This window comes from Eulemur rufifrons, chromosome 7, assembly GCF_041146395.1.
Source record: "Eulemur rufifrons isolate Redbay chromosome 7, OSU_ERuf_1, whole genome shotgun sequence".
Taxonomy (NCBI): Eukaryota; Metazoa; Chordata; class Mammalia; order Primates; family Lemuridae; genus Eulemur; species Eulemur rufifrons.
The window spans coordinates 240,030,839-240,155,080 of record NC_090989.1 but is presented as its reverse complement, the minus strand read 5'-3'; the positions used below and the strand labels follow the sequence as shown (position 1 = coordinate 240,155,080).

Genomic DNA, 124,242 nt, shown 5'->3' with positions numbered 1-124,242 from the left:
GGCACACAAACCAACCGTTAGAGTGCACCATGATAATTGCCTCATGGGAGGTTCAGCAGAGGACCAAGCCTCAGAGCTGAGATTTCCAAGATGAATAGGATTTTATCAGGCAGAGCAGTGACGGGTGGGCATTCTACAGAAGGAACCGCCAATGCGGAAGGACGGAGGTCTGAGAAAGCTCACACGTTCAGGAAACTTCAAAGAGGAGGCTGACCTGGAAGACTAATAGATGATATGAAGAGAGTAAGTCTTTTAAGAAGGAAACCCCATGGCAGAAGGTTAAATTAGATTTCAAAAACTACTGACTGGTAGGGCCTTTCAGTAATCCGGGTGGGGATGACTAAGGCCTTCGTTCATTCATTTACATATAATTATCGCATACTGCTTTTCTAAATTCCAAGGATTAAATAGTGAACAAAACAGAAACTGTCTCTGCCTTCACAGGGCTTGCAGTCTAGGGGAAAGTCAGAAACTAAGTGCATGAATAATTAAATTATGCCACATGTGTCGTAACGGACAAGTACAAGTTCCACGGTAGCTGATAGGAGCCGTGACCTAGCCTGAGGGTATCAGAGAAGGCTTCCCTGAGGACGTGGATTCTAAGCTGAGAGAAGGGAGGTTTAAGGCAGAGGTAAAGGGAATTGAAATAAGGGATGCAAATGAGATATAACACGGCAGTTGTCATAGATTGTACTAGTAATGCCAGATACTGGAACACACTTTCCCAGCCCACAGACACGGGACTTGGCTTTGTCATTTTCTATGGCCGATGAAATGTGCAATTACACCATGACCAAAAAGAGGCTTTGAAGGCTACTCCTAATTCTGCCACTCCTTTTTTCCCTCACTATATCCCAAATTGGGGCTATTTTCCAGACTGGATCCTGGAATGAAGAGGACACATGGAGCAGATCAGAACTGAGGTAAACTCACAGCCAACGTATAACATGAACAAAAAATAAATTTTGTGTTGTAAACCACCAAGATTTGAGGAGATTGTTTCTTACTCCAGCATAACCTAATGAAAGCTGACAAATACAGAAGGAAAATTAATAAAGCTACACCACTAATTAGAGGTAAGACACGAAGAGTGGGAAAAAAATAGAAGACAGCTTCAAATAGTCTAGGCTGAGTGATCAGAAAATAGGTCACTAATCCAAAAGAGAAGATAGGAGGGAAAATAGTGGTTTAAGTTTTGACTTGTTGAGTTAAAAGTGTAGGCTGAATATCTAGGAAGAGTTATTCTCTTGGCAACTGAAAAGGCAAGTTAGGAGACCAAGGGGAGGTCAAGATTAGAGAGAAAGATTTGTGAATCGTAAGGATAGACGAAATACCTGGAAGCCAAGGTAGAAAAAGAGAATGGGGGAGGGACGGCAGACTGCATCTCCTGGGATATGCTTACATTTACGGAAGCCTGAGTTGCAAGGAGGCCCAAGTCCTGGCTGACAAGGAGCAGAGAGGCGCAGAGAGGAGCAGGTGGGCAGGGCTGAGAAATAAGGGGTGCAATACCACCAATAGGCTTGCCCCCCCCAAAAACCCTAAACAAGATCAAGACTCTAGTGCTCACTACCATTTTACAGGAACAGAATCACCTAGGAATCTTGTTTAAAATGCAGATTCTGATTCAATAGGTCTTGAGTGGGGTCTGAGATTCTGCACTCCTAACTCCCAGGTGATGCAGATGCTGCTAGTCCACGGATCATATTTTAGTAGCAAGGCTATAGGGAACAGAAGAAGTGACAACATACAGAGACAATCAAAAAAACTCAGATTATGGGAAACTATTTGTGACAACCCAATTTCTTGGAGGAAACAAAAGATGGGAGTAAACTTATGGATTAACAGTGGTCCCCAACCTTTTTGGCACCAGGAACCATTTTTATGGAAGACAATTTTTCCACAGACCAGAGAGCAGGGGGGATAGTTTCTGGATGATTCAAGCGTATTACATTTATTGTGCACTTTATTTCTATTATTATTACATTGTAATATATAATGAAATAATTATACAACTCACCATAGGTTGGGACCCCTGGATTAAAAAACTCTTGAGAGACATAACCACCAAGTGCAATGTGTAGACCTTATATAGATCCTATATCAGAGTACAAAAAAATACTCTTTAGGATAATTGTGGAAATGTGAGCATTGAATATTTGATGATATTAAGGAATTATTGTTGATTTGGGAGTGATGTGATGGTATTTATTATGATTCTGTTTTAAATGTTGAGGCTCCAAAAGACTACATACTATATGATTCTATGTTTATGACAGTTTGGAAAAGATAAAAGTATAGGAATAGAAAGCACATCTGTGGTTGCCTGGGGGTGGGAGAGGGAGTTCACTGCAAAGGGATATGGGGGAATTTGTGGAGGTGACAGAACTGTTCTACATCCTGATTGTGATGGTTACGTGACTGAATCAGTTTATGAAACCTCAGAACTATACCTAAAAAGGGTAAATTTTACTGCATGTAAATTACACCTCAATAAACCTGACCACAGCCAGAAATAAACAAAAAAGAAGAGTTATTCAGATCCATACTGAAATATTTACAGATAAAGTATATTATCTGAGATTTGCTTTGTAGTAATGGGGGAGGGTGTTGGCATGGGGGTATAATGAAAGCAACACTGGCCTCAAGTGGATATTTGTTGAAAGTGAGTGGTAGACACATTAAATAGTCTATTTTGTATATGTTTAATATTTTCCATAATAAACAGGTTTTTTATAAAAACCAAAGAAGAAAAGGGCTTTGTGCTATAGGTTGTCCCCACAAGCAGCCATGTAGCCCAGAGAAGCAGAAACGTGTGTTGGTGAGTGCGTGCCAAGGGCTTGGCCTTCAGCAGTGGGTACCCTTAAAAAGGCAGCTCTGGTCCAACCTGTGGTTGTTACCTTTCCCCTTCATTCCAGAGAGCACAGGACTGGCAATGGGAAGTTACCCCATCTGACAGAGCGAATAGCAAACAGCCTCTCAGAGAGGGCACCCACCCTCTTTCTTCATGAGAAGGTTCTTGTACCTGGGAAGGCTTTGGTAAACAAGCTGACTATCAGAAGCCTGGGTGGGGTCCAGGTGGCACTGTGGCCACAGACTCTCTGGAGCCAGGAAGCTGGAAAGGTCAGAGACTGGTCAGTGCCATGCTCCACAATCCAGGGGGCCTCTTGGAATCAGGCTGTAAGGAGTCGGCACATCAGAGACTACCTGTCACACCTACTGGAAGGGCTGCATCACAAAGGCCTATAAATCTCACGCTTCCTTCACTCTACCTTGTCTTCAGCCTTTCAAAGACCAAGAAACACCTTGGGGAAATAGAGGTGGCACTGAAGAAGGAAATAAAGAGAGGAGATCAGGTCAGGGTCAAGTATGAATAAGGGGCAGGTGACATTTACTTGATGGAAAAGGGACAGGAGCTTGAACACAGGTTGTGGGACCTTCCTTTAGCATAGGAGAGTCTTGAGCAAGTTTGAGCCTAAAGAAAAGGAGCTTGAATAGAAACAGATTTAAAATGTAAAAGACAAAAAGGGTAATTAATGAAACCAGATTTTGAAGAAAATAGGAGACAGAATTGAAAATTTAAGATCTTTCAATTTGCCTGGAGAGAAGGGATGACAGAGAGTAGCCATGTATTGTTTTGTCTGTCCCAATATCCCCTCCTTTCCTGAGACCTTCTGCTCCTTCTTATTCAACAGAGACTAACCACTTCCCACCTTCCCCTCACCCCAACTCCATTCAGATGGCTACCATAGGAATAGCACTGTAATACACTGTGACCCGACTCTGTGGCTAGAGCTCATTGGTCCAGGAGTGGGTCTTGATCCAAGCTGGCTAATCAGAATGCATCAGGGGGAATTTGGAATCAAGAGTGAGCTCTTCCAATTCTATCCGTTTACCTGATGAAATGGAGATGTAAACCTGGGCACCACTGATGGCCTGTTCCACCAGAGGAACAGCTTTGCTATAAAGCTTTAGTTGAAGCTATAAAGCTTTGCTTGGAAGATTCACCAAGAAATGGTAGCCAGAAGAGTTTGAGGAGTCAAGATGAAATTTTTTAAGATAGCAAATATTTTAGCACATTTCTGGGCTGATGGGGGATAATCCAGATATTTAGATCATTTTCTGCCTTTTTAACAACCTTTGTTATATCTCTTTATCTGCTTCTACGATTCTTTCTCCATTAGATTAAAAAGCTCCCTGCAAGCAAGGACTACCACTCTTCATCTCTCCACCTCCTGCCGCTAGCCAGGTGCTGACGTAAAGTAGGTGCTGACGTAAAGTAGGTGTTCAGCATATGTTTGCTGAATGAAGTTGTTGAGGAATCTCCACCATCTGAATGAATCCAGACACCTCAGCACCAAGTTCAGGCTGCATCTCCTCCTTGAAGCAAGATCAACTTGGGTTGGAATCCTTAGGGGAAAATCTCAGAAGCAGCACAGCTGGAGAGGAGAACGGAAGATGTGGCCAACAGTGAGAATAAAATGAGCTAAGTCAGATGTGCTGGGGTGAGGACGATGATGGTGGGGGTGGTGGTGGTAGTGAGGATGAGGATAGCTGATGTTTATTTGAAGATCTATTATGTACCAAGAACTTTTTAACTTTTTTCATGTTTTAGTTCATTAATTCCTGACAAGAACTCTATGCGGAAGATATTATCTTCATTTTACAGGTGGGGAAATTAAGACACAGAGAGAGGAAAATGTTACCCAAGGTCACATAACTATTAAGAGAAGAAAATACATGGGACAGAAAGATTGCTCTGATGGAGTAACTTGATCTGATAAAAAAAAAAAAAAAAACAGGTTTATTCTTGTACTTTTTCTGTCCTGCTCACCACCAAATCTTTAATAAATAAATATATGCCAGATCTTATTTTCCACAACTCTGAAAAAACATCCCTTAGTCCCTGACCCAAGGGCTGAGAAATCCATTGTAATTTTTGCTCCTGGATATAGTGACAGAAATAATGCCAAGCAGTTTTCCTAGCTTCATTTCTTTGATTTCACTTCCTTTCCCAAACACTGTGTGGCTTGTTTTAAAATCAGTTTCTTCTTTACAAGTGGAAGTGTCCTTGAAATTCAGTTTTTTGTGTCTAAATGATCTTTTTTTTTTTTTTTCCTGTTTCCTTGACTTGGGCCAGAAAGGAGACAGCTTACTGAGACGCACGGACTCACTTCCTCCCTTCCTACTTCTCTTCCTTTCTGTATTTCTACTTCCTTTTGGAAAATACCCCTGTTCCCCAAAACACTTGAAAAACTCACATAATTGCCAGTGAGTTAGGAGTAAACTTACCTTTACAGATTGATTTTGGGCTTACTCTAACTTAATGCTATGAAATACAGAAAGGTGTTCTGTTTACTCAGGATCTGTGTGACTAAGAGACTCTGCTAGGGGCTGAATTGTGCCCCCAGCCCCCCGAAATTCTTATGGTGAAAGTCCTAACCCTAGTACCTCAGAGCGTAATTGGAGATAGGGCCTTTAAAGAGGTAATCCGGTTAAAATGAGGTCATTAGGGTCAGCCCTACCCCAGTGACTGGTGTCCTTATAAAAAGAGATTAGGTCACAGATAGAGGAAAGACCATGAAAGGAGAGACACTGAGAGAAGATGAGCCAAGGAGAGAGGGCTCAGGAGAAACCAATCTTGCTGATATCTTGACCTCGAACTTCTGGCCCCCAGAATTGTGAGAAAATAAATTTCTGTTGTTTAACGCCCCCAGTCTGTAGTCTGGCATTAGGGCACCCCTAGCGATCTATTAATACAGAGCCCGCCTCTTCCCCTGTGCCAAACTCTCAGCCTCCAAACCTGTATCCCCAGCAGCCTACTGGACATGTCCACTTGTATCGCCATCGACACCTCACACTCAGTGTCCAAGGTGGAGCGCCCATCACTCTCTGTGTGCCCGCTCTTCCTTCAGGGTTCTCTGTTTCAGTGATGGCAGCCCTGTGATGAGCCAGAAATCTACTTGTTATTCGGGGCTCTACACTCTCCCTCCATTCCCAGGTAGTTACAAAGCTCTATCCATTCCACCTCTTAAATCTCTATTTCTGAACTTTTTTTGCTTTGAAAAATTTCAGAACCAAACAAAAGTTGGAAGAGTACTACAATGAACACCCAAATACCCTTCACAAAATTCACAATTTAATATTTTTTTCTATTTGCTTTTGTTTTTTCTCATTATATATATGCTTTTTCCCCCCTGAACCATTTGAAAGAAAATTGCAAATGCCATTTCACCTCTAAATACTTCAGCGTACATCTCCTAAGAACATGGATACTCTGCCACGGAACTTCAATATCATTACTGCACCTAAAAATTAACATTGTTTTGGTAATACAATCTAATATACAGTCCTAATTTAGATTTTACCAATTAATTGTCCCCAGAATGTCTTCTTTAGCTTCCCCTTTCCCATCCTTACACTACCGGGGATCTAATCAAACTTCATGCATTGTGCTGATTATGAAGTCCCTTTAGATCCTTTTAATTTAGAATAATTGCCCCTCCCCACTTTTTTTAAAAAACTTTTTATGATTCCAAGTCAGTTGTCTTGTAGAACAGCCACATTCTGGCTCTATTGATTTTCCTCATATTTGGGTTCAGAGTATCTTTACCTCTTTGTCCTTTTGACATGAGCTCATTTAGTCTTTGAGGTGTTTCCCTCTTTCTGGAACAAATATTCTAGATTTATTTTTTTCTTTGTTTGCTCTAGATCTGAAATCAACCAAATTCTCTAAATCTGTGGTCCTCAACCCCCAGACCAAGGACCAGCACCGGTCTGTGGCCTGTTAGGAACCAGGCCACACAGCAGGAGGTGAGCAAGCAAAGCTTCATCTGTATTTATAGCTATTCCCCATTGCTCACATCACCACCTGAACTCTGCCTCCACCCCCTCCCCCAGTCCATGGAAAAATTATCTTCCATGAAACCGGCCCCTGGTGCCAAAAAGGTTGGGGACCGCTGCTCTAAATAACTCAGGTTCCTTTGAGTGGAACATGGTATTTAGAAACCAATACCAGAGTGCTTGGTGTGCTCATTGTTATTAGGGTGTCATTGCTACTGGCCCCTATCATAGGACAAGCAAAGAAGTATATAATTTTTTTAAAAAACTATGAGTACATACTGGTACTTCCAATTCAAATCCAACTCCACAAGATTCTTCTATAGTGCTTTCTATATTTTTATGTCCCACAGTAAAAAACCCTAGTTCCCAAGATATCGATATATTTATTTGCTCTATCTTATATATAAAATAGGTTCAGAATTATGAGAATAATAGCACTATTCATTAACCAACTTAATAAGTAAAGTTCCAGATTCTCTTGCAGTTCTTTGTTGTTGTTTATTTTTACAGATTTATGGGGTACATGTACAGATTTGTTACATGGATATATTGCATAGTGGTGAAGTCTGGGCTTTTTGTGTAACTCTCACACGTGATTAGTATATGTAGTACCCATTAGGTAATATCTTTAATTTTTATTTATTTATTTTTTTTGAGACAGGGTCTTGCTCTGTGGCCCAGGCTGGAGTGCAGTGGCATCATCACAGCTCACTGCAACCTCTAATTCTTGGGCTCAAGTGATCCTCCTGCCACAGCCTCCTGAATAGCTGGGACTACCAGCATGTGCCACTGCGCTCAATTTTTTTATTTTCTGTAGAGACAGGGTCTTGCTTCGTAGCTCAGGCTGGTCTCAAACTCCTGGCCTCAAGCAATCCTCCCGTTTTGGCTTCCCAAGGTGCTAGGATTATAGGCATGAGCCACCACACCTGGTGCCCATTAGGTAATTTCTTGTCCCACCCCTGCCCCTTGCAGTTCTTTTGGTCCTTAGAAGATATCTCCAACTAGGGATGTAGAGTCAGAATAATGAATTCAAAAGTTTCTTGAAATTATTGTTTATCTGATTATATTTCAACTTGATACATATTGTTAGGATAATTTATTTCTGTTTGTATTCTTTTTACCAGTTTTATTTACTTTTTAAAATATTTACAACCATTTACATGGAATTCAAAATTTAAAGGAAAACTCGGGGAAGTCTTGTTTCCATTTCTATACCCTCCATCCCATTGACACTCACTAATCAGTTTGATTATTAATAGTTTCTGTTTTATCCCTTCTGGGTATCTTTTGAAATGAAGAAACAAATGTATTTCTATTTTTTGTTTGTTTATTTGTTTAGAGAGAGGATTTTGCTATGTTGCCCAGACTAGGCTCAAACTTCTGGGCTCAAGTGATCCTCCTGCCTCAGCCTACCCAATGGCTGAGATGACAGGCGTGTGCCACTGTGCCCAGTCAAGCATTATTTCTACTTACAAAGGTAATCTGCTTTTCTCACTCAACAATATATCTGGGAAACCACTCCATATTAGTTCATAGAGATCTTCCTTATTCTTTTGTATACTGCAATATACCATGTTTTCTCAATTATAAGACTCAGTTTCCTTTATATGTTTTTTTTTTTTTTTTTTTTTTTTTTTTTTTGAGACAGAGTCTCGCTCTGTTGCACAGGCTAGAGTGAGTGCCGTGGCGTCAGCCTAGCTCACAGCAACCTCAAACTCCTGAGCTCAAGGGATCCTCCTGTCTCAGCCTCCCAAGTAGTTGGGACTAGAGGCATGCACCACCATGCCCGGCTAATTTTTTCTATATATATTTTTAGCTGTCCATATAATTTCTTTCTATTTTTAGTAGAGATGGGGTCTCGCTCTTGCTCAGGCTGGTCTCGAACTCCTGAGCTCAAACGATCCACCCGCCTTGGCCTCCCAGAGTGCTCGGATTACAGGCGTGAGCCACTGCGCCCGGCCTCCTTTATATGTTTTAAAAATCAAAACCAGGCTGGGTGCCGTGGCTCACACCTATAATCTCATCACTTTGGGAGGTGGAGGCAGGAGGATCACCTGAGCCCAGGAGTTCGAGACCAGCCTAAGCAACAAAGTGGGACCCTGTCTCTACAAAAAATAAAAAAATAGCTAGGTATGATGGCACATGCCTGTAGTCATGGACACTCCAGAGGCTGAGGCAGGAAGATCATTTGAGCCCTAGAGTTCGAGGCTACAGTCAGCTATAATCGTGCCACTTCACTCCAACCTGGGCAAGAGAGACCTGTCTTTAAAAATAATAATAATTAAAAAAAGAAAAATCAAAACATCAAAATCATTCTTAAATAGTGCCAAATGACTTTACCAGCCACAAGTCAGAGAGGTAAGTTGTGACACAGTTGTTTCCTGTGAAGTTGTTCTGTATTCATTTGCTGTTAATGCAATTAAGTTACTTGAAAGAGCTGTACTATACGAAGTTAAATTTCACATACTTGGATTGCTTTCTTGCTGAACACGTGTTCAATGTTATTACACTGTGATGCAGTATTAAGGCAAAAAGTTATGCACAAGATTGCCTGTCACACACCAGGCTGCAATTAAATGTAGTACACATGGCCAAGTCTCTTGGGAGGAACAACAATTTTTATTTCAAAGGCAGAGCTTGATGTGAGACATTTATGTATCAGGAATTACAAAGATACAAAACATCCATCATGGCCGGGGGCTCATGCCTGTAATTCTAGCACTCTGGGAGGCCGAGGCGGGAGGATAGCTTGAGGTCAGGAGTTCGAGACCAGCCTGAGCAAGAGCAAGACCCCATCTCTACTAAAAAAATAGAAAGAAATTATCTGGACAACTAAAGATATATAGAAAAAATTAGCCAGGCATGGTGGCACATGCCTGTAGTCCCAGCTACTCGGGAGGCTGAGGCAGGAGGATTGCTTGAGCCCAGGTCTTTGAGGTTTCTGTGAGCTAGGCTCACTCTGGCCTGGGCAACACAGTGAGACTCTATCTCAAAAAAAAAAAAAAAAAAAAAAAAAAATCCATCACTTAAAAGCTTTCAGTTGATTTGCAAGAGAAGCTTTTATAATTCCAACCATACTAATGGAAAAAAAAAAAGAGAGACCATGTAGAAAATGCAGTTGAAATCCCAGCTATTGTTAGTATTCCTCAAAAGTTTTCAAATAATTTTAAAACTTAAATTAGGATTACATACACAGGATGCCTGCCTCCACCACTGCCATTCAACATTGACTAGAAGTTCTAGCCAGAAAAACAAAGCAAGAAAAATAAACAAAAAGCATAAAAATCGGAAAGAAAGAAGTAAATCTCTACTTTCCTATATGTAGAAAATACCAAAGAATCCACAAGAAAACTATCAGAGCTAATAAACACATTCAGGAAAGTTTTAGGATATGAGATGAACATGCTAAAATCAATTATTTCAATATACCAGAACGAATAATCCAAAAAGGAAATCAAGAAAACAATCCCAGTTAAAATAGAATATAAAAGAATAAAATACCTAGGAATAATATTAATCAAGGAGGTGGAAAGACATGCATACCAAAAACCACAGAACATTGCTGAAAGAAATTAAAGAAGACCTAAATTTAGTTGTGTGTTGCTTAATGACGAAGAATATATATTCTGAGAAATTTGTGGATCAGCAATTTCATCATTGTGTGATCATAGAGTATATTTACAGAAACCTAGGCTGTTGCTCCTGGGCTACAACCCGTACGACATGTTACTACAGTACATATACTGTAGGCCACTAGAACACAATGGTGAGTGTTTGTATATCTAAACATAAAAGGCACAGTAAAAATATATGAAAGATAAAAAAATGGTCATGAATGGAGCTTGTAGAACTGGATGTGGCTCTGGGTAAGTCAATGAGTGAGTGGCAAGTGAATGTGAAGGCCTAGAACGTTACTGTACACTACTGCAGACTTTATAAACACTGTGTACTCAGGCTACACTAAATTTATAAAAATTATTTTTCTTCCAATAATAAATTAACCTTAGTTTACTGTAACTTTTTAACTTTATAAACCTTTAAATTTGTTAATTTTTTACTTTTCTGTAGTAACACTTAAAACGCACATTGTACAGCTGTACAAAAATATTTTTTCTTTATATGCCTATACTATAAGCTATTTTCTATTTTTTTTTTTTTTTTTTGAGACAGAGTCTCTCTCTGTTGCCCGGGCTAGAGTGAGTGCCGTGGCGTCAGCCTAGCTCACAGCAATCTCAAACTCCTGGGCTTAAGCAATCCTTCTGCCTCAGCCTCCAGAGTAGCTGGGACTACAGGTATGTGCCGCCATGCCCGGCTAATTTTTTCTATATATTTTTAGTTGTCCAGATCATTTCTTTCTATTTTTTAGTAGAGACGGGATCTCGCTCTTGCTCAGGCTGGTCTCGAACTCCTGACCTTGAGCGATTCTCCCACCTCGGCCTCCCAGAGTGCTAGAATTACAGGTGTGAGCCACCGCGCCCGGCCTATTTTCTATTTTTAAAATTTTTAATTTTTTAAAACTTTTAAAACATTTTTTGCCAAAAACTAAGATACAAACACACACATTAGGCTAGCCTACACAGGGTCAGGATCATCAAGATGTCAGTAGGTGATAGGAATTTTCCGTTCCATTAACTTATGGGACCACTGTCATATATACATTCCATCATTGACCAGAACATTGTTACGCGGTGCATGGCTGTAAATGGGAAGACATCCTGTGTTTATGGGTTGGAAGACTTAATATTGTAAAGATGGCAGAACTCCCCAATTGATGTACAGATTAAATGCAAGCCCTACCAAAATCCCAACTGCATGTTTTGCAGAGATGGACAAGGTGATCCTAAAATTCATATCGAATTGGAAGGGATCTTTAAGAGCTAAACCCATCTTGAAAGAAGAACAAAGTCAAAGGACTCACTCTTCCTTGTCTTGACACTTTCTACAAAGCTACAGTAATCAAAACAGTGTAGCACTGACATAAAGATAGACATATAGACCAAGGAAATAGAATTAAAAGTCCAAAAACAAACTCATACATCTATGGCAATTAATTTTCAACAAGAGTGCCAAGACCATTCAATGAGGGAGAGAATAGTCTTTTTGACAAATGGTGCTGGATATCCACATGCAAAAGAACGAAGTGGGACTCCCTACCTCACACCATATTAAAAAACTCAAAATGGATCAATGACCTAAATACAAGAACTAAAACCATAACATGGGGGTAAATCTTTAAGGTTAGATTTAAAAACAGAGGGGTAAATCTTTATGACCTTGGTTTTCACAATCTATTTTTAAATGACACCAAAAGTATGGTCAACAACAATTTAAAAAATGAGAACAGACTTCATCAAAATTAAAAATTTAGTGCATGAAAAGGACATTGTCAAGAAAGTAGAAAGACAACCTACAGAATGGGAGAAAATATTAACACATTATATATCTAATAAGGGTTTAGTGCTCTGAATATGTAAGGAACTCTTACAACTCAATAAGACAACTCAATTAAAAAGTGAGCAAAGAACCCTTCTGTATTGTTGTTGGAATTGTAAACTGGTACAGCCATTATGGAAAACAGTATGGAGCTTACTCAAAAAATTAAAAATAGAACTACCACATGATCCAGCAATCCCACTTCCAGGTATATATGCAAAAGAACTGAAAGCAGGGTCTTGAAGATATTTTCACACTCATGTTCATAGTAGCATTATTCACAATAGCCAGAGGTAGAAGCAACCAAAATGTCCATTGACAGATAAATGAATAAATAAAATGTGGTATATGGATGCAATGGAATTTTATTCAGCCTTAAAACGGAAGGAAATCCTGTTACATGCTACAGCATGAATGAATCTTGAGAACATTATGCTAAGTGAAATAAGGCAGTCACAAAAAGACAACTACTGTTTGAGTCCACTTATATGAGGTACTTAGAGTAGTCAAAATTATACAGACAGAAAGTAGAATGGTTACCAAAGGCTGAGGCAAGGGAAAATAGGGGAGTTGTTTAATGAGTATAGAGTCCCCATTTTGCAAGATGAAAAAGTTGGAGATTTGTTTCACAACTCTGAATATATTTAACATTACTGAAGTGTACACTTAAAAATGGTTAAGATGATAAACTTGATGCTATATTTTTTTCCACAATTTAAAAATGCATTCAAAATGCTTTAAAAGAAAAAGAAAAGAAATAAACCTGGGTCACAGTCCTAGACTTTACTCCTTGCCTCACATTAACTCACCACCACTACCTCAACAAAAACAATTACAGCCAAAAAATGGCGTGAGGTTAAGAGCTTGACTAGACATTTCTCCAAAGAAGATATACAAATGGCCAAAAAACACATGAAAATATCTCATTAGGGAAATGCAAATCAAAACCACAATGAGGTACCATATCACACCCACTAGGATGCTATAATAAGAAAACGAACAAACCAACCACCACAGAAAATAACAAGTGTTGCTCAGGATGTGGAGAAATTGGAGCTCTCATACATTGCTGGTAGGAATGTAAAATGGTTCAGCTGCTGTGGAATACAGTTTTGTAGTTCCTCTAGGAGTTAAACATAGAATTACTGTAGGACCCAGCAAGTCCACCTCTAGGAATACACCCAAAAGAATTGAAAAGAGGTACTCAAACATAGCAGCACTACTCAAAATAGTCAAAAGGCAGAAACAGCCCAAACGTCCATCAATGGATGAATGGATAAACAAATTGCAGTGGAATATATTCAGCCATAAAAAGGCACGAAGTACGGCTATATTTTACAACACAGATGAACTCAGAAACATTAAAAGCCAGACACAAAAGGTCACATATCGTATGATTCCATTTATAGGAAATATACAGAATAGATAAATCCACAGAGACAACACAGATTGTTGGTTGCCAGGAGCTGGCGGAAATGGGGAATGAGCAGCAACTGCTTAATGGATGATGAAAAAGTTGTGGAACTCAATAGAGGAGGTGCTTGTACAACATTGTGAATGTACTAAATGCCACTGAATGTTCGCTTTAAAATAATTATGTCAATTTCACCTCAATAACAAAAAAATACATACACTACAGGGTTTTTTTTTTCATTTATTTATGATTATTATTATTATTTTAGAGACAGGGTCTTGCTCCGTCATCAAGGGTGGAGTGCAGTGGTGGTATCATAGCTCATTGCAGCCCTGAACTACCGGGCTCAAGAGATCCTGCTGCCTCAGCCTCCTGAGCAGTTAGGAATACAGGTATGCACTACCATGCCTGGCTAATTTTTTATTCTTTATTTTTGTAGATACTGGGTCTCACTATGTTGCCTAGGCTGGTCTCTAACTCCTGGCCTCAAGTAATCCTCCTACCTTAGCCTACCAGTACACAGGTTTTAAAAAGCATCATTTTACCAACATTCTGCGAATTAACGTCAGATGATCAAACAAGATTTAGTAGAATTGTTCAACTGTGAATACAAAGCAGGCCTAAATTCAAAACTTTGTGATACCAAAGCATAAGATGGTATGTAATAATCTTGGAAAGTAAACATATTCTTGTTTCCTTGGAATACAGTTTTTTGGAGTAAATGTATAATAGACAATGACTGTTACCTCCTTCAAGGTACTGATTTAAAAATGTGGGCTTCAATCCAATTAATAGTGTGCAGCTTAAAAAATAAAGAATGTGGGCTTCAAGCCAGGTGCAGTTAATACGTACCCAACTACTGAGGTCCAACTACTGAGGCCCAACTGTAGGCCCAACTACTGAGAAGGCTGAGGTGGAGTAACACGTGAGCCCAGGAGTTCAAGGACAGCCTGGGCAACATAGTGAGATCTCATCTCTAAATAAATAAATAAAGAACATGCTTCAGAGTTAGATTATTTGGGTTCCCATTCTGTTATCCCAGGAATGTTTTAGAGGACTAATCAAATGCACTGTATCTTTTCTACACCTTTCTGTACTAGTAAGAGTTGCATCATTGTTGATACAAGATACTCTCCCTCTGCTGGCTGGCTCCATACTACCACATTCTGATAGACCAATATAATTACACACCAGAGCTGAGGTTATGATCATTTAACAAATATATACTGAGCACTTTCTTATTTTGTGTCATGCACTCAGTGGTGTCCTCAGTATACCACAAGAAGATGCGAGCCCTTACTAAATTTATCATCTAGTAGAAGAGACAGACTATATACAAACCACTTATTTATCGTGATTAAGTACTATAAAGGAAAACAGTGCTATGCTAGAGAATGAGGCGTGGGGGGGGCGGGGAGGGGTCTATTTTAGGTAGTATGGTTAGGAAAGTCTTCTCTTAGGAGGCGACATTTAATCTGAAAGATCTGGATGGCATTAGCGATAAACAAGAGGTAAATTTGAGACTGGAAAGTTTGTGAAGCCATGGAAAGGAGTTTGGACAGTATTTAACTGCAGTGGGAAGCAAATAAAGCATTTCTAGCAGTGGAGTGATATAATTTTGCGTTTTACAAAGATCGTAGAGGCAAGAAAGCAAGCAGGGAAACTTTAGGAGACATCCCGCTGGCTGCCTGGACTTGGCGTAACCGCGGCCACTGGCTTGCGCGAAAAGGCGACTGAGGGTGTCATTCTGTGATAGGACAAAGTAGACTGCAAAGAGGTTGAGAAGCCAAGCGGATCATCCAGTACTTAAGTGAAAAACAAATCATGGCTTTCACAATTTCTTGCTGTGAATCGCCAGGACCAGGGCAGGACACGCTCCCGAAGTGGAAATCTTCGGTTGTAGCCTGAGGTACAAAATAGTCCAAGAGAAAAGCCGAACCCCAGTCCTTGCTCTCCTACTTCGGTACCATCAGACGCAGAGTGTCTGGAACGAACTCGGGCTCCGCCGGGGCCCAGCTACAAGCCCCAGCGAGCGCGGAAAAGACTAGGCAGAGGAGGGGCTAACACCCCAAACTAAACGTAGGGTGGCCTGGCCAAACTTTTGTTACTGCAGCACCTGTAAACCCTCTGCCCACCCCGTTCACCTGCACACAGCCAAATACCTTCATCTCAGGAAGTACCGCCCACTGCACTCACTTCCGCTAGCCAAGGCGTCTGATCATCTCGCGAGAACTGAAAGCGCCTATGTGACCTGGACTAAGCGGAAGTCGGGCCTCTTTTTCGTGGCGCCTCGGAGGCGATCAGCAGCTTCAACATGAAGGTAGGAAGTGGTGCCGGGTGTTGTACTAGGCTTGAGGAAGGCGTATCGAGTCCTAGACGCGGAGTTGCCGTGGCCTCAGCACTCTAAGATCCTGGCCCTAGGTGGAGAAGGGTCTGACGCAGGAGAAGCTTTGTCCTCCTGGGGTCGGAGCTCCTTCGGGGAGCGGATGGCGGGCGATTGTTGCTGGAGCTGTCCCCGGCAGGGAGCGCCATGGTGGCGTCCTCGCGCCCGGCTGGGACGCGTGCGGGCGTGCTGCCCAGTTTGCGGCAGGCCTGTCGTGCGCCTCTTCAGCCTCGCTACTTAGATCGGGCTCCTTGCTCCGGACGGTGAACGACTGCGGAGCGCGGTCGCCCCCGGAGTCATTCCGTGGGGCTTGAAAGAAAACGTGTTCTATTTAAGTGCGGTGTGTGTTGAGCGTTACCATGCTTTGACGTGCTTTCCAGTGAGTGACTAAAAGCGGCATTTCACGTTTTCTGCTGATAGTGTAGGTGATACGAAAGGCTTTTTGCAATGGAATTACCTTTGTAAGTGCTTGTACAAACACCTGTGTAGGTAGTTTGCTAAGCTTTTTTTCCTTTTTAATCCTTAGCTGAATATCTCCTTCCCAGCCACTGGCTGCCAGAAACTCATTGAAGTGGACGATGAACGCAAACTTCGTACTTTCTATGAGAAGCGTATGGCCACGGAAGTTGCTGCCGACGCTCTGGGTGAAGAATGGAAGGTAAAAATTGACTATTAAGTTGTTGCAGATATTTTAAGTGAAATTTGGTAAACGCTGTTGATAATTGGCATTTGGAATGGGGTTGAAATTCTCGGTTCTGAATTCTGACCTTGGGCAAGTTACTCCAAATGTCACTTTATAAAGTTGAGCTGTCACCTGGAGGGGTTATGTAGATTAAGCCGGGAAACGTATAAAGTTTACATGAACATAGTTCTTGCCATGCATTTTGCATTCGGCCAATGTCCTAACAGTCCCCAAAGGCTATTTTTAAGTGCTAAGAAGGGTTTCTGATTAGTTGCTCTTTGGTATTTTGGTTTCTTGGACATCTTCGTCCTGTTAGTGTTTTGTCTTTAATAAAACATAGGTTAGAAATGTGACTTGATAATTGAACTTGGCAAATTGGAAATGTAGAGAAAACTTAGTGACCAGAAAAAATACTAATTTGCTTATTCAAATTGATCTTAATGTTAATGAATTGTAATCCCTCAAGTAGAGGTGTGGTTCATAGAAGCCACAATCCTGTACTTTATATAAATTTGGAATAGTAAACGTGTCGTTTTTGTATTCACATTATTCACGCAGGGTTACGTGGTCCGAATCAGTGGTGGGAATGACAAGCAAGGTTTCCCCATGAAGCAGGGTGTCTTGACCCATGGCCGGGTTCGCCTGCTACTGAGTAAGGGGCATTCCTGCTATAGACCAAGGAGAACTGGAGAAAGAAAGCGCAAATCTGTTCGGGGTTGTATTGTGGATGCCAACCTGAGCGTTCTCAACTTGGTTATTGTAAAAAAAGGTGAGGCTTACTGGTGTTAATCAATTTTTGTTGAAATTGATTAAAAGGCAGTTATCCAAATGCTTTTTCATTTGTATTATCCACACTTTGAGGAGTACAGTTACAAATTATCAATTCAACGTTAACCCTCTAATTTAGTATTCTTAATTATAAGGAAGTTGTTAAATTAAATTTTTGTCTTTGTTCAAAGGAGAGAAGGATATTCCTGGACTGACTGATACTACAGTACCTCGTCGTCTGGGGCCCAAAAGAGCTAGCAGAATCCGCAAACTTTTCAATCTGTCTAAAGAAGATGATGTTCGCCAATATGTTGTAAGGAAGCCCTTAAACAAAGAAGGTAGGAGGGATTATGCAGTTTAGGGCTTGCTTTATTTTAGTAATATGTCACTAGCATTTTGTGTACATATTAGAAGATAAAGTCTCCTTTTGGGGCAGTAGCACCTGAAGTCTAAATTTTTAGGAAACTTGGGGGGATCAAAATAACCCCATTGATATTAATTCTTGCTTACTATATTCAGTGCCATGTAGAGTGTTGTGATTTTCTTGAAAATCTGCCTGAGTCACTGATGTATGTATTTGTATGATCTATTGATCTCACCTTCACACACTCTTGTAATCTCTCTCCATAGAGATTCTAAAGTATTTATTGGCTTACAAAAGAAATACATGCTTTCATCTACTGAAGTTGCTTTTAACTTGTTTCCTCATCTGTTTGATATGGATAACAATAGTAAGTTGTGAGAATTAGAAGTTAAGAAAAATACCTTACCACCCAAAATACTAGGGAGCAGCTGTTTGTGGGTTTGAAATTTTATCTCTCTTCAGAATTTATATCCATATATCTATTAGGCAACATACCTAATAATACCAGTGAGGTCCACAGCAGCAGTGGTGCATAACATTAATATTTTAGTTTTCATGACTGGTGTGACTTACACCTGCACTTAGCATATAATGTGATCTGTAGTCATTCATTCCAAGCATTTGGGCACCTACTATGTGCTGTGTACTTCAGGTGCTAAAGATAATGGTATAAATAAATTTCTGCCCTCATGAAGCTTACATAGCAAAAAATGTAACTGGCAAATAATATGGCAGTTTCCCCATAATCTCACTGGTGGAAATACCATCAGTATAATAAAAATGTGGTTTTTAAGATGGTTCTTGTATTTACGGTAAGAGTGGTTTATCTAATGTTTTAGCAGAACTTGGATAATTTGGTATTTAATCTTAGAATGTTTACCTTCCATGAACAAAATGAATGCTGTTGCTCCAAAGTAGATCTATAATCCACAAGCACTTTTGGATTACAAATCAGAAGGGCTAAATGAAGATACTAAAAAAATAACATGCCACACGTTCTGATGTTAATGGTTATGTTCCCCTAAATTGACAGGAACAGTCATGGGAAATATAGATGCAAGCATAAAATGGTAGGATGAAGAAGTAGATAATGGTTTATGTAGTTTTCAAAGACCAGATGAGGTTAGCCTCATTATTTTTCAGGACTTTAGTTTTCCTTATATTTTGACCGTATTTAGCGCATCTTAGAATAGTTGTAAAATAGTTCAGATTTCATTTGAAAGGCCTCAAAATTGCATAGGCACTGTTAATTCGATTAAGCTTAGCTCTGTTTTTAACATTTTAAAAGTGGATCCTACTAAACAAGGGTATGTTTGAAATGATTGAATCATCTGAATTTTTAGGTAAGAAACCTAGGACCAAAGCACCCAAGATTCAGCGACTTGTAACTCCACGTGTCCTGCAACATAAACGTCGGCGTATTGCTCTGAAGAAGCAGCGTACTAAGAAAAATAAGGAAGAGGCTGCAGAATATGCTAAACTTTTGGCCAAGAGAATGAAGGTAAGCCTAAGATTTAGGGGAAGAAAAGTCAGGGTGGCTTTGGATTTGCATTTTTAACTCTGCTTTTTTATTTTGTTTAGGAGGCCAAAGAAAAGCGCCAGGAACAGATTGCCAAGAGACGTAGGCTGTCCTCTCTGAGAGCATCTACTTCTAAGTCTGAGTCCAGCCAAAAATAAGATTTTTTTGAGTTAAATAATAAATAAGACCATATCCTATGTCTGCTTTACTGCCTTTTTCATTGATGATGTAACAAGAAAGTTAGAAAGAAAATGTATGCAGCAATCCACTGGTGGACAAAATCAGACTGACTTGTGTGGTAGAAGAGATAGTCAGGATAAAGGGTTTCTTTTGAGGGGATGGGTGGCGCAGGAAAAGATTCTTGGTGTAAGACGTCTGCCTTTTCAGAAAGGCATCAAACAACTTAAGGGAAATAAATGACTAGGACTATTCATCTTTTATACAGTTTATTTTGAAGAATATAGCTTTTTAAAACATCTATTATACACAGTTTAATACATAAAAATTGCCCTTGTGAAGATGGACATTTGTCGTATTTTTTTAAAAGATAGCTCGTTAAGGCATGGTTTTAATGGATACCATTTTTAAATACTTGAAAGCTTTTTAAACCAGTGCAAATTTATTGCATTAACAAAGCTTTTCAATTCTAGTGAATCGTTATTTGTGTTTTTCTGTTTCCTTTCACACTCTGGAAAGGTGACTGCGCCTATATAAGAACACTCTAGCATCAATGAAAAATGAACAAAGGCAAAGTATTAGTATGTTTTTCTTAATGTGCCAGTTTCTACAGTAACTCTATTCTAATGTAGACAATAGCAGGACCTTAAGGCACAGTAGGTTTTATGGTTGATGGATGTAATACAAGCTCCTTATTTGCTAGTTAGTATCTATTTTAACTATAGGTAATGTGCAGAGCCTAAAGCAGTGTTTCACAATCTAAATGTACATATGAATCACCTGGGGGTCTGGCTAAAATGGGGGTGGAGGCATGGGGCCCCACACTACATTACCAATAAACTCCAGGCAGGTAAGGCCAATACTACCGGTCCCTGGACTAGTAAGATCCTTTGACAATAGTAAAAAATCCACATTGCTCTTACTACGTGGTGTTAAAAAGTTGCATAGCATGAAAAACTTTAATTAGCAATTAATATAAATTGAAAAACTTAAAAAGCAAAAGGGGGAAATGTAGTGTTACTGTCCAAAGCAAAAAGGACTGATACAGCCACGGTAACTTAAAAGCCACAAGGCAAGTCTGGTACATGACCTGGAGTTCAGTACTAAGCAGTACCTGGTTGGTTGTGGTGCACAAAACATGAGAACCACTCTACTTTCTGATTTCAAGGAGTGTAGCTATGAAACTATAAAGGTCCAATCTTGTACTAACGTGTACCAGAAATGTAAAAGGGTAGCAACTGAATATCCTGAAGTTACGGGAGCCTGTTAATTCACGTTCATTAGTTAAGTCATTAGCCACGCACATTGTAATCAACCTACAACATGCACCTAAAGAGAAATCAGTATCAAACCCAAAACCAATATAATCTGGACTAAATTGAAGATTGCTTTTAGAAGTTACCAGGATTAAAGTTTCATTCGGTGCTACAAATCATTCTAAGCATTTCTAAATCTTTCCATAGATGTGATTTTTTTCCTGTAAATTTTTTTTTTTTTTTTTTTGAGACAGAGTGTCGCTTTGTTGCCCAGGCTAGAGTGAGTGCCGTGGCGTCAGCCTAGCTCACAGCAACCTCAAACGGGGCTTAAGCAATCCTACTGCCTCAGCCTCCCGAGTAGCTGGGACTACAGGCATGCGCCACCATGCCCGGCTAATTTTTTTTTTCTATATATATTTTAGTTGGCCAGATAATTTCTTTCTATTTTTAGTAGAGACGGGAGGTCTCGCTCATTGCTCAGGCTGGTCTCGAACTCCTGACCTTGAGCGATCCACCCGCCTCGGCCTCCCAGAGTGCTAGGATTACAGGCGTGAGCCACCGCGCCCGGCCTCCTGTAAATTTTTAGTGGTTTTTTTTTTTGTGGTTGGTCTTGGGAAAAAGCCTTTAAGCAGTTTAATATAAGAAATCAGTCCTTAACATCCAAGTAGCAGCAACAGACCAAGGTTTTCAAGGTATAATTGCTGAAAGTTATTTTAAATGTTATTTTAAAAAGTATTAGGAAAGATAATTTGATATAGCCTAAACATGTAAGCTTCATTATAGATTTTTTAAAAGGGAAGTGCTTTGGTAAGTAACAGTTGTGAAGACTACAGAGAAGAAATAAAAAAATACTGGAATTCATTCTAAATGTCACAAAGATTCAAATTAATCCTACAGATCTCAGGAGGTTTAATGTAACAGACAAGCACAGCAACTTTAATTTTTCATTTTATTCAACCTCAATTTTTTTTATATGCAAGGCAATTCCAAACTTTGTGTTGGGTCAGTAAGTGTTAAGTATTAAAACTAGTACCAAGTCTTAAGTTGCAAAAATATATACTCTGCGACAGTGCAAAAGATCCATTTTGAAGGTAATGAAAACTGTACATAATTTCTGACAAGTTCTTTCACTTTGCATTTTCACAACAAATTCAGACTATAATTCTGCATAGGTCAGAATAACCCTGAAATGTTGAAAGACTGGTACGATAACTACAGTTTTTAAAAGGTTACACCAGGTAGAAAGGAGAGTTGTGCTGTTAACTCCACCACATGGAAGTAAAGTTTTTGTGTCAATGATTGAATCATCTGCATGAATTTACTGTGAATGTACACATAGAACCACTGGCTTCTTAAACCACGCAGAGGGTTAAGGCAAACTTGTTCCTAAGGGATGTTTTTAACAAAAGGCATGATGAATGTCAAAGTAAGGCATGTGAGGTCATGATTTTCTTAAACCTACTGGCAACAAGCTCAATAAGCTTTAAAGTTTTAAGACTTAATTGATTCAACCTTAAAAACAGTATTTACAAATGCACAATTTACTCACAAGCATATAAATCTAAATATTATACAAGAATAAAACAACTGTGCAGTGCAAGTTTATCCCACAGGTTTTAAAAAGTGACTAATACCAACAATTCATGTGCCTGAACAAAGATTCCAGGTCCAATGACACACATTTTAGCATTTAAAACATGTTCTGATTAATTTCATTAATTATTAGGGAGCTGATTTAATTTCATTTTAACTGTCTGATGACTGGCTCATTTATTCTAATTTTAAAGCTGTTGCAAAATTAAGGTATTGGGATGAGGATGGAAATAACTGGATATTTAAGATACAATCCATTAAGCAAGATAATACATGATATGAAAGGTAAAGATATATTAAATTCAAAGTCAGAGGGAAAGGCAGTTGTCATCAGACTTTCAGGTAATTTTGAAATTAATGACTACAGATGATTTTAATAGTAGTCATTTATTTAATAGTCAACAGGACCCTTTCAGAAATCTGTATTGCAATACTCAATCTAAGAATTTTAATAAATATACATTATAATATGGCTGCATATACACATACCTACACAGCCCCACACATATACACACATACACAAATGGTTGCTCTTATAATTGAGAAATTTCATTTGTTTTGGGGGTTAGGCAAGTTTAATTTGCCAGTCCCCAAACCCAATAGCTTCAAATATAAACAAAATGCCTCTAATGAATATGGTTTCTCATTATTTCTATCTAACTACAACAAATACTGAGAAATTCCAAAGTAGTTTTCAGCAGAGGCAGAGAAACAGTTCAGGAGTTGACAATCTTCAGTGTCAATAAACCGTGGGACATTTTAATGACATTTTACATTTAGAGATGATTCAGTATGAATTACAATTCATTATATATTGCCCCCAAGAGTTACTTCATTTCAGTTTTCACCATTTCTTAGGATTTGGAAAAAACCTTGAATGTTTCCAGATTGACTCTATTCCCCCAGCCTTATGTGTTCAAAATTCTAATAAATCCCTTTATTTAAATGAGAGGCGCTCCAAAACACTTCCTGCACCACTCCACACTGATACTCGGTGGAGCATCAATTTTCTGCAACTTTTCAAGAATCTCTGAAGGCAGACTATTGTATGCAATTCCATATTCATCGTCAAAAGCCTCTGAAAGAAATTTTCAAAAATGCAATTGTAATTTGTTAATAAAAGCCATTCATTTAAAAATGATACTGAGTCAAATCACATAACTACATATTTGAAGACAGAAATCCTTTCTTTGGTCAATTTAATTTTTTTTTTTGGAGATGGGTCTCACTATGTTGCCCAGGTTGGTCTCGAACTCCTGGCCTCAAAGTGGTTGTCTCACCTCAGCCTCCCAAATTGCTAGGATTACAGGCATGAGCCACCATGCCCAGCTCTAAATGTAGAAATCCTTTTAAAGGCAAGTGAAGTATTGGCACATACCAGCTACAATTTTTAAAAATTACTTTAGAAAACTAAGAAGTTGCTTCAGTAATCCCTCATTAACTACTTACCAATATCAATATTCTCTCTTCCTAGAGACACTAATGATAAGAAGAGGATTTCTCTGTACAAACTCCTATAAAACAAATATATTTTAAAAGTTAGTGGAAAAATAGTATGAAAATACAGATGCATTTTTTTTAAATGGTGAAAACAGACTAAGTTCTGTAATATAGTTAACAATAATGTATGTACATCAATATCCTGGTTTTGATGTTACACTATGGTTATAGGAGATGTCACCTTTGCAGGAAGCTGGGTGAAGGGTACACTGAACTCTGTACAATTTTTGCAACTTCCTGTGAATCTCTATTTCAAATTGAAAAGGTAAAAAGGAAAGGTTAACGGGCATAAAGCTTCACACCAATAACAAAATGGCTCGTTTTAACTCTATTATAATAATTTTTTAACAATGTAAGTGACACATAACTTTTAAATTTCTAATTAAAATATGTAAAAGCAGAGTCTCCTCTCATCTTCTGCCACTCTACAAAGTAACAGATTAATTTATGAGTAAAACCCTTGGACACAAACTGTGAAAGGTGGTGGTATGGTCTCTGTACTATTAATTCAACAGCAAAGGACAAATCACCTTTATTTGATTTGTGAATATAAAAATTTCACAAATGAAACATTAAAAATGAGCTTCATGACTCAGTTGTTAAAAATAGGAAAATTTAAGAAATGCACTGATTTACATAGGAAGAAAGTTAGAAGACAATGTTGATTCTAATAACACTTCACATAACTTTCTTTAGAAGCTTAGAAGCTTCAGAATCTGTAACATGACATTTCCAATATTACTGCCCTTATAAATTACAGATGCTTGAAGCAAGCTACTCTTTAGATTGTGATAGTCATCTCTACCTCAAACTGTTGAGATTACAAGTGGATCCATCCATTTTATTATCAATTCTTAATCTATCACTTCTGAGATTATATTCAAAGTTGCCATGACTAAAGAAAACTTGAAGGCGACCCTGGAAACATCAGTAATGTTTGATATAACTGATTACACCCTCTTTTCTGAAGCTTCCACTGCAAAATTCACTTACACGGAGAGGGGAATGAGTACTAGTAATCTAAGCATGTTAGCAGATAATAGTAATGGGGTCAGAAGAGCTCCACATCCTTTTAGTTCACTGCTTCTATCACTTTCCTAAATTGTTTCTACTCCTAATCCCATATTCTTTTACATCCAATAAGAAAAGAATGTAGATATCAGAGAGCCTGAGCAAGTAGTGTGTGTGTGTATATGTATGTATGTCTGTGTGTGTGTGTGTGTGTGTGTGTATATATATATATATATATATCTCAGTGCTAACTATAGGTTTCCAGAGAACACCAGTGTTTCCAAAAGACAGTATATTTTAGACATCCATGAATTATCTTCTTAAAATTTAATCTATTCCCCCACTTTTATTATGTGCTTGTGTTCAAGTATGAATGCATATATCTGTGTACCACTTTTTAAAACAGTCAGATGTTTTGCAATGTATTTCTTTTACAAGTAGAGGTATTTTAAAAAGTAAAATAAATTTTTTAAAAATAGAATTATTGAGTGGTATACCAAGCAAAAAATACTGTATTATTACCTTTGTCTTTTCATGTCTGGCTTCATTAGCTGTGAAAGCAGGTTGATGGGTTTAAGAACATCATTATGCTGAATACTCTGCCTAATGGTTTCTACTAAAGTGCTTGTTGCTTGTTGTTCCTCTGACAGGAGAGACAATTTCTTTTCAGAATCTAACAAAAAGAACACAGTAGATAAATTTTTCTCAATTATTAAATAAGTTTTTTTTCCAGAGTTGTGGCATTTTCTATTATGCTTATTCAATATCACCTCCCCCTTACTAGTAAAATTATGTGGCAACTGTACTCAGCTAAAAACGATTTTTCCTGCTCCTATTTTTCAGATAGGAGAACTGTCCGTCTGCCCTTCTCCCCCACTATGGCTTACTCCCTGAGGCTGGGACGTGAGGCGGCCATGTTGCCACCACAAAGTGATCTTTACTGAGAGTAAAGCAGGCACAACAGAAAGGGCTTGCGTTCCTGATGACAGGACTTGCCTACCAGTCTTAGACTAATATGTAACTTTTTAAAAAAATTTTATTTCTTAATTGACAAAAACTGTATATATTTATGGTGTACAACATGACATAATTCATAACTTCTTTATGTGAAGAATAATCTTTATCTGTTTAAGCCTCTTATTTTCTATTAAATACAACAGAGTCTAATCCCAATTAATTCAAGAGTAATTCTAGAACTATTAAGAACAAACATTTATACAGACTTCGTAGATTATAAAAGTACTTCAAGCTGGGCAAGATGGCATGTGCCTGTAGACCCAGCTACTCAGAAGGCTGACATGGAAGGATCACTTGAGCTCACGAGTTTAAGACCAGCCTGGGCAACACAGCAAGACCCAGTTTCAATAGAAAAAAAAAAGTGCGTCAGTGGTAGAGTGGATTTGAATCATACTAACATTAAACATATACAAATTCAGCAATGTGGGCTTGGCTTGGAAAAAGGGAAAACTTTAATGCAGGTAATTTCAGAAGCCATATGATTTTATTTATATCCACATTAACATGAGATGGAAAATGTATCCAATAGGTCTTCAATCAGCCTGATTTTGAGTGCCTGTCTTAAACAATGTTGTATTATTCATATAATACAACCCCTAAATAAAGTCAATGAGTCATACTTCATGTTCAACCAAAGAAATAACAAATTTCTCTGTTAGAATAACAACAGGGAATACTGGCTGCTACAGGTTTTGATCCTCTACCTGCTAAATATAATATGCAATTGCACTGTTTGATATAATTCCCAAATCATACAATTCGCCACGTAAACGGATACCATATTTGGGTTAGGCTCTAAAGTCAGAGCATAGCATGTAAATCAAGTCTATTTAAACTCTGTAATTTAGCAGGTAGATTTAGGATCAAAATCCATAACAGTGCTGTTTCTTTAGTTGAACACAAATATACTAAAAATCACTGAATTGTACATCTTATTTTTTAATTAATTAATTTTTTAGATACAGGGTCTTACTCTGTCAACCAGGCTGGAGTGCAGTGGTATAATCATAGCTTACTATAACCCTGAACTCTAGGGCTCAAGCAATCCTTCCACCTCAGCCTCCTGAGTAGCTGAGAATACAGGTGCACACTACCATGTGCTCAGCTAATTTTTAAAAAAAAATTTTTGTAGAGCCAGTGTCTCTCTATGTTGCCCACTCTGGTGAACTATTTTGGCTATTCTGGGTCCCTTGAATATCCATAAGAATTTTAGAATAGGCTTGTCAATTCATGCAAAGAAGCCACCTAGAATTTTGACAGAAACTGCATTCAACCTGTAGGTTCAATTTAGGACTACAGTCATCTTAACTCTTCCAATCCATAAACATGGGATTTCTTTCCATTTATTTAGGTATTCTTTAATTTCTTTCAACAATGATTTCAGTTTTCAGAGTGTAAGTTTTGCTCTTTTGTCAAATTTATCCCTAAATATTTTATTCTTTTTAATGCTATTCTAAAGGAAATTATTTTCTTAATTTCAATTTCAATTATTTGTTCAAAGTATAGAAACACAGTTGATTTCTGTATATTAATCTTATATGCTGCAACTTTGCTGAACTTATTTTTTAGTTCCAATATGTTGTCTCTGTGTGTGTGTGTGTGTGTGTGTGTGTGTATTCCTTAGCATTTTTCGACGCACATGATCATATAATCTGTACGTAGAGATAGTTTTGCTTCTTCCTTTCTAGTTTTGATGCCTTTTATTTTCTTGCCTAATTGCTCTAGCTAGAACCTCCAGTTAAGTAGAAATGGCACAGATATCCTTGTCTTGTCTCAGCAGTTAGGGGGAAAGCATTTAGTTTTTTACCATTAAGAATGATATCAACTGTGGATTTTCATAGATGCCCATTATAAGGATGAGGAAATTCTATTCTATTCCTAGCTTGTTGAGCGTTCTAAACAAAGGGTGATGGATTTTGTCAAATGCTTTGGCTGTACCTACTGAGATGATCACATGGATTTTGTCCTTTATTGATATGATGTATTATACTAATTGATTTTCAAATGTTAAACTGAAACTGCATGCCTGAGATAAATCCCACTTAGTCATGGTGTACAATCCTTTTTCTATATTGCAGGATTCAGCCTGCTAATATTTTGTTGAAGATTTTTATGTCTATATTCATACGTGATATTGATTTTGGATTTTCTTTTCATATGGTATCTCTGTTCGGTTTTTCTATTAGGGTAATACCAGTCTTCTCACCAAAATCTCCACTGTTTTTGAGAGTGCTCTTAGGCTTGAACTTCTTCACACTGTGTTTAAAATAAAGTCATTTCATTTAGGGAGAGTTTCAGAGCTCTCTATTTTTATGATCTGCCACTCTTCCTAGGCAAAGTCTCTAAGCCACTGCTCTGGAGCTGGGGCTGGGAATAGTGAGTGGCCCTTCTCTTAGAGTTATACCCTTGCTTTATGAGCAGGGTGCTGGATGGAGTCTTTTCAGCTTGCCTCTCTTCTGGCATGAAATCTCTAGCCTATGAGAAAGCTGCAGTGAGAACAATTGGGGACCCAGTATTCTCAGCCTGCAGCTGCAACTGGGGTATAGCTTCTGCCCTATGAATGGCGGGTAAGTGGAAGGATTGAACTCCCATCTTTGGCCACACTCACCAGGAATTTAGCCTCTGCAGTACAGAGCTGGAAGGATGAGAAATGCTGGCAGCCTGCTTTTCCAACGGAGATGCTATGGCCCTTGACTAGGAGCTGTGGGTGGGGGAGGGTATGGGGGAAAGCTGGGGGCATGGTTAGCAAGTTGTGGCTCAAGCGCCTCAGAAACTTGCTGTTTTAAAAAAGATTTAGTAGATTTAAAAAAAATAAATAAATGTTTCTTCATTTGCTCTATAGTCTTAGGATAATTTCCAAATGTTAGTTTTTTAAAAAATAATTTTCACTAATTATGGTTGTTTCACTGAGGAGGGAGTCTGCAGAGTGCCTCATATTGCCATTCCAGAATTCATCTCACTTAATTCTCATATGTCTTGTAATGTTATATATATGCTAATTTTTCATTTAAAGCACCCAATCAAGTAAAGAAGCATGGCCATTCTTGAAAGTGCCAAGTTTTATTCCTACCACAAATTTCAGAACATCTGAAACACTTATCTATTTCAAAAGATACAGGAAAACAATTAAAGAAATGGCAGTTCTAATTCTATTCTTTCTAGCATAAATTTCAAGGTTATTCTGCTCATGCCTAAAAAGCATTCAAATATCATAACTGAAACCAAAAATTAAAGGGAAAAATAGTTTATAATATATTTAATCATAATTTTGTGACTGGCATACACCAAGGGAAAGCATTTTTTCCTTCTAGTTTTAAGTAAAAAAATTGCAAAGTAGTGACGGATTGCTGAAAAAAGTACAAAATAGTATAAAATAAAGATTGAGTTTTTCCCTTTCTTTTCTGAGTAGCCACTATTAAAGTTTGGGAAATATTTTATGCATATATTCAATATACAGATATACATTTTTGGTTTTGTGGTTTTGTTTTTCTACAAGAAAGGGAAAAGATTATATACCGTTCTGTACCTTGTGTTTTTTCACTCAATATATATGGTGTCCATCCTTTCAGGTACCTATATACCAGCGATTCTCATTCTTTTTCTTGGCTGCCAATATTTTATAGTATGAATTTACCACAATTCTCCTGTTGAATATTTACATTAAATTTTTCCATTATTATACAAAATCCTGCAGTAAACATCCTTGTATTAATACAAACAGCTTCATACTATATTTCTGTAGAACAGAGTTCTCCAATTGCAATTCCTAAGTTTACAGGGTATCCACATATTAAATCTGGATAATGTTTGCCATATTGTTCTCCAGAAATTTATCATTTTATACTTTTCACAGTATATCAAATTGTTCTTTCTTCCACATCTTCAAAAATATTGAATATTACTAACCTTTAAAATTTTTTGCCAACCTGATAATTACAAGTTTATATTTTCCTTTTTTAAAAAATAAAATTGTATTTCACTAAATACCAATGTGAATGAACATTTTTTCATACATTTATGTTATGGACTGAATTGTGTCCCCCCAAAATTTGTATTTTGGAGCCCTACCTAAATGCCAAATGTGCCTGTATTTGGAGATAAGGCCTTTAGAAATAATTAAGGTTAAACAGAGGACATAAGGACGGGGCCCTAATCCAATATGACTGGTGTCCTTATTAGAAAAAGAGACATCAACGATGTGTGCGTGTGCATGTACGCGCACACAGAGAAAAGGCTGAGGGTACAACTAAAAGGCAGCCATCTCCATGCCAAGAAGAGAGGCCTCAGAAGAAACCAAATCTGCTGACACCTTGACTTTGGACTTCCAGCCTGCAGAACTGTGAGAAAATAAATTTCTGTTGTTACAGCCACCCAGTCTGTGGTATTTTATTATGGCAGTCCTAGAAAACTAATACAGTTTGTAAGCCACTTAACATTTTTTTCCATGAACTACCTTAATATCATTTGCTCATTTACCTATTGGATTATTTGTGTTTTTCTTATTGACTTATAAGGCTTCTAAACACACGAATAGTAACTCTTTAAACCCCTTGCAAAAATGATTCTAAATATAAAAGTTTAAAAATGAAGGCAGAATCTTTGAGACTAGCCAGTACCCATCAATATAACTGAAATTATGATCCTATACCAATGCACCTAAATTACTCTTCCACTATATAGAATTTACTCTCAAAATACCCAACCAAATTGGTTCTTGACAGAAAAATCACAGAAAAACTACTCAACTCCAATTGAGACCTGTCAGAGTTATTTAATAATATATAGGTCAGTATAATACCAAATCAATTTGAATTAACTAAAAATTTTTAAAATAAAGCAAAATAATTTGCTTTCCTCTAATTCTAGAGAAATTTAATTCTGTTTAATTCCATTCTTTTTATTTTTCAGTCATCTATTCTTTACTATTGAATAGTATACGGATGGACTGTGCCACAATTTGCTTGTCCATTCACCTGTGGATGAGATCTGGGTTGTATCTAGTTTGAGTCTGTCTTTAACTCTATTTTACTTACTAAAATTCCTCCATGAGACATACAGAGGTTCTCCTGGTTCCTGATGAAGGTTGATATTATCCCATAACAGCTGAATATATACAAGTTTACTATCCTGGGACAGAGACGACAGAGGAAGCTAAAAGAGATCAACAGATATTATTAGTATCCTAAGCATAATAATTAAACAGTGGCTCTTGCAAAACTTGACAGATGAGTTCTTTCAAAATTCTGGACCTAAGATTCTACACAAAAATTTTAATTTTTATGAATGTCTGATGATAAGTGTTCTTGTTGTTTTCTGAGGTGTAAGTTTCTCATTCTGACTTTCAAGGATTGGAATGACAACTTGGAAACTGGCACACTGGGCACATGAAAGATTAATCACCATACAAAAAATTTTTAAATCAAAGTGCAAGAGTTCCTACTATCTTACCAGATAATCTTGTGTGAACTACTAGTACTCAAAATAAATTAGTCCAACTAGAGTTTATAATACTTTAAGATTCTGTTGTGCCCCAGGTATACGTTTGGGGTCTGGGTGTCTCTCAAGATTCAATATTATATAATAAAGGAACTCAAGTAGCTCACTGTCTCCAGTGGAATCGGGGATAGAGTAGAGGCTTTCAAGTCAGGTGGCCAGATTAGGATCTTGACTCTCCATCACTTGTTAAGTATTAAAAGTTACTTCTCTGACTTTTAATTATATCATCTGAAAAATATGGATAGCATGAGTCTTTTCAAATAAGGTTTGTTGTGAGAATTTCAACTGGGAATATGACAGTTTGGAATAAAAGCTACCTTTATCAGAAACCCTTACAGCTAGATATGACCATATAACTAAGTTTAGTCCAAAGAGATGTATGTGAAAATATTATGTACAACTCCAGGAGCTGTCTCTTAAGAAGACATACTCTCCTCTATCCATTTTTCTCCTTACTGCTGGCTAGAATGTGATCTGATGGCTTGGAGGTAGTCAGCCATCCTGAACCAGAAGTAGAACTTGGAAATAGAGGTCATGTACAGCTAAGCAAAAAGATAGAAGGATCTCAGGTCCCTAACACTGCACTATCCCTGGACTGCCTATCCAAACTTTTAAGTGAGAGAGAAATAAACTTATCTTGTTAAGCTATTGTTGTTGTATACTTTCAGGAGCTCGAAGTTAAGCCTCAACCTAACTAATATCAATGTAATATAAGTTTAGAAGATAGTACCCTACCTGTACACCTTTATTACAATGCTCAGATGTGAGGATAAGTCCCGGCAAGTTACTTGGAAGGTCCAAACGTCTGAAATACCAAACGAGGTTCCAGAAAATGATTGGATGTTGATTGATGAAAGAGGATGTATGAATCACCTGATCGCCTTCATTTTCTAGCAAAGATTCAAGTTCTTTACGAAGTACTAGAGGACTCAAGTAGGGCACAGAAACAGGCGGAGGATTGGGCCTTTTCCCCAAAGGATCCTTAAAAAACAATACAAAAAGAAGTGAATATTATCTGTTTAATTCTGTATGCTTAAGAGTACTTCTCAGTGAGATTATGCGTCCCTAGCCTTTGAAAATCAGTTATTTCATGACCATTGCTACACACAGAACACCCTAATGAATGAAAGAAAAAAGGTACTCAATCTTACTCTTAAATCACTGCACAAGAAAATTAATAATCTACATTTCAATACACCCTTTAAAACAGTTTCTCTATCATGTTGATAAGAACAATGGCTTATGTGTATGATTCATTTTTCTTTTCAAATTTTTATAAGAAATACTTGCATTTTCAACTGTTTCAAAATGATATATGTATGTGGAAAATGTGACGTTCTTTCTATTACAATTCTAAACAATTTAGAACAATTGTTTAGAATGGGGCAATTTTTTGTGTTAATATTCTTTGTTGATTCCTTTTAAAATTACATTTAACTTGTTTTTATATTTGATTGCAATAAAAACTGAAGGAATTAAAAAAATAGCATTTTTATAACTGAAATGAAATAAGGCATGAAAAAATAAAACCCAACCTAGACTTTGTAAGTTATGCATAATATAGTCAGGAAAAAATGTTTATGACCAACTCCTTAATGATGAATACCCTAGTGCCACACTGTGCTCTCCAAAACCATTTCCCTCAAGGAACCAGGGTTTCTTAGAGAAATGGCTGATTCTAGCTCTGAGGAAGAAAATACATTAACATAAGCATGAAACATCTTGTCATATAAGAAAGCAAGGAAGCTTTAAAAAACTACAAAAAAGCTACAAGAGTTGTGTTAAAGGACTAATTAACTTGCATAGGCTTCTAGCTGAGCAAAGATTGGGTAATATAAGCATCAATAAAAACAGCAATGGATTTAAACATAAATGTTTAAATCAACGAGTTCATGACACCCTATTCCCCCAAATTAATTGATTACCTTGGAGAATAATTGAGACTCAACTCATTATTTGGAAAATTGGTAAATAAAAGGAAAGAATCAAATGTTTATTCTGCCTTTCCAATATAAATTGCATCTTTAGAAAGCCAAACAGAAGATGTGAGGAAGTTTCTCTTTATAATGTATTCCATATAATAAATAAGAAATGACAGTATTAGACTATCATCTATTGGACTATCATCATTTTATAGCTCCTAACCAATGACTTTATCTAGGCATTGAGGCATTAATAACTACTAATATCACAAAAATAATTTATGTTCACTGCTAAAAGGAACATACCACCACTGATAAAATTCTTTCAAAAACAAATGAGCAATTAAACAAAGACCCTAAATCTAATCAAGCTTCTAGATACAAATACCAACTTATAGGGCTGCAGTCAACAAAATCTGGATTGTGGGAAACTCTAGTCTCCAAAGGACAAATGAACTGTTTTTTTTTTTTTTTTTTTTTTTTTCCCCCAAGAGCACAAATCCACTTCTATTTATTTACTTTTCATTAGTTTAAATCCTTGAGGGGTACAGCATCACACGGTGGCCTTGGCAGGAAGGTTGCTTTGGAATTTGCCACGCACCATGCCACTGTTTCTGTGGGCCCGTGTTACCTTTCCCCAGATTACTCTGGTTTTGTTTGGTTTGCCACCAGGAGTCACTGTGTCGTTCTGTGCTTTGTATACATAAGCACATCTCTTGCCCAAATAGAATTCAGTTTCGTCTCGGGCATAAACACCTTCAATTTTAAGAAGAGCTGTGTGCTCTCTTTGGTTTGGGAGACCCTGCTTATAGCCAGCAAAAATGGCCTTCGACCACAGCCTTCCAGACATGTTTGCCTTTTAGTCCTGTTCCCAGCAGACCTCCACAGGCTCCAAGATGGCAAAACGAACTGGTTTTATCAACAAATAAATTACAAGGGAAAAAAGGAGAATCTACAGATTTAAAAAGACTAAAAAAATCTATCAACCAATTGCAATGCATGGACTTTATTTGATCCTGATTCCTCAAACTACAACACAAACACAAATATGCATTTGACATTTTTGAGACAATCAGAAATTTGAACAAACTGAATAACTTAATGATATTTTTTGTATGATAATGGCATTGTGATTATATATATTTTTAAATCCCCATCACTTAGGGATACATATTGAAATATTTACAAATGGAACATATGATTAAAATTTGCTTCAAAATAATCTAGGAAAAGAGAAGTGAATGAGGGTATACATAAAAGAAGAATGGACATAAAGCAGAAATTACTGAAGCTAAATGATGGGTCAAGAGACTCATTATACTCTTGTTTCTTTTTGTACAAATTTGAAATTCTCCCTAATAAAAAGATTAAACTTTTATTCTTAAAAATTATTTTATTCTTAAATTTTACGGAAAAATTCTTTTTTTTAAATTTCCCCACCCACCCATGCCCCCAAAATTCTTATCTATTATTTTTCATGTTATTAAAATAAGTCTACTACAGAAGAATTATATAATGTTCTAACAAATACTTACATGCATACACAGTATAGTTACAATGTTATTACATACCACAACTTCCTGCAGACTGTTTGGAAGACTAACTGTTGAAATGCCATGAAATGGTCGCTGGGTAAAGTCAATATTTTGCAAGGGGCCTCCAACACTGTGACTTCTAGTCAAAGATACATTTCGCTTTGATAAACTATCAGGCACAGATGAAATTTTTATAGTTTGGACATCTCCACTGGCTTTCTTTATTTCATCACTTTAAAAAAATGGAGAAGAAATGCTTTGTTTGTGTTGAAAATAATCTAAACCTGTAGAGCTACAGTATTTACTACGATGAATCTTCAGTCTACTAAATATAACTGAGAAGAATCCATACTGCCTTTTAAAAATTAAATTTTCTTCAAGCATATTTGTAAAACTGATCAGAAGAACAGGATGGAGTAGATGACTCTGGTGAGGGGTGGGAATAGGACATATTGTAGATAACAGGTATTACTTTAAAAAGACAAAGTGCCCATTCAGTTGCTTTATACAAACATTATTTCATCTTTATTAAAAAAAAAATAACCTAGAAGTATACTGTATGCAAATAAGTACAGGAAAGTCATTGATGAATATTTAATCTCTACCAGGCCATAATCCACTAGATCTTATTTACTTTTTAATTTTTAGTGCTTAGCATAATACTTAGCATACAACAGGCTCTCATGATTCAAACAATATTTAAGAGCAAAGTGTGTACTTCACAGTAAAGAGAATAAATACTTCTCTGCAAATTGGTAATGACTGCATTAAGGGGGAAATATTTTTTACTGTTGAAAAGTTCATTTTGTAAAAGACCATTGTCAAACATTAAACTTAGTTCCAAAATGGGTTATCACATTCATCCATTAGATATTTAAACACTATGTGGTAGTAAAAAAGTTAAGATTAAATTTTTTAAAATGCCAGAACTTAAGCCTACAAGAGTCAGGATGTCTTTAAAGACGGAATTTTTACAAAGGTACACAACTTATTATAAAGAGAGCTCTCTACCCTGTGGTACCTTGGCTCAACTGCAGAGCTTGTTTCTTCAGTTACGGTCTGGTTATGTTTGGGGAAATCCATAAAGTTGATCAAGTCAGGTTCTGGTAAACTGGATACAGGTTTGTGCTCCAAGGATTCACTTGCCAGTGGAATGCTTCCACTTTGTAAACTGTCACCAGAGGTACTTGGTTTCAGGAAAAAGCTAAATATGGAATAGTTAAAAAAAACAAAACTTTAAAAATTCTTGAGTCCTCTAAATTTCATCATATTTGGAATTGTTTTATGATAAAGCAGTCATTAATGAAGTATACAATCCATAAGGGAAATACTGCTTATTTCAAACACAAACACACACACATTCTCTCTCTCTTCCCTCCTCACTCTCATTTTCTCTTCTCCTGCTATCTTAAACTTTTCAAATGAAAGGTCTGAGGTAGTCCAATATAAGATCCCTTCAGTTTTTGAGAAACATTAGAAAGCTATGAAGGAAGAGGGGAAGCAAAATATTTTATTAATTCCCCAAGTTAAAAAAAAATAAGAACTGCAGCAACAGCAGTATTTTGAAATATATTAATCTAGACAGCTAGTCTGATGATAGTGGGTTATCATAATTTATTAACATTAGTGTCACTGAAGTTGGTATACAACACACCACCGGTAAATTTGACTGTCTTTAAAAAATAAATAAAATAAAATATATTAACTTATAACTGTTTATAATGCCCCCCTTTTCACTTATAAATGTCTATTTTTGTCTCTAGTTATTTCTTTTTTTCTCTATTCATTAGTTTATGTCCATGTGATCTCTCTCCTTCTCCCTTTAGGTGAGACTGGGTGAGGAGAGGGCCTTAAAAGGAACATTAGAGGATTTTCTGAGATAATGGTAATTTTTTATCAGGGTTTGATTTGCATAAATATATGCATTTACTCTTCAAATGGTATATAAGATTTGTACATTTTATTGTATATAAATTTACCTCAAAAGACTGTAAATAAACACTGAACTCTAGTTAATGATATGCATGCTGAAGTCTTTATGAGAAAAATGTACTAATATCTACTTCTTACTTTTAAATGAATAAAAATATAAAATAAATTGAAGGAGGGATAGATAAATGATAAAGCAAGTACAGTAAAATGTAAATTAAAAAATGCAGGGAGGGATATTTGAGTGTTCATTAAAAAAAATCTTTAAACTTTGTTGTAAATTTGAAATTTTCTATAACATCATATGGGGGGAGAGGCTCAAATGCTCTTTCATACTTAATTTGACAATATAAAATAAAATACTTATCACAGTAGCTGGAAAACCACAATTAACTCAAAAAAGTACAGGACTTATGGAAAATAATTTAAACCTGTATTAAAGGACATAAAAGAAGATCTGAAAAACATGTAGAGACATACTAGACTCATAGATAAGATAATAATATTGAAAAAGTCAGCTTTTCTCCAATTAGTTTATAAACCTAATGCAATCTCAATGAAAACTCCAGCTAGATTTTTTTTTTTTTAGGAACTCAAACTTATTCTAAAAATTTACAGGAAAGAATGAACAGAGAAAAAAAAATTCAAGAGAGGGAACTCACCCTAACAACCAGATGTAACACAAACACAGAGTAATAAAAATATGGTATTAACAAAAACAACAAGAAAAAGCAAAACCAGAGTAAGGTATACATGAGAACTGACAGATGATAAAGATAACACCACATATCAATGAAGAAAGGAGAGGTTATTTAGTAGACAATACTGGGATAAATGGCTTGTTATATAGTGAAAAATAAAAGCTGGATCTCTACTATCATACATAAAAGTAGACACCAGATGGATTAAAGACCTACATATCAAAAGTAAAATGTAAAGAAAAATGTACAAGGAGAAAATTTTCATGGCATAGGAATGGCGAACAACTTTTAAAACAAGATTCCAAAAATACAAATCATAAGGTGGAAAATTAATAGATGATAACATCAAAATTAATGCTTTCTCTTAGCGGAATTAATACCAAGAATTCCAAGTCAGAGCAATAATAAAAAGAATGCTCAGGCCAGGTGTGGTGGCTCACACGTGTAATCCCAGCATTTTGGGAGGCTGAGGCAAGAGGATCACTTGAGGCTAAGAGTTCGAGACCAGCCTAGACAAAATAGTGAGACTCTGCCTCTTCAAAAATAAAAGAAAAAATTAGCCAGGTGTGGTAGCGTGCACCTGTAGTTCCAGCTACTTGTAAGGCTGAGGTGGGAGGATTGTTTCAGTGCAGGAGGTGGAGGCTACTGTGAGGTCCAATTGCACCACCACACTCCAACCAGGGAGGAGCAGCAAAATCCTGTCTCTTAAAAAAGAATGCTCAACAGAAAAATGGGCAATGAATATAAGCAGGTAATTCATAGAAAATACCAGAATAACAAGTAATGATGAGATACTCAAACTTATTAGCACTGAGAGAAATTAAAACAAAAATGAGATACCACTTTATACTCATTAGAATGCCAAAATTAGAAAAGTGAGCCCATGCTCCTCCTGCCATCTTTCTATGCTGCCATAATGGTGTGCATGAATGTCCTGGCTGATGCTCTTAAGAGCATCAAAAATGCCAAAAAGAGAGGCAAACAAAAGGTTCTTATCAGGCTGTGCTCCAGTCATAATCCAGTTTCTAACTATGGTGACGAACCATGGTTACATTGGCAAATTTGAAATCACTGATGATCACAGAGCTGGGAAAATTGTTGTGAACTTCAAAGGCAGATTAAACAAGTGTGGAGTAATCAGCCCCAGATAAGATGTGCAACTCAAAGATCTACAAAAATGGCAGAATAATCTACTGTCATCCTGCCAGTTTGGTGCATTGTACTGGCTTCAGCTGGCATCATGGACCACGAAGAAGCAAGATGAAAACACACAGGAAGGAAAATCCTGGGATGCTTTTTCTAGGGATGTAATACATATTTACAAATAAAATATCTCAGTGGAAAAAAAAAAAGAAAGAAAGAAAAGTGGTAATACCAAATGTTGGTAAAATTGTACAGAAATGAGAATTCTTGGGCACTACTTTTGGGAGGGTAGCCATCTGGGAAAGAATCTTTCAGTGTTTATTAAAATCACGTAAGAAACGACTCAGTGATCTCACTCCTAAATATATTTTTCTGAGGGAAACTACTTTACAGTCCAAAAGGGGTTATGAATTTTGCAGTGTACTACATTACTTCAGTGATGTTTGTAGTAACACAGAATTGAAAGAAACTAAAGTAGCCAACATTAGAATAATAGAAAAGTAAAATGATGTATTAACTTCCTACAGGAGAAACGGAATAAAGTAGTTGTATATACAGTAACTAAGTTTTTAAAAAGGAATACATTGAGATTTTCAGCATTATTTTAATTATATAAGGTAAAAACACATATACAAAATAACCTTATATATTTTTATAAGGATATAACACACAGAGCAGAGTCAGTGTCTTTGTTGAATAAGGTAGTAGGAGTGGAATGGTGGAAGGAGGATAAACAAGAAGGCCCTTGCACAGACCAATAATGATAGTGTGTCAGGAATTAAACAGTGTGATTTGACTTAGCTCCATGCCTGAAGCTAAAAGAAAAAAATAGAAAGAAAACAGCTCTACGATTTAAGATAACAAAAAAAAAAAAAAAAAGTAGCTAAAAGCAGGCAGTAAGATAATAATATAAAGCTCATCTGCTCCATAAAACAAACAGAATTAAAAAAGCATAATTACTTAGGTCAGCATACAGTTATCAAATTCTCAATTACTTAATGTCTGATTATAGACTAGCTAGTCTCCTTTCTATTGCCTAGAATTTGGCCATTTCACTGTCCAAAGCACTATCAGAAAGTGAAAGTGGCAGCAAGTTAAGAGAAAAATTGAAGTATTTTTTTTTTCTTTTTTTCTTCTAGAATACATAATGAAGGTCACAGAGGCAGGAGGCTTGAAATAATGCCTACTATTAAGGTTTGAATTATCTATAAATAAAGTTTGGTTCTAAGCATTAACTACTACTGATAATCCTACTTTAAATAAAATGGAAAAGTAGTCTCCCACATTACTACTATTTTCTATTCAAATCCTGAAGGCGAGGAGTAGAAAGGAAAGGCACGCCTGGAGCACACCATGAATATTTCACTCTTCCCCCAGGAGGCGTATCTTTTGTGGGGGCACTTACTCTTGAGGGAGAGCTTTTATAATACTAACCTTGCAGATCCTCTCAAGTCTTTAAATTCTATATTGAGAAGAGGCAAGAAGTTGCTTTTACAAAACGGACAGGTTGTATTCAAATTTGAATCATCTGCCGTCCATCCAGCCATAATTTCTTCATCATAAACTAAAGCTCCACAAGCTCTACACTGCGAACAACTTGACATCAAAACCTAAGAACAGAAAAATGCAGACATGGAGAATCCTATGGTAAAATTAACCTTAACAGGCCTAACTCTTGAGATAATCGGAAGATTTTATTATTCTATTGATCATATTTGGAATTAACAGTTCTATTATTTTACAGGTAAACTACCCGTTCATTGTCTTACTTACATAAGACAGCAAGCAAATTCAACAAAATGACTTATTTTATTATTCTTTCTATGAAGGCATCATAGAATCCTGTTAAATGCCATTCTGAAATTAAAAGTATGTTTACAGCCATCCTATCATGGGCAGAACACAGAACTTTTACCTCCATTGCACAGTTCTGATAGATGCTAGACATGCTGGTATTTTGAGAAGAACCATGGTCTGATTTCTCAAAATCTTGCCCTTTCGTGCCTCTTGGAAGTGGAACTTCACCTGGAGAGGAATAAGCATCATAACACCTTACGTAGGAAATGTCTTTATTCTTTGGAAATGCATGCCAAAGTATTTAGGGGGAAAGTATTATGAAGTCTGCAATTTTGTTTTCAAATGGTTCAGTATAAAAATGTATGTATACATAAATATAAAGTTAAAAATAGCTAATTAAATCTAGGTGGAGAATATGATTATTTGTTATGCAATTCCTTCAACTTTTCAGGACATTTGAAATTTTTCATAATAAGAAGTTGAAGAAAAAGTACAGAATTCACAGAATTCAATTTCTGCAAGTAACACAGAGCTAAGAAATTTCAATGAGTCTCAAACTCTACTGTACATGTGATTCACCCAGAGAGCTGGTTAAAAATATGCATTCCCAAGGCCGCATCCACAAATGCAGTCTCAGAAGTTTTAGACTAAGGCTTGGACATTTGTATACATTTTTAAACAAATTCCCCAGACAATTCTGATGCATGCATAAGTTTAAGAACTAATGATACAATCCACAAATATAAACAACTAAAAATAAACACAGAAGGTGACTACAGTACTTATAGATCATACAAAATCTGAGTAGATAGTAAGGTACAGCTATTATTAAAAATCTATTAGATCATCTCAACAAATGGAGCTTATTGAGGGGAGAGTTATAAGCATCTAAATTAAAACAAGCAATGACAAATAAAGGACAATTCTTCCCCATACCTATTGAATAATGCAGTTTTGCTACATCTCCACTGCTGTTGCTACTGCCAAGACTTGTGTTGCTCTGGGTAAGTTCGCTGGGGACCGAGATACTTGTGTTAGGTGATACAGTCTCCTCCAACATATGGTCTTCTAGGCCAGCTGGGAAGCTGTAATCTCTATTAGTTTCCTCCTTTAATTAAAAAGAATAAAACCCCACATACATAAATAATACCTTCTCCAATAGAAATATATTCACTCTTTCCTTTTCAAAATTAAACCCTACAATCCTTAAACAAATCAGCATCCCCAAATTTTTCAAAACCATGAAATCTTCTCATTATTATTTGGAACTTCCCTTCCACACTCTAAGACATCCAAGCCATAACCTACAATACTTTAAGAAAGATTGTATTGTGCTCCAAGTGTATGTTTGGGGTCTGGGTATCTCTCAATATTCAATATTATAAAATAAAGGAACTCTATTTGTCTATTATATTAAGTCTATTATAAAATAAAGGAACTCTATTTGTCTATTATATTAAGTCTATTATAAAATAAAGGACTCACTGTCTCCAATGGAATCAGAGATCCCAGTAGAAGCAGAGTAGGGGCTTTCGAGTCAGATAGCCAGATTAGGTAGGTATGTGACCTTACAGAAATTAATTCTCTAACTTTTAATTATATTATCTAACAATATGGGTAATATGAGTCTTTTCAAATAAAGTTGTTTTGAGAATTTCAGCTGAGAATCTGATTGTTCAGAATAACAAATATCAACGTTAGAGGCATAAGATACGAATAAAGTTCCAAAAAACACTGTAGTTCTTAACCATTCTAAGTGACTGTTGAAACTTTAGATAGAAAACATTTCGACAATTCTCATGTAATTTATTTTTATGTCATTACATTTTCTTCTATGTTGTTTAAATCCCTGTAAAATATTACTGATGTACTATTACGTAGTTAGTATTAATAAATCCCCTATTGCTTAAACACTCAAAATGCTTTTAAATCTTATATAAATTACATTGATGAATTCCTTTGAGCTATTTTTACACATATACCTAATTATGTCCTTAAATTCTGGATAAAAGTTATACACATTTTATAGACTTATTCATTTCTTCACTTGCAAATATTTATTTGCCTCATGCCAGGCCCTGCTACTAGTGCCAGGGCTATGTCAATAAAGGGAAGAGACAAGATCCACAACTAATTGGAATTTATAATGTCAAACATTCCAAGTCCAAAAAACTCTGTAGAAAGTATTCTTGCTTTTAATTTAACATTGTTACATAAAATTTCAAAAATAAAAGGATTCACCCTGTTGGGTTTTTTTAAATCATAATACCAGGTTAAGACACTTTGGAAGATATTTTATTTTGCCTTTCCTTGACTGACCTGGCAAGCTCTTTAAACATAAAATGCAGTTTGTCTTAAAGTACTCAATACTATACTTTTAATTCAATTAATATTTTCCCTATAGAATAGTGTTTTCCTTCAAATGGTATACAAGTCTTATTTGTCCAATTTCTTTTCCCATGTCTCTAATTCCCATTTAGTACCTTTAACAATTTGAAATTAATTATATGACCTTGAAAATGCATGATGTTTTAAGCTTCTGTTGTTTTTCACATTATTCTCTCAGATATACCCTTGTGGCCACTTTACTGCTTTGACTAACCTAAAATTTCAAATTTATCCTTCACACCCCAACTTAGACATCACCGTTTTGCTTTTTCTGGACAGCCCCCTTTTAATATATTGCTCTTTGATATCTTCTCCTAAGACATTGCTTCTAGGTAAGAGCAACTCTACAACCAACCTCTGACTTCAAATCCTAGATCTACCACTCACTAGTTATGTGATCTTGGAAAGCTAATTTACCTCTCTGAACCTCACAAATCATCTATAAAATGAGGATAAGATAGTACCACCCTCATGGGGTTGTTATGAAAATTAAACAAACATATATGGGTGTGGGTGTGCATATTCATATACAAAAACAGATATATAGCTTACAACAGCATCTAGAATATACTGTTACAATAATAGTAGCAAACATTAAAGACATTTTCTACGAAAGTACTCAAGTACTATATAATTCTTTGAACACAAGGTGAGATTTTAGTTAACTTTTCTGTAAAACAAATAAGCAAAATTTCCCCAATTCTATTTTCAGAAAAAGATCTAATGATTAACTCTAGTTACAATGATTTTTTTTAAAGACTTTAATCATTTTTGTCATGCAGTATGAAATCTGTGGATTAAGCTGCAGATTGATTTCATATATATTGAGGAGATAACATAAGTAAAAGTTTTTAAAAAGTAAAGTGCTGTGCAAATATAATATGGAATTATTAACTTCAAATACTAATCATTAATACTTTTAAAGAAATAAACTTAATATTTTAGTTTAGACTGATCTATGGAATTATACAGTGGTCCTGATATTCTATTTCTACATTAATTAATTTCCTTACATATATGCTCAAATTACTTCAAGAAAGAAACCAAATATATATAAAGTTTTAAAATATAAAAACAAAAGTTACCAAAAATCTCTAAATAATAATACATGTACTTTTAAAAGATACCATAAACTTTCCAATATCGGATAGACTACACACATAAAACTCTCTTACCTCATCATCTGAGTAGCTGTAGGCGGACGTCACAGCTCCCCACATCTTAGTGGCTACCGTTGCTGCTTGTTTCACACCAGATTTTAGGACATCCATCTTGGGCCCTGAGAGTATACTCTCCAGCTTTAGCCCTGACAAAGAATTTACTACGGAACCCAATGAGCCATGTGGTGAGGAACGCACTAGCGCTGACAAAGAAGTTGAGCGTTCTTTACGAGTTCGAGAGGGAGTTTGTGGCTTGAAACGCCCAGTAACAGTTTTAGACTTGGACATGGCAGGGGAGTTCTTTTCACATTCAGGATTTTCCTGTGCTGGTAGACCAGGCTCTGAAGGTAGGCTTGATCTCCTCTCTAAAGGGTGAATAAGCCCAGTGGTAGTGCCAGACTCTCTGTTTCCCTCTCTGTGTAACTCCATACTGGAAGATTTACTACCCAGGGGACTTTTTAGGTTCATGTAGCTTTCGATTTCATCAGCCAGATTGCGTGCAATAACTGGAGAAAACACCTTATCTTCAGAATCAGGAGTTTTTTCTCCTGTACATTCGGTGGCTAAAAGCGACAAAGGATCTAGTCCAGTTTCAACATCTTCCCTCTCAACAGCTTTGGCAACACCATATAAACTACCTCTCTTATTCATCAGATCTTTGGATCCTGTTTTTAAGTCACTTGGCTGATTACTGTTGCTATCACTTTGTAGACTATCATATGTATTTTCTGACGCTATGATTTTAGCTACATCATCATCAACCACAGGCTCTAAAAGCTCCTGGCTTTCCTCAAGCATCTCTAGCACCGGAGATGACCTGTGCTCAGGATCCCAAGTGCTTTCAGACACACGAGTCCTACTGTCAGCTAGGTGACAGCTAACATTCTCAAAGCTATGGGTTCTTGCAATGTGAAGTGGAGAGGTCTTAGGACACGTCAACGCTGCTGTCAGAATCCTGGCATCTGCTCCCATCATAATAGCCATTTCACTTGAATTCAAATCCAAACTGCTCTTCTTAAGCAGCATTCCTGCTCGACTTTCAGAACTAAAACTACAACTCCTCTCTGGAAAATGCTTTTGTCTTTTTTCTCCTCTATCACCATTCTTCTTGAGATTAGAAACTTCTCCAAAAACTGCATCTTCAACTTGATCTTGAGTAGAAAATAGCACATTTGATGTACTACCTAAACGAGACAGTAAAATATTAACAGTGAATCTCTATTTTTCCAGTGTAACTTTTTTAAAAAAAAATAGATACAGGATCTTGATATGTTGCCCTGGCTGGTCTCGAACTCCATGGCACAAATGATCCTCCCGCCTCAGACTCCCAAAGAGATAGGACTATAGGCACATGCCACTATGCCTGGCTTCAGAGTAACTTTTATTAAAATGTTTACTGTTGGCCAGGCGCAGTGGCTCACGCCCATAATCCTAGCACTCTGGGAGACTGAGGCAGGCGGATCGTTTGAGCTCAGGAGTTCAAGACCAGCCTGAGCAAGAGCGAGACCCCGTCTCTACTAAAAATAGAAAGAAATTAGCTAAACAACTAAAAATATATAGAAAAAATTAGCCAGGCATGGTGGAGCATGCCTGTAGTCCCAGCTACTTGGGAGGCTGAGGCAGAAGGATCGCTTGAGCCCAGGAGTTTGAGGTTGCTGTGAGCTAGGCTAACGCCATAGCACTCTAGCCCAGGCAAGAGAGTGAGGCTCTGTCTCAAAAATAAATAAATAAATAAATAAAATGTTTACTGTTTTCCTTACTTGAAAGTGACATATAATTAGAGTAAAAAATTCAGAACATTTAGAACGTATAAAGAAGATAAAAGGTATATACAAAAAAAAAGTACCCCCAAAAGCTGTTCAAATCTGTCTCCTAGAGATCACACTTTTTTTATTATTTTTTTTTATTCTAATTGTAGATGAGGTAAAGAGATAACATTTCAATGTATAACCTGCCTTTCATCCTCTATGCATATATATACACCCATAAAAAAAGAGTTCATGCTCAACCTATAGGTCTCACTTAAAAACAAAAAAGAGTTCATGTAATATGTGCTGGATATATCTATATAGTTTGCTAAAATATATTACATTTATCAATAAACACAGGTCTATTCTTATTTCTTACATTTTAAGAGTCTTACATTCAATTTAAGAAACACATTCTGAGGTTAAAAGCAGACCTAAAAAAAATAATCTCTTCTATTTTACCTTTTATATATCCAGTTCAACAAATACTTGCCAGGAATCTACTCTGCACAAAGCAAATGTGTAACTGTAGAGGATCTGTATACTTGCTAGAGTCAAAGCCTTACTGCTTCAAAGTAAAAGAATCCAGCATGGAATGCTTAGAATTGGCAAATTCTAAGAAGGGTAATAAAATCTTAGTTAAAAATTTTTCAGATATATTCATTCCTTCAACAAATTACGTGAATGCCTACTAGCACCCACTATGTGAGGTGCTAGGAATACAACGGTAAATAAAACAGACGTGATCTCAGCTCTCACAGAGGTCTTATTTGACCAAGTAGACCAAAAATATGCTAGCAGCCTTAGGAACCTGCCCTATCTTTGTGGGAAGCAAGCAGTCTTTTAGTCTTTGCTACCATGCAATTTTTTCCACTCTAATACCAAAAGCTATTTCCCATTTGAATCTTTATTATAACTTAAGTCTACCTGCCATGGTCTTGATTTTTGTGCTCCCTAAAATTCACACATTGAAATCCTAACCCCAATGTGATGGTATTAGGAGGTGGAGCCTTTGAGAGATAATTAGGTCATGAAGGTGATGCCTTCATGAGTGGGATTCGTGCCCTAATAAAAGAGACCCCAGAGAGCTCTCTCCTTGTGTGCCACGTAAGCATACAAGAGGAAGTCGGTGGTCTGTAACCTGGAAGAGAGCTCTCACCAGAACCCACCATACTGACGATACGCTAATCTCGGACTTTCCAGCCTCCAGAACTCTAATAAATAAATTTATACTGTTTATAGCCACCGACTCTGTGGAATTCTGTTACAGCAACCTGAATTGACTAAAACACCACCCATTCATATTTAGGATTCTCATTTGTTTTTTAAAAAGCATAATGATCTGGGAGGTTTGAGGGAAAAAGCTGTCTTTGATAAGAGCTTTTTTTTAAACTTCCAAATTGATTTCAACATTATTTTAATCTTTCCAATTAGTACTAATTACTAGTCATAATCATATCAATTAATCAAAACTACTAGTAAGCATTTAGAAATATTTTTAAGGCTTTTAAGGGAATTAAACTAACCTATTTTACAACTCAAAAATTTGTACCTGCTTTGAAAACTGTTCTCAGTATTTGAGAAACAGATCTTTGCAAATATTAATTCTCATAGTATTTCCAGGAATTTAGTGGCAAATTTTACTCAATTTTAAAATGAATTTGTTTGATATACTGGCAAAAGCCCCATTACCACCCCATTCTTTCTTAACGGAATAAATCTTCCTATATCAAGATGTGATAGGAAAATAGGATGAGTAAAAAGGGAAGGAAACACCCCAGTCCCCAGGCCATGTCTACTTCAATACTCAGAGGATTCTAAACCTTCGATCAAGAAACTCTGCCCTCCTCTCCCCCACCCACCTTACTGTCAATGGGCTGGGAAAATGAGATCTACAACACATATAAAAATTATTTTCTCAAAAAACTAGGCCGGGCGCGGTGGCTCACGCCTGTAATCCTAGCACTCTGGGAGGCCGAGGCGGGTGGATTGCTCAAGGTCAGGAGTTCGAGACCAGCCTGAGCGAGACCCCGTCTCTACTAAAAATAGAAAGACATTATATGGACAACTAGAAATCTATATAGAAAAAATTAGCCGGGCATAGTGGCGCATGCCTGTAGTCCCAGCTACTCGGGAGGCTGAGGCAGTAGGATCGCTTAAGCCGAGGAGTCTGAGGTTGCTGTGAGCTAAGCTGACGCCACGGCACTCACTCTAGCCTGGGCAACAAAGTGAGACTCTGTCTCAACAACAAAAAAAAAAAACCTTTAGACTCACCTCTTGAGTACTACCCCAAAAAAGTAATGAACTTGGTATCACAGTAAAGACAAAGAGAAAAGACTTTAAGAATAAAGAGTACTTTTACACTGATTTAAGAAGCTGAACAAATTAACTTCTGTAAAGCCAGCCAAGATAGATAGATGCATTTTCAGATAAGACAGTAGACTTTAGAGAAGTGAATTGAAGCTACTACTAACAAAGGGCAAAAGACACAGGCCAATTTTACTGTCCTTTAAAATCATATACTTATCCTTGTTAGTATAGTGGTACGCAAAAGAAAATAAAGCTTTTTAAATGAAATTTATTTTTTAAAACTTTAGAAAAAGAAATAAAATAAAATCATATACTTAGATGTATGCTTCATGGGTACTTGTAAGGCTCTACGATATAACTGAAAGTAGTAAACTCAAATTCAAGGGAGTCCCACAGACAGCGCTATTTATTACAAATATTTAATCACAAACAAGAAGTGGTTCAGGGTACCTATAACAAATGGGCCAAAATTAAAGACTCACTAATGTATTTGTGTAGAGTGGAAATGATATGAGTATTTTTCTTTCATTTCCCTTCAGTGATAGGAAATGCCACGCACAAAAGCCCTCTGGGATTTGATCACATCACTGCCCGTCTGTTCTTGACGCATATAGGAGGCCCTACAGTATACTCTCATTATCTACAATGAGAAAGAGTGACCAAACAGAGAACAGGCACTACAGCAGGAAAAGGCATTCCAAATAACAATTAAACACACTAAATACCCCTCCTTTTAAAAATTAAATACCTTTAAGTAACAAAATTTTACTTTTTTTTTTTAGCCCACTTATAGTCATTTCTGGCTCTTTGGCATGTACATTATAATTAAGTCAACAATTTAATGTCATTAAAGATACACAGGTGTCTGTGGAAGTGTATTTTAAATATTTAATAACCAATATGTGAAGACTCACCAGTGTTACTTTTCCTGCTGTTGATATCAAATATACCAGATGGAACTTTCACAATAGTATTGCCCCATGCAGGAGCTTCACTGGGACTCTGAGGCTCTGGACTAGGTTGTGAATGTTTTGCCACAACAGAAGAGACATCACATGCCTCTGGAAAAAAAAAAAATATCTGGATGTTATTCCTACATTTTCTAATATTGAACAGATACCATATATTGATACTTATATACTGTATGTATTTTTTCTCCAAAAGGAATGGATATCTATTTTATTACTGATTTATTATGTGTGGTTTACTCTACACCATAATTGTCACCAACACTGACTGAAATGCTTTGTTTTAGTGTTCAATAATCCTAAGGTGTATGTTCTCGAGTGAATCAATTAAGCCTCTGGCCTTCAGTTCTCCTTCTCATCACTTGGCAAGCAGGGGAGGGGCTTGCTTCTGCATAACTCTGGAGGATAAAATAAGTAACATCATGAAAGAAACTGCACTTTTGTGAAGAGAATAGGAAGAACATCTTATTACCAAACTATTCTTCCATATTTCCATAAAATGATTACAATAATTCATCTCTACCTTAATGAGTCCTATAAAAAACAGGAAAATCACACAGAATATTTTTAATCTACCAATGAAAAATATCCACTTAGATATTGAAGGACTTCTAGTGAAAGAACATTTTAAAAAAAGGAACACGGAAATGTTTTGATGACTTAAAGTTTAGCCCTGGTTCTGTCACAAAGTAGGTTTGGCAAATACCACAAAAGGTTGTATTTTCCTGAAAAATTCAGGTTTGACCTAGAAAGTCCCTAAAGGTCTCTTAAATTCTAAAATTCAGAGACTACCAAAATCTACCTTATATAATAAATACAATATCTTATTAGCCAGACATTACATTTTTGAAAATTATCACCAAAAATTATCAAATAAGATAAACGTTTAATTAATACAGGTATTTTTCTCTAAGTAAAGCTCATAAATATCAGTACTTAACCTTCTTTTTGCAGTTTTGTTGTAGTTATCAATTCTCTTGCTGCTTGTTCTTCAGGCACATGAATTTCTGCATCATCCTTTATAAGTTCATCCTTAGACCCGTAGCCTTGGTCAGACTGACCACCTATTAAAAAGAATGCAGACTTACATATAAATGTTTTCATATACTTATATACTTCATATATAAAATATCAAAAGAAAATTCCACTGATCTACATAAACTTAGAGAAAGGGAACAAAAGAGCATACAAGGCACACAGAACATTTTAAAAACAATGACAAGAAGCAAAGAACAGCAGAAACAAGAACATCAAAGACTAAAGACCACTACACATTTGGAAGCACTGAATTTTAATTACCTTATCTGTAAATTAAAGAGATTTGGACAGTATGTCTTGAAAAGTCTTTTTTGGAGATTGTCTATAGAATGCTACCTTTTGTTTAAGAAAGAAAAAGGAACAAAATACACATATATCTCCTAATTTTTGCAAAAAGAAATGCAAGAAAGATGAATCAGAAAACAGTAAAAATGATGACCTACAAGGGGTGTGAGAAAATAGGATGGAATGAATAAAGGAGGAAACTTCTCTAATTATGGCTTATCATATTGTTTTTATTTTTAGAGATGTACTTATATATATTCAAAAAAATGAAACCCATAAAGTGGGGGAGGAAGGCTAAAACTGAATGCAAAGAGAAACAAAGGAAGCAAATTATATTGCATAAGAATAACATACTCAGACTGAAAGGGTCATGTGAGAACTAATCCAAGTATTAATAATTTCTTAACACATTATTTTGAGTGTATACCCTGAGATGAGGGGTAACAGTCAAATCCTGAACTGCTTACTAGGTTTTTTTTTTTTTTTTTTTGCAAAGGGGAGTGGGTGTAACAATTCTGGAATATTTTTGTGTATAGTATACATTTTTCTAGCTCTGCTTGCTTAAAAAAAAGTCTAGAAGCAGTAACCCCTTGGTAGCAGTGAACATACATAGAGCCCAGATCCTGGCTTCTATAATCTATTCTCCATTAAAAGGAACCTGGGATCCCTGAAGAAATGGCTGATTCCAGAGCTCAGGCAGGGAAGGTACAAGAATGAGCCACGGATATTTTGTTGTGCCATAAAGGAAGTGCTCAAAAACATGATGGGGGCATGTCTAAAGGACATAAAAACCAACTTAAAAGAGCTCCCACTGGCCAACACTGGGATAACTTGAGGATCAAATAGGGACAGTAATGGATCATAATTCAACGAATAATAGGAATCACTTATGCAGTATACCTGTGGATGCATAACCTAATCACAAGGAATTATCAGACAAACGCAAATTAAGGAACATTCCATAAAATAACTAAAACAAACTCTTCAGAAAGGTCAAAGTCATGAAAGACAAAGAAAGGCTGAGGAATTGTGTCAGGTTACAGGAGACTAAAGAGAAGGGGTCAAAGTACCACAAAGGACATTACCATAGCTGACAAAATTGGAATACAGACTATAGACTAAAGTAGTATATCAATGTTTTCTTAAATTTGGTAACTAAACCGTGGTTATTAAGAGAAAATATCACTGAAGTATTAAGAGGTAAAAGGGCAAGATATGTAACCTGCTCACATGATTTAGGAAAAATAATGATATGAGTGAATCTAGACAAAAGATATTCAAGAGTTTTTTGTATTATTCTTGAAACTTCTTTATATGTTTGAAACTATTTTAAAATAGTTTTTCAAAAGTCTGTTTTGGCTTTAAAGTTCTATAATTTAAAATCGAAACTAAGACCAGTTACTAGAGAAATCAGTATAAAGATGTCAATCAAAGATACATAAAATATGTAATACCTTCCACTCTCCACCACTTAGAATTTGGTTTGCTATATAACAAAGGAATTAAATGTCTTTAAATACCACTATTCAGAATGACTGGCTGGCGCAGCAGCTCATGCCTGTAATCCTAGCACTCTACTCTGGGAGGCAGAGGAGGGAGGATTGCTTGAGGTCAGGAGTCTGAGACCAGCCAGAGCAAGAGCAAGACCTCACCTCTACTAAAAACAGAAAATATTAGCTGGGCGTGGTGGTGTGTACCTGTAGTTCCTGCTACTCCAGAGGCTGAGGCAGGAGGACTGACTGAGCCCAGGAGTTTGAGGTTTCTGTGAGCTAGGCTGACACCAAGGCACTCTACCCCAAGGGACAGAGCAAGACTCTGCCTCAAAAAAAAAAAAAAAAAATTTCATGTAGAATGACTAACTTCAGTCACTTTTTTATTGCACCCCAAAAAGTCTGGTAAAGCAATATGGTGCCATGAAATGAACACTAGACTGGGAATTGGGTAAATTCATTAAACCCAAATATGTCCCTAACAGCTAAGTGACTCTGTATCAGGTACCAAGTGGAAAGATTCCATGAGATAATCCTTAATGAAATGAGCAACTTAAGCATCTGGGCTGGAAGACTTTCCAAAAGTATCAAATGATATCACCAGAAGCCCTACCGAGACACATAGTCACTGTAAATTCAATGTCTTGGATTCAGCCATTTGAAATGCAACAATTAATATAAAGAAATATATAGACTGGGCACAGCAGCTCACACCTGTAGTCCCAGTTACTGGGGAGGGTAAAGTGGGAGGATCGCCTAAGCCCAGGAGTTTGAGGCTGTAATAAGCTATGATTGTGCCATTGTACTCCAGCCTGGGTGACAGAGTGAGATCCATCTCTCTTAAAAAAAAAAAAAAAAAGAGTGAGACAGCAAGGGGGGGGGAGAAAGAAATACACAATATACAAAATAGGGCTCTGAAGGTTCTTCCCCATCTACTGCAATCTTTATATCAATTGCCCAGGATTATTAGGAGACCTTTTTTCCCATTAAAGGACTAAATTGCCTCTATAATGAAATAAACTTAAAAAGCTAGAGGAATAAGGGTGGGTGTTTATGTATTATTATTATCATCAGTAAACTGGTTACATACCAAAAGTTTATTTTCTTGGTTTTTTTGTACATGAAACTCATTTCTTCTACAAGTATTAGGAAAAAATACAGGCAAAATAAGGTAGCTTTAAAATGAAAGTTTCATAATAATTCCTACTTATTAAATTACAAACAGGATTATAAATTAAGAAAGTTAATCACAAATAGGATTATAACCTACAGCCTTATATTGGCTTTCAATGATTTATACATGCTCCTGTAATTATGGGAAGGTAGTTTTTAGCACAAAAATTCAGTAGACCATTTTTGGAAATCAACAACTACCTCAACAGCTGAAACAATGAATTCTTTAATGCCCACAACACTATTTGACAATGATGCCACCAACCAACCTCAAAATAAGAATTATGGCAAGGCATAATATATCTTCAAGATAACAAGTATGCTTTACAAATTGATGATAAAATGTTAGTTGGATATTTTCAGCATTCTATATATAATTACAATCATCTGAAGGAAAAGCCAAGAGAATGAAAACTGCTTTCCACTTGTAACAATAAAGTACAACAAAAGATCTTTCCCCCACCCTTGCATGGCAGCAAAATTTAACCTAATAAACAGGAAATTACCTGAAGTGGTTAACATTCAAGGGTAGAATTAATGCACACGTGTATCCATAGCTTCACGTCATACAAGTCTGTCTGCACCCCATACCATGACAGCCAAGGACAAATGCAGCACCAAGAAACAGCAAAGAGCAAAAAGCAAAGCAACAAAGAGCAGAGAAAAGGAAACTTCAGTCATTGAGACAAGTTCATCAGATGAAGCACAGGAATTAGACTCAGAATTCTTTTTAAAGAAAGGCTTGAGATATTAAAAACAACCACAACAAAAACACAACACAAGAAGAAAGATGTGCAACATATATATCTTGCCCAATGTGCTACTTTAATTACACTTATTTCTAACTTCAGAGAACAGAGGTTATACCCATAGCTGTGTACATACAAGTAGCTTCTGCAGCTTCTCAGATTTTAAAAAAGTGCCATTTAAACAAATACTTTTTTTCATCATGTGTGACTTATTTTCCTCCCTCTTAATATTCATAATGTCTAAGTTTTAAGATATATATTCCATTTAATAAAACAATTTGCAAGTTGTGTCACTAACGTTCACATTCATTAGCTCACCAATCCTAATAATTATATCAAATACTTTCACAAATTAATGATGAACAAATATAAAGAAGCATCACCCTAGAGCACTGTGCACAGAACTCCAAAGTTAATTTAGGAAATAAACAGAATTGACCTGTTGAGATATAATTTCTTCTCTTATTAATATATAGTACTTTTAAAGTATTCATATCACACAAACTCAAGGAGGGCAAAAGCTTTTTGAAAAAAGAAAGACATAACGTGAGAGTGAGTGAAGGGTTAGTAAAATCCTGGTTTTAGTACCTGTGCTAGAGTGATTATCAATGGAATCAAGCCTGATTAAATCTCTGACGAAGACTGTGTGCTCCCCATTGTTAGCATCATTAGCACTATCCACGCTACAGTGGCTCACCGTGTCCCCATCACTTCCACCTGTGGCATTCTGAGGAACTAAAGATAAGGACAACAGCAGTTCAACAACTCATGCATTGATAATCTCTGAAACTAAACATGAATGACCCACAGTTCATTTACAGTTGCAGAACACCTTCTAAATGTCTTAAAAAAAAAAAATTATTTTGGACTAAGATAATCTGTCTTTGTGCATGAAAATATCTACCAGATTTCATTTAAGTTTTTCTACTTCATATAATTAAAAACTCATAGGCCTATAAAGGTTATGGTTCAGCAAGAAAGTATATTTCCAATCACACGTATTACCTGATATTGAGGAGACCTGTGACTTTTGCACAGTCTTTTTAACCGGCTGCCTAAATTGTGCCAAGCCACGTACCACATTCCGTACCTTCGTCCATAAGAAGATACCACTGCGGGTACTGCTAGGCCATGGGCTCTCCAAAACTACCTAAAGGTAAAAATAATGTTCATTAGGAATGTCTGATTCTAAAAATACATACACATACGTGTATTTATGTTTGTGTACGTGTATATATATATGTACACACATATAAAGAATTATAACCAGCCAACAGTTACATGAAAAAATGCTCAACATCATCACTAATCATCAGAGAAATGTGAATTAAAATTATAATGAGATACCACCTCACATCTTTTAAAATGGTTATTATCAAAAAGACAAAAGATGTTTGGCAAGCATGTGGAGAAAGGGGAGCCCCCGCACACTGCTGGTGGGAATGTAAATCAGTACAGCCATTATGGAGCTTCCTCATAAGGAAAGAGTATGGAGTTTCCTCAAAAAATTAAAAATAGAACTACCATATGATCTAGCAATCCCACTACTAGGTATACATCCAAAGTAAATAAAATCAGCATGTGGAAGAGATATCTGCACTCCCATGTTCACTGCATCATTATTCACAATAGCCAAGATATGGAATCAACCTAAGTGTCTATCAATGGATGAACAGAAGAAGAAAATGTGATATATATACACAATGGAACACTAGTTAGCCTTCAAAAACGAGGAAATCCTGTCATTTGTAACAATATGAATGAACCTGGAGGACACTATATTAAGTGAAATAAGCCAGGTACAGAAAGACAAATACTACATGATCTCATTTATATGTAGAAACTAAGAAAGTTAAACTCATAGAAATACAGAGTAGAATGGTGGTTATGGGGCTTCAGGAGGTTGGGGAGATTTTGGTCAAAGGATACAAAGTTTTAATTAGATAGGAAGAATAAATTCAAGACATCTATTGTACAACATGGTGACTACAGTTAGTAACAATGTACTGTATTTTGAAAATTGCTAAGAAAATAGATTTTAAGTGCTCCCACCACAAAAAAAATGGTAAGTATGTGAGGTAACACATGTTAATTAGCTCAATTTAGACATTCCACAACGTATACATTTCTCAAACATCAAGTTCTACATGATAAATATATACAATTTTTATTTGTCAATTAAAAGAAAGAATTACACCCTCAAAACCACCTGTGAGAAATTTCATGAATAAAAGGTATAAAAAGTTATTCTTAATAAGCAGCATATTTACTAATGTCAATCCTACTTACCTTATTATAATAACCGTAAGTAATAGCATTTGGCTTTATCTTAGCAGTTTTCATTTCAAATAAGACCCTCACTGCTAAAACAGGATGACTCCAAAGTCCACAAAGCTGCATTACTACTCGATAGCATACCTAACAAAAGATGATATGAAAGCATCAGTAGTTAGCACATTAGTCTATTTGTAGAGATTTTTAAATGACTTTATTCAATTGTTTTCAGAAAGTTATTAAGCACTATTTTCTCCTTTGTTCTGGTTTGAGTATCTTAGTAAATTATTTTAAAACCTATTCATTAATGGAAGTATCATCAACTATAACACATAGGAACTATGTGCACATGTCCCATTTGTTTGAGTAACTAAGTCTACACGAAGAGAATGACTATTACTCTCCATAACTTGAAAAGTAATTCATTTCTAAAATCAAGTATGATTAAAATAGCATAGCCCACTATGCTTATATTCTATGCCAAAGGAATTAAAAACAGCATCTCCAGAATGCCCATGTAACAAACAGGATTTGCCTTAAAAAGAATGAGAAGTACACTGTAATATTATTGGCAAAGACTTTTCATTTTAAATTCTAATCTGGTTCTAAATATCATTTATAGTTAACATCAGAAACAGTTTTTAAAGGGAAAAATAGCATAGAGAAAAGCCAAATAAGTGCCTCAGTTTCCTCAACCATTAACTGGATGATATTTACTACCTACCTCTTAGGATGGTTCTGAGGCCAAAGAGAGGTAATACATGAAAATGTTTTATGCATCATTCACTGAGTGTTTACTAAGAGCCAGGCACTTTATGTATATTACCCAATTTAACCTTCAAATTAACCTTTTGAGGAAAGCACTATTATTATCTACATTAGTGGTTCTCCAGGGGCAATTTTGGTCTCCAGGAGATGTGACAATGAGACAATCTTGATTGTCATGACCTGTAGTAGGGAAAGGGATGCTATTGGCATCTAGCGGGTAGGAGGATGCTGCTAAACATCCTACAATGTTAGTATAGGCCCCCAAATAAACAATTACATGGGCTAAAATGTCAATAGTACCAAAGTTGAGAAACTCAAGCCTACATTTTCAGATGAATAATCTGAAACACAGACTGTGTAACTCACCCTAAGACACAAGTCCTAAATGGAAAGCCATTTACTATAACACTATTCCCTATCTGTTCCCTAATTAAGTTATATGAAGAATAAAATGAGGCCAGGTGTGGTGCCTGTAATCCTAGCACTTTGCGAGGCCGAGGCGAGGGGTAGGGGATCGCTTCAGCTCAGGAATTTGAGACCAGCCTGAGCAAAAGCAAGACTCTGTCTCTACAAAAAAAAAAAAAAAAAAAAGGAAAAATTAGCTGGGCATCTGGCACGAGCCTGTAGTCCCAGCTACTTGGGAGGCTGAGGCAGGAGGATTGCTTGAGTCCAGGAGTTTGAGGTTACAGTCAGCCACAATGACTCCACTGCACTCTACCTGGGCGAGACTCTTTCTACAGAGCGAGACTCTGTCTCAAAAAAAAAAAAGAACAAAATGAAATCAATATTATTTTCTATTTATCAAGGGCAAACAATCTGGTCTAAGAGGTCTCTGATTCATTCCAAAGCAGTAATTTTTAAATAATACATTTTAAAATTAACAGTATGTGCTAGCTCTGTGAAACAGAGTAGTAGTTTTACCTTTCTTGCTTAATGAAAATGCTTGAAAACACTTTAAAGCAACTGAGACCTAAATTTTCTTAAAAGTAAAAAAGTAAAATTTATCTTGGTAACAATGACTCAGTTTGTCATACTTGCCTCATCTAGTGGATCCACATCTGTTTTCCTCATCTTAATGAGTACATCATATGCCTGTTGAAGTGCTCTGACCTTAGGATGAGAAACTCTAACATAAGCTGGGAGACAAATAAACCATAAACTATAACAATGACTGAACAGACACTTGGCCCACAGTGGTGGATTTGTGTAACATCTCTTCGCCAATTTATGAGCCGTTTTTATCTCCTAGAAAGAGAATAAATAAAATATTATGGTATTTGCTGAAATACATTAGGGTAGGGAGAGACGTGAGAAGGAAAAGGGAGAGGAGAATTTAATGTAAAATTTGATCCTAAAATCAAGCATTTCATAGTTTTATTTTTGTGAGTGGCTTCCTACTTAGTACTACATAGTTTCCTAAACATTCATTTACAATAACACTTCATACTATAGTGCAACTATTTGTTGGCAAGCATGTGTCTCCTAACAGACTAGAAATGCTTTAAGAGCAAAGATCATTCATATTCTTGTAATGGTTAATAAGACGTCCTTCACACAGAAGGCACTCATGTTTGATGGGTGAAAGGCTAACTAAAACCACGCACCCCAGATTTAACCATTTGTAGCTATGAATTCTTCAACCCCAATCCTGAAAAGTGATATTCTTCTCACTCCTCCCTGCCAAAGTTTACAATGCCCTAGGCTATTTCCTGCCAAGATTTCTACTCTACCCTCTCTAGCTACAGTCTGTGTTAATTCCCTCACTGACTGATTCCTTAAAAAAAGAACTATTCCTTTGCAGTTAACACAAATTTTCCTATGTAATAGTCTGATAGTCATGCTTTCTAGTTCAGATTTTCATTCTGATTTAGGTGGAAGGGAGAATAGGTATCAAAATCATCTGCTGAGCTTTATCAAGCCGTATATACTCCCAGCAATTAAGAGTCTTCCAGATAAGTCAGACTGCCATTGTATACTTTGCACTAAAGATTCCTCTGCTGGCATGTGTTCTAAATAAAAAGATCTTGGTGTATTAATTTTACTTTTGAACTCTATCTCCATGAGATGTGAAAATATATTTGAAAATATATGCCCTAGATTTTCCAAGATCTTAAGGTCTTTTTAATTTCCAGCTGCTAGCATAAAGACAAAAATTTCTGCTGAAAGTGAAATTTAGAGGTTGAGTAGCCAAATTCTCCCATTTTAGAAACTTGCCATTAGTTAGTTGGTACAGTAAAAGAAAAAAAAATTCTTTCGTCTTCCCTTCAGACAACATTAAAAGAAATGAACTATATGAAATTAGGAAATTCCCTAAAAACATTTAAGATTTGCGGGACTATCCAAAAATTGGTAGAACCTGAACTAAGAATTTTATTCTAAGATTTTCCATGTTTTGAAGACTCCCAAAATGTCAGTGTTTGTATAAAGGATGTTTAATTTTAACTCATAACTAACCATAGCTTACTTCCCTATACCTAAATCAGAAATAGTAGTAGTAAAGCAAGCTGTCTAAGTTGTTCTAAGTTAACTCACCTTAACTCCCTTTAAAATGTAATATTTGGTATAAAGTATATTTACATTAGCCAACAGGGAATTGCAAATTAAAACTACAATGAGATACTACTTCACACTCACTAGAAGACTATAATAAAAAAACAGATAATAAGAATTGACAAAGAAGTTATGAAATTGGAACCCTCATATACTGCTAGTGGGAATGTAAAAATGTTGCAGCCACTTCATAAAACAGCCTGGCAGTGTCTCAAAAAAGGTTGAACATACAGTTACCATATGACATAGCAATTCTACTCCTAGGTATATACCCAAGAGAAATAAAAACATATATCCCCACAAACACTTGTACACGAATACTCTTTTGCATCACTCATAATGGCCAAAAAGTAAGAAATACCCACATGCCCATGAATGCATAAATAAAATGTGGTATATATACACACAATGGAATATTACAGAACAATAAAAAGAAATGAAGTACAATACATGCTGCAACATGGATGAACCCTGAAAACATGCTAAATGAAAGAAGCCAGTCACAAAAGAACACATATTATATAATTCTATTTATATGAAATGCCCAAATAGACAAATCTATACAGACAGAAAATAGGTTAGTGGTTGCCTAGGGCTGTGGGGGACTGAGGAATTGGAGATTAATGGCTAAATGATGTGGCCTTTCTTTCAGGAGTGATGAAAATGTTCTAAAATTACTTATGGTGGTGATTGCACAACTCTGTGAATATACTAAAAGCCATTGAATTGTATACTTTAAGTGGGTAAATTGTATGGTATGTGAATTATATCTCAACAAAGTTGTTTTTAATAAAGTATATTCGGTTCCCAAAGATTCCCACTTAAAGCATGAACATAAGCATTCAAAAACTTCAGCCTCAATGCTTTAGCGCTGCAAGAAATCTAATTTAATTCAGTAACAACCATAGTGGGTCTTCAAATGGTTGTTGTGGGTGATAATTCTAAACTATGAGCTGTGTATCACAAATACATATTTTACATTTTAAATTAACATGTATTAGATAAAGAATATCTGACCTGTTTAGTTCTCTTAGCCATGAGAGCTGGACTGTTTGTAATGCTATTCCCAGTAGGGTGTCTACTAAAACAAAGTTTCAACTCCTGTGGTCTGTCAAAAAGCTTAAGGTCCAGTCTTGGAAAGTATTTATAACTAAAATAAAAAGCAAAAATAGAATTGTTGATTTAAAATACATTCATTCTTATTATTCCAGTATCTAGGCAAATACTTCTAAACCTCAATAGTACCCAATATTATTCTTTAAGATCCTTATATGAAAAAAAATTTGTTCAAAAACATAATATGACATAGTTGTAAGACAGACTACCTTCATGGGAACTCTGGCACCTCCCAAACCTATTTGTTAATTTCAACAAATCCCTAAAGAACAGAAAAACCTGATCTCTTATTTAACAGAGGTATTAATAACCCTTTCAACAGATCCATGTATTTGATGAAAATTTATATGAAAAAAAATTAGTACACTTTATAATTTTATGTTTTTCTTCATAAAATTACCTTGCATTAGTATTTAAAAGAAAAAATCTATATATTTTTACTTTAGGGATGTACCATAATTTAAGCAACTCCTCACTACTGGACATTATTAGGTTATTTCTGAATTATTACAATTAAATGTCTTTGTATATATATCTTTGTAAATACTTTTGCTTAAGTTCTTAGAGTTTATGAGGTTAATGCTTTCCAGAGAATTAAAATTATCATAATCACTATCAAATTATTTCCAAAAAGGTTATACTTAAACATATATTCCAACTAGTAGGATAACCTATCCCCCATCTGATAGGTTAAAAATACTTCTACTCATCATTTTGGTTTGCATTTCTTCGAATAGTAGAAAACTTGAATATATTTTCATATTACTGACTTTGGATTTCTTCTCGGAATTGTCTTATTTTCTTTGGCCAATTTTCTTCTAAAAAATAATGCCTCTCCCTATTTGATTTTATCTTGTTTGTCAATATCTGGATTCTAATTTCTAATAGTTAAGCCAAAGTAGAAAAGAATTCTACAGTTAACACGAAATCAATATAGTATTTAAGCCACTCAATCCCAGATACATACTCCTCATTTTCATGCAGTCCTGGTGAGGTTATATATTAATCCACATTTTAGGAAGGTACTTATTTTACTTTCCATTTTAGGAATCCTTTTAGGAATCCAGCCTAAGCTCTAAGAAAATAACTATGTATGTATACAAAGATATAGATAGCAAAGAACTAGAAAAAAATCCATAGGCGACTAGTTAAATCACAATAAATGCATGCAATGTGGTCATTAAAGATGATAAGTCACAAAAATATTTCATGGCATGGAAAAAGGTTCACACTATTAAAGGCAAAACACAAGTTACAAAGAATATATTATATACAAGATGAACTCATACACACATATATCCATATGATACATACATACTTATAATTGTTAACAGACATTAAGTATTGGTACTAAAATGATATATTAGTTTTCTGGTTGATTTTCGAAGTTTATTTGTATTATCATGATTATAATAATAAAAAATAATCAATCCATTCTAATTTCTTAAAAGATTCACATCCAAATCCTATCCTTAATTTTAATAAAGAATGATTCCTGGCCCTCTACTTTAAGTTTTCTCTGATATCTTACTAACTCATAAGAATTTCACAGTTTTTGTTTAAATAAGAAAATATCCAAAGGGAGAGGGGAACTTCATAACAGTAATTTTTTCTTCTTCCAACTGAAACTTCTGAAGATTAAAATACAGTTAAACATCAAGGTAAATAATAATCAACATCTGTCTTTCCTTCTAATAAGGTCATCCAATTCTAAATTATAATGCCTGGTGGAATCTCCATAACATAATCATCTCTATTAGTTCACTAAATTAATACTGAAAAGGACATCTACAAATAATAAATGTACACTTCTAGTAATAATCGCAAAAAAAAAAAAAAATCAAAAAATAAACTATAAGACTGTGTCCAAACAGCTTTTTAAAAAATTCCTGCTACCTGTACTTTGGTGACAGGTCCTTTCCATCATCAGGAGGTGGCTCTGGTGGCATTATAAATACAGTGTGTTCACTTTTCTGTGAATCATCTAGTTCTATCAATTTGGTATCTTCAGCTGAATCAAAATCAACCTGAAAATAATTATTTTCTCCAATTAATTTGCACATAAACAAAATCTGATTCTGAAATTTCAATACTTGAGTTTAAGAAAAAAATACCTTTTCTGTTTTCTCTGTGCCTTTATCAGGAAACAACTAGAAAAAAAGAAGAGATTCTTAATGAAAATGTCCACTATGAATTTAATAGAGATTTTTATCTTAAATTCTGATTTAGAAAAAAACTATCCTTTTTTAATACCGGTAGATATAAAACATTTCACAATGTATTTTTAGGTCCTATACTCTTAGGACAGAGTATATTTAATTTGTGACCATTAGGATAGAAAACAATTTATTTTGATTAGTAATTTCATAAACCTTATTTACAAACAAAAGATGGCCAATCACAGGAGAATCTGGCTTTTCAGATAAAAAATTTCATTATTAAATCCCTGCACTCATGATTGACATCATCTAAGCTTCCCATCTAACTGGAAGATGCTGGATTATCAATTATTTTTTAAGAGACAGAGTTTCACTCTGTTGCCCAGGCTGGAGTGCAGTGGCGTGATCATAGCTCACTGTAATCTTCAACTTAGGGGCTCAAGTGAGCCTCTTGCTTCAGCCTCTGGAGTACCTGGGACTATAAGGCACATACCACCGTGCTTGGCTAATTGTTTTTTTTTTTTGTAGAGACAGTGTCTTGCTATGTTGCCCAGGCTGGTCTCAGACTCCTGGCCTCAAGTGATCCTCCCATCTTGGCCTCCCAAAGTGTTAGGATTACAGGCAGGAGCCACCACACTCAGGTATCAATTTTATTTAAAAAACTATTCAAAAATGTTGAATAGTTTTGTTAACAATTATATCACTGGAGTTTTAGATCACACTGACAGAACGGGAGAAAATTATTCAAGTCTTCTGAGGCACATGAATCATTAGGTGCCCATAAAAATTAAAATGTCATAATATTCTACCTTTTTTGGATACAATCTCAAATTTTCTATAACATATGGTTTATATAAACAATTGGCTCCAAGATCTACTTAGCAAAAAACACTATTAAAAATTAGAAAAAAATATTACAAAGAAAGCTTAGTAAGTTGAAAGAAAGATAGATAAAAAATGAAAAAATAAAAAAATTAGAAAAAATATATAACTGAGCCATCACTGTCAAGAATCAAATTTCCTTATATGGGTAGGGTAAAACTTTAAAATTTAACATATTTCCAAATATTCTCCATTGGGGCAAAAAAAATATTAGCAAAAGCATTTGGAAAGACATTAAAACAAAAGAACACAGGACTTCTAGTACCCATAAAACTAAATTTTTTAATTAAAAAACCTAAGTCTTAAACTATGAAATAGTCTTAGGACTTAATAGCTACACAACCAAAGAATCAAAGAGAAAAAGTAGCTATATGTGTAAAAACTTGATACTACAAAAAAAAAAAAAAAGATTCTTATATTAAGCCCAGAATCCACAAACATAAAACACCCCTATACTGTCTTCCTCAGATCACTTTGGGCTAACAATAACGATGATTGTACAGGTAAGCCAAACATTTTTTTTTTTTTTTTCAGACAGAGTCTCACTCTGTTTCCCCAGCTAGAGTGCCGTGGCATCAGCCTAGCTCACAGCAACCTCAAACTCCTGGGCTGAAGCAATCCTCCTGCCTCAGCCTCCCAAGTAGCTCGGACTACAAGCATGCACCACCATGCTTGTAGTTTTTTCTATATATTTTTGGTTGTCCAGCTAATTTCTTTCTATTTTTAGTAGAGATGGGGTCTTGCTCTTGCTCGGGCTGGTCTCGAACTCCTGAGCTCAAACGATCCACCCACCTCGGCCTCCCAGAGTGCTAGGAAGGCCAAACATTTTTTTAACATTGGTTTTTCTTAACATTGGTATACAGGACAAACTTTTACCTTTTCTATGCAGTCATCAAAAAATGCAAATCCAGTATCTTTATCACTTACAAAACTGCATTCTTCAATGAAACGAATAAAAATCTGTGTTTTGGATAAAAGGGTATAGAATTTTGTATAGGCACGATCTCGGCTTTTTAAAAATCCTAAAGAAAACAAAATTACAATTAAATTCAAATTTTAAAGTGGAACTAGATGTTATATTAATAGTTAACACTCTTTTAAACTTGTAGTTTATCTACATTACATTCTCTTTATATATATTCATATTTATAGGCGCTTCTACATGTTGAGTATCCCTTATCCAAAATGCTTGGGACCAAAAGTGTCAGATATTAGATTTTTTTTCAGATTTTGAAATATTTGCATATATATAACGAGATATCTTGGGGATGGGACCCAAGTCTAAACAGGAAACCCATTTATGTTTCATATATACCTTATACACATAGAATGAAGGTAATTTCATTCAGTATTTTAAATAATTGTGTGCATGAAACAAAGTTCGTGTTAAGTACTTATGTGTGGAATTTACCACTTATGGCATCATGTCAACACTCTAGAAGTTTCAGATTTTGGAACATTTCGGATTTCAGATTTTCAGATTAGGAATGCTCAATCTGTAGTAACCACATATAGCTCCTTCTGCATAGTTCCAACCACACAAAATAACAAACCAAAACAAAAAAACAACTTCAACCATTAACCTTTTCACTGAAATCTAGATTCCCCATAAGGAACCTCTAACCCTATAGCTCACGCTGATACTGGGCATACTTTTGAGCCTCTGGTCAATTTCCTAAGGGTCAAGGTCCTTCCCCTGCAATGCCCCCAGACGATTTCATTCAGTATCATCTTGAAAAAATTTCTGCTTATATAAGATTCAAATATCTGGCTGTTCCATCTTTTCCTCTACTAATCATGGTCATCTATTGACTTCAGGGACACTCTTCTTCATTCACTGAAGACCAGGGAACTTGATTCAAAGTTTCTTCCTTTCCAATTCCTACCATCATCATTCTTCCACACCCACATGCACAAACCACACAGCACTTCTGGTTCTTAATTCCTTGATTTTCAATGATCCTATGGTCTATCATACCTCAATCATCAACTTCTACACATAGTCACACTCCCTAAATTTTCCTTGCTAGCACTCAAAACAGCTGTGCCTCTTAAATCTCTTAATTTTCACATCATTCTCGGCCCCATTACCCCTACCTATCTGGGATTACTTCAGTACTTCTAACAAGCATTTGGGTTTTGGTTTTTTTGGGGGGGAGTGGGGAATAGGGAGTGTACTCATTGAAGTCTCCAATCCATTGACCCTTTTACCTCTACCTACACCTCCCTGTCTTTACTTCTCTCCTTATCTAACATTGGTTCCATGTCCATGTTCATCATTTCAATTACTTTCTTACTCTCAACACTTTTGCTCTTTTGTCTTTTTGGTCAAACCCACCTAGCCTAACCCACCCCTTAAGGAATGCCTGCTTTCTCGGGATGTGTATTAGGGTGACTGAGCACAAGTTAAGGGCAAAAAAAGTTCCACAATGAGACAAATCAGAAGCACTTATGCCTTCATCCCTGATCAGCAACCTTACTATATTTTTGGAATCAATTTAATTTCCCTCTACACATGTTTTCAGAATTACTTCCAATTTTTAAATGCTCTCCCCTCCTCCATGTCCTTGGCCACCATCCCCAAATGATCACACTTTATATTGCAAAAAAAAAAAAAAAAAATGAAGACCATTAAATAGGAATTGCCTACACCATCTCACTACAAAAATCTATGAATCTTCCTCTGTCTTTTTACAATGGATATGTCTCTCCTCCCATGTAAAGACAAGCCCCACCACATGAGCTGAGGATTCCAGCCCCTTCCAATGTTCCCAGTACAAATCTTCCTGTCCATTAGCTACTTCTTATCAGCACAGTCTTTCTTTTCTATCTTAAAACAAAAAAACAAAAAACTTTTCTTTAACAAATAATTAGATCCTTTTCCCTTTTTTCTGCTGTTTCACATCTCAATAAAGGACATGGGCATTTATGTGGTTTTTTGTTTTTTGTTTTTTTTTTTTTTTGAGACAGAGTCTCACTCTGTTGCCCAGGCTAGAGTGAGTGCCGTGGCGTCAGCCTAGCTCACAGCAACCTCAAACTCCTGAGCTCAAGCGATCCTCCTGTCTCAGCCTCCCGAGTAGCTGGGACTACAGGCATGCGCCACCATGCCCGGCTAATTTTTTCTATATATTTTTAGCTGTCCATATAATTTCTTTCTATTTTTAGTAGAGGTGGGGTCTCGCTCTTGCTCAGGCTGGTCTCGAACTCCTGAGCTCAAACGATCCGCCCACCTCGGCCTCCCAGAGTGCTAGGATTACAGGCGTGAGCCACCGCGCCCAGCCATTTATGTGGTTTTTAAAGACAAAAACCTCAAAGGTGCTACTGGCATCTCCCTCTACTTGAATCCCATATTCAATCACCAAGTTATGTACTTCAATCTACCTCCTAAAACTCACTCTTCTATTCACATGACCACCAACGAATCCAGGGCACCTCCAATGATCACTTGGACCAATACATTAATCTCCTAATTAGTAGATCCATAATTCAATGCCTCCAGTGAAATCTCTGCACAGAAGCCAATGAGATTTTTTTTTTTAAACACTCAGGGTGACTTTTTAAAAATGCAAATCTGATCCTATTGCCTACTTAAATAGCCTTCACAGGCTTTCAATTACTCTTAGGATAAAGACTGAAACTATTACTGATCCTAAAAGATCCTGCATAATACGGCAAACACCCCCTTTTCAAGCATAGGGTTTTTTTTTAATTTTTTTGAGACAGAGTCTCACTCTGTTGCCCAGGCTAGAGTGAGTGCCGTGGCATCAGCCTAGCTCACAGCAACCTCAAACTCCTGGGCTCAAGTGATCCTTCTGCCTCAGCCTCCCAAGTAGCTGGGATTACAGGCATGTGCCACCATGCCTGGCTAATTTTTTCTATATATATTTTTTTTAGCTGTCCAGCTAATTTCTTTCTATTTTTTTTAGTAGAGATGGGGTCTCGCTCTTGCTCAGGCTGGTCTCGAACTCCTGACCTCGAGCGATCCTCCCGCCTTGGCCTCCCAGAGTGCTAGGATTACAGGCGTGAGCCACCACACCCAGCCTCAAGCATAGTTTTTGAGACACTTTTCTTGCCAGGCTTTCTTTCTTTGATGCCTTGGGGTGTTCCACATGCTGTGGTCCTCATCCCCATCCCTTTGAGATACTAATTAGTAGAGAAAGGCTTAAATAAAATAGAAATAAATTATTTTCCACAGTAATAATAGAAAGTTGTTTTTTTTTCTTCCTTCTAATGAATCTAGGCAATTATCAGCAAAGGCTGCTAAAACAATTAAGTGAAAGGCTGATGAGGAAACTATAATGAATGAATGAGGCTGATAACACTTAAACCTGGGAGCTCTAAAAGTCGGACAGCCAGACATGTATGTGCTTCTCAGTATGATGCAAGAGGTAGTAGTAAGCACCGTATGTTTTGGTACTCCTTGCCAAGAGAACTGAACCTGAATGTAATCAAGCCTCTAGACCTGCACTGTTTAATTCAGTAACCACTATCCATATGTGGCAATTCAGGACTTGAAATGTAACTGATCCAAACTGAGATGTGCTGTTAAGTATAATATACATGCCAGATTTCAAAGACTTAGTGTGAAAAAAAGAATGTAAAAGACTTCTTAATAATTTTTAAATTTTAATTACATCCAAAATTCTATTGTTTTGAATATATTAGAGAAAATATATTGTTAATATTAATTTCCCCTACTTCCTACTTTTTTTTTATTGTGGCTACTAAGGAGTTTAAAATTATATGTGGTTTACATTGTAGTTCTACTGGACAGTGCAGCTCTCAATCTCACTACAAGTTTACATAGAAAATAAAGGTGATAGAACAAATGTTAAATACCAACATAAGGATACAATCAGCCAAAAAGCCAAAATCAAATAACATCCAGGAAATTCTAAAGGAAAAATAACAATTTATGAGAAAAATGATATCTTGTTTGAAATTTGGTTTAAAATTCTTTTTAAAAAATGGGTAAATTAAACATAGACGAAACAAAAATGATGAAATTGGTAGATGGCTATATGATGGTACATTATATCATTCTATATTTTTTGTTTGTGAAAGTATCCCTAATAAAAAGCTGACCTCAAGCCCCTAGCTAATTCCTTTTTTAGGCCCAAGCTTAATTGTTATTTCTTCAAGGAACATTTCTCTTACCTTGCCAGCACTCTCACTGTAACCAATACTTTCCTTCACAACACTTATTATAATGTAACTAGTATCTGTATTATTTTATTATCTAATGTCTGTATCCCCTAATAGACCAAATGCTGTCCTGTTTACAACAAAAACCTTAGGCCTCAGAAAATCAGTAAGTATCTTTCTAAATTCCTTTTAGTTAATGTCACTCAGAGAGAGAGAGAATTAATTAATTAATGCCCCACTATTGCCCATTAGGAAAATTCATAGTCTGGCATTTAAGACTACCCACAATCTGAGCCCTAATCTTATTTTCAGCCTTATTTTCCACAACACTGCTAAAGCTCATCACTCTGGTCAAATTGTACCATTTAATCTTTATTCCCAAACATGTTGTTATGGGCTGAATTCCCCCCAAAATTCATATGTTAAAGTCCTAACCCCTCCTCCCTCAGAATGTAACTATTTGGAAGATAGGGTCATTAAAGAGGTAATTAAGTTCAAATGAGATAATTAGGGTGGGCCCTAATCCAATAAAACTGGTATCCTTGCAAGAAGAGGAAATACGGATATAAGACAAACACACAGGGAAGATAAATGCTAGCAACATGTTTCTGTTCACAGAGCTAGGTTACAAATACATAGAAGGTAATTATACTTTAATATGAATTCCTTAAATATAAATATTTCTTGGTAGTAGTATCAAATAGAAAATATTTTTTACTTTAATAAAAAACAATTATATTTTCAGTGCTTCTCACCCTGTCGGTCAAACAATGAATCAGCAGCTGTGGCTTTATTTGAAGGAGCCTCTGTGATTGGTCTGAGATATATTCTATATCCTTTTAAAATAGATGCCATAAAGCGCAAAAATGCCTCTTGAATTTCCATCTCAAGTTGTGTCATCTTCTTTTGCCAGGAGAAATCTGCTTCAATTGGAGTCATCTCAATTGCTGAACCTTCTTGAGTTTTTCGGTGAACTGATGAAGTAAATACAGGGAATGGTATTAATATATAAAGTAATATCTAGAATGATTGATCAATTGAGGAAATAACCAAAATAAAGTCCATGACTTCCCGAAATTCCTCTCTCCATTTACATAAGAAGATCACTGACAGAAACTAGCAGGGAGGCTCAAGCAGCAGGGCACAGAAAATATGCTCCAAAAATCATGAACAATGTTGACTTATTACTAGAATTTTGTTAAGTAATGAGTCTTTTTAAGTAGACCAAAATTATGTTTAAATTTAAGAAGAATTTTGTCATATACATTCTTTCATTAATAATATTCCTTTTTCCTCAAATTTACCTGAAGATAGTTGAGGATACAATTTCTTTAAGGTACTAAGTAGATTTTTGCATGGCTTTTTGGGAAGCTGTTTCCAGTTCATGTTCTTCTTTTCATCTGATCTATTAAATAAGAACAAAATTAATAAAATCTGTTATTCAAAATCTGCTCTTACTAAACAAAATTTTTATGTCAAAATAAAAAAGAAAATGGAAAGGATGTTTTAATTGCAGTTACAATTGATATGGGCAATTTGATTAAGTGGTTTCAAGGAAGTTCTCTTTTCATTTCAATCAACCTCAGTCAAATCTGCTTATCTCATTCTAACTTTCCAACACAGCTTTCAATGTTCGATTCAGGAATACAACACTGAAGTATAGCTTCAAAAGTTATGTTTTAGTATTATTATATTTTAAGTGTCAAAACTAATTGACTTGAGACTTCAAACTACCTATTGGTAGGCTTCTAAAATACTCTGTGCCCAAATACAGGGATTGGAATTTAAATAAGCATTAAAAGTACATTTATTTGATTTATTTGGCCCTTATAGTGGTTAAAAAATAAGTAAATCACAACACTATTATTTAATATAATCTGTGATCATAAAGCACTAAAAACGAAAGACGTAGAGATGCCATTTTAAGAGGTTATTACTGAAAGCTATGTTTCCAGAATTTTATATTCCAAGAATACAAAATATATCAGATACAACTGCCCAAAAGGCCCTCTTCTTAAAAAGTTATCTTATATATAACAAACATTCTTTGAAATTCATAGCTCAGCTGGTGAGAAAATCAGAGAAACCTTTAGGGAATGAAAACTCAAAGCAACACAAAGGCCAATCTGTCCTGAGCATTAACACAGAGCATTGGATTTCAAAGGCTTCTAGGAGAACAGGAGACAAAGTCTTGGTCCCACCAAGTAGGGTGTTAGAACTGAGACCTTCAAATTTAAACCGGGACCCTTGAAAGGTTGGCTCAGCTTGGATTTTGATTGGAGGGTGGAGTGGCATGGATCTCTGAGAATTTGTTACAAGAGACTGCCTAATGGGTTTAGGGTTTGATTGTGTACTATCAGCATGGTCCAAGAAACTCCAAGTCAAAATAATTAACTTCAAGTGTTCCCTGGCTGGTAATACCACACCAGCAGAGAAGCAAATATAATACCCTCTCTGGAAGGACAACTGACTAATAAAAAAGCTAATACTTTGTGTGTGCCAAGTACTGTTAAAAGGCACTTATTTTAACATCTCTGAAACTGTAACATGTTTTAAAAGTGATAGAATGTCAAGTTTAATTCTGATCTTCTCTCATTTTACGTAATCACTATCTAATATTTTAGTGCTATCTTTTAACAGCTCTCCCCAAATTAAACATTGTCAATACTGTCTGGATTATCATCAGTTTAGCACTAACATTTACTACCTGTGTGACTCTGTATGAATCACTTAACTAGTCTGTTACTCAATTTTCTTATCTGCAAAATGGGGATAATAATGTACCTAATATACAGGGCTGTTGTGAGTTGATAAACTGCATTTCATCTAATTTAAAAAGCTATCAATTGTAAAAAGTCATTGTCTTTGTACCAATAAAAGTAAAGGTATGTTGCCAACTAAAGTCTATGTTAAAGTATTTTAAACTCTACTGGAGGGTAAAATGTTAATTTTAAGCTTCAAGTATCCATATTAAAATTAAAATATTAAAGGGGGCCACTAAAGGGATATAAAATTATATACACACACACACAATCACACACACACAATATAACATTTAGGTAAGCAGAAAGGAAAAACAGAATAACTCATTCAATCCAAAAGAGAAAAAAGAAAAATAGTACTGAAAAAGCAGAATAGAAAGTACAGAATAAGAAAGATAAATGTACAACTACATAACAATACATGCAAAAGAGCGGATTTTTAATTAAAAGACAAATGTCAGATTAGATTTTTAATGCCCATTATATAGTATATACATAAAATTTGAAATTAAAAGAAAAGGACATACCAAATATAATATGTACATAATATATTAATGTCAGAAGAAAAACACAGACTAACACAACGAGCATTAGAATTTTTCTTTTAAAAACTACATGATAGTATTCATTTAGCCGAATAGAACAATTTTGAACTTGAGTGCACCTTGTAACACAGCCTTAAGTATATAAAGTAATGTCCAAGTAGCTATAAATACAATCGACAAACCCACCATCCCACTGGGAATTTTTAGTATTTAGTATGATCTTACAGCTCAAAAATAAGTTAAAACATATACACATGCCCTTGTTCCTCATCTGCTCAGCTCCCTCACTCCCCCAAAAGATAATACTAGTTTCTTGTGCATACTTTTAAGATTTCTTTATTTCAAAACTAGCAAATACAAGTGTACATAATTATCCCCTGCCTTTTCTTTTGCACAAAGCAGCACACCATAATACACAATTATAGACTTTGATTTTTTCATTTAACAATATATAATTTGAGAGCTTTCCCAACATAGAAAGCATCCTCATTATTTACAGTAGTACTGTATTGTATGGACATACCATTAAACAAGTCTGGGACATTTGGATTTTTTTTCTATTTTGAACAAACATCACTTCATGCAAAATAAAACATTAGGATAAATTCCTAGGAGTGGAACTGCTAAACAACATATACATTTGTAATTTTGACAAACACTGCCAAATACCCTCCACAGAGGTTGCAATCATGTATACTCCACTCCTACTGCAATCAATGCAAAAGACTGTTCATTTCCCACCAGCCTCAAAGGAACAGTATACTACTATGCATTTCATTTTGCATTTTTCTGGCAAATCTGAAAAGTGAAAAAATAGTCTCTAAGTGTAAAACTGATGTAGCATTTCTCTTATAATGAATAAGGTACTTAAGCATAATTTTTACTTTTCTGTGAAAAGACTTCATAATCTGTCTATTTTTCTATTGGATCATTGGTCTTTTGTCAATTTCTAGGGACTCTTTCACATGGAATATTTACAAAAACTGATCATAGGCCAGGCGCAGTGGCTCACGCCTGTAATCCTAGCACTCTGGGAGGCCAAGGCAGGAGGATCGCTCGAGGTCAGGAGTTCGAGACCCGCCTGAGCAAGAGCAAGACCCCGTCTCTACTAAAAATAGAAAGAAATTAGTTAAACAACTAAAAATATATAGAAAAAGTTAGCCGGGCATGGTGGTGCATGCCTGTAGTCCCAGTTACTCGGGAGGCTGAGACAGGAGGATCGCTCGAGCTCAGGAGTTTGAGGTTGCTGTGAGCTAGGCTGGCGCCACGGCACTCTAGCCTGGGCAACAGAGGGAGACTCTGTCAAAAAAAAAAAAAAAAAACAAACCATAAGGTACTTAGGAATAAATAAATCTAGCAAAATATGTGCCCAATCTTTTTGGAGAAATATAAAGTTTATTGAAAACCTTTTAAAAGATTAATGAAGTGAAATACCACATTCATGGGTAGGGACATTTTATGTCATCTGCCTCCAAATTGATCTATAAACTCAACAGAATTCTAATGAAAATCACAACATAATTTTGTGTGAAGCTTAACAAGATGGTATTAAAATTTATATGGAAATGCAAAAGACCAATTATAGGCAAAACAATTTTAAAGGCCGGGCGCGGTGGCTCACGCCTGTAATCCTAGCACTCTGGGAGGCCGAGGCGGGTGGATCGCTCAAGGTCAGGAGTTCGAGACCAGCCTGAGCAAGAGCGAGACCCCGTCTCTACTAAAAATAGAAAGACATTATATGGACAACTAAAAATCTATATAGAAAAAATTAGCCGGGCATAGTGGCGCATGCCTGTAGTCCCAGCTACTCGGGAGGCTGAGGCAGTAGGATCGCTTAAGCCGAGGAGTCTGAGGTTGCTGTGAGCTAAGCTGACGCCACGGCACTCACTCTAGCCTGGGCAACAAGGTGAGACTCTGTCTCAACAAAAAAAAAAAAAAAAAAAACAATTTTAAAGAACAGGGGTAAAGGGACTTGCCAACTCATACCATGACTTATTTTTTTAAAAAGCTTTATTGTGATATAATTCACAGGCCATACAACTTACTTATTTGAAGTCTGCAATTCAGTACTTTTTATTCAATTCACGGAACTGTGTAACAACCACTACAATCAATTTTAAAATATTATCATCACCTCAAAAAGAAATCCCATACCCCTAATCCCCAATACTTCCATCTCCCCCATGCCAAGGCAACCACTAATCCACCTTCTGCCTCTACAGATTTGCCTATTTTGGACATTTCATATAAATGGAATCATACAATACAAGGCCTTTAGCATAATGTTTTCAATGTTTATCCATATTGTAGACCAGCGGTCACCAACCTTTTTGGCATCAAGGACTGGTTTCATGGAAGACAATTTTTCTATGGATTTGGAGGGGGTGGAGTGTGAGAATGATTTCGGGATGATTCAAGCACATTACATTTACTGTGCATTTTATTTTTATTATTATTACATTGTAATACCTAATGAAATAATTATACAACTCACCATAATGCCGACACTGATCTGACAGGAAGCAGAGCTCAGGCAGTGATGCTAGCCATGGGGAGCAGCTATAAATACAGATAAAGCTTTGCTTGCTCACCTGCAGCTCACCTCCTGCTGTGTGGCCTGGTTCCTAACAGGCCACGGACAGGTACCAGTATGGTCTCAGGTTGGGGACTGCAGTTGTAGACAACTTAATTTTAAAGTCATTAATATAGTGTAATACTGGTAAGAGGTTGACACAGACCAAAGGAACAGAATAACAAGCCCAGATACATGCCCACACAAGCATGAAAACTGATATGTAATAGGGTTGACACTGAAGACTAGTGGGGAACAGATGAACTAACTATTCAATAAACAGTCTGTATGACAATTGTTTATCCATGTGGGAAAAAGGCGGTATCTCTATGTCACACCATAAACTAACATCAAGTTTAGTTGAATGACAGAACTAAATAAGAGAGGTATAAAACCCTATAACTTTAAGAACAACCAGGATAATAGTTCATGACCTCAAGGCAGAGGATTTCATATACAAGAACCTAAAAGAGTAATGCATAATAAGAAATTGATAAATTTGATAAATTAAAATAAGCTTTTGTTCATCAAAAGACATCAAAAACAAGGAAATGACATGTCATAATGTGGGAGATGCTATTTGCAATGCGTGTGACAGATCAAGAATTAATTCCAGATCATATACACAATTTCTACAAATCAAAAGAAAAAGACAAACAATCCACAAAATGCACCAAAAAAAAAAAAAAGGAACATTCAATTCATGGGAGAGGAAAACCAAAGGGTAAAAAAGAAATAAAAATGCTCAATTCGTTATTAATTAGGGAAATGGCAACAAAAGCCACAGTGAGATACCATTACCATCAAATTAGTAAAAAAATTTAAAAGTCTGACCACAAGTGTTGGCAAGAATATGAAACAAAGAGAACTCTCAGCTGCTGCTGAAGAGGGAGTAAATTAGGGAGAGTAATTTAGTATTAGCTATTAAGTTGATGATGCTCATTTCCTACATTAGCACTTCCAGGTATATGCTTCAGAGGAATTCCTGCCCATGTACCCAAGGAAATATGTACAACAATAATTAGAACAGCCTTATTCATAACTGCCGAGATCTAAATACAACCTAAATGTCCATCAACATTGATGATATTTGAAGCTATAATACATGTATCAATGGATGAACCTCACAAAGAATGCTAAGCAAAAAAGCAATTTACAGAAAACTATTTACATAGAAAAAAATTATAAAGTATGAAAAATAGAATTTCATTTAGATTAATACATATATAATAAATGTTTTTAAAACACATGGAAATAACAAACACCAAATTCAAGATAATGGTTACCTCTGGGAGAAAGGAGCAAGATATGTTTGTGGAGGACTATCCAGGGGTTCAAATTTATCGGTAACATTTTATTTCTTAATAAAGATTATGGTGGATAGATGAGAGTTTACTTACATTATTCTATACTTTTGGGGTATCTAAAGCATTTCATAATTCTGTAAGTACAAGTGTGTAAACAATTCAAAGTTATTTTAGAAAACAAGGTTTTGATTAATAGAAATTTTATAGACATTATTCAAAACTGGGCAAAATTAAGAATCTCCACAATATTATTTTATTCAGATAGTAAATAAAATAAGGTAAAACTATGAGTTACAATTTCATAATCATTTCTAAAAGCACCACAATGAATACACTCCTGAAATAATTGTTTCTCAGGGAGAGCTGTTTATAAACAACAAAATGTGTGCTACAAAAAAATATTTAATTCATGCAAGTGATTACTTTCAGGCTACAAGTAAATTGAAATGCACATAGTAAGGACCCACTACAGCTATGTAGTTTCAAAATACAATGGTAGATCCATTTCAAAATTATACTTTAAGCTATAGTAAATGCTTGCTTCCTTCCTTAAGTTATTCCTTTGGTTCAAATAAAGGTATTTTCCGAACCAATTCTATTACTGTGACCATTTAGACCTCACCCTAAATTTTTCTCTATTCCTTTTCTGCCAATCTCAAACAGTAAAGAATAAAAGTGTTCCAGGACCTGGAAGCTGGCACCAACACTACAGAATTTTCAATACTTTACTGCCCTTTCCTACTTTTTTGGAGTAAAGGGGGTAGCTCTTAAGCATCCATCCAGAGTTATCAATACTTCTTTTATTAATGTAGTATGCTACTCTCTGACCCCCAAGCTATACCACTGCTGTACTTATTTATCACTTCCAGCAAACACAAACTATGACTGATTTTTAATAGCAATTTCTATGCAGTGAAGAATAGATCCTTATAAGATTCAAATCCTGACAACTAAGAAAAAGGTGTAAAGTCACCCAATGTTGTAACTAAACTTTATCTCAAGCAGGTAAACTCACTTTACTTACATATGGATTTTGAATTAAACCTAGAAAGCATATCATTTCTTGAGCTCTGAAAGCAGTGTTTAACCATTTTTTTTCAAATGCATATTCTCTTTTGATAAACAAATATTTCCTGTCTACTGCTAACATTATTACCCAAACATGAATTATTATAATATTGAACACTTTTTTTCAAAACATACAGCTTTCCCAGATTCTGATAGCTGCCCTGGTTGAGAAATGCTGCATTTAAGATGAATATTTATTAACAACTTTCAAAAATAGCATATTTGTAGATGCTTTCAAAGAGATGTAATTATATATGGCAAAATATATAAATGGGAGATAATATAAAACAAATCAACTTACACATATAACATGTTCGTATCCAAGTCAATGCAAACAACATCTTGTGGTGGGTCATGAAGATCAAAATACCTTGAGTCAACTCCAACTATAAACGGTAAAGGTGCACTAAGCACCGCAGCCAGCGAGAGAGGACAAAGGGGAATATATGGGCATTGCCACTGAAATGGAAAGATCATCTGCGGAAAAAAGTTTTAAAAAATTAACCAAATTTTTAATTTGTAATAAAAATTATATAATTAATATTACTGAAAAGGGACAACTGAAAAGCAGTTAAGTCTAGTTTTTTTTTTTTACCTTAAACTTTATTCCAAAACTAAATGACTATAAAATATTACTAAGCAATACTGTGAAACAATGTGATTAAAATTTTCAAGCGTGACAATGATCATAAGCATGATAAAAATACTAACAGCTCTCTGCATGCTAATTCTTCTAATAACTATATAAAACCCACACCATTATTTTATGGAAAGAGTCAAAGCAGAGAGATAACATTGCCCAAAATATCATAAAACAAACTTACGATCTTTAACTCTTATGCATTCCATCCACCTATTAATTTTCAAAATAATCTCTGACCAAAATCCAACTAAAAACACCAAGAATTTAAAAAAAAAACTAATGATTCCCTTGGGAATAGTAATAGTCAATTGATGATCTCAACAAAAAAATTTCCCAACTGCTCAAGTAATCGTAGAAAATGATCCAACTTCAGCAAAGCTTGACATCTCAAAAATATAGTCAACATAAAACATTCCTCAGGAATCTTTACCAGTTTTCCTTTATAAAGCTCAACTTTAATTGTATCGTGCGCTTTTTTTCCTTAAAAAAGGCAAGTCTTTGATAAGTTAAAAAAAAAGATTAAAAACTTTTAAATAATCAGTTGATACTAAAATTTTAATCATTCTTGGTAATTTTTTTCCTCTACTATAAAAATCCTCTCTATCTTTCAAGGTCCAGTTCAATTCTCACTCTTATCCATCATTCCTTACCACAAAGAAATGCCTACAGTACTTACTACTTCTGCCAGTTATTACACATGGGTATTCAAGACTGGGATTTTTGTCTTCATTTACTTAATATTTGAGCACTTACTATGTACCAATCACTGTTCTACATGATGGGATGACAATGACTGAAACAAAGATCCCTGCTCTTATGAGGCTTACAGTCTAGGATAACGGTCAGAAAACTTTTCCTGTAATAGATGGTAATATTTTAGGCCTTGCGAGCTATATTGTCTCTGTCACAACTACTTAACTCTGCTGTCATGCATGAAAACAGTCACAGAAAATATATAAATAAATGGTTTATGTTCCAAATAAAACTTTATTTACAAAAACAGGTGGCAGTCAGGATCTGGTCATCATTTGTCAATGCCTGATCAAGCAGGAAGAAATAGAAAATAGGAGACAATAATAAATAAAATATATAATACAGGTTGAGCATCACTAATCTGAAAATCCAAAATCTGAAACTTTTTGAGCACCAACATGACACTCAAAGGAAATGCTCACTGGAACACTCTGGACTTTGGATTTTCAGATTAGGGATATTCAACCAGTCAGTGTGTATTCTGCAAATATTCCAAAATCCAAAAGAGTCCCAAGTCTGAAACACTTCAGGTAAGACATACTCAACCTACATGTCAAGAAGTGCTATGGAAAAGTGAAAAAGTAAAGCCAATGAAGGAGATCAGAGTCCAGAGCAAGAGAGAGGGAAAACAGGTTGTATTAGGACAAACAGGATAAGCCTCATTAAGAAGGTAACAACTGAGCTGAAACCTGAAGGTGAGGGATTTAGTCCAGGGGATATCTAGGAAAAGGGTGCCTCAAAGAGAAGGAATAGCTAGGGCAAAGGCCTAATATGCTCCAGCCATAGCAAGGAGGCCAGTATGGCTGGAGCGAGTAAGCATGAACAGTAGTAGGAAATGAGATGTGACTGCTGAGGGGCAGAGCCACTCCCATAGGACCTTGCGAGGACTTCAGATTTCCTTGAGTGAAAACTGACTATCTTCTATTCAATAAAAGGTATGTTACACCTGCAACTATGTAAGAAACCTTGGGCCGGGCGTGGTGGCTCACGCCTGTAATCCTAGCACTCTGGGAGGCCGAGGTGGGCGGATCGTTTGAGCTCAGGAGTTCGAGACCAGCCTGAGCAAGAGCGAGACCCCATCTCTACTAAAAATAGAAAGAAATTATATGGACAGCTAAAAATATATATAGAAAAAATTAGCCGGGCATGGTGGCGCATGCCTGTAGTCCCAGCTACTCGGGAGGCTGAGACAGGAGGATCGCTTGAGCTCAGGAGTTTGAGGTTGCTGTGAGCTAGGCTGACGCCACGGCACTCACTCTAGCCTGGGCAACAAAGTGAGACTCTGTCTCAAAAAAAAAAAAAAAAGAAACCTTGGAACAAAACTATGTGGCAGCAAAATGTGCCATCCTTCTCTTTACCTTTGACTTTTTCAACACAATCATAAATAGGGTCATTTTTTACAAAGCACTTAAGGGCTTTATCAATTTTTGCTATGGGTCTCCATTAATTCTTTGATACTCTTTTATATTCCCTGATATTCAGGTCATTTTCCTTTTGAAGCATTTATCCTGTCATCACTCTTTGCAATTTTCTCTTCTTCAAATGGTAACTGGCCTAACTACCAAATCCTGATTTATCAATGATTTTGCATGCAATTCAGACAGCTCTCTAACATGAGTTACATAAACCTCATACAATCTTGCATGTTTAGTAAGATTACCAATTCCACGTGGCATTTTTTTCCACCTGTTCTTGCACGGTATTGCTAAAATCAATTAAGAGACTGGGCCACAAAGATTCTGACAAAGGAACATGGATAAACACTAATATTTTAGAAAGGAATATTTGAGTGGGAAATTTTTAAAACTGGTCAGTTCACTAACAAATATTTATGTTATATTTATACATTATAACAACTTTTGCTTTCACATAGAGACTTGGAAAAGTAATACCTGATGAGGATTCTTCTATAAGTCATCTCATATGGTTATTATTGTTTTTTGTCCTAGCAGCATTTCTCTGACCAGATTAAGATCTTGGAGACATACCCCATTTGTTGTTCTAACAAGTATTAAGAACCTACTCCACGCTAGGCAACTATCACAAGTGCTAAGAATACAGGGGTAAACAAGAGACTAGGTCCTTACTTCCAAGAGACTTACATTCTTAAAATGGGGAAGAGAAGAAAGCAGGGTCAACTATTTTACATTAAACAACAATGGGAGATAGAGTTGGAGAAATGGAACATCCAAAGTTCTATGGCCTATAAAGCCCTACATGAGTAGACTTCTTTCCAAGTGCAATGGGAAGCCATTAAAGAGTTTTAAGCAGGGGCAGGACTCAATTTAATTTTTATTTATGCTTTCCACAAGAGCTAAGGCTAAGCCTTTTATATTATACTATTTCATAATCACTTAGAATTTCCTATATATTATTGGTTCACAATGCTTAAAAGTTAAAATGGGAAGAAATTAACCTGTAATTCATTTGCATGATAATTTACAATTTCATTGTAACTGAAATTGGCCAGAGCCTCTCATTTAATTCAATCAGGATCATTCACAAGTTTTATTATTATGTAATCATATAGTTTTTATTCTCTGGAGAACTCTAAAATGTGAAAAATGAGAAATGACATTTTTCCTCAAATAAAAATCACCTTTGTTTTCTTTATACCTCCTATTTTTCTTTGCCACCTGATTATATTTATGTTAAACCTTTACTAGGCCAATAATTTTTAACGTTGCTTTTTTTAAGAAGAAAACTTCCCTTTAGAGTAAAACTTCCCTGACAGTAATTTGGTACTAAAAAGAAAATTCTATACTTACAGCTACAACAGCTTCAGCTACCCCAGTCAATACAGCTGGCCTAAGAGAATGCAGCAGGATTTTACTTTCAAGTAAAACAAAGAGCAGCAGTGTTGCACAATTCTCAGGACCCAGATTCATTAGCAAGGTGCTAAAGTTGGCTCCACTAGAAAAAGAGGGAAAGAGATAATTGTGAAATATTTTGCTAAAACATGTTAAGATTTGCTTGTTAAATTATTTCCTAAGAATTAATAGATTGGGAATTTACTATTAATTTCAAGTCTTGATTTACTTAATGAAAAGTAACAACTTTAATGAAATGGAATAACATAGGTGATTTAAACTCATCCTCTGGTAACAAAGGGGCATTTACCAGGAAAGATATTCCTGAAGAACAACCATTTGAGCTGAGCTCAAAAGCATGGAAGTAGGAGTGAGAGTGAAGGGGTAGGGGTAGGAGACAACAAATGGAAAGGTCCTAGGGCAAAAAAAAGCTATTGTCATATTTAAGAAATTGAAATAAGTCTACTGTAACCAAAGCATAGTAGAGGAGGGGGTAAAAACAGCAAGAGATTAGGCTGAAACTGAAATTACATACACATTTTCAAAAGGACACACTGGTTGCAAGGTAGATAAAGAACTGAAGGAAGACAAGAGTAAACGGGTCCCAACTAAGTTACCAAAGTAGTCCAGGTGAGAAATCACACTAGCTGAGAATAGCAATGCAGATTAAGAGAAGTAAATGGATTCAAGACATTTAGGAGGTTAAAATCAGTTCACCTTGAACATTTAGTTATGAACTGGATATGAGAAGCAGAGACGAGAGAAAAAGGATATTCCCTATATCCAAACTTGCAACTCTCTTAAGTGTTCCCATTTGTAAAATAGCCCTACCATCCATCCAGTTATCAAAGTTAGAAACATTAAAGCTATCTTTATCTGTTTGTAAAATAACATTTATTATCCTAAACCCTAAAATATTTTAAAGCATTCTGCTCCAAGTGAATAAATATATTATTTTAAATACTATTAATTACCTTAGTGGTAAAGGTGTAGAAACTGGCTGTGATAATATTAATGCATCATGGACTGACAGCTTAAAAAAAAAAGAGACGGATTAACCAAACCACTTTTGAAATCTAAATATTTAGATCAAGGGTAAAATAGAAAATAGTTTAATATGCAGATAATTTTTGATACGTGCTAAAATATAAAATGACAGCTATATTTACTTGGAGGTATTATATTAGTTCTTTTTAGTTAAATGGTTGGTTTGACTGAATTTTGATTCAGTTAATTGGTTAAAATAGTTTTTTAAAAATTATGGAATAATTTTTTTTTTTTTTTGAAGTAGAGTCTCGCTATATTGCCCAGGGTGGTCTTGAACTCCTGGGCTCAAGCTACTCAGCCTCCCAAGTAGCTGAGATTAGAGGCTCGTGCCAGTGCCTCGTTGGAGTAAGTGCTTTATAAAAGCCTCATTTATTTACTCAACAGACTGGTAGGCAATTGGCAGTTGCCTGACATATATTAATACTTGCTGAAATGAAACACATTCAAGAGCAACAATATCTAACTTAATTCTACCATGTATAATGTCGAGAATGTCTTGGAAAATTTTTTAAATAGCTTGCTTTTCTGTAGACCAGTGCTACTCAAAGTGCCAGCATATAAACTATTACGGTCCAGGAAGAGATAGTAAATAAATGGAGAGCAAAACATTAAGCAACTTTTATGGCAATCTAACCTTGCTCCCACATCCAAGCATGTGACCAGTGGAATCATTTCTACAGACAGGGTATGGACCGTTCCTGCCTATACTGATCTCACAAAGTAAGCTGAATATGTCACAAGCTGTATATCTATTTAGGTCTGCCACTTATTTGAAATAAAAAGAAACTGGTCCTTTAGCATAGTTTGAAAAGCACTATTTTAGACTTTCAGCTACCAACACCAACCATAGCTCATTTCTTATTTCATATTAGACACTCTGATATAGGAACATGCCCATAAAATAATTCTGGGTTTTATGTTATTAAAATTAGCTACATAAAAGCCATGCATGGATCAATGATGATAACATCATGAACCAAGGATTATAATTATTCCAATTCTGTACATCAAAATCCAAAACCCAGTAAGAAAGGCTGTTCAGTAAAGCTACAAAATACAGGAAATCCAAGGACTTTTGAATGCATATTGCTCCACCTTAAATCCAAAGGGTTGTAGAATCTATTCTGCAGTGACTGGAATGAACATATGCAGAGCTCCCCCCAAATATACTCTTTTTTGATTACCTGTACAAGGATTCTTGGTCTTTGTGGTGAAGGAAAAGGGATATTTTGCATAAAATGTGAAATGTGCCTGGAAAAAATTTTGAAATAAAGATCATAACTACATTTCTAAAATGCTTCATAGATTTTAACAAATTTTAAATATCACTATATATCATCTCAGATATGACAAAGCCATTTATCTAAAACTTATGCAAAATAAATAAATTTGCTTAGTATAAATGAATGTATTCATGCCCATTAAACTTCTGAAATGAATAACGTATTTCATGATTGAAAATCTATACTTATATCCATTATTACCAGAAAAATAAAAATAATATGAAAATAGTTTTCACGAAAGAAACTAACTTATAGCCCTGGTTATCAGTACAGGGAGCAACTAACTGTGATATAATGAATTAACACTAATACAGAATTGAATCCCAGATTTCCTACTGTAACTTTGAGCAAACCACCTACCCACTCTATTTCTCTACCTATAAATAAGGCTTCTTAAGTTTCTTCAAAGTTTTCAGCTCCTAGGAGCCACTAAAATGCCAGGTATTACTTCAACTGAGAAAAAAACTGATCACATACATTGATTTTATTTTCACAAACTATTCAGAGAATCTTAATTTTTCAAAAAGTTGCTAACTTGTCACTAACCTTAAATTTTACTTCAAAAAGTTTTAAATTAATCTGACAGCTGAAAGTTAAATCTAAAACTATGAACCATTAAACTGGCATTCCAGGAGTACAGTAATATTAAAACCATATTTCTATTTCTACATCAAATTGTGATGAGTTTATGCACAGTATTTTACTATTTTTAAAGCTGATTTTTGAACAGCATTATTTTAAAACCTTCAGGTATTAATAATTATCCCCACCTTATCCACTAAACTAGTATGTTTCACATCTATTCTTTCTGCTATAATGTGAAATTTTTAATATTGTGAGAAAAAAATCTATGCTTACACATACTTTAACACGTTACACAAAACTCTTGACACTTCTTGGTTTATTAGCAGAGTACATAAATTATATACTATAATAAACAAAAGTCAATGTGCCACTAGAAATCAGAAAAAATGGTTTAAAAAACAGTAGATCCACGTATATTTTTCTTGCTTACAAAAGATTTCCATAACAAAAGAAATTACAAATCAAAGGGAAGGCAAGAAGTCTGTCAATGCCAAACCAAAACCTCACTTTCAATATCAATTAATTCACCCTTACTATCAGTTTAGAGATGTTTTATAGTTTGAATTTGGAATGGCCACTTGTATTGGGGGAGGCAGTGTATGTCTTTCCATCAATAACTATTTTTCTCTTAGTTATTAGACAATGAATAGGAAGAAGAACATACACACAATACAATTTATAGGAGTTACTTCTTCAGCTGAATTCTCAAAAGATTATTTGACCATCCTTACCAGCATCCTTTAAATTCACAGCCAATGATTGAGGTGAAAAAGGGAATAAGTAAAAAGTAGGGTGAATGTGACTGTCATTCCCGTTCAACTTTGCTACTAACGTTAAACAAAGAATGAAATGAAACAAACATCCAGTTTTTCACCAGACAGCTCTCAAACCACTACACGTACTTTTCAATGGGAAGAGGATGTGGTCCAGACACAGAAAGTTTGTAGATAAACATAAGAAATTTTCTAAAAGCTTCAAAAAAAGGCCAGTGTGAGAGTAAACAAATGCATTTGTTTGAATTGATGGATTTGGGGACAATTTTTCTCTCCACAGGTGTCAACAGGCCCAGCTGCATAAGCTGTTTCTCTGTTAGAAGTTCCCGAGAGTAAGGTTCATAGAACTGGATGGCAGCTCCATATACCTACAGAGTAATAGAATTCTGTTATAAGATTTGTTTTTAAAAATTAACTTCTCTTTTCTCTTACTATACAAGAAATATTTGCTTGGAGTACATATTATACAGATAAATGAAAGAAAAGTCTCACCTAAAATTCTATCCCAGAGACAACCAGATTTTGATATAAATCCCTCTAGAATTTTTTCACTACAATTATACATTCAATCACATACCTTATACAAAAATGGATGGTACCTTCTTGTAACCTGCTTCCATTTTTAACCACACAGTGAAATTTTTTACCTAGCTCCTAACCTAGAGAATACACTCTAATGACCTTCTTCAAATTGCATTTGTTGTTTATCACCCCAAACAAAAGCTCTGGTACCCCTTAAATATGAACTTCCCATTCCTCCAACCCAACTCCAAGCCCCTGGTATCTCTATTCTACTTTCTATCTCTACAAATATACCTATTCTAGGGAAACCATACAGTATTTGCTCTTTTGTGTCTGGCTTATTTCATTTAGTATAGAGTTTTCAAGGTTCATTCATATTGCAGCTTGTATCCGAATTTCATTCTTTAAGGAATAATATTCTATCACATGTACATACCACATTTTATTTACCCATTCATGTGATGATGGACATTTGGGTTGTTTCTACCTTTTGCCTATTGTCAATAATGCTGCTATGAACATTGGTGTACAGGTATCTGAGAGCTTGCTTTCAATTCTTTTGGGTATATACTTGGGAGTAGAAATGCTGAATCATATGGCAATTCTATGTTTAACTTTGGGAGGAGCTGTGAAACTATTTTTCCAAAGCAGGAGCAACATTTTACAATTCCATCAGCAATGTTCAAAGGTCCAATTCCTCCATATCCTAGCCAATACTTCCTTTCTATTTTTAAAATAGCCATTCTAGTGAGTATGAAGTGGTATCTCACTGTCATTTTCACTTGCATTTCCTAGGGGATTAGTAAGCATCTTTTCAGGAGCTTATTAACCATTTGTATGTCTTCTTTAGAGAAACAGCTATTCAAGTCATTTCCCATTTTCTAATTGGGTTGTTCAGTTTTTTACTGTTGAATTATAGGAGGCCTTTATATACTCTGGATACAAATACCTTATCAGATACATGATTTGCAATATTTTCTCATCTTCTGTGGCTTGTCTTTTTACTCTCTGAACAAACAAAAGTTTTCAACTTAGATGAAGTCCAATTTATATATGCTTTCTTTTGTTAGCTGCGCTTTTGGTGTCATATCCAAGAAATCACTGCCAAATCCAATGTCAGGAAGACTTCCCCTGTGTTTTCTTCTAAGAGTTTTACACTTCTAGCTCTTAAGTTTAGGTTTTTGATCCACTTGACTTAATTTTTACATATGGTACAAGGTATACCTGTTTTCAGTCACATCTAAACTTTTTATTACCTTTATCCCTTCAGCTTCTTTCAAATTATGAGCCTTTATATGGCCTTATTTACTTTTTCCTCCTAGACCTTTTGGTCAAGCACCTTAAATCTACTGACATCTTTGTTCTTACACTAGATAACTATTTTTTTCACCTCAATCCACTACAATTTACCTTCCATCTCCATCAAAACTATTCTAATCGAGGTTTTCAAAACTTCCTAACTGAAGCACTTTCAGTGGCTTTTGATCTCTCTCTGACACATGATATATTCCTCTGTCTTGATACTCTCTACTCCTTTGATATCTTTGACAGTACAAATTTCTCTTTGTTTTCTGGCTACTTCTCTCTTTCCTACACTAGATCCACTTATGTTGCCCATCACTTAAATGTTAGCATTTCCCAAGAATCTAACTTCATGTTTCTCTTCTATTTAGGAAATTGCATTCCGTCATGGCTTTAACTATAATCATCGTACAGACAAAACACAAACCTTTCTTTCTAGGTCTACTTGACCCCTTTCCTGAACTCCAGACTCTTATTTTCTGGATGACTACTCAATAATCTCCTCCTGGATGTCCCATAGGCATCATAAACCAATATTTTCAAAAGTGAACTCACTATCTGCACACTTCTTCCAATATTCTCAATCTCACTCAGTAATGCTACCCAATCCCCAAATTGGAAATTTAGAAGTCATTCTCAATTCCTCTTTCGCTCACCGTATATCAAAACAACTACTGCAATAAGCCCTAATTGGTCTTAGTGAGAGGAAATATTTGAGTGGAAAACACACTGCAGACACACAGTCTTTGAGAGATAATAATGTGATCCTTCAAAAGTTTCCCATTACAGATCAAATGTCACAGTCCATGTAAATGGCATGATGTTCTCAATTCCTGATAGTACCTGCTGTTTCTGTTCCTGTTCAATGACACAGAGCTAGCTACAGTACCAGGCACATACACTATTTCATAATTTTGCGCCTTTGTACATTTTGTTCTGCTTTGGCGCTTCCTCCAATCTGTCCATTCTTCAAAATACCAGTATGTTGTCTGTTCCTCTGTGAAGCATTCCTATCATTATAGCCATCCCTTCCTCCCAACAAATTAATCCTTAGCTCTGTATTTTATGAATTTTGTAACTAGTAATTATATATATCAAAATTAACCCTTGCCTTCACAGAAACAACATTCCCAGATATAATTATTTCAAAGTGATCTCAAAGTTTTTAACAAGCAATACGACAAAGCATGAACATGAATTTCATACACATCAATGCTCACATGCTGATATCCCCTAACCAATGAATAAGCCTAGCAGATCACCCAGGACTCGTATCTCAATGAGGTCAAAGTAAATTTGGTAACTCTTAAGTGTCTGAAGATCTTAAAATTTCCAGTTATATTTATTACTTTCAACGAGAGAAACTGTAAATCACTATTAAGATAACGAATGCATTTACTCGTAGGCAATCTAGTTAATACAATATTGACCTTCACTCTGTATTTACTATGTTCTGGATCTGGACACTATGCTGGACACTTTACATATGATACCTTTACTATAGTAGTTATAAACTTGCAGCCTGTAGAATGAAGTCACAGATATATTTTGTTCAATCCACATGAGTCAGTTTATGTTATATTTTTCAATAAAATTGCCTATTTTATCAAATTTCCCAAGAAAGTTTCCATTTTTAAATAGCTACTATCTGCTTTTTTTCTGAATACTATTTTTGCCTTCTTTTGTTATTTTAATCTATTATATTTATGACATTATTATATTTATACATGTTTTATATAAGACAATAAGGATGTCTTTTCTCTCTGGTTGTTTTGTCTTTGGTGTTCCACGGTTTTACTATGATATAAAAAGCAGTGGGGGCCAGGTGTGGTGGCTCACGGCTGTAATCCTAGCACTCTGGGAGGCCGAGGCAGGAGGATCGCTTGAGCTCAGGAGTTCAAGACCAGCCTGAGCAAGAGCAAGATCCTGTCTCTACTAAAAATAGAAAAAATAAACTAACTGGGCATGGTGGCATGCGCCTGTAGTCCCAACTACTCAGGAGGCTGAGGTAGGAAGATGGCTTGAGCCTAAGAGTTTGAGGTTGCTGTGACCTAGGCTGACGCCTCGGCACTCTAGCTGGGGGAAACAGAGTGAGACTCTATCTCAAAAAAAAAAAAAAAAAATTCACGGAATTTTTTATTTTGAGGACCACATTTTTTGTTTCTAAACATCTGATTTTTTTTCCAGTCTATTTATTTTTCAAAATACCCTGTTCTTTCCTTGATATGAGCCCCTCTATTAGGTCTTAAATCATTTCAATTATATATTCAATTTATAACATCTTTTATAATGTCATTCTATCATTTCAACGTCTTGAGGGTCTAATCCAGATTTTAATTATGTCTTCCTGTTTCTTTCTATGGTACATCTTCTGTGACATCTTCTGTCAATTTAATCTCACCTTGAGACCTACGTTTGGGGAGTGTCTCTCCAGAGAGACTTAATATTAGTTTCTGTTATTGCTCCAGGAGTATCAGTATCCTGATACCAATTTTCATGTTGACTTTTCATCTTGGGCATTATAGTATACATTTAAACCAAAATGTATCATGTCTAAATAATCTAACAAATAACTTACAATAACCATTTTATGGGATAAAAACATGGACAAAATAGGTTTAATCAATGAGGTAAAAACATACCTTTTCGGCTGAAGAAGCTGTCAAGACAAAAGTTGAAAAAACTGGAAGCGGATATTTGGTTTGAGGATCCCAGCATTCAATAGTGGCTCCCATTGGAAGGCAGAAAAGAGGTACAGATTCTGAGAGTGGGAAAGACTCATAGTCATCTTCTGGATATCTAAAAATTAAACCTTTTGGAGAAAGGAGACAATGATGAACTCTTTAAATATAGTTACTTTTCTATAAATTATATTACTATATGATACATATTAATAGAATATTTTAATACCAAATTTCATGGCAAAATTTGTGTGAAATTTCAAAATCAATTTTTCTCTTATTAGAAATTAAAATAAATTAACAAATTTACCCTTTTTATTTTACCCATGGACTTTTGGTTAATTATAACATAGAAATGTATTAAATATAATAGTCAAGAGTCTATTCAACCAATCTTGATCACCAGTCTTACTGCATTTTTTTCTACATATGCCAACACCTTGTGGAGAATGGTAAGAGACATACAGAAAAATTTACCAACTATTTCAGTTAGTCTTCTGTAAAAAATTCAGAGAAGGGACAACTCTTATGAAATACTGCCAAGGCAACAGAAATTATCATAGCCCCTAAACTCATCTTGAGAAGCACTGTAAAAGGCATACAACATGAGCAGTAAACAAGACAGAAACCCTTGTGACTGAGTACAGAGTATGTGAGGCCCAGAAAACAGGAGCAGGGGGCACTCTGAGTACCACAACAAAGTCCCTTCAGAATAAGGCAGCTAGATGGCATCAGTTAATCAGCCTCTAATGACACCAATATACAAACCACCTCTAAGCTAAAAACTTCAAAATCAGTAGTTCAAATTTTGAGTCCAAATTTAGCCTCAAAAACTCTGTATTCTAAAATAAGCATATCATATCAAATACCTGAATACTTTCACAGAGCTGCTTTCTATAAGTTTTTTTTAAGTGATACTTTCTCACCACCAAAAAAAAAAAAAAAAAAATAGGAAATCACATATAATCAACACATTACAGAAGCATTAACAGTATCACATTTAAAAATACTACTGAATTTTATAGTTGTTAGTTGTTGCCTTTACTTTATATTATAAATTAAATGGTTTGATTCATTAGTGTGAATGTTTTTATGAGGACAATCAAGATTTTTCAGGTATGGGTTTGCCTAACTTTCCTGAAGTAAAACTTTACTGTAAAAACTGTGCATAATCAAAAATTAATTGGCACTGCTTCTTTTCACAAAGAAGTATTCCAGTATCTCTTTCTATTTACAACTGGAGCATACCTGTATTTTCAGTTTTTATCCCACCATACCAGTGGGATGAAGAGGTCACACTTAAATCTTTACAGCCCTTGACACTTTACTGTGCAGTAAGAATGTGGCGATAGATTTCTCAAATACTTCATGGCAGAAAAGTTTCTCGGGCCCTCCTCTCCTCCACATAGCTGATTCTTTGCAACAAGGGATAAAGGAAGCAACTCCACCTTTCATGGCAAGTAACATGTGGTTTCAAATCAGACACACAGAGATAAGAGAAGGAAATATAAGAAGTAAAGATGCAGGTTGACACCTTTCTGATTGCCAAAATATAAAAGGTCAGAGAGTAAGCAATTTTCCATTAAATTGTTAAATCTATTAATGTAGACCAAAACTTGAATGTTTATTCCACATATGATTTCTTTGGATAAAAGTTTAAATTTAATTAACAGCATGTTTTTTGTGTGTGTGGGAGGGGTGTATATTAATACATCTTGTAGTATATAATAGATTTAAGAAAACTTATGCCTTTACATGCTAAAAATTACAGGTAATTTAATTTTATGAATACATCAATTCCCCAAACTACAGAAAGAAGCATACTTTGTCTCTTCTAGCCAAATGTTAATATGCACAAATAACTATAGTAATAGAGACAATTTTTTTTAATTCACTTACCAGCTTTATATGCTATTGCATTTGAAGCAGGTACAGACTTCTTATAACACAGAAACACACTGGAACCCCACTGTAAAATATAAATTAGGTTTATAAAAAGACAAAAGAGTGAAAAGAAATTGATTTTATTGAATATCACCTTAAGATTCTGACTATTTATTCAGGAGAGTTTATTTAAAACTTATCTTCCCTATAATACGCAGAAATAAAAACTAAATAAAACTTATCTTTATCTAATAGGCTACATAGTGTAAAATAATGGCAAAGCATTAAGTTGAAAACACTAAAATAAAGAAAAGAAGGGGCAGGGTACGGTGGCTCACGCCTAAATACCAGCACTTTTGGAGGCCCTTGAAGCCAAGAGTTCAAGACCAGGCTGGGCAATACAGTGAGACCCCATCTCTACAAAAAATAAAATCAGCCAGGCATGGTGTCTCGTGCCTACAGTCCCAGCTGCTCAAGAAGCTGAGGCGGGAACATCACTTGAGTCCAGAAGCTGGAGGTTGCAGTGCACCACTGCACTCTAGCCTGGGTGACAGAATGAGACCCTGTCTCTAACAAAAAAAAGTAACAGACAATATTAGAATTTGCCAAAAAAAAATAAATAAATAAAACTCCCTGACTTAAAGTATCCTTTCTCTGGATGAAATTATGGTAAATCATCAGATAGGATGTTAAAAATTATTATAAATCATGAAAATTTGAGAGGTAAAAATAATAAAAACAAGAATCACAAAAATATAAAATGAGAGTAAATTAAACAGGAATCCAAAAAGTAGCCCCCTCTTACTTTCATATGAAATTTTGAAAATGAAAGAGCTTTATTCTTACCATTCCACAATTTAAGTTTTTGTCAACTTTGCAAAAGGTATGAGGAGGTGTTTCTCCTTTACTGGTTACAATAACACAGATATCAGTTACAGCCAAGGAATTCTGGGGTCGAATTACAGGAGCCCTTCGATAAGTGATAAAAATTCTTTGTGAAGTAGTTGAACTATTGTTGACATTGGCACAACGACCATAGGGCGTGGCTTGGATCACTTCACATCCTGGAATGAGCCGTTCTTTCCCTTCATATAAAACTCTGCATGGCAGGGAGGGGAGAAATAGATACATACATACATATATTTCAGATTAATGCTGGTTTTCTTCTTAAAACAAACAAATAAAAAAATCTGTTCTGAGTAGGCTCTAGCTGAATGAAAAAAAATTGGGTCTATTAATTGCTTCCCAAATCTTAACTACAATCCAAAATTAAAATTATTAACTTTGGGAACTACAAATCTCTGAACTATTTCAAAAACTGAAATATACTTTAAGAGGTATACAGGATTGAACAACTTGATTTTTTTGTTGTTTATTACAAGAAACATGAAAAAAGAAAGGGACAATACCAAAAACATTCTCAGGTCAATTCCTAGAAGTTTCATCAAATATTATGATGTTTTCACAAAAATTTCCTTCATAATTTCTGTCAGATTTTTACCTTTAACCAAAAAACTATAAAACATTATTTAAAGAAACTAAAGTGCTAGGAGCCAAAACATCTCATGCTCATAGAGAAAAAGATAATATTTGATAAGATGGCAATACTACCCAAACAGATCTACAAAGTCAATGCAATTCCTATCTAACTCCCAGCTGCTCTCTTTCTTTCTTTCTTTCTTTCTTTTTTTTTTTTAGGAAACTGACAACCTGATTTGTGAGTTCATATGAAAATGAACGGGACCCCGTAGAGCCAAAGCATTCTAGGAAAAGAAAAAGAAAGTTGGAGAACTCACACTTTCCTACTTCAAAACTTACTATAAATTTATAGTAATCAGTACAATGTTATGCTGGCATAAGGATAAACACATAGATCAACAAAACAGAATGAAGAGTCCAAAATTAAGCCCTTACATTCACACTCAATTGATTCTGATGAGTGCCTAGGCAATTCAATTGGAAAGAAGAGTCTTTTCAACAAATGGTGCTGGAAAAACTGTATATCCACAGGCAAAAGTATGAAGTTGGACCTCTTCCTTATACTACATACCACACTCAAAATAGATCAAATAATTAAATGTAACAACTAAAACTAAAATACTCTTGGGAAAAAAAACAGGAATAAATCTTTGTGACCTTGGGTTAGACAAAGCCTTCTTAGATATGACACCAAAAGCACAAGCAACAAAAGAAAAAATAAACTGGACTTCATCAAAATTAAAAAGTTCCATGATACAATTGATACTATTAAGAAAGTGAAAAGACAACCCATATACTATGAGAAAATATTTGCAAATCATGTATCTAATTAGGGAATTCTTTCCAGAATATGTAAAGCACTCTTGTAACACAACATAAAAAGATAACACAATTTAAAAATGGGCACAGGGCTAGGCAAAGGATATAAGGAAACTCTCTATACAAACTGTTCAACTCTTATGTAAAACTAAAATTATTTAAAAATAAAATAATTCTTGTTTTTTAAAATTAGGCAAAGAATCTGAATAGACACTTGTTCAAAGAAGATATACAAATAGCCAAAAGCACATGAAAAGATTCTGAACATATTAGCCATCACGGAAGTGCACATCAAAACCACAATGAGATACTACTTCACATCCACTATGATGGCTATAATAAAAAAGACACATAATAGTGAGAGTTGGGGTGAGGATATGGAGAAATTGGAATCCTCACAACATTACTTGTGGAAATCAACCACTTTAGAAATACAGTTTGACAGTTCCTCAGAGTAAAACAGACAGTTTCGGCCAGGCAGTGGCTCACGCCTCTAATCCTAGCACTCTGGGAGGCCGAGATGGGAGGATCACTTCAGCTCAGGAGTTCGAGACCAGCCTGAGCAAAAGCAAGACCCCGTCTCTATTAAAAATAGAAAAATTAGCCAGGCATGGTGGCATGCACCTGTAATCTCAGCTACTTGGGAGGCTGAGGCAGGAGAATCGCTTGAGCCCAGGAGTTTGAGTTTGCTGTGAACTAGGCTGACACCATGGAACTCTAGCCCAGGAGACAGAGTGAGACTCAATCTCAAAAAAAAAAATAAAAAAAAAATAAATAAATAAAACACATAGTTTCCATTTAACCCAGAAATTCTACTCCTGGTTACATACAGGCATACCTTGTTTGGTTGTGCTTTGGTTTACCGTGCTTCCCAGACATTGCATTTTTTACAAATAGAAGGTTTGTGCCAACCCTGCACCAAGCAAGTCTATTGGCACCATTTTACCAACAGCATGTGCTCACTTCATATCTCTATGCCACGTTTTGGCAATTCTAACAATATTTCAGATGTTTTTGTTATTATTATATCTATCATGGTGACTTCTGATCAGTGATCTTTGTATTACTATTCTCATTGTTTTAGGGCACCATGGACTATACCCAAATAAACCAAATTTAATCCATAAATGTGTATACCGACTGCTCCACTGACTGGCCATTCCTTCATCTTGGTCTCACTCTTTCTCCCTCTCCCTCTCCTTGGGCCTCCCTATTCCCTGAGATTCAACAATATTGAAATTAGGCCAATCAACAACCCTATAATGGCCTCTAAGTGTTCCAGCGAAAGGAAAAGTCTCAGATATCCCACTTGAAATCAAAAGCTAGAAATGATTAAACTTAGTAAAGAAGGCATGTCAAAAGCCAAGACAGGCTGAAAGCTAGGTCTGCTGCACCAAACACTGAGCCAAGTTCTGAATGCAAAGGAAAAGTTATTGAAGAAAAGGAAAGTGCCATTGCAGTGAGAATACATGAATGATAAGAAAGAGAAACAACCTTACTGCTGATACAAAGAAGGATTGAGAGGTCTGGATAGATCAAACCAGCTACAACATTCCCTTAAGCCGAAGCCTAAAACAGAGCAAGGATCTAATTCTTTTCAATCCTATGAAGACTGAAACAGGTGAGGAAGCTGCAGAAGAAAAATTGGAAGGTAACAATTTGGTTCATGAAGTTTAACTAAAGTAGATTTCCCTGTAACATAAAAATGCAACGTGAAGTAGCAAGTGTTGACATAAGCTGCAGCAAATTATCCACAAGATCTAGCTAAGAACGGGGCTACACTAAACAAAAGAATTTCAATGTACGTGAAACAGCCTTCTGTTGGAAGAAGATGCCACCTAAGACTTTCATAGTTAAGAAGTCAACTGCTGCCTTTAAAGCTTCAAAAGTACAGGCTAACTTTCTTGATAGGGGCTAAAGCAGCTGGTGACTTTAAATTGAAGCCACTGGGAGGCCAATGCAGGTGGATCGTTTGTCCTACTCACCCCTTGGGCACAAACCCCTCGCCAGCTTTCTCACACTGCTGGGATATCCCCTTTGGGACTTCACCCATTTTGGAAGAGCAGTACTCTGATTATTTACTAGAGCCAAGGCTAATCCGGACTTAAGGTGCCACCTAGAGCCAAAAAGGAGGCAGTGACTTAGAGGTAAAGAACCTCTAAGCAAATATATCCAATAAAAAACAAAACAAAACAAGAAAATCAGACAGAGAAGACTGGAATAAATAACTAATCCTTCGGTGAAAAGACACAGATGTACATCCACAAGAAACAGCAGCAAACAGAGAACCATGATCTTCCCAAACTAGTAATTGATCCCAATGAGACAGTGATGTGGTGAGCTCTCTGATCAAGAGTCAAAATATTAGCTTTATGTAAACTCAGTGATCTCCAAGATAACACAGAAAAGCAATTCAGAAATTTATCAGAGAAATTTAACAAAGAGATTAAAATAATAAAAAGAAACAGAAGTCTTGGAACTGAAAAATACATTTGCTGAACTGAAAAATTTATCAGAGGCTCTCAATAGCAGAATAGATCAGACAAAGGAAAGAATCAATGAGATAAAAGACAGGATATTTGAAAATACAGTCAGAAGAGAAAAAAAGAATGAAAAGCAACAAAGATCGCCTATAACATATTAAAAATTACCTCAAAAGACCTAATCTAAGAATTTTGGTGTTTAAGAGGTAGTTGAGCAAAAGCAAGGGGTAGAAAGCTTATTCAATGAAATAACAGAAACGTTCCAAAATTTAAGAAAGACATAAATACCTAGGTACAAGAAGGACTTAGAATACCTAACAGATCTAACCCAAACAAGACTACCCCAAGGGAATATAAAACTCTCAAAGGTCAATAACAAAGAGAGGATCCTAAAAGCAGCAAGGAAAAGAAGCAAGAAAACATATAAAAGAGCTCCAATTCATCTGGCAACAGACTTCTCAACAGAAACCATATAGGCCAGGAGGGAGTGGAACATTTTCAAATTGCTAAAAGGTGGGGTGGAGTGAGAAGCAGAAAATGTCATACAAGAATACTATATCTAGCAAAGTTATCCTTCAAATATGAAGGAGAGATAAAGTCTTTCCCAGACAAACAAAAGCTGAGAGAATTTACTACCATCAGACATGTCTTACAAGGAATGCTAAAGGGAGTTCTTCAATCTGAAAAAAAAAAAAAAAGAAAAAAGAAAACACTAACATGCAAAAAAAAAAAAAAATTAAAAGTATAAAACACACTGGTAAAATTAAATATACAGACACACCCAGAATACTCTAATACTGTAATTGTGGTGTGCAATCCACTCATAACCCTAGCATTTAGCCTAAAAGACAAATCTATCAAAAACAATTAACAGCTACAGCAACCAGTTAACAAATCAGTAATATAAAAGCATATAAATTGAGACAACTAAGCATATAAATTGAAACAACTGGCCGGGCGCGGTGGCTCACGCCTGTAATCCTAGCACTCTGGGAGGCCGAGGCGGGTGGATCGCTCAAGGTCAGGAGTTCGAGACCAGCCTGAGCGAGACCCCGTCTCTACTAAAAATAGAAAGACATTATATGGACAACTAAAAATCTATATAAAAAAATTAGCCAGGCATAGTGGCGCATGCCTGTAGTCCCAGCTACTTGGGAGGCTGAGGCAGTAGGATCGCTTGAGCCGAGGAGTCTGAGGTTGCTGTGAGCTAAGCTGACGCCACGGCACTCACTCTAGCCTGGGCAACAAAGTGAGACTCTGTCTCAACAACAAAAAAAAAAAAAAAAAAAAAAAGAAACAACTAAAAGTCGAAATATAGGGGAAAGAGAGAGTTAAAGTGTAGCATTTTTTGTTTTTTCTTTGTTTCTATTTTATTCTTTGGGATCTAAGATAAGGTGTCATCTCTTTAAATAATTCGTTATATCTAGAAGATATTTTCTATAAGCCTCATGGTAACCACAACACAGAAACCTATAAAAGATTCACTAAAAATAAAAAGAAACAAATTAAAACATACCATCAGAGAAAATCACTTAACCACAAAGGAAGACAATATTAAAAAGAAAGAGAGGAGTTACAAAACAACAGGAAAACAAGAGAAAAATGGCAATAGTAAATCCTTACTTATCAATAATAAAATTGAAAGTAAATGGACTTAATTCTCCAATGAAAAGGCACAGAGTGGCTAAATGGATAAATAAATAAGAAACAACTACATGCTGCCTACAGGAAACCCACTTCACTTACAAAAACACACAAAGACTGAAAGTGAAGAGATAGAAAAAGATACTGAATGCAACTGGAAAGCAAAAAAAGAAAGAAGTACCTATACTTACATAAGATAAAACAGACTACAAATCAAAAACTTTAAAAAAAGACAAAGTAAGTCACTATATACTAATAAAGGGTTCAATTCAGGAAGAGGATATAACAATATAAATATCTATGCACACAACACTGAAGCTCCAAAGTACATAAAGCAAACATTAATAGATCTAAGGGAGAGAAAGACTGCAATATAATAATAGTACGGGACTTGTACCATCCCACTCTCATTAATGGATAGATCATCCAGATAAAAATCAACAAAGAAACATTGGAGTTAAACTACACACTACACCTACTAGGCCTAACTGACATTTATAGAACATTTCACCAAAATGTTGCAGAATACATATTCTTTTTCATCAGCACACAGAATATTCTCCAGAACAGACCATATCTCAAGCCACAAAACAAGTGTGAACAAATTCAAAAATGTAGAAATCATAACAAGTATCTTTTCTGGCCACAATGTAATACAACTAGAAATCAATAACAAGAGGAACTTTGGAAAACACACACACAAGCAAGTTAAACAATATGCTCTTGAATGGCCAATGGGTCAATGAAGAAATTAAGAAGGAAATTAAAAAATTTCCTGAAACAAATAAAAATGGAAATGCAACATACCAAAATCTATGGAATATAACAAAGGCAGTCTATAATATCAAAAAAGTAGAAAGACTTAAAGTAAAACCAAAAAAATAAATAAATAAATAAATAAAAAGCACAAACCAAACCCTAAATTAGCAGAAGGAAAGAAATAAAAATCAGAGCAGAAGTAAATGAAATTGGGACCAAAAAACACAAAAGATTAATGAAACAAAAAGTTGGTATTTTGAAAAGATAAACAAAATCAATAAATCTTTGACTAAACTAATTAAGAAAAGAAGAGAGAGAGCCGGGCACAGCAGCTCACCCCTGTAATCTAGCACTCTGGGAGGCCGAGGCAGGCAGATTGCTTGAGCTCAGGAGTTTGAGACCAGCCTGAGCAAGAGCGAGACCCCGTCTCTACTAAAAATAGAAAGAAATTATATGGACAACTAAAAATATATACAGAAAAAATTAGCCGGGCATGGTGGCACATGCCTGTAGTTCCAGCTATTTGGGAGGCTGAGGCAGGAGGATTGCTTGAGCCCAGGAGTTTGAGGTTGCTGTGAACTAGACTGACACCATGGCACTCTAGCCCGGGCAACAGAGTGAGACTCTGTCTCAAAAAAACAAACAAAAAAAAAAAAAAAAACAAAACCAAACTACGAGATATCATTTCACCTCAGTTAAAATTATACGGAATCAATCTAAGCTCCAATCAACAGATGAATGGATACAGAAAAAAATGTGGTATATATACAATGAAATATTATTCAGCTGCAAAAACAATGAAATCCTGTCATTTGCAGCAAAATGGATGGAACTAGAGGTCATTATGTAAAGTGAAATAAGCCAAGCACAGAAAGACAAATATCGCATGCTCTTATTCATTCATATGTGGGAGCTAGAAAAGTGGATCCTGTGAAGATACAGAGTACCCAATAGGTGGTTACCCAAGGCTAGGAAGGCTGGAGGGGGTGAGAGGATTAAGAGAAGTTGACTAATGGGTATGAACATGGTTTGATAGAAGAAATAAGACCTAGTTTTTAGTAGGGTGACTACAGTTCACAATAATCTATTTTGTTTTAAAATAGAAGAGTAGAATTCAAATGGTTTAAACATAAAGAAAAGACAAATATTTAAGATGATGAATATCCCAAGTACACTGATTTGATCTTTACAAATTATATGAATGTATTAAATTAACACATGTATCCTAAAACTATGTACATCTATTATGCATCTATAAAAACAAAACTATACTCCTTAGCTGTAAACACCCTCCTCCCAGCGTTAAAAACCATACAGCACAATTGTATTTAAAACAGTACTGCTCCTTTGTTAAATGAGCTCAGGGCTTCACAAAAACTCATTACATTAATATAATCCAGCACCTTAAAATTATAGTGTCTTTTATTATAGCTTCTTGTTCTTTCATGTTTAATAAGCTTATCTGTTAAGTACAACAGAAATGTAATGACATTTCAGGGTCTAAGTGCCTTGATTTCAATATTTTTTGTAAGGAAATGATCTAACAATTCAAGTACAATGCAGAGAAATTCAGTAAGGGTGGATACTGAAATGTAATATATTACTATACTTGATCCTATAGTAACAAATAATAATAAAACTATCAAGGATTTCAAATTTCTACTCCCATGAACTTTAAATAAGTTCTATTCCCTTCAAGATAGCAAAAGAAAATAAGTTACCATACCCAATATCTGTAAGGGGTGGTTTATCTCTCCCTCTCTTATAACAGAGGTAAAGTTCTGGGCTTTTCAGACTTCCATAGTTCAAGTTTGCTTGGAGAGCTGATGGAGTGGCTTCAACACAGGTGTAACCTTCAGGTACTGTCTCCCCAGCTGATTTGATAATAACTGCAATATCTGTAATTGGAGCTTTAGGCCCAGTTGACTTAGTATCTAAACGATTTATTTCTTGATCCAAAAGAGTAGATGTGTCAGTGAGACCTGCCACGACAAAGTAGTCTGTCACTCTCAGTCCTTTGTCTTCTATCATGGCTGCTATTTTATTTTCTAGAAGAGAGGAGAGAAAAAAATATCAATTAAATAAAATACTTCATCCGACTCACTAAAATTATAATATCCTTGCGTTAAAAATGACCAACCGGCACACTTCCCAGTTGGATTTACAATCAAATTGTCATTCTGAGAAGGACACTGCTTTTATCCTTTCAGCTTTTACCTAATACAAAGTACAAATTAACAGCATCAATTCATTTGCAACACAACTATGATCCTTTCATGTGTCTAAGGCTCCATTAAGAATAAAAAAACTGACAGAGGTAGGCTATGGTGCTTTCTGTTGAGCAAAATGCACTTAATGAACACTACTTGGACCATTTAAGAAATATTTCTCTTTTAACACATCAACTGCCATGTAGGTTGTATTTAACTCACACCAGTTTTGAGCCTTGTGAAGCAAATCCTGGGCAAAAGACCCTGCAGTTGGTTCATGAAAATCTTACTTGTTGATGTTCTTTTTTTTTTTTTTTTTTTTGAGACAGAGTCTTGCTCCGTTGCCCGGGCTAGAGTGCATGGCGTCAACTCACAGCTACCTCAAACTCCTGGGCTCAAACGATCCTCTTGTCTCAGCTTCCCAAATAGCTGGGACTACAGGCGCGTGTCACCACGCCCAGCTAATTTTTTCTATTTTTAGTTGCTCATCTAATTTTTTTTTTCTATTTTTTAGTAGAGACAGGGTCTTGCCTCAGCCTCCCAGAGTGCTACGATTACAGGTGTGAGACACCACACCTGGCAGAAATTTTCTTGTACCTCTTCCTTATCTCTCCTCCCCAGGCAACATGTGATCTGTTTTCTGTCACTATAAATTAATTCCTATAATTTATACATCATACAGTATGTATTCTTTTGTCTGGCTTCTTTCACTCATAATTACTTTGAGATTCAACCATGCTGTTGCTTTTATTAGTAGTTTACTGCCTTTTATTACAGAGTAGTATATTCCACTGTGTGAATATACCACAGTATATTTATTAATTCACCTATATTAATAGACATTTGGGTCATTTCCAGTTTGAAGCTATTACGAATAAAGCTGCCATGAACACCCATGTATAAGCCTTTATGGACAAAGGCTTTCATTTATCTTGGGTAAATTCCTAGAATGGAATGATTGGATTATCTAGTAGGTATATATGGTTCTAAAAAACTGCCAAATAGTTTTCTAAAGTGAATGTATCATTTTACATTCCCTAGGGGAAAAAAATTAATAAAAAAATAAAATAAAATAATAACAAAAAAACATGTTACATTCCCACCAGTGGGTATATGAGAGGTCCAATTGTCCCACATCCTTTTCAACACTTTAGTAGGTAAGTCTTTTCCATTTAGACATTTTAATAGGTATGCAGGGATATCAAACCGTGGTTTTAATTTGCATTTTTCTAATGACTAATGATGTTGAATATCCTGTCAGGTACTTATTTTCTATCTATATATCTTCCTTGGTGATGTTTCTGTTTGTATCTTTTGCCCCATTTTTTAACTGAGTTGTTTGTTTTCTTATTACTGAGTTTTGAGAGTTCTTCGTGTATTCTGGAAACAAGTCATATCAAGTATATGCTTTGCAAATATTTCTCCTAGTATGTGACTTGTCCTTTGATTCTCTTACAGTGTCTATTGAAAACGAGAAGTTTTTTATTTTTGATATATTCCAGTTTATCAATCTGTTCTTTTATGGATCACGCTGGTGGTGTCGTATTTAAGAAATCATTGTCTAATCCAAGGTCACAAAGGTTTTCTCCCATGTTTTCTTCTAAATGTTTTATAATTTTATGTTTACATTTAGGTCTATGGTCCATTTTGAGTTAATTTTTATATATGGTGTGAGGTATGAATCAAGATTCATTTTTTACATATGGATACCCAATTTTTCCAGCACCATTTATTGAAAAGACTATCCTTTCTCTACTGTATTGTCTTCATACATTTGCTCAAAAATCAATTGCCTACCTGGGTGTAGTGGCAGGCCTGTAATCCCAGCTACTCAGGAGGATCACTTGAGCCCAGGAGTTCAAGACCAGCCTGAGCCACATATCAAGACCCCATCTCAAAATATAAAATAAAATAAATTTTTAAAAATCGGCTGCATGATATGTGCCAATCCAATTTATTTCTGGATTCTCTGTTTCATTGATCTATTTGTTTTATGCCAGTACTATTACATGGCTCTGATTACTGTAGCTTTATGATAAATTCTGAAATCAGGCAGTGTAAGCTTTCAGCTATGTTCTTTCTCAAAACTTTTGACTATATTAGGTCCTTTGCATTTCAATAAGCATTTGAGAACCCACTTATCAATTTTTAGCAAAAACAAAGGCTACTATGATTTTTAAATAGGATTGCTTTGACTCTATAGGTCAATTTAAGGAGGTTTGACATCTTAGCAATATTGAGTCTTCTAACCCATGAACAAGGTTTTCTCTCTGCATTTATTTACAGCTTTTGACAATTTTCTCAGCAGTGTTTTATACTTTGCAGCATACAAGTCTTTCACATCTTTGGTCAGATTTATCACTAAGTACTTAATAATTTAAGCACTATTGTAAATGACATTGTTTTCTTTTTAATTCAATTTCTAATTGTTCATTGCTACTATATAGAAATACAATTGATTTTTATATATTGATCTTACATAATGCAATCTTTCTAATGTCACTTATTGGTTCTCGAGCTGTTTTTGTAGGTTCCATTAGACTTTCTATATAGATGATAATGTGTTGATGAATAAAGAATTTTTTTCTTTCTTTCCAATATAGATGCCTTTTAATTCTTTTTCTTGCCTTATTGCACTGGCTAGAACATCCACTACAATGTTCAAGAGAAATGGTGACCAAAAGATATACAAATGACCAATAATAGGCACATCAAAAGATGCTCAACATTAGTCACGGCAACACTATTCATAGTAGCCAAAAGGTGACAACACCTAACTCATCTAGACCACAAAAAAAAAAAGAAAAAAGAAAGAAAGAAAGAAAAGAAAAAAGAAAAGGTAACAACAACCCAAGTGTCCATCAACAGCTGAATAGATAAATGTAATATTAACATACAATGGAATATTATTCAGCCTTGGAAAGGAATGAAATTATGATACATGCTACAACATGGATAAACCTTGAGGGCATTATGCTAAATGAAATAAGCCAGTCACAAAAAGACAAATACTGTATAATTCTACCCTAGGGTAGTCAAATTCATGAAGACAGGCTGGGCAAGATGGCTCATGCTTGTAATCCCAGCACTCTGGGAGGCAAAGGAAGGAGGATCACTCGAGCTCAGAAGTTTGAGACCAGCCTGTGCAAGAGCGAGACCCCCATCTCTATTAAAAACAGAAAAAATTAGCTGGTCATGGTGGTGTGTGCCCATGGTGGTACATGCCTATGGTCCTAGCTACTCTGGAGGCTGAGGCAGGAGGATCACTTGAGCCCAGGAGTTTGAGGTTGCAGTTAGTTAGGATAATGCCACTGTACCATCTCCAAAAAAAAAATTCATGAAGACAGAAAGTAAACAGCAGTTGCCAGGGGCTGCAGAGAAGAAGGAATGGGAAGTTGTTTAATGCATACAGAGTTTATGTTGAGGACAACAGAAAAGTCTGGGGTACAAATAGTGGCAATGGTTACACAACACTATCAATGCATTTAGTGCTACTGAATTACACGCTTACAAATAGTTAAAATAATAGGAATATTTTACCACAATTTTTTTAAATTTATTTTTTAATTTCAGATTACAGGGGTACAAACAGTTTGGTTACATAAATTGTCTTTGCACTGCCTGAATCAGAACTACAAGCATGCCCATCCCCCAGACGATGTGCACTGAAGCCATTAGGTGTGAATTTACCCATCCCCTCTACTTCCCTCCCACCTGCCTGACATCCAATGAATGCTTCCATATGTGCACGTAAATGTTGATCAATTAGTACCGATTTAGTGGTGAGTACATGTGGTACTTGTTTTTCGATTCTTGTGATAACTCACTTTGAAGAATGGGCTCCAGCTCTATCCACAATTTTTTTTAAAGAATACATCAGTAAGTATCTCTCCATATCAAACATTTGGGTTTCTGTTGAGTTTTAAATTCCTGGAGTCAGCTTTCTAGATCAGAATACATAAATGCCTGTATAGCCATTCTTACATGTTGCCTGTATGATCATTCTTACATGCTTCCTGTATAACCATTCTTTCATATTACCTTCTTGCCTTTTGAAACAAATATACAGATTTACCATAACAAAACAATGTATCTGTGGTCCCAATAAGGGTTGTAACTGTAATTACGTTTAATTTGGTAGAGTAAAACTGGTGCAGGGAGGTGGTTTTAATACACATTTATTTGATCAGAAAAGACAAAGAGAGATATGGTGAGAGTTGGACAACTTTGTTTTGTTCTAGATCTTATGGGGAAAGCATTCAGTCCTTCACCAGTAAATTACGTTACCTGTAGGTTTGTCATAGATGCTGTTTATCAGGTTGAGGAAGTTCTTTTGTATTCTGAGGCTTTTTTTTTTTTTAAATGAGGAATGGATGTTGGATTTTATCAAACATTTTGTTGTGTATCTACTGAAATCATACAGCTTTTTGTTTTTTTTTTTTCTTTTTGAGACAAGAGTCTCACTCTGTTGCCTGGGCTACAGTGCCGTGGCATCAGTCTTGCTCACAACAACCTCAAACTCCTAGGCTCAAGCAATCCTACTGCCTCAGCCTCCCAAGTAGCTGGGACTACAGGCATGCGCCACCATGCCCAGCTATTTTTCCTATATATTTTTAGTTGTCCAGATCATTTCTTTCTATTTTTAGTAGAGACGGGGGTCTCGCTCTTGCTCAGGCTGGTCTCAAACTCCTGAGCTCAAATGATCCGCCTGCCTTGGCCTCCCAGAGTGCTAGGATTACATGCATGAGCCACCGCACCTGGCCCATACAGTTTTTCTTTTTTCATTTGGTAATACAGTGAATAATACTTATTTTCAAGTTATAAACCAACCCTGAATTCCTGACATAAACTCCATCTGGGTCATGATATATTATTCTTTTAATATATTCCTGAATTCTATTTGCTACAATTTTGTTTGAGATTTTATATATGTTACTGAGGAATACTGGTCTGTAGCAAGATAATGCTAGCGTCATAGAATGAGTTGGGAAGAATTTCCTCCTCTTTAATTTTCTGGAAGAGTTTGTATAGAACTGGTATTATTTCTTCCCTAAATGTTTGGTAGAATTCACCTGTGAAATCATCTGAGCCTGGATTTTCCTTTGTGGGTAGATTTTTAACTATAAATTCAATTCCTGGCTGGGCATGGTGGCTCATGCTTGTAATCCTAGCACTTTGAGAGGCTGAAGTGGGAGGATCACTTAAGGCCAGGAGTTTGAAACCAGCCTGAGCAACAGAGAGAGTCCACGACTCTAAAAAAAATAGAAAAATTAGCTGGGAGTTGCTCACGACCACTACACCCTTGCTGACTTTCTGTCCACTTGTCCTATCAACTAGTAAGAAAATGGCATTGAAATCTCTGACTATAGGGCCGGGTGCAATGGCTCATGCCTGTAATCCCAGCACTTTGGGAGGCCAACAAGGGAGTATCACTTGAGGCCAGGAGTTCAAAACCAGCCTGGGCAATGACAAGACCCTGTCTCTACAGAAAAGTTTTTTAAAAATTAGCCAGATAGGTGGCACACTCCTGTATTCCAGCTACTCAGAAGGCTGAGGCGGGAGGATTGCTCATGAATTCGAGGTTACTGTGAGCTATGATCATGCCATTGCACTCAAGCCTGAGCAACAGAGCCTCTAGAAAAAAAAAAAAAGAGAGAGAGAGAGAGAGAGAGAGAGAAATCTCTGACTGTAATTGTGGATTTATCTTTTTCTCCTTTCAATCTATCAGTTTTGCTTTATATATTTTGAAGCTCTGTTATTAAGGGCATAAAAATTAAGGATTGTAACGTGCTTTCAATCAACCAACCCCTTTATCATTAAGAAATGATGGTAAAAAATTATCCTTCTTTATCTCTGATAAAAATAAGTCTATATTAAACAAAAGCTTTTTAAAATTTTCAAATTAATTTTATTAATACTTTCCTCTCACACAAAATGTATGTATGTCTTTAGATTTACCTAAAATAAATATATGAAAATGTTGATTGTAAACATTAGTGAACAGGTAATAGCATTTGATGGTTTTTCTAATTTTAAAACATTTAAAAAAATTCAGAATAAACAGGACTAACTACAGCCAAAAAACATTTAATTGACAGAAATTGAATATATTCAAGGTATACAATGGGATGATTTGGTATATATACACATTATGTACTGATTATGACAGTCAAATTAACACATCCATTACCACCCATAGTTACCATTTGTGGGGCAAGGAGTAAGAATACTTTAAATCTGTTCTCTTATCAAATCTCAAGTAAACAATACAGTATTATTAATTAACTATAGTCACCATGCTGTACAGTACCAGTCCCAGAATTTGAATTCATCTTTTTCTCTTTTTAAAAATCAACTTTAGCTAAAATAGTTCAGTTGGGAGAACATCAGACTGAAGATCTAAAAATCAACTTTACTGATGTATTATTTATTACATACAATAAAATTCACCAATTTTAATTATACTAGGTTACTATTAAGTATGAAATGTCCAATTTCCTTAAGTACTAAGTTTGACTGCTAATATCTGTGACATTTCACTTTGACACTTCTTGTTTTATTTTTATGGTAAAGGTATATCCCCATTCTTTCAAACACACGTTTTGACTTGTGATTATCTTTCAAATTTTTTTAGAACAATTTTGTACAACCACAGATAAATAAACAATTCATATTATTTTCAAATATGAGTTCCATCATAAAACAATACAACACAGCTCAAAATAGCAACAAAGTGTTTGGAAAGGATATGGCTAATGAACACACAGTACGTTGACGGTTTAAAAAGTTCCGTTCTGGTAATTTTAATCTTAAAAGTGAGCCACATGGATGACCTGAGACCAAGGTGGCTAATGATAAATTAAAAACTGTATTGGAAGTTAATTCATCTCAACCGAAGCATAAATTAACAACAAAGTTTGACAATACTATTCTTACAATATTAGACTAGGTAAAACAGGGAAAAAAGCTGGATAGATAGCTACTACATAAATTAAACAAATGTCAAAAGAAAAATTGTCTGGAAGCTTGCCTTTCTTTGCTGGCAGAACATAAAGGCAAACCATTTCTACACCTTATTGTTAAGTGTGTTAAAAAACAGATTCTTTTTGAGACTCACAAGCATTTGGCACAATGACTGGATAAAGTGCTGAAACACAGTCCAAAACCAAATATTCATCAGAAAAAGCTAATGGTGTCTGTGTGGTGGTCCAGCACTGGTATTATCCGCTACAGCTTCATAAAACCTAGTTAGTCGATTACAGCAGATGCCTACTACAACCAATTAGATGAAATGATGAGGATGCTTGAGATTAAGCAGCCACGCCTGATCAATAGAGACAGGCCAATTCTCTTGCAAGACAATGCCTGACCACATGTTGCACAAACAACACTGCTCAAAGTACAGAGACTGGACTTAGAAACTGTCAACCACCGTGTTCACCAGACCTTACACTAACTGACTACCACTTCTTCCAAACTTTGGACTACTTACAAGAAAAAATACTCAATTCTCAACAAGCTGTGAAAAATTCCTTTCTCGATTTCATCGCCACTTGCTCTCCAGGCTTCTTCACTGCTGGCATAAACAAGCTACCATTAAGATGACAAAACTGTGTCAATAGTTTAGACACATACTTTGATTATGTGACTGTACTGCTTCTTGTTTGAGATATAATAAACTATTGATTCAAAATTGGACACTTCATATTTAATGACCTAATACAATTTTGAGTTTTGACAAACGTACACAGTTGTTTAAGCACCCACTACAATCACGATACAGAACATCGCCATTGCTGTCCTTTCCACCATCAAATGTCCTCATGTTCCCTTGCAGTCATGGCTCTGGCAACCACTGATCTTTTCTTCTATCACTATAGTTTTGCCTCTTCTAGAATTTGATATAAGTGGAATCATACAGTATACATTCTTTTGTGTCTAGCATTTCATACTTGGCATAATGCTTTTGAGATTGATCCATGTTATGTATAACTGTAGTTAGTGCTTTCTTATTGCTGAAGAACATTCAATCGTATGCTATTATCACCATTTGTTTATCCACTCACCCAGTGGTCCCCAACATTTTTGGCACCAGCAACCAGTTTCATGGAAGACAATTTTTCCATGGGGCGGGGTGGGGAGGCAGAGCTCACGTGGTGATGCAAGCCATGTTGAGCGGGCTATAAATACAGATGAAGCTTTGCTCACTAGCCCTCCACTCACCTCCTGCTGTGTGGCCCCGTTCCTAACAGGCCACACACGGACCAGTACCAGTCTGCAGCCCAGTGGCTGGGGACTGCAGCATTCACCAGTTGATAGACATTTGGCTTTTTTCCAGCTTTTGGCCAGTATGAATACAACTTTTATGAACATTTGAGTTAACTCTTTGTTCAGACGTGTGTTTTCATTTCTTTTTCTTTTTTTTTTGTTTTTAATTTCAAAATATTAATTAACAGGGTACAAGTGTTTTTGTTATATAGATAGCTTGTATAATGCTTAAGTAAAGGCTTTGGTGTGCCCATCATCATAACAGGGTTCATTGTACCTAATAGATAAGTTTTTATCCCACGCCCACCCTCTCGCCCTCTGCCCTGAATTCATCTTATAAATGAAAGTTTGTACTCTTTAACCAACCCTCATTTCCCCTAACTCCCCCTTGCCCCAGGCTCTGGCAACCACCCTTGTACACTCTACTTGTATGAGTTCAACTTTTTAGATTCTATATATAAGATTATGAGTATTTATCTTTCTATCTCTGGCTTATTTCACTTAGCATAATGTCCTCCAGGTTCATACATGTTGTCACAAATGACAGGATTTCCTTCTTTTTATGGCTGAGTAATAGTCCACTGTGTCTGTGTGTGTGTGTGTGTGTGTATGTGTGTGTGTGTATGTGTTCTTTATCCATTCATCTCTTGCTGGACACTGAGGCTGTTTCTGCATCTTGGCTACTGTGAATAATGCTGCAATAAACATGGGGGTGCAGATTATCTCTTCAAGATACTGATTTCATTTCCTTTGGATATGTACCTGGAAATGGGATTGCTGAATTGTATAGTAGTTCTATTTCTAACTTTCTGAGGGACCTCCATACTGTTTTCCATAACGAGTACACCAACTTACATACCCACCAACAATGTACAATTCTTGTACCCTTTTCCCTTTTCTCTACACCCTTATCAATACTTTGTATTAACAAAAGCTTCTAAAGAAAAATTAAAATAAAATTACTTATAAAAATCAACTTAGATATGTAGTTTAATAATTAAAATTCATTTTCCAACTACAGATAAGATAATCCTTTAGAATCAATTGTATGTCACCTTACAATTTACAACAGTATACATTCTAATAAATAAATTCCATTACTATCAACAAAACGTTATTAACTTCAATCTATAAGACTAAATGTAGTTTACACAATTCCTCTCATTGTAACAAAAAAATTTTTTTAAAGCTTCAAAAATATCTGTGTGTTCCCTGGTGTCTCAAACTGTGCTAAATGAGCAATATACTTTGTTAAGCCACAAAGAAAATACAGTTTTATCAGAGTTATTTGCTACATTTAAGCAATTTAAAATGGGGGCTTGGTGGTTCCCTTTAGAAAACATGATCAAGATCAGTTAGACTGGCTGGGTCATGGAACTACAAACCTGAAATCATTTCAGATAAAATCAGTTCCTCTTTCAGTACACAAAGCAATGTAATTCTCTACTGTGGTACCCACCATTGAAAGTTTTGTAAAGGAGGGTTGTAAAGAAGGGTTGCAAACACAAATGCCTAAAGAAGGTCAGGAAGGATATTAAGAGTCGTGGGAACTAGAGAGAATGCAGGCAGTCACTACTAATAGGATCCATCCAATCAGCTGCCAAACAAACTAGAAAAAAATCACAACTTCCTTTCTGTCTTTTTAAGAGAAGCCAGAAATCAGGATTTTTATGTAAATAACCAAGTTTTAAAATATTGGCAACTAATTAATAATTCTTAAATATAATACTAAGAAGTCCAAACAAAACACATAAGCAGGGTATAGTCACTCTAGCAGTTAAAAGTCTGGAGAACAGCTTCTAAACTCCAGAAAAAAATACTCTGAGCTGGTTAAATGTCTATCTTCACCATTAAAAGATATGTGAGCAAATGAACTTAACTATACATTAAACTGATAATATAACTACACAGAAGGGAATGAAAAAAGAACTAATCCGGCCGGGCGCGGTGGCTCACGCCTGTAATCCTAGCACTCTGGGAGGCCGAGGCGGGTGGATCGCTCAAGGTCAGGAGTTCGAGACCAGCCTGAGCGAGACCCCGTCTCTACTAAAAATAGAAAGACATTATATGGACACCTAAAAATCTATATAGAAAAAATTAGCCGGGCATAGTGGCGCATGCCTGTAGTCCCAGCTACTCGGGAGGCTGAGGCAGTAGGATCGCTTAAGCCCAGGAGTTTGAGGTTGCTGTGAGCTAAGCTGACGCCACGGCACTCACTCTAGCCTGGGCAACAAAGTGAGACTCTGTCTCAACAAAAAAAAAAAAAAAAAAAAAAAAAAAAAAAAAAGAACTAATCCAAATAACTTTTGAACATAGTACTCTGACATAAAGAATTGGAAAAAAAAAAAATCTTGACCTTTACTTAGAAGGCTTGCTTTTTATAGTGGTATGGATACAGTAATTCTGAAATTATTTAAGTATGTACTCTATGACTGAACAACTGTTGGAAACCAGAGTTCTTACTGTAAGAAAAGGGATACAAATAAAAGACGGGAGTAGGTAAGAAAGCATCTATAGACTGGAATGGAATCAGAAGTATCAATATGAACCCAAGATTTTAAGACACATACATACTAAAATGCAATATGGTACCCTGAGTTGGATCCTAGAACAGAAAAAGCACATTAATATAAAAACTTGTGAAATTAAAATAAAGTCTGGACTTCAGTTAACAGCAATGTACCAATGTTGACTTCTCAGTTTTGACAAGTATACCACAGTAATATAAAATGTTAACCATACAGGAATATAGAAACTCTCTCAACTATCTTTTTAACTTTTCTGTAAATCTAAAATTATTCAGGAATGAAAAATTTTGTGTGTGAACATTATTGATAATAGCCAAAAAATGGAAACATCCCGTATGTCTATCAACTGATGAATGGATAAATGTGGTATATCCATAAAATGAAACATCATTCAACAATAAAAAGGAATTAAGTACTGATATATGCTACAACATGGATGAATCTTAAAACATTATACTAAGTGGAAGAAGCCAATCACAAAGACCACATATAGTATCGTTCCACTTACATGAAATGTTCGGAATAGGCAAATCCACTCGTAGACGAGTGGTCAAAATATTGATTATGGTGTGGCTGAGCATTCTGTGACAACAGTGAAAACCTATGAAGCATATGATTTATATCATATGGGTGAATTGTGTGGTAAGTGAATTGTTTCTCAACAACGCATGTGTGTACATGTGCATGTGTGTGTGTGTATCTCCTAGTTCTGTCTGCTAAAAAACACCACAGAGGCAATGTCACTCACCCAAACAGCAACAAATATACCTAGCATCTAAGTCTTTGTTTCTCAATTCCACAGGCACCAGAGCTACTTAGAAAAACAGCAATTCCAGGGCTGGGCAAGGACAATACATCTAGAAATCTGACATAAGAAAAAAAAAAAAAGTACTTCTCAAAGACTAATGGGGTCCTAACAAAACAACACAGAAACTAGCTTGAACAGTCTGCCACTGTTCAAACTGTGGACAATTTCTACGTCAAAATGAATGACAATAATGGATTATAGTAAACTGATTTTTTAAACCCTTGAGTCCACACCAATATGATAAAATAAAACGAATGAATGAAGGACAGAGAAGGAAGGGAAAGCTCTTCACTATAGAATGCCAACTAATAAATGCAGAGGAATGTGGCCAGACACAGTGGCTCACACCTGTAATCCTAGCAATCTGTGAGGCCGAGGTAGGAAGATTGCTTGAGCTTAGGAGTTGGAGACCAGCCTAGCAAGAGCAAGACCCCATCTCTATCGAAAACAGAAAAAATTAGCCAGGTGGCGCATGCCTATAGTCCCAGCAACTCGGGAGGCTAAGGCAGGAGGATGGTTTGAGCCCAGGACTTCAAGGTTGCAGTGAGCTACGATGATGCCACTGCACTCTACCCAGGGCAACAGCAAGACGCTGTCTCAAAAAAAAAAAAAAAGTAGAGGAATGATAGAAAATAATCATTTTACAGTCAGATTCAAGCAAGAATTACCAAAGGATATTAAAACCACTGGGTGAAAGTCTGCTGTAGAACAGGCTATCTATACAATCTCCAATTATTTCTCTACAGATACTAATAATTGCAAAGGGATAAGATGTATTACTACAGAAATCTGGTAGCCAGTACTTTAACCAAGTAATCAAAGTGAACATCACTAATAAGTCAAATTGATATCACAAGACTTCTGATAAGATACACTAAGAACACATTAGTTATGTAGCACTGTCAGAAATGCACAGCTTTAATCTAATCATGAAGATTTAAGGAGACAAACTCAAATTGATGGCAAAAAAATTTTGGACTACTAAAAAGCCATAAAATAACAGTAATATGCAGCACCAGGGAAAACATGTTAAGTTTAAAAAGACAATTATATGAACATTAACCACAAAATTATACACAAGTATAGATAGGATCAGTATTTAAAACTAATTACTATATTATACAAGTATAACAGGATCAGAGTACAGAAAAATGTAAATGTTAGATATGCGGGAATAATTAAAAATTTTGCTTTTAATCATGTTGTATTTTTGTAATAAAAAAATTTCAAATACCACATTAAGCTCTATTATACCCATATACTTATACATGTAGAAAATGTTTTCAAGTTTATAAACTAATTTCCTCCCACAAAAATACTGTTTTAAATTTCAAGTAATAAAATTACCTCATTTTGAAATTCCTACAATCTGATGCTAAAGATCTGTTTCATACCAGCAGTACCATGTGAAATTCTTTCTCCAAGTTTTAACTCTTATAAAGGAATTTCCCATTCCAACGAGGCATTCCATTACAAGTCTATCTGACAAACTGACAAATCTGAAAGAGGAGGTACAATTTGTGATACCACCCTAAAGAAGATAACATTTTAACTGATGTATTAGGAAAAGCTTATTTGCCCTTATCATCTAAGCTTCAGCAAGCATATTTCATTGGAAATTCAAATTATGACAGAAATCTCATTTTGCCAATCAGAAAGACCAGGTGAAACAACCTGCCAACTGACTCAGCAGCTTTCTTTTTTACTTTACAACCTGTACTTAAGATGCAAACATAAGACTGAAACCTTACTTCCGAATTGAGCAGCAAAGCCAATGCAAAATCAGTATTTGTCTTGGCAGGAAACTCCAATGAAAATACGAGATGTTTTGGTCCTAACTGGCAGATACATAAAGAGCAAACGTGTCTTACTGAGTTATTTATTATGCAAAATCTCTAGTGTATAGCTACAAATTAGCTTTTATTGCAGATATACTCAACATGTTTCTTTACAGAGAGCACCTCAATCAAATAACCTTTCAAGTCTGGCCCCATGAATTGTTACAGCCTACACATCCTTGTAATGTAAAATATTTGCATTTTAAGAACAGTCTCCACACAATTCTACTGCCAATTTCTTCAACTAAAAGCTCCAGTTTATACTACAAAATACTGTATTTTCTCTCAAAAACAGAATGCACTCATTTACAAATTATACAGGAGTAAATTACTCCAATATATAACTTCAACATTTCTAACACCATAGCGTTTCTATTACTCAACTCAAAAAGTCTAAAGCAGTACTGTGCACTATACAAGGTGGCCAAAGTCAACTAACATATGATCAAGTTCACTAAAATAGATAATAAAAAAGATTAGACCCCAAACTCATCAACTACTTTGCAAAATGGTTGCAAAGATACCAATGAAGGGAAAGTATGGACTGAGTGGCAGAAAACCCTTTGCCCTTACCAGAAAAATGAGTCAAAGTAAGCCTATATAAAGGCAGATCATGTTCATGAATACAAATTTAAGTTCATTGCTGAGTTCCCAGTCTTACACCAAAACAAAGCAATTTACCAACTCTTTTAACAGTAATACAAAGAACAGGGCAGAAAATATAAGGGTTTTTTTCATGATTATAGTGATCAAGAATAGGTATCATTTAATGCTCAGAGATAAAGTTTTCCTTGTGCAACTAATTTTGCTCTTACCGCGTGAACAGAAAAATCATACAACACTCTGCATTTCAGATAGCTTAATACACATGATCACCTCAAATCAAATATTTATTGAAAACTTAGCACTAACATCCTCCCCTTTCCTATTATACCCAGACCTGGAGAGAATACCCACTCAAACGTAAATTGGGTTCTGGGAAGAATGAGTCTCAACAGGGGTTTGCACACAATTAAGCAGGCCCAAGAGGTCAACTTCTCGCGCTACAAAGCTTGACAATCTCTCGGATGCAGGAGTACAGAGACAGCTAAGGGTTCATTCACTAATGCAGATGACACTTTCCCTTACACTTGCTCAAATAACTGCGGTAACTGTCCTGAATTTTCCCGTGTGAAACAAACACATAATGGGAGGAGGAGGGGGTACTATTTAAAAACTGGGTCATTCCTTATTTGTTCTGATTAAGCACGGTCTTCGGAAGGGAAAAGGCCTATGAAGAAAACAAAAAGGAGGAAAAAAAGACATGACAGCATCCTCAAGGCAAAAGAAGTTGCAGCTCTTCGCAAGAGTCAGCACTAGGGTCTCATTAGTTGGTTTTATATCTGTTTAGTCACTCTGGAGTTGAAAATAACCAGCCTTCCTAAAAGTCATCCCCGACAAAGAAGCCCTTAGGATTGGCCACCGTAAGGCAAAGGAGGAAATGTCCTCAATTCACCTGCGACACCTGCCCAGGTCCTCTCTTCTCCCCGCGCAGTTCCCCGAGCCCCTTGGAACCCGACCTCTCCCGAGACGCTTCCCCACCCCCGACCCCAGCTCTCCGCCCTCTCAGCCCCTGCTCCCCCAGGGAACCCCCGATCCCGCGCCCTCCCCACCCTACTCCTACGCAGGCGGTCCCTCAGGGCCCAGACCCCTCGCGCTAGCACGAAAGTGGTTCTCGGGCCCAGGAGGCGGCGCGGGGAGGCCCTTCCAGGAGCAGCTTCTCCCCCAGCACATACCGCAGGCTCCGGGGACTCCCCGCCCCCGGAAATCGCGGAGAAACTAGGCCGGGAATGCCAGCCCCCGCCGCTCTCCACCTCCTCCGCGACCCCCCACAGGCCGGCCACTGGGAACTCTGCCCTCCCTGTTGCTTGCTACCTGCCCGGCACCCTCCCCGCCTCGGAGCGCGGGCCCCAGCAAAGGGACCGCGCAGGGCTTCTCCGAGAAAGGCCCCGCGCCGCAGCCTCACCTGCCGCCCGCTCCTCCGTCAGCGCCACCCCGACACAGCTCCTTCCTGGGGCATCCAAGCGCCAGTCCGCGGCCTGGGCGCCCTGGCGGGCAGAGAAGGAGACTTGCTCCGGCAGCCGCCGCTACCGCCCGATCTGCGCCTGCGCCGCCTTTCGGGCCGGGTCCCGAGGGTCGCCGCCTGCAGCCAGGGGTAACGGCCCGGAGAGCGAGCCCGCGCCGGCGCCTCGGCTCTCGGGTCTGCGGTGCGGTGCGGCGCGGGCGGCAGGTATCCTAGGAGCTGCCCGCCGCGCAGCCGTCCCGACAGCTGACCGCCATGTTTCTGTTCCCTTTTTTCCTCCCCCTCCTTCCGCCCCTTTCCACAGAACAGCACTTTCCCTCCCCCCTCCCTGTCCCTTTCCTACTGCGGGGGCGGGTGGAAAAGGGCGCGGGGGAGGGGTGGGGAAGGGGGCTGTGCGGCGCTCAAGCCCCGCCCCGGGGAGGGCCACGGCCGCGCGGCCTCGGCTCCCTTCCCCCCACCACTGCGCGACCCCGTCGGGGCTCAGCCCCCGGCCTGCAAGCCCTTCTTGTGCATTCGCGTGGCGGGTAGAGCAGAAACAGATCTGGGAAGAAGCGCTCAGGGCGCTGCTTTGCGCCCCTTTTGCGGGGCTCAGGCTCTTCGTGTGGGCTTATTATTGCCTTGGCCTCAGGCAGGTGGCGGCTGCCCCTCTGGGGGTCTTGAGAGACAGAGAAAGTGAGGCCGAGTGCTGAAGGTCACTGAGGAGTGTGTCGAGAGGAACGTTGAGTTTCCTTCCCAGAGTGGGAGTTAGAATTCCCACGCATGACTTGGGGGCTCTGAGGCCCGGAAGAGACCCGCGGGCTGGCGCTCCCCGAAGCCCCTTGGCTACAGCGCCTTCTGTGAGTCATTGGCCACGCTCGCTTTCGCTACTTCGGCAGAGATTTCGGATGGGATTCCAAATGTGGAAATCGCTCATTTAGATAATCAGTACCCTCTCGCCTTCTAAGGGTAGCCTCCTCATCGACACAGATGCCTGCAGGGTCGTTTTGCTGTAATGCAAATTTTGCAAGATGTTTTTGGACGTTTTTAAGTTATCACAGTAAGTGAGAAAGAATAAAAACTAGTTGTTCAGGAAGAAGCAAAAGGTTTAAAATAAATTAAGAGAACTTGTTTACCTCCTTGGAAAAAAAACTTGGCGAATGACTTCACAGATTCCGTGGCAGGTCAAAATTAGAACTGGTAAGATTTGTGCATATCTGGTGAGTATTCGCATACATAATGATAATTTTCCTGAGAATTACTCTCTCCTTGTTAAATCTGTAATTTTGCTAAAAAGTGTGAGATTGAACGTGGGTCATAAATTAAATGCACGGTTGTCAATTTGACATGACAATCTGGACAGCAGAAGTTTTAAATAGGATCTAATACTTTGAAATTTAGTTTGTGGACTTATTCTTCTTTCCCAAAATGCAAATTAATTATTAGCTTAAAATTATTTAATATAGGCCGGGCCAGGTGGCTCACGCCTGTAATACTAGCATTCTGGGAGGCCAAGGCAGGAGGATCGTTTGAGCTCAAGAGTTCAAGACCAGCCTGAGCAAGAGCAAGACTCTGTCTCTACTAAAAATAGAAAAGAAATCAGCCAGACTACTAAAAATATATAGAAAAGATTAGCCGGGCATGATGGTGCATGCCTGTAGTCCCAGCTACTCGGGAGGCTGAGGCAGTAGGGATTGCTTGAGCCCAGTAGTTTGAGGTTGCTGTGAGCTAGGCTGACACCACAGCACTCTAGCCCAGGCAACAGAGTGAGACTCTGTCTCAAAAAAAAAAAAAAAAAATTATTTAATATAGGGAAGATTTCTTAATAGGTACCTTTTATTAACACTCAGAAATTGAGAGTTTATTCCTCTTTTCTCAGTTTTTTCTTCTTAGGTTTTTGTTTTGGCCTCACAGAAATGAAAAATGGATGAAGTCAGTGTCCCTCTTCCACTTGATTGAGTTTTCTTACTTTACTATGTGGGATTTGAGAATTTATTTAATTTTTCTCATTATTTTAATTGTGGGAAAGTTAATTTTACTTAATTTTTAATTAAATTTTACTTTAAATTTTTATTTTAATTGTCCTCTAGATTTACCATAGATATTCATTGCCATTTCCACCCACAATCTCAAGAATGAACTTGTGTGTGTTGGGCCTAATTTTTCATTTGAGGTAGCTGTTCTTAGGTCTGGGAGTTCTTGATTCAGCCCCCTTCTCATCTGCTCTTAGGGGCTCAGGATTGAAAAAAGTTCATTTTAATTTCTAATATATAAATATTTGACTGTCTAAAAAGTGGGAAGGGAGCTGGGGAGCCCAATAAAAACATAATTGTTGTAATCATTATAGTACCGCAGTTTCTGTTGAGCCTGTGTAGCAGATACAAGAATGCATAGGAAGAATCAGCCCATTGAAGAGGAGAATACAGATATTCTAGCAAAAAGCAGTTTCTTGCTGCTTTCTGACTAGGCATGGTCACTGCAGATTTCTGTGTATCTGCAATGCAAAGGAGTTGAATGGAAATGTTGAAAATTTTCTTAAACACGAGATATTTTAGGTAACCAACTTTGGTGCTATAGCATGCTATATCATTTTCATCTTTCTGTTTTTTCTTTTCAAAACTTTTAAACATTGCCTGTGAGTGCAGGGGTAACCTATATTACTTATGTGTGTTCACATGTCATGTTATCTTCCAGATGCCTAGAACCTAGCAGAGTAAACCATATATGGTAGTCTTTCTAAAAATAATTGATGAATGACTGGCATAAATCAGTCTGTGCTTCTCTCACTTTCTTCCACTCCATCCTTGAGCAAGTTATGCAACTTTTCCATGCCTGTAAAGTGGGTAGAGTGATACTCATAAAGAAGTAAGATGGTTTATCAATTTACTATAAGCTATAAACACTAAACAGACCAGTTCAATAATCAATACTCAGGGCCGGGCATGGTGGCTCACACCTGTAATACTAGCACTCTAGGAGGCCGAGGCGGGAGGACCAACCTGACCAAGAGCCAGACCCTGTCTCTACTAAAAATAGAAAAATCAGCTGTGCATTGTGGTGCACGCCTATAGTCCCAACTACTCGGGAGGCTGAGGCAGGAGGATTGCTTGAGCCCAGGAGTTTGAAGTTGCAGTGAGCTAGACTGATGCCAGGGCAACAGAGTGAGACTGTCTCAAAATAAATAAATAAATAAATAAATAAAAAACAAAATAATCAATACTCAGCACATGTCATAGGCAGCTTCTCAGTATGATTGACAGCAAGCCCTGCTGCCTGGTGTTCATGCCCTCCTGTTGAGTGTGAGGTTGACTTATTGAGAGGCTTCTAACATGCAGAATACATCAAAAGCAATGGGATGTCTCTAACAAAATGAGATTATAGAAGACTGTAGCTTCAGTCTTGGATTCTCTCTCTCATCCTCTGGGATTGCTCTTGGGGAAGCCAGCTACCATGTCATTAGGCAGCCCCCCATGAATGAGTTTGGAAGTAGATCCTCCCCAAATTGAGACTTAAAATGACTTCAGCCCTAGCCAACACCTTGATTGCAGCTTCCTGACAGACCCAGAGCCAGAATCACCCAGCTAAGCCACTCACAGAAATTATGAGATAATAAGTGTTTCTTCTTTCCAGCAAAATGTTGGGGTAATTTGTTACACAGCAATTGATAACTAATACAACACAACAGTACCTGGAAAGTAGCAAGTGCTCATTAAAGGTAACTTTTAGTGAATATGACTGGGTTCATGCTACATATGAGTTAGCATCCCATAATGCTGATCCAAGCTTACTTTAATACCTTAATGGTAGTGTTTGCAATTGCAGTAAGAGAAGGTATCCAGGAAAAGTGGACCGATTTTATCTGATCTGTTATATATCAAGTACCTCTGATCCAAGAGAATTTTTTAGAATATACTTCACATAATGTCTTGGATTTGCTTCAGAATAATGCATAGCAGTGGGGAAGTGTGGGGCATAAGTAGGGATTTAGATAAAAAAGATTGGACATATGTTGAAGTGGAGTGATTGGTACTTGAGAGTTCCTTACATTGTTCTTTACTTTTTATGTCTTTTAAAATTTTCCATAATAAAAAAGTTGGTTTTTTTCAGTATTTCATAAGTTTGGAACTGAGGGGAATATTTAGAGATCGTCTATTCTAATTAGCTCATTTGAAAGATGAAGAAATTAGGGCCCAGCAAAGTTTATTGAGTCTCCCACTCCTATTTTCCTAGGACAGCCTCCACCACATGAAAGTCCTAGCCTGGGCTCCACTTTGTGATGTGTAATCTGCATGTTATAGACTGGTAGGTTATTTGGTTCTGGTCCCCCATTCATTAGTTTTGGAAAACTATTTGAAGGGCCAGTGCCCCATACATATAGGAACTCTTAGCCACTGTTTTAGAAACAGTTTTAACTAAAATAAAATCATCAGACACTAGATCTGCTTTATTAATATGATATCTAAATGACCCAGTGTACTGCACTCTCCAGAGGGAGTGTTAGCACACTCTTCCCTTTGTGCTCCCCTTCCATATCTCAGCCCATATCAGCTCAGGGCTCTGTCTCAGCTTTATCAGAGTGGGCTCATCTAGAGTCTCTTAGAGTTACTCAGCACATTCTTTATCCAGCTTTCTTTTCTAAGCCTACGGACCAAACACAGCTGGGCTAGGAGTGAGAAGGACTGGAACAAGGCTCCTCATTTTGAGTTGGGGGAGAGTAAGTGATCCTGAGAACAATGTCCTAATAGGTCATAAAGAACAGATGGGTTTAGCAGAGGGAAGAAAACAGAGAAAGGACTGATGGGCAGAGGGATTGAGCAGGAAGATAGTCTATGTGAATATCTGAGACATAAGACCTGCTGCCTATAGCTGACTTTTATGGGCTCCCTACAGTATTGTATTAATAAGTGGATGGAATAGTCCTTCTGCTCTCAGTCTTTCTCCACTATTGGGGATTAGTGCCTGTGCTAACTTCAGCACTGTTTTAGCACTTATCTCCAAATATGGCCAATCTCCCTAACTGGCACTTGTCCATATCCATCCGTGACAGCTAGATATGTTCTTAGTTTCCCACTTTAGAGGACTGTTGCCTATCCTGACTCAAGCTTGACTCTTAATTCCTCTGAACTCCTTTTTCTGGGCCTCAGTTCTAGTATTCCTCACATCATAGCAAATTGTCCTGATTATAGATCCAGAAATAAATGTTTTTTATTTCAAAGATTAATTTTTAAAAACATGTTAAGAAAACAATAAAAGCAATAATACATAAACAAAAATAGTATTATAGTACAGTAATCCAGTAGGATCTCACTATATTTTTTGTTTGTTTTTTATTATTATTATTATTTCACCATATTGTAGGGGTACAAAAGTTTAGGTTATGTATATTGCCCTTGCCCACCGCCCCCCACCCCCAGTCAGAGCTTCAAGCGTGTCCATCCCCTAGACAGTGCGCATCGCACTCATTATGTATGTATGCACCCATCCCCTCCCCCACCCACATCTGCCCAACATGCGATCAGTGTTATTCCTAAATGTGCTCTTAGGTGATGATCAGTGAAACTAATTTGATGGTGAGTATGTGTGGTGCTTATTTTTCCATTCTTGGGATACTTCACTTAGTAGAATGGGTTCCAACTCTATCTAGGAAAATACAAGAGGTGCTATATCACCATTGTTTCTTATAGCTGAGTAGTACTCTATGGTATACATATACCACATTTTATTAATCCACTCATGTATTGATGGGCACTTGGGTTGTTTCCACATCTTTGCAATTGTGAATTGTGCTGCTATAAACATTCGGGTGCAGATGTCTTTGTTATAGAATGTCTTTTGTTCTTTTGGGTAGATGCCCAATAATGGGATTGCTGGATCAAATGGTAGATCTACTTGTATCTGTTTAAGGTATCTCCATATTGCTTTCCACAGAGGTTGGTGCAGTTACTTTGGAAAATGGTTTAGGAGTTCCTCAAAATGTTAAATATATATATGTATGTATGTATGTTTAGTAGAGACAGTCTCACTCTTGCTCGGGCTGGTCTCGAACTCCTGACCTCAAGTGATCCTCCCACCTCTGCCTCGCAGAGTGCTAGGATTACAGGCATGAGCCATTGCACCCACCCTAAATGTATTATAGAATTACCATATGACCCAGAAATTTTACTCCTGAATATATACCCAAGAGAATTCAAAACATAATGTCCACACAAAAACTTCTAAATCAATGTTTGTAGCAGTATGATTTATAATAGCCAAAACGTGAAAATAATCCAAAGGTCTGTTAACTGATGAATGTATAAACAAAATGTGGTATATCCATGCAAGAATATATCCATAAGAAGGAATGAAATATTGATGGATGTTACATTGTAAATGAACCTTCAAACCATCATGCCAAGGGAAAGAAGCCAATCACAGAAGGCCACATACTGTATGATTCCACCTTATGAAATGTCCAGAATGGGCAAATACATAGAATCAGAAAGTAGATTCAAGGTTGCCAAAGCTTGGGGAAGGAGGAAATGGGGAGTGACTGCTAGTGGGTATGGGGTTTCTTTCTGGAGTTAAAAAAATGTTTTAGGCCGGGCGCGGTGGCTCACGCCTGTAATCCTAGCACTCTGGGAGGCCGAGGTGGGCGGATCGTTTGAGCTCAGGAGTTCGAGACCAGCCTGAGCAAGAGCGAGACCCCACCTCTACTAAAAATAGAAAGAAATTATATGGACAGCTAAAAATATATATAGAAAAAATTAGCCGGGCATGGTGGCGCATGCCTGTAGTCCCAACTACTCGGGAGGCTGAGACAGGAGGATCGCTTGAGCTCAGGAGTTTGAGGTTGCTGTGAGCTAGGCTGACGCCACGGCACTCACTCTAGCCTGGGCAACAGAGTGAGACTCTGTCTCAAAAAAAAAAAAAAATGTTTTAAAATTGATTGTGGTGACGGTTGTACAACTTCATGAATATACCAAATATTTAGACTTTAAAGGGTGAATTTTATGATATGTGAATTATCTCTCAGTAAATTTTTTATTTAAAATAAAAAGTAGACATTACAATATTGACCTTTCACAATATTTGTTATTAGCAAAACTGTTAATTTCTTCTAACTGGGTATCCTAAGAACATGGACGTTCTTCGCTGACATGTCTTGAATGGCCCCTGACAGTAGCCCCGTAACTGGGCAGCCTACTTCCAATCTTGCCCTTCTCTAATCCATTTCCAATATAGCAACCAGATTGATATTCTCAACACATATATCAAATCATGTTACTCCCTTACATAACACCCTCAAAGTTTTCCTGTATCACCTGAAATAAATCCCAATGTTTTAATATGGCTTTGATGGCCCCATGTGACTTGGCCCTGCCTACTTCTCCGTCCTTAAGGCACACTCTTCCCCTCTTCTCACTATATACCAGACATATGGACTTTCTGGCAGTTCCTCTACCACTAACACCCAAGTTCATTTCTGGCTCAGGGCCTTTTCCTGGGACTCTTTCTGTGACTGGTTCATTCTCCTCAAATCTCAGCTCAAAATCGCCTCCTCAGAGATGTCTTTCCTGAGCACTTTCTTCACCACGCAGCCCTTCATTTCTCACTACCATTTCATGCTCTTTCCTTCACAGCACTTAGTACAATCTGAAGCTATTTATTTATTAATACTATGTAAGTATAGTAAAATCTTTTGAAGTGTTCATTTCTGTGCTTTTCTTTCCTTCATTTTCTTGTAAGTGATTTCCCCCCTTCCCCCCCAGCGAGTCAAGAAACATCCACATTGCCTGACAGAAGCAGAATTTTTATCAGGAAAAGCCCTAAAGAAGGGGGAATGGGGCAGAGTTTACTCTGTAACAGTGGGCTTAAAAAGAACTACCCCTCATGGCTGCACAACTCAGTTACTAAACTAAAAACCACTGGATTGTACACTATAAGTGGATCAGTTGTATAGTATGTGAATTATCTCAATATAGCTATTATAAGGAGAGAGGGAGATCACTGCACCCTCGTAAAAGGTGGCTGGCACCAAAAGGGCATCACCTGGACCATTGGGAGTTGAGGAGGAGGACATTTGGCAAGATAGGGGAGGACTGTAGCAGGGGTCAGCACTGGAAGAACTCTCCAGCGCTTTCAGAGACCAGTGCCAGCGAGCCACAT

The 124,242-nt window shown here is 36.3% G+C and overlaps 2 protein-coding genes and 2 pseudogenes across 2 annotated transcripts; 2 read left to right on the top strand and 2 right to left on the bottom strand.

Annotated features, from left to right (window-relative positions):
* Positions 1 to 15,954: 15,954 nt before the first annotated feature.
* RPS6 (ribosomal protein S6) lies at positions 15,955 to 19,618 on the top strand. The gene is made up of 6 exons (XM_069474236.1): positions 15,955 to 16,007; positions 16,597 to 16,728; positions 17,311 to 17,521; positions 17,712 to 17,858; positions 19,228 to 19,385; positions 19,466 to 19,618. The coding sequence occupies exons 1-6, from the start codon at positions 16,002 to 16,004 to the stop codon at positions 19,559 to 19,561; spliced, it is 750 nt and encodes a 249-aa protein (XP_069330337.1). The 5' UTR covers positions 15,955 to 16,001; the 3' UTR covers positions 19,562 to 19,618.
* A 3,317-nt stretch (positions 19,619 to 22,935) lies between these two features.
* DENND4C (DENN domain containing 4C) lies at positions 22,936 to 116,339 on the bottom strand. Its single transcript, XM_069476505.1, has 33 exons — positions 116,062 to 116,339; positions 100,131 to 100,452; positions 92,067 to 92,319; positions 91,236 to 91,305; positions 89,298 to 89,467; positions 84,961 to 85,199; positions 83,375 to 83,441; positions 82,118 to 82,176; positions 81,102 to 81,246; positions 77,239 to 77,414; positions 69,988 to 70,088; positions 69,439 to 69,657; positions 64,415 to 64,560; positions 62,612 to 62,647; positions 62,394 to 62,524; positions 60,399 to 60,531; positions 57,870 to 58,076; positions 56,079 to 56,207; positions 54,795 to 54,939; positions 54,378 to 54,524; positions 49,996 to 50,118; positions 49,001 to 49,147; positions 44,044 to 45,212; positions 41,417 to 41,588; positions 40,599 to 40,708; positions 40,118 to 40,293; positions 35,932 to 36,114; positions 34,947 to 35,142; positions 32,189 to 32,434; positions 30,991 to 31,108; positions 25,463 to 25,613; positions 23,879 to 23,943; positions 22,936 to 23,507 (listed from the first exon to the last, which is right to left on the bottom strand). The coding sequence occupies exons 2-33, from the start codon at positions 100,433 to 100,435 to the stop codon at positions 23,371 to 23,373; spliced, it is 5,871 nt and encodes a 1,956-aa protein (XP_069332606.1). The 5' UTR covers positions 100,436 to 100,452; positions 116,062 to 116,339; the 3' UTR covers positions 22,936 to 23,370.
* On the bottom strand, positions 33,929 to 34,260 carry LOC138387295 (large ribosomal subunit protein eL33 pseudogene; annotated as a pseudogene).
* Positions 38,454 to 38,843, top strand: LOC138387294 (small ribosomal subunit protein uS8-like; annotated as a pseudogene).
* Positions 116,340 to 124,242: the final 7,903 nt, after the last annotated feature.

Excerpts from the sequence above, each read along its gene's own strand:
- RPS6 (XM_069474236.1), top strand. Across the intron at positions 17,859-19,227 it reads GAAGCCCTTAAACAAAGAAG|GTAAGAAACCTAGGACCAAA; the intron begins GTAGGAGGGATT and ends CTGAATTTTTAG. Across the intron at positions 19,386-19,465 it reads TTTTGGCCAAGAGAATGAAG|GAGGCCAAAGAAAAGCGCCA; the intron begins GTAAGCCTAAGA and ends TATTTTGTTTAG.
- DENND4C (XM_069476505.1), bottom strand. The coding sequence starts at position 100,435 with ATGATAGAAGACAAAGGACTGAGAGTGACAGACTACTTTGTCGTGGCA. Across the intron at positions 40,294-40,598 it reads ATCAGAACTGTGCAATGGAG|GTTTTGATGTCAAGTTGTTC; the intron begins GTAAAAGTTCTG and ends TTCTGTTCTTAG. Across the intron at positions 35,143-35,931 it reads AGCTCTGCAGTTGAGCCAAG|TGATGAAATAAAGAAAGCCA; the intron begins GTACCACAGGGT and ends ATTTTTTTAAAG.